The sequence below is a fragment of the Delphinapterus leucas genome, chromosome 1 (assembly GCF_059928025.1).
Source record: "Delphinapterus leucas isolate spDelLeu-1000000601 "Yukka" chromosome 1, BTC_Dleu_Yukka2, whole genome shotgun sequence".
NCBI classification, from domain to species: domain Eukaryota; kingdom Metazoa; phylum Chordata; class Mammalia; order Artiodactyla; family Monodontidae; genus Delphinapterus; species Delphinapterus leucas.
In genome coordinates, this window is record NC_143129.1 from 186,891,135 (window position 1) to 187,035,313 (window position 144,179).

The following is a 144,179-nucleotide window of genomic DNA, read 5'->3' on the forward strand; positions in this document are numbered from 1 at the left end:
GCTTCTTTTTAAAGCTCGGGTGGACAAATGTCTCTGTTTCTCTGTACGCAAGATTGAGGAGCTTAGGGCGCAGATTCTTGGTGGGCTCGGAGATGCAGTTAAAGTCTATAAAGAGCTGAGCCGTGGGGAGAGCTGGCTGGCTTCCGGTTGGAATCATCTGAGTCTACCTTGGTTCCACCCAGGGTTTCGTTTTGGGGATTTAATGTGGATTGTGATTCAGGTTCAGCAGAAGGACAGGGTCATCTTCTCTGCAGCGGGAGGCTGGAGCTGCCTCTGCACTTCGAGTGGCCTGTGTCTGGCAGAGCCAGTCTTTTCACTGCTCAGATTTCTGTCCTCAGCTGGACAGACATGCATTTCTTGCTTCTTTATCGGAGGGATCTTGCTGGGTTACTCCTTCAAAGCAAGGGTCGCGAGATGGTTTCCGAGCGTCCAGTGTACCTAAGCCCTCTCCCTCTGCATTCGACTCACAGCATCCCTGCTGTCCGCTCTCCTTTTCCTCCTCCCCAGCGGCCCCACCGTGGGATGTCCTCCTGTGTCTCTTTGTAAGTCAGCGGATGCTCACCTTCCCCATGAGAGACGTTCCGCCAGCACCTCCTCCCTGACGGCTGGCTCTGTGGGGGGCAATGTGGGTGAGGGTCAGTAATTGATGCCACGGAAGGAGAAACACAGAGCTGAGTCTTGGTCCTGACCTGCCCTTGACTGTTGCGACGAGCTTGGACAAGTCTGCAGCATCTCCGGGCCTCTGTTTTGTCCACTATGGACTGGGACCATATTAAGGTTCTCTGTGGTCCTTCCAGCTTGCAGCTCCCTCAAGTTTGTGTGCAGCGCCCACCCCAGTGAGCACCAGCATCCTTTGTTACACAAGGCAGGGGATTATTAGTCTTTTTTTCTTAGATGTCATTGTGTCTTTTGGGGTCAGGCTGCACTCAACCTGGGAAGCTCTGTCACCTGCCCTCCACCCAGACCTGGCTAAATGCTCCAGGCCACCTCCTCTGTGAAGCCTCCCTTGGTTGCCCAGCCTGCAACCTTATCGTAAGTTGTCCTGCAGCAAGGACACAGTCTGGGCTACACTGGGTTCAGGCTGAGTTTGTGAGAGGATGGATGAGTGAAAGAATAAGCAGATGAATTTAGTAAAGGATCTTGCTAATGATAACCCACTCACCCAAGCGTGATTTATTGAGCACCTACTAGGTGTCAGGCAACAATCCTGACACATTAGGGAATAAAATAGACAAAGATTCCTGCCCTCCTGGAGCTTACATTTAAGGGCTAGGACATATTAGATCAATAACCTAAACCATGTAGGTGATGAAGAGGGGTAAGCCATTTAGAGTCTAGAGAAAAATAAAGCCAGTCCTTAAAACACTTAATAGAAGAGACTTGTTTCTGCCTTTAGTGATTTATGTGTGAATGTCTGTAGATTTAAAATGCTTCTCATTCTGCAAAGAGGTGATGGTCAAGGAATGGTTAGAGCAACCTGGATGACAGTCTGGAAGAGGTGGGCTTTCAAATTGGATGGAAGTAAAGGGGAGTTGCTCATTTAAGCTGAAGGTCACTGCACAATCACTAAGCTGGGTATTGCCCTCCGCTCAGTAGAGCCAGACCCTTGTCCATCTCATTAAGTCCCTGACATGTCTTACAACAGAGCCAGTGCCCAGCAAATGTTGCAGGATTGCACGAGCCCTCTCCAGGGCTGTGGGAGTGGGTGGCTGTGGCCAAGCTGGGGTGAGAGGAAACCAGATTGTTCCAGAAGTTCTCTTTCTGACAGCTGCACTAAATACCTGGTCCAAGGCTCCTCAATTTTGCTTCAGGGTTGGAATGTTCCCAAAGAGTGGTCAATTTTTTAAACCTTTTAAAAATTAGTCTGGTCACAGGCAATCAGGAACTCTGGAAGGTTTTGACAGCTCTTAGAGTCCCTTGATTAATTGGATGTTTCTAACTGCACTGTGTCTCTGGTGATCTGCAGATGGTGGAGTCTGAGAATTTAACAGGAGAGGAAAATGCAATTGGGCTAATTTATTCCCAGAGAGCTGGGGAGGCGGAAGTCATTTTTTTTTTTTTTACTACTGCAGCTAATAAAGAGCCCTGTTTCTTCAACACAGAGGAGCATGGTACACTTTATATAGAAGTGAACTGACGATTAGATAAATGAGTTTATGGGGCTGGGAGCCAATGCGGATGGGCTCAGGCAGTGGTTACTTGTTCAGCTATAGGGACTGGTCTCCTTTCTTTGTTTTCACCTGGAGTTATTGGAGCCCCAGGCACACAGAGCTCTGGATGCCTCACTCTGTCAAGTCACCTGTCCTAGAGGACACTGTCACCTGGGCGGTGGCCCTGCCAGAGCACTTTAAGAAGCATCCTTCCACACGTAGATGCAGACAAAAGCCCAGCTTCCCCTCCGGGTTCGTTCCTCTAGCCCTGAACCCAGAGGGGACTCCTCTGAGGTCATTTCTTTGGCCTTATCATGAGAAGTGTTCCTACAGCCCTGAGACTTGTGACACAGCCCCGCCCGCCTCCACCCAGCTCTTCCTCTCCACTCTTACCCCTCTATCGTGGATAGTGGAGCAGAGGAACTCTTGCAGCCAGAACCAAGGATCAGGGTCTGTACTTTCCCTCGCGGACCTGCCACTTCCCTCCCCAGCGTCCCCCAGAGCTGACATGCAGTCAGGTTCTTCTGCAGCTCTCGGCTGCCTCTGGAGAGAACATGAGCTCAGAGCACCACAGCCTGGATTCAGACCTGGGTTCAAGCCCCTTGCTACCATGTAAGGTCACCAGATAATATACAGATCACCCAGCTAAACAGGAATCTCAGATAAACAATGGGTAATGTTTTAGTGTAAGTATATCCCATGTGATATTTGGGTATATACTTATAGTAAAGAAAAAGTATTCGTCATATGTCTCAAATTCCAATTTAACTGGGCTTCTTCTATTTTAATCTGCAAAATCTACCAATGCCCCATGACCATCCCTATGTGACCTTGGGCAGGTCTCTTAACATTTCTGTGCCTCGGTTTCCTCATCTTCTCAAGGAGGGATGATGATAACAGAGCTGACCTGAAGGTCAGGGGAGGCAACAGGATGATTTGTGCTCACAGAGCAAGCCCTTGGCAAGTGTGAATCTGGTTACTCATTTGTGGGGTCAACAACCCTGCGACCGGCTGGTGTGGGGAGGGTCTGTCTTGAGCATCACAGACGCAGGCTCTGTCCCCTGCATTTTTTTTTTTTTTTTTTTTTGCGGTACGCGGGCCTCTCACTGTTGTGGCCTCTCCTGTTGTGGAGCGCAGGCTCCGGATGTGCAGGCTCAGCGACCATGGCTCACAGGCCCAGCCGCTCTGCGGCATGTGGGATCTTCCTGGACCGGGGCACGAACCCGTGTCCCCTGCATCGGCAGGCTCTCAACCACTGAGCCACCAGGGAAGCCCTCCCCTGCATTTTTGTTGTGACATAATGAGTCTCAAGAGGGGCCCTGCATGTAGCAGGTGGGCTGTTGGCTCCTCCACCTCAGTTTTGTGCTTTGGTGTGAGAGGAATGCACTGGAAGGTAACGCTTTACTGGGAAGATTACCATCGGTCCCCGTGTTGTATCAACATGGCAGGTCTGAAGACCCAATGCTTCCTAGTGCAGGAACGTTCCATCTGAGCCTCCTGTGGAATCCTGGCTGCTGTCCTGAGATGCTGCAGATACTGGCCACCCCTGTGGGCTTTGGCGGCAATAGCAGCTGACCTGGCTGAGTCCTGCTGCAGAGGAAAGGGGGCAGAGGAGAGGCTCCTCCAAGGAAGCAGGTTGCTTCCTTTCCCAGCAGGAACCAAGCCCTGGGTGACCCTGCCTGTCTCCCTGCTCATCCCATGAGTGAGAGCCAGGATGTAGCTCAGATCACGGTGTGGACAGACTGGCAGCACATGGCACTTCAGAGGAGTGGGTCCTACTCAAGTGAAGTTGCGTGTCTGCACTGTCTGAGCCCCTTAGGGTGTGTGGGCAGTCCCGTCAGCTGTCTTCTGGCAAAGCAGGGTGGTGTCTGGGTTCATATCTCCAGGGATCAGAGTGGACAGAGATCCCAGTGAATGAGCTGGGAGGGCTGGTTCCATCCTCTGGGTCCCCCAGATCGTTTGGGAACCTGATGGGGAACCTGAGGGGGACCTGAGACTCCCCTCTCAGTTAAAAAGACAAATATGTGAAGAATTTGGTCCAAAATGAAGGGTTTCTTGGATCCCTGGGCCCACCCAGGGATCATGGACACTTTGGCATTAGTTGAGATGGGGAAGCCAACCAATGTGCCCAGAGCCAAGGAGGGGGCTGGATTGGGTTGGGTAAAACAATAAAGATTGCAGATTTTGGAAAGTCAGGACATCTGTGGGAGGGGGTATGGCTGGGAGCAGCTGTGGTTTGCCCTCAAAGGACCGGGATCCCAGGTGGTGGATAGGTCAGGACAAATTTCAGGTGCAAGGTGGACATGTGGGAAATACGGGATCCCCCAGGAGGTTGGCATGACCTGGGTGGAGGGGGGAAGCAGTGGTGGGCCCAGTGGGTCTGTGGGCTGGTGGTCTGGTTTGGTGACTTCCTGGGCAGATGACAGCTACATCACGGTGAAGGTCGAGGAATCGGCAGTTCACGTCCCTGCATCAGTCTGCGAGGATGCAGGTGGATGCCCTTCAGGGCTACAGCAGCCCCATGTCTTCCGAACAGCTACCTCTTGTTCTGTTTTCAAAATACTTGCCTTCTCGCCCTGTTCTGCATTAATGAACTCCCAAGAAGCTGGACGTTGTAGCTGTCAATTGTGCAGCATCCCTGGCAGAAGGAGCCCGCCCCCCCCCCCCCCCCGACAAGACTCTCCTGACTCTCAGAGGGGATCTCACAGTATATTAAAGGAGCTGTGGCTCATTTAGACGGAGCTTTCATTTGACGTAGTGCTATGTTAATGTCAAGGAGTCTACCCTGGTGAGTTCTGTACAAGTCAGCCTCCAGAATCACATTACTGACAGGGAGATTGGAGTTTCAGGGTTTACCGCTGAAAATATCATCTCCAAGGTTGATTTTCAACAGTAAAAATCAGAATGAAAAATTCCCCTGTAATTGTCTGATGGGAAATGTATTGTCTCCTAAGATCACCTTCATTGATTCTCTTTCGTATCTGTATTAAATATGAACAGCAAACAACAACCTTGTCCTGTATGGAAACGTGAGGGGTGGGAAGCAGCAGGCCATGGGGAGGCAGGGTTTGCACAGAGAAGGAAGCGGAAGAAGATGCATCCGGTGGCCCTAGACTTTTGTGTCTCTTCACATGGGACAGCCGGCGACGGCAGTTTTGCAAAAGGGGCATGCCACTGCATTATCGCTAAATTATCACAGCATTATCTCCACATCTGCTTTCTTTGTGTAGGGGAAATAATGAGCGAGGGAGAATAGTTAGAGACCTTGAGTGTGTAAGCAAGATCTCTGCTGGCTGCCCTCGACGTTGTCTGCATAACATTGTGTGCTGCACGTGCTTTGGGGGAAAGAATTAAGGAGCGGAAGGCAAAACCCCCGTGACAGCATTGGCAGATGACCGGTCACCTTGGAACCTGCATCGGGCACGGGACATCCTAGCAGATGTTTGCTCACATGGATCTGAAGCTCACACACCAGCGTGTGTTTGCTGGGCTCCCACTTGAACTCTGACCCCACGCTAGGTACCTTGGAAGGTACAAAATGAGGACGCCTCTGTTTTTTCAGAGCCGTGTGCCAGCAGGATCAAGGCCAAGTTCACTAACTCATATAATGAGAGTCAGGAAGTAGGGCCCCCAGGAACCTCACCTCCAAGTACTCACGCTCTTGTGCATCCCCTCCCCACTTCTCCACGAATGGTGGGACCAGTGGCCCACAGCAGAACCTTCTGAGGTGGGGTTATAAAACCACTACTTCTGTCCTGGGTGCCCTGCTGCTTGCTGGCTTCCTCTCTTTCTTGCAAAAAGGTCTAGGATATCTTTCTGGAGAGGGCCCTTGGAGGAGACCGTGCAGGGCAAGACTCCCCCCCCCCCCCGGATGACAGCCGAAGCCGCAATGCCAGCCCTGTGGGCAAGGCACCCTCACCCCTAGCTGGGCCTTTGGGTAATGCAGCCTCGCTGAGACCTCCTGAGAGGCCCAAGCCAGAGCCGCCCAGCTCCATCCCTCCCAGGTCCCCGAGGCTCAGGAACAGGGTGAGGGCATAAGTGTTTGCTGTTTAAGCTGAGTTTTGGGGTGATTGGTTATACAGTCATAGATAATGAATACATTCAGTGCTGGGAGCTGAAGCCGAGTAGAGGTGGAATGATCTGGAGCTTGGCGGCAGAGGGGGCTCTGAGAGAGCTGCAGGTGGGGGTGGTGGAACCAAGGAGAAGAGATGATATACAGGTGGTGTGAATGGAGATGAGCTGGTACCCTGAGGAGATGGAGCAGACTCCAGAGCAGGCGTGGGTTGGAGGAGAAAGGGGTTGAATGTGAACATCTATGGAGATTCCAGAACAAAATTTTGTTTGGATGCAGTGTCGGGAATTAGTTTACCTGTGTCTTTCTTTTCTCTGACCTGAGCTGTGACCTGGCATCTCTAGGGGATGATGCTGCAGCTGGGGAGGGTGGGGGCTTTGGTGAGCTTCACCATGAAACAGGGGGCCCTCTTGCCTGGAAAGGCCGGCCGGCCCCCAACTTCTGCTCTGGAGCTGGTTTGACACACCCCTCCCCGCGCCCGCCCCCATGAGTTTGCTTCACTCACCTGCCTCCCTCCTGAGTCACTGCCCCCCTCCTCTCACAGACACGTTCTTGTCACTGCCGTCTTGAGGAGGAAGGATGCTTTCAGGATGCATCTCTTCCATTTCTTGGCCCATTGCTCCCCACCCGCACCCACCGCGCGACACAAAGGCCCCTGGAAGAGTGTCCACAGCCTCCAGTTCCACCTCCTTCCCTGTATTCAATCTCTACGGATTGATTTGGCTTCCCACATCTGCCCACCACTCCTCTGGGACGGCGATGGCCAGAGTCACCCCTGGCAGCCGCAGGGCCACGCCCACTGCATGCTTTCCCGTCCTCAGCTTCCTGGGTGAGGCTCCTGATTGGCCCTTTCTAGAACGTTCTTCTCTTGGCTCTACCTCCCTGGCTCTTCCTCCTTCCTTCCTAGGATCTGATCTGTGTCACCATTCAAATAATTTCAGATGCCATTAGGTGGAGGTAACCAAGCTTGGATGCATATGTTATGGGAATATTTTAGAGGAAATTAAAGCAAAGTTTGGGTGGGTGGCTCCCAGCAGTTTCAACATCACCAGATCAGGCAGTGACGGGACACCCTCTCGTGTTTTATGTTCCAGCAGGACCTCTGGAGCTGACCCAGTTCTGTGCACACCCCTCTGTGCCTACAGAGACTGGTGCTGCGCTAGTGATGGTCACGCCTCAGACTTCCGAGGTAAAGTGCTGCTGGAAGTGCCCCCATGGCCAGCAGCTTCCGAGTCATCCAGCCTGATCTGATTTGCTCTTAGAAGTCACACTGGGTTCCCACACGCCCCTCGCTCAGCACGGCCTTCCTCTTGGGCCTCCCCAGCTCCTGCATTTCCCCTCTTCGTTCCAGATCAGTTTTTTCTTTCTCAGACTGAGTCTTCATCGCAATGTCCTGACTACATCAGTTGAAGTTAGATCTTCCCATTTTTCAGAGACGGTCCTGCACTGGGAACTGGAGTTGTCAACCTCGCAACTTATTTTGTTACCAGTGTCCTTGTGGGAGTCCTGGGATCTCAGTGCTTCTGGAGGTAGCCCTTCCCCACAGCCGGCTCTGGGCTCAGGCCAGCTTCTGAGTGAGGGGTCCTGTCTGCTTTCTGCCCTCTCCCCTTCCCTCCTTTCTCTCTCCTCTCTGTGTTCACAACAGCGTCTCTCTCTCATCCCCTTTCTCTGTCTCTCTCTTTTCCTTTCTTGCCCTCTTTTCTCCCTGTGTCTCTGTCTGTCTGTCTCTCCCCCCTCCCTCTGTGTTAATCGGAGAGCTATGAATCAGACAGATGTAAGTACAATGATCCTCGTGTCTGCCCTCAGGGGGGCTGACCCATCTCTCCCCATCCCACCGCAGAGCGCAGAGTGGACCCCCAGAACTGTAGACAATCACAAAACAAGCCCGTGGTTGTTTCCGAGCCTGCCCGCACAGCATTCCATTATGACATCCTGAAAACATGGCTACTTATAAAGCAATTTGCTCCTACAGGCTGGTTTGAGATTAAAATGGTAATTATCTTGCAAATGACTGTAACTGTCTTTCATAAACTTGGCAATGTTTGAGCTGTGACTGACTGAGGCCTGCAGCATCATGGGCTTAATAAACGATATTTTCCGTGTATTGTCAGGAATGGAGCCTATGAGTTTGGATGGGACCATACTGTCATTTCAGTGAGATAGATTCCATTCTTCTCTCCAGCCGTATCTTTGTCAATAGCATGTGCTCATCATTTTTTTCTTAATAGGATATTTTTCTTTAGGATAATTTTTAAATTGTTTATCTGTTTTTATGATCTCTCATTCCCCACACCCACACCCCCAAAAGTTTTGCTTTTCCTGTTGTTACTGAGAAGAGCCCTGTCACCTTGGAGGAAGGTGGGGAAATAGCCACGCATGCTGGAAAGGGGACCATGAAGGCAGTGTTACTGGCCAGGGTTCTTAGTCCCCTTAATCAATAGAAATTGATCAGAGGCCAGACAAGAAATTCAGGCAAGGCTTTATTGGGGCCCCTGCTGCAGAAGGAGGGAGTGAAAACAAGCAACAGTTTCCCTTGCTTGCTTCCTCCCCGAGGGGGGGCGAGCTGGTTCCTTATTGTTTGTTTGTTTTTGTTTTTTTTTTTTGTGGTACGCGGGCCTCTCACTGCTGTGACCTCTCCCGTTGCGGAGCACAGGCCCCGGACGCGCAGGCTCAGCGGTCATGGCTCACGGGCCCAGCCGCTCTGCGGCATGTGGGATCTTCCTGGGTCGGGGCACGAACCTGTGTCCCCTGCATCGGCAGGCGGACTCCCAACCACTGCGTCACCAGGGAAGCCCTGAGCTGGTTCCTCATATGGGGTGAGGGTAGACGTGTGTCCAGGGGTTAGGCTGGAGGGGGTCTTAGGTGGTCCGCCTCTCCTTTTGGTGGTGTTGAGCGCAGGGGGCGTGCCTAGTGCCCTGCTTTTGGTCCCTGCTCTTCAGAAGCGGCTGTTGGGTTTTTGGCCTTTTTGTATCTTCTCATCCATGATTTGCTCTAACTGCTCAGGTACGCAGTTATTTTTAGTCCCTTATAGTTTCTTTGTATTTTGTTGCTGGAGGAGACATCTGTCCAGGTGCAAGCACTACAGCCAAGGGTCCCAGGCCCCAGCTTGTGTCAGTAGCTGAGGGTTCTGGCCACCAATTCCAGCGTGCTTTGGGCAGGGGATTCCCCACACAACTTTGCGTTTCTCAGACACCAGCCAGGTGTCCTGCAATTCAGCTTGATTCTGACGCTGTAGACCTGGAGGTAGTGTCCGATCCCACAGGGATCAGTCCCACAAGACTGTTCCTCACTTCAGATGCCAAACACAAGTTCAAGTTGTCACTTGTGCTTCTGACTGACTGGCAATAAACCAGAAGTTCCCACAACCCCCTCCTTGGGTTTGATTAATTTGCTAGAGTGGCTCACAGGACCTGGGACAGCAGTTTGCTCACTAAATTACAGGTTTATTACAGAGGATATTAAAGGATATGAATCAACAGCCAGATGGAGAGGTACGTGGGGTGAGGTCCTGAGCAAAGGGGTTCCTCCGGTCCTTGTGGCATTTGGAGCCCAGCACAGAGGCACATGGGAACATTCTGGTTTTCCAACCTGGAAGCTCTCTGAAACCCCCTCCTTGCGGGTTTTACGGAGGCTTCATTGCATACGCGTGATTGGTGAAATCGTTGGACATTGGAGATTGATTTACCTCCTGCTCTTTCTCTCCCTGGAAATCAGGGGCTGTGACTGAACGTTCCAACCCTCTATTCCTGGTTGGTTCCCCTGGCAACCAGCCTGCATCCTTAGATGCTTCGCAAAAGTCACCTCATTAACATACACTCGGGTGTGGTGGAAGGAGGCTTGCTATTTCTAGCAAGTCACCCGTTTCACCTTAGTGGCTCTGAAGCAATTTCAGGAAGTGAGGACAAGAGACCCAATACTGTAACAAAAGACCTATTGCTCTTACCACTCAGGAAATGTCAAGGGTTTTGGGAGCTTGGAACCGTGGACAAACACCAAATATATACGAGAAACATATTTTGATCATCTGATAACCAAATATATATTTCTTGTCAATCAAAATATCACACTAACTGTCTCAGTCACTGACTGGCCCAGAGCAGACATCAGGGTGACAGAACCCTGGGCCAGGGTGCTGAGTATGAGAGGTGGGGGATCCTCCTCCCCCTTTCCTATAGACAGAGGACCTCAGGAGAATAAAGGTTTTAGCTACCTGTTTTCTCCCTGCCAGATCAAAGAGTCATTCCCAACAAAAGGTTAGGAGGGTGCAGGCTGCCCTGGTACCAGGAGGATTTGGTCCTCAAGATGGAGAGGAGAGGGATGGGAGAGGTTCGTAGGACCCTGCAGGAGGCCAGGGAACCGGGCATGGAGCAGGACCGAGGGACCTCAGCCTGCTGACAGGGACTGAGGGAAGTGTGGGGCTCGTGGGATTAGGGTTTGGGACTCTCCCTCCAGCCTTGGCCATAGTCCAGCCAGTTCTCCTGGAAGCTGCCAGGACAGAAGGGCCTGGTAGACCCAGGCATGGGACCACCATTTTCAGTGACCTCAACATACAGGTAATAGGTGTGTGGTTTCCCCTCAGCCAGGTCTCCCTCAGTCCTTGCCTGGTGAAGGGGAAACACTTGGACCCAGCAGACCCAGAGCGTGGTCCAGCATGGATCCTGCTGCCTCTACCTGCACCAATCTGAGATCCCAGAGAGAGAACCTGAGCTGGGGTCAGGGGACGTCACACGGGACATCCCTCCACCAAACGTGGTCATTGGGATGTTCCCTGAATTCAGCATAGCTATGGATGTACATTCAGAATATGCCCGGTCCAGGATGGGACAAAGAGACAGAGAAACTGCCAGAAAACCCAGGAAGGCAGGGATCAAAATCCTGTGAAAACTCCTCAGAAAGTTAAACATAGAATTACCACATGACCCAGCACCTCCACTTCTGGCTATGGACCCAAAAGAATGGAAAATAGGAACTCAGATGCCTGTACACCAATGTTCATAGCAGCATCCTCCTTGATAGCTGGAAGGTGCAAATAGCCTGTGTCCATCAGTGGATGACAGGATGAAGAAAAGGCAGCCTATCCACATGATAGAATATTATTTGGCCATGAAAAGGAATAATACTTGCAGATGACACATGGATGAACCTTGAAAACATTATGCTAAAGGAAAAAGAATACCACGTACCATATGATTCATTATATGAATCATGGAGAATAGGTAAGATGTAGAGACAGAGAGTGGATTGGTGGTGAGCAGGGGCTGTGGGAGGAGGGGATGGGGAGTGACCACTTAATGCATAAAGGTTTTCTTTTGGGATAACGCAAGATCTTGGTGTGAGATAGAGGTTGTACAACAGAAAATGCCACTGAATCGTACCTTTCAAAGTGATTCATTGTTAGTTTCAGGTTATGTGTATTTTACCTCAATTAAAATAACAAAGAAATGAGCGTGTGCATTTCAGGGAGAAAGGTGCATCTCTCTTTCTGAACTGGACCAGTTCTGGGACTGGCTCACGGGCAAACATAAACTCCTCCATCAGGGATGCAAAAGAAGACTCTGCCCAGACTGATTCTGGAGGCTTGCACTGCAAAGGGTGAGGTAGTTTTGCAATCTTGGTGGATTGAGCTGACTGGGAGGAGAGGGTGGTGTGTCCGGGGAAGAGGCTGTCCAGGCAGACAAGGGTTTGGTCCTAAAATATCCAATCAGTTTTTTAATCCCATGTCTTTGGATGTGGCGGTACGGAGCAGCCGCCTTCATTCAAAGTGCAGGACCCTGTTCATTTTGCAAAACAGAAGCCTGTTTTGGTCCAGAAGCTGAGGATCCAACCCTGAGCAGCACCTGGGGTTCTCTGGGGTTCCTGGCACCCAGTGTTGTCCTCCAGAGCTTAACATTTCCAGATGCACGGATTTGAACGTGGCTTGTTTCATGTGCTAAATTCTGAAGCAGGGAAGTTCTTCCTTTGGTGAAAGGTGTTAAATCTGTTAATGCCTTGATGTCTTTTGAATCCTTTGTGGCCCCACATCAAATAGAAGCTTTTTACATCCATGCCAGAAACATCCTTGTTCCCGTCTCCTTTCACCGAATGGATTTCTCCTCTGTGTGATTATCACAAATCACTTCTGAATGGTGCTTTACCATTCAGCGCTCGGGCATTCATTAGAAAGGCAAACACATGCCTACCCATTTGCATGCAGTCGTTTTTAAACCCTAGGCGCTGTCCGTGGATATTTATATATATGTATACAGTATTCACTGGCACAAATGCTGTCTCCCACTTCCATTAATGAAATTATCCTTACAGAATTATCATCACTAAACAGTTGCCTTTCCACCACCCTGTGACTCATTGTGATTTCTGCCATTTTCCATGACAATGACTACGGGCAATTACTCTGGCTCTGTAATTCAATGCCCAGATTCCTGCCTATGGAGAGTGTTAGAATAAGATGAAGTTTTTTTTTTTTTATAGCTGAAAGAATGTTAATGGATGTCAGTAGGTGAGCTCGAGAGAGCCAGCGCCTGGGAGAAGCAGCCCTGTGTGGATCTCTATCTGTCCCTGCATCATTTGCAATAAAACCTTTCTCAACTTTTCTGTTGCTTGAATAGCAACTACTAAAATATTCTACTTGGGAAAATGCATTAATCAGATGCTTTCTAGAGATTTTTCAGGTTTATCAACCCAAATGCCTGTATAAGCTCCTCGGAGGAAATGTGCAAATGCTAACGAAGCATGAATCTCTGGTTCTGCAGCCTGGCCTCAACATTCGTCTTGCTCCTGGGCTGCTCACAGTCTTTCCCGGGAGGGGCTGTGCCAGCCTTGGGAATTGACACCAAAGCCACAGCAAGGATGAGGGCTTCTGGTTACTCCATAAAATGCCCAAAGTACCTCTCTGTGAACACCCAGTGAGGCCACGAGGAGAAGGACATATGATTCCTGCTCTAAACACTGCCAGTTGGTGGCAATTGCTCCCAGCCCTTCCTGTCCCAGCTGTTCCCCCGGTGTGTGACCTTGGCAAATTTCTTAACCTTTCTGGGTTTCAACTACCTCATCTGTAGAATGAGGGTGATGATAGCACCTCTGATCACCGTAGGGTGGTTCTGAAAATTCATTGAGACAATACACAAAGCATAGCTTATAAATACAATGCCTAGCATGCAGTAAGGGCTCTGTTAACGCCAGCTGCTCTTATTATTAATTCTGTTACTGGAATGGGAGGGCTATGGGAGGGCAGGAAGCATGCCTGTCCCATCCATTGCCACACCCCTGGGCTTAGAATGGAGCCACGTGCTAATCAGGCCCTCTGCTGATATTTCTTGATGAACAGAATATAGTTATTATTATCCTTGTTATTGTCATCATCCTGTTGCTCATGGTCTAATGGTGGAGTTAGAGGAGGGGCAATTGTAGGACGAACAAAGGTGGGGGCAAAAGGTGTGGGGGAAGTGAGATACTCCTGGCAGGCATCCAGGAGGGTTTGCATGGTGTGGTACTCAAGCTGGCCTTTCAGGATGGGGAGGATGTTGGTGCTCTAATAAGTTGATGTTAGGAGTGCTCATTACACGCTTGCATGCTTTTAGTACTTCTCGTGCTTAAACTCATTCATGTCTCCTGATCTCCCTGCTCTGTCCATGTAGGATGCTGGTTTCACATTAAATTGGATGGAATAACAGCCAGGGGTTTGGGACATCCAGGTGATATTTGGCCATCATCTCCAGACACTTGTCTCTGAGCAGGGCTCTCTACAACCCTCTTCGAGAGGAGATTCATAGCCTCTGGCCACGGCCACCCCAGCCCATCCCTCTGGCTGGGATGAACCTCTGCTTCATGTTGTGTCCAAGCTTCATGACGTTCAGGGTCCCTGTTTCCTCTCACTCCACCCTTTGGGTTGCCAGATCCCTTGTTTAGAGATGTGACCTCCGTGTTTTTGGAATGGGGTTCTGGCCTGAAGAGAAGCCCCACTGGAGCCAGATGCTCACTTCCAGCAAAGGTGGAAGCCTCCGTGAATGCATCAGGGATGACTGGGCTGAGATGCTGCCTCAGCAGCTTGTGCAGGAATTGTGTGAGGTCCCAGGGGTCAGCAGCTTCTGTCTGAGGCCGGGGAGGCAGCCTGATCTCTCTACGCCAGAGATAACGTAGATTGATGGGGATGGTTGAGGACCTGGTGTAAAGTCCAAGGCAGGCACTATGGCTGGGATGGCTTTGGGGGCATCATGCCCACTTCCTGCTCACTGCACACACCACCTTGCTGGAATGGCAGGCAGTAGGCATCCCCAGGAGACCAGGTGTGGGATACAGTTTCTGGAGGGGGTGGAGGATGGGTGAAGGGGCTGCAACAGTCTGCTACCTCCCAGGGACCCTGACCTCTCTCCAGGCTATAGCGGGAAGCATGGGCCAGCCCTGTCTGTGGACCTAGAGCAGAGATGCCCCTGGGCTGACAGGAGTTGCCGTCTCTGCCAGGTGCTGACTAGGTCCTGCGTGTTGGGGACCAATGGGATTCTGTAGGTTTCCTGAGGCTGCCTTACAAAGTATCATAGAGTGGGGGGCTTAACCAGCAGAAGTGATTGCTCACAGTTCTGGAGGCCAGATGTCCAAGGTCAAGGTGTCTGCAGGGCTGGTTCCTACTGAGGGAGAATCTGCCCCATGTCTCTCTCCTGGCAGGTGGTGATTTGCAGGCTTAGTGTTCTTTGACTTACAGGAGCATCACCTGAATCTCTGCACACCTGTGTGCAGGTGTGTGTCCAAATTTCCTCTTTTCATAAAGACAACAGTCATATTGGATCAGGGCCATCCTAATGAGCTTATCTCAGCTAATTGCATCTGAATGACCCTTTTTCCAGGTGAGGTCACATATAACTGAGGTACTGGGGGTTAGGACTTCAACATATGACTATTTGAGGGGCAGAATTCAACCCATCACAACAGGTAAGTCATTCTGTCACCCCTTGGGCCAGCCAGCTTTACCCCAGGAAGCAAACCCTAAAATTCTAATTTCATCTCTAATGTTTTAGATCCAATGACATGACTCTTGTTGGCTGCTGCCTGAGGGAGAAACACAAGTTCATTCTCTTTTTAAAAATGTTTTCTGGGAAAGGGGCTGTGTGAGGTCTCGGGAGCCCAACAGTGAATAGGACAAGCAGGATTCTTGGTGTCATGGAGTTTACCATCTGGAGGAGACAGACAGACAGAGGAAGAGTTAAACAGAAAAGCAAGATAATTACACGTTGTGTATGGACGAAAGAAACACAGAGGTGGGAAACAGAGAATGACTTGGTGGGGAGGGGGCTGCTTTAGCCAGGGCTGAGGGGGAAGGGGTGCAATGCCAGGGCAGCGATGAGGTGACCAGAGGAAAACCATCCCGGATGAGGAAGCATCCCTAGGAGGCAGATTGTCCCTGGGTCTGAGGACTTGGGGACAGGATGGAGCAATTAGATCCCAGGAAAGAGGAGAAGGAGACCAGGAGGATAGGCTGGGCTAGGGCCATTGGCACAGAGCCTGGAGTCCCGAGTTTCAAAGTAACTCTCAGAGTGGATCACAGCCTGTGAAGCTGGGGGGCTCTGAGACATGGCCTCTTCCGTACACTGGGGAGGATGGGACCATGGGGGAAATGCCTTGGTGGGAAGGACACCACAGGTGATGTGCATGGTGGGCTGGTCCAGCCATCGGTTAGCTTTCATCTTCTCCCTCACCTCCACTCTCTTCCCACTTTCCAACATGCCTCATAGGGAAAGAAAGAGCCCCCAGAATGCCCTCCTGTGAGCAGAGCCCCAATCCACGTGGGGTTTGTTCTTTCCCGGGGACCCTAAACTGTCCCCATGGCCTCCGGGAAATAAGCCAAGGGGGTTGGGCAGTGCACACTCACTCACTGGGTCCTGGGAGGAAACCTCTAAGAACGCACCTGCTGAGCGTCCACCTAGACCAGGAGCAGGTGGGCTGGAACCCCGAGAAACAGGGAAAGAAGATGACAGGGTCCTGGGGCTCCTTGTGGGAAGGAGGTGCACAGCTGGGGTCGGGGAGTCCAAGTTTTTAAGTGTGAGCCCGGGACCTTGGGAGAAACACACCCTATGGTGCTGGGGGAGGAGAGGGATTTGGTGAAAATTTGGAAAAATCTGAGGGTCCAACAGTACAGGATTGGTCAGGGGCAGGGGTCTGTGGTCCAGTGGGCACTGCCAACACCCCCTTCCTGCTCCTGGGCTCCATGGGGAGGAGCTGGAGCTGCATTTCCTAGACCCCCTTCTTGCATAGTCCTGGGTTAGGTCTGCCCAGGAAAGGCATTAGGTCGAGGGAAGAGGGAACACTGCCCCCGGCAGAGCAGAGGGCAAGTGTGAGGGTCCACCCAACCTTCTGCCCTTTCCTCCTCAGCTCCACCAATAGCCATGACGGCCCCAATCTCCTGCATTTAATCCTTCCTGTGGGAGTATCTGGAGTGGCTTCCGTGTTCCCCACCCAACCTGGGCTGATGTGGCTGAGACATAGCACCCACTCCACAGAAAATGAGGAAACCTTTAAAAATAAAGCTGCTGAAGACATATAGCTGGAACATGTTTACACATAATATTAAGTGAAAAATATCATGAAATTCTGTCTATGTTATGATTTCAAGTAAGTTAACATGAAGCTACTAGGAATGAAAAAAAAGAGGGAAATATATCAAAAGGTCAATGATGGGATGATTGTTAATATTTGTTTTCCATGCTGTAACCTACTATTCTGTGTTTTGAAAAGTTTATTTTGTACACAATTAAAGCTTAAGTAATGGAAAAAACAAAAACAAAAAAAACCCTTGTGAAACAAAAGAATTGAAAGCAAACCTGCAATGGAGGCTCTTATTTTGACCATGTGCTTCTCACTCCCGATCCAGCCAGAATTTTCTGTCTTGAAAATAAGTAGGCGAGACAGGGAAGTAAAGATGCTGCGAGCATATCTGCCCAAAGAAGGAGGAGTCTGAGCTACCCCAGCCAAGAAGACAGGCACACTGCGGGGTGCAGCTCCCCCGGGATGCTTTTTTGAGGTTTCCCATATGGTGCTTGATATTTTGGGGAGGTGTGTGAGAGGAGAGATGGCCAAGAAACCAAAACGGCAAGGTGACAAGGAAGACGGGGAAGATGAGACCCCAAATAAGGAGAGAAAGAGAAGTAACACCAATTCTGGGTTGTTTGGTTGTTTCCTGGGCCTCCATCATGGCACCCACTTTTTGATCCAGGGAATCAAGGGCCGGGTTTAGGCAGAGCTGCCTGGTGTTGGAGGTGGGTAAGTCTGAGTCTAGAAGGACCTTCAGAGATGGGGCACGTCCAGTGTTCCATGCGTGCAAGGTGAGCCAGGACTCCTGCAGAGGTGGGGCATGGAGACCGCACTGCACACACCTGGGAAGTCCTGGCCTCACAGATGCGGTCGCTCTGAGCAGCGCCCCCGACAGTGGGCTGTACAGGGTCTGTGGTTTGCCACGTGAGGGTCCTGGGCCTCCCTCACACTCAGTATCCTAATCAGGATTTGCAGGTAGTTCTCTGCTGCAGGGACCGTGGAGCTGTGTGCTCTCTCCTCCCCAGCGTTGAGTGGGCCGTGGGATGGGGCCACCTCCTCTGAATGTAACCAAAAGCGGGCTCTGGTTATTTGCCCCCAAAAGCCAATAAAGAGGCAAGGTTGGTGGAAAGGAAAGTTTGCTTTATTTTGGACTCTTGCAACCTGGGGTGCGGGGAGGGGGCAGACTCCTGTCCCAAGGCTGACTCCCTCCACACTGACAACCAGGGGGCAAGAGCTTTTATGGGCAGGGGGAGGGGCTACATGTAGAAACAGCCCAGTCAGCTCTGACGGTCATCTTGAAATTGGTCCTGTGGTCGTCTGATCAGCGTCATCTTGATTGTTTTAAGCACAGTGAGTATTTAGTTCCCGGGTCGGTCTGTTCCCATTTCTCTGAGGCCAGTTCTCAGAATTGTGGCAGCTTATGTCATGGCTACAGCCTGGTCATCACGTAGTTAACTTCTTCCACCTGGTGGGGGTTTTAGTACCTGTAAAACAGCTCACAGGATACGGCTCAGAATAAGATGTATAGCCTTTGAGGGGGAAGTAAAGGTCCTTGACTTTGCTTACTGACTAAACTATTATTGCTTTGTCACATTTGATTGTTTTCCTTTGCTCCTGCATGTTCTCACTTCTCTGATTAAACTTATTCTTTGACTAAAGTTTTCCCACAGACAAAACGCAGGTGGAGGACATGGTGGGGGAAGGACCATAGGGTCTTGCTCTGTTTCAAGAGGACAACGTACACAGGTCCCCTCACATCCCCCATGGCCGTGGAGCTGGTTCTTACCCATCAGACTTGAGCGGGGACTCTGTCACTTCCAGGGCCCAGTGTTCCTGCCACCCCTCTGTTCTTCCTCAGGCTGAGGGCCCTTGAGGATGCTGGAGCCGCAGACAGAAGGAGCTTGGGTCTGCCAGTCACCTTGCAGGGAGGGCTGTCCACTTGACGGGACACAGCTTTGAACTTTCAAATGCAGGAGAAAGAAACTGCTCCATGAAACCCACCTCCACATTTTAGGGCCGTGTTGCCGCAGCCTCATTACCAACTAGGGAAGCTTTTCGAATCCTCTCCTGCTTTCTGGACAAAATTGACAAGACTTCCAGGGGCTGGGTTCCCAAGGGCATCTACAGCTGTGGAGGGATGCATGTGACAAAGAGTGGGCATTATTTCAAACTCTCCTCCAGAACTATCTCCGAAGGTACAACCATTTCAGATTCAGAAGCTGACCTTGGAGAATTTGCCCTGTGAGCAGACACAAGAGACATTTATCCGACTGTACCCCATCCTTGGGGCACACGTGATTCCTTGGGACAGATTCACATGCAACATACATGTGGGTGATGCATCGAGCAATGGGAGATTCTGAGGAGACTGAAGTGCCACACTGGGGGCCCTTCCCTGACGAGGAGAGAACCATAGTGCTGCCGTAAGTACTAAGATGGTTGAATGAAAGGGAGCCTGTTGGCTGGGGAGCTGGTCACTGTGAAGGCTGTGGGCAACAACGGGGGTCAGGCTAGTGGTGGGGGACTGGGTACATGACAGCAGGCCTGCAGGACACTGTGCTGAGGGCTCACCCAGAACTCTGACCTGGGCTGATGACATGGGCCAGGCCAGGCCCCCCAAAGGCCGTGTAGAGAGGGGACAGATGGGCTGTGCTGTGGGCTCCCTCAGCCCTCTTGGGCCTGGCTTTTGAGAGGAGACGGGGCAGCAGGAATTTGGGGGGGGGGGCTCGTGGCAGGCAGCTCACTCGGGGTGACTCTAAGGGCGAAGGGTTGCTTCTCACCAAGCAGCCCATGAAATGTTTCATCCGGAATCTTAGCTGCATGTCCTGATGTCACTGCAGGCTCTGCCCTCTCTCCAACACTGGCCCACGGGCTGGTTTCTCCCTCCTCTCTTCCTGGCCAATCCCGTTCACTTCTCCTGGGAAACCTGTTCCAGGACTCACATCCCTGGATACGGGGGTGATGCGTGCAGACGAGGAGGGGAGCACAGGGTCGGGGGGCAGCTGTCCCCACCCCAGGGCCTCTAAGGAAACTGGCAGACGTATGCTGGGGTCCCTGCAGCTGGGGAGACCGTGGCCATGGCGGGGCAGCAAAGGGCAGTCGGGGTAAAATATTGCCAAAGGGAGCCAGGAGGTGCCATTTCAAGCCCAGGTTTAGTCACAAACATTCTGTACGCCACGTCATCCGTCTGGGCCGCGGTCCCCTTTGGTAGGAAAGGCTGTTTCAGCTCTGCAGGGCACGACGGGGGCAGCAGGTGTCGGGGGCAGGGCGTGGAGGCGGTGGTTCATGGTCCGAGTCCCTGCTCCTTCTAGCCCTGGTCGTGATAACTTGACAGAGGCCGGCTGGCGAAGCCAAGAATCATGGGTTCACAAAAGACAGCTGCTTTAAGCCTGTACATCTTGGGGTGGTTTGACTTGAGTCGAGCGATTCGACCACTCTGAGCCTCAGTTTCCTCTTCGATAAGACAGGGAACAGACACAGTAGCTGCCTGTAAAGATCACCACGGGGGTGAAGCGAGATCGGGGTGATGAGTGCTTAACTCGACCCCGGAAAGCATGAGAGGTTCACTGCAAAGGCTACTACTGTTCTGTAAGGCAGAGCACAGGCACCGCTGCCGATGATTCCGAAGTGCTCGTCTTTGTTTCTGAGTGAACTCGAGCATCGAACGGAGAGTCCTGGCCAATGTGCGGATGGGGTGTGAGGTGGGGGTGGTGTGGCCTCCAGACAAACTCTATTCCTCGTCCTCCATCTTGCCCGACACGGAAAGGGAAGGACTAGTGAGCAGGGATGTCATAGCAACGTGGGTCTGACCTTAGGCCAAGGGCAACCCCACCTGGGACTCTGTTCTTGCTGAAAGAACAGAGTCCCAGGTGGGACTCCAGGGCACCAGCCATCAGAGATAAGGGTGTTCCCTGCATATCCCAGCCCCTCTTCGTAGCCTGCTAGCAACCTTTCGCCTGTGATACACCCATACTGTGCATCCTCCCGGAAGGTGCAAAGACCAGGAGGGTGTGAGAGGTGGACATGGGCTTGCTGTGCACCTGCAGAGGATACCCAGGTGTTGGAAACACATTTTCCAGAGCTCCTGTCAAGTCTTGGCTTCCAGAGCCCTCCCCATGTCTCCTGCTTAGCCCTGCCAGACCCATCCTCAGAGTTGGGATCATCCACAGAGCACCAGCATGGCCGACTTTGGGGGGAAGATGGAGCGTTGGGAGGATGTTTGAAGACAGGCTGGGCTGCAGGGAGAGATTGGTCAGGGCAGCTTGACGGCTCCCCCTTGGTGCTGAAGAGAAGCTCGTTGTGTGAGCCAGAAACATGGGAGGGAGAGGACAAAAGGGAGGCCAGTCACCATGGAGAGGGGTAGCAGGATGGCAAAGCAAAGCAGAGAGGGAGGAGTGCTGGGCAAAGAGAGGCCAGGGGAGCCCAGGGACAGCACAGGCAGAGCCAGTGCCTGGGGTCACAAGAGCGCCTGGCCTCTGTTGGATAACGTGGGCCTCGTGTCTAACTGGTCGGCATAGGCTTCCCCTCGTGGGTGGTTTTGACTCTGGCCTGTGAGTCAAAGCCTGGCCTTCCGCCTCTGAGCATGGGCTGGGCTGCAGCTACAATGAACGTCCTTATATGTGCACACGCACACATGCCTGGGTTTGCACACAGAGGTGCTTCTACAAATGTCTTGCGAGGACCTCCTTTCCTTTCCTTTCCATTCAGGATCTTGAAGAGGTATCTGCTCTCCTATGTTAATTGCGAAGCTGTTCACAACGTCTAAGGGATGGAAAAAACCTGTGTCCATCGACGGGTGAACAGGTGAGGATGTGATATATACATGCAACGGGATATTATGTAACCTTAAAAAAGGAAAGGAATCCTGCCATTGGCAACAACGTGGGTTATCCCGGAGGACATCGTCCTGAGTGAAATAAACCAGTCACTGAAGGACAGACACTGCAGGACCCCTCTTATATGTGGAATCTAAAATAGACTCAGAGCATCAGAAGGTCAAATGGCTGGGAGCAGGCGATGGGGTGATGTTTTACAAAGGGAGCAATGTTTCAATTACACAAGACGGATAAGTTTTGGAGACCTGTACAACTCACACTTACAGTTAACAACACTGTACAGCACACTTAAATTTTTTTTTGAGAGGGTAGACTTTGTGCTGTGTTCTTACTAGGATAAAAAAAGGTTTGATCATAAAGTTAAATTTTAAAAAGTATCTCTAGGATTTTGTAATGGTAGTATTGGAAAGCTTTGCAAATTTTAATTTCCTTGTGATGTTTAAATCATTCTAGATCAGTAGTCACTTTTGTGCACACACGCACATGCACGAACCTGCTCAGTTTCATCTGGCCTCTACTCCATATTGTAGGATTAATTCTTGTAGTATTAATACTACACTATTAATACTTGGTAACTTATCCACTTCCAGCCCCCCTGGGGGCCTTCCCCAGTTCAAGAAGTACCATAAGTTATAACTATGTTATGAAGTTTAGCCTTCATGTTTAGCCAACAGAAGCCACCGAACTCACGATGCTACCCTGCCCTCTTTCGGGTGGTCCCCGAAGATGCATGACGGGGCAGTTTCTTCACTAGTGAGGTGTGTGTTTTCTCCCACATCATGCTGGTTTCATCCAGACCAAATGCCAAGCCCTGTGTGAGCACGGCCTCTTTCTCCTTTCCCAAATAATTGTGGAGCCAGAGAAGGTTGAGTCCACAGGTGCGAGAAGCCACGTGCCAATCCGTGGTCCTTGCTTGATCTGCTCTTCCCTGAAGCTGGTGTCAGTTTCCAAATCCATCCTTTGATGACTCATGTCACTTTGGAAATGAAACATGCTAAATATGATGTAGGTGCCTCGTGAAACCTGGAAGTGATACAGAGTGTTGTATGTTGCCGTATTTAAATGGGTTAGGTGTGGAGGTTTGACGTCTTCTAAAGGCGGTTGCAGGGAAGGGCAGGCAGGTGAGGCTGATGTGATGAAGACCAGGAAGTGGCCAGCAGAGGAGCCTCCTGGGCTCTGGTGGCCGTGATGTGGAGAGCAGATTTACTGTCCTGACTGCTTTAGAGACCACACACTGGGCCCTAACTTGGGACATTTCACATCCAGCTGGCTTGAAATGAGCTGGATGGGGGTGGGGGATACAGAGGCAGCCCTACAGAGAGTGGTACCTCAAGGTAAGTGGTCCAAATGGTCCATCTACAGGACCCTCCTTTGCTCAGAACCATCCAGTGTCTTTCTCCCAGTCCTGGGTTAGAACCAAAATTCCTTAACACCTCCTCTTGACCCGGACTGCTCTCCATCTTGTCCCTAGCCCCTACTCCTTCTGGGGAGATCCTGTACCTTCTCCATTGAAGGCTACACAGTCAGACCAATCTCCCTCACCCGAGGTAGGTTTGGGGTCACACGTTACAGCTCTTCCCTGCAGAACCCCAATTGCGATGGTTTTGCGATGGTTTTCAAACAATTATTTTGGAAATCTGTTTGACTTGATACCGCAGTGGGGAAAAGAACAATTTATCATTCATTCATTCACTGGATTAATAGTGACTGAGCTTTACCTCTGCTGACAGGTGTTGGGTGACAGGCAGGATGGGGCAAGGTGGGGGGATACTCAAGGGAACAGGTACCTCAGCCATCTCAGAAGCCTGGGGGCTGGCCTGGCACAGCGTTGAGGTCAGGGAGGCTCTCTGTCCTGTCCATTTTGGATCCTGTCACACAGTGGGCACCAGAACTGATGCCCAGGGGAAGGGCAGTGGGTGTCCAGCTGCAGCCGGGCCCGGCACCCCCTCAAGACCCCTCGCCTGTGACCTGTGGTGGCTTCGATGCTCCCAGCCCCCCTTGCCCCTCTCCCCTTGCAGTGTCCATGCTCACGCCTGGCAGAGACCCTTTGCCGAGACACTGACGGGGGGAAGGATGCTGAGCTCTGGGGTTCATTTGAATTGCTGTGACCGGTTCATTCTCTGGTGGTTCCCACAGATTAGGTGCCGATTGGCCACGCCTGCAGGTGTGAATGTTGGGCAATTGTAGCAAGAGAATTTCTCTTGCTGTTCAGCTGCACAAAGGCAGGATGGCCTGAGATGGAGTCTCGAACGGTCTGGAGGGCTGCAGCAGACAGAAGCCGGGTGCTCTTCCCCCACTGCTTGGTCCCTCACCATGTGCAGAAGGAGTCATGACTTTGGCTGTGCACTGTCTCCTGCGCTGGGTCACTGGCCCTTGAGAGCAGGGGCCTCATGCTGTCTGTGCTCACATTGCCAGCCCCTGGCACAGGGCACAGAGCACAGCCTGTCCAGAGATTGCCAAATGCAGGAGTGAGTGATTTCTGGAACCACAAAGCTGCCCCTACATGGGAGGTAGCTGCTGGGTTTCCCAGCTTCCCGTGAGGGGAATGTGGTGCTAGGGCATTTCCTGGCACCTGCTCAGGGGCCTCGTTGGGTGCCTCCTACCAGAAGCTTCCATGCCAGGGCACAGAAGGGGCAGTGGCCTCTGCCCCACCCAGCCTGTGGTCCAAGACCTGAGTTCCCAGAGGTGAGGCAGGATGAACGGCTCCTGGTGAGGTGCTTGCAGCATTGAAGCTGTTCAGCCGAGACCCCCAACCTGGGCTGATTCCCTCAGGGCTTGGCGATGCTGAGAGGTTTACCTAGCTTCGCTTGTCTTTCGGGGACGCACTTGGGGAAGTTTCCAGTGGCCATTTCTGAATTGCCACCATTGAGCTATTGTTCTGGGTTCACCCCTTTCCCTCCTTTTCCACTGTGTCAAGTTCATTATCAAATTCAGAGAAGCCAACCAAGGAGAATCCTGGATGCATCTCTGAGCAAGTTAATTCCTATCTCAGGGTGTGATTGTTCTCACAGAGGGAAATAAAGGTGATGGTCCAATTAGATAATCGAGTGGAGCGGTGGTTCCCAACCTGGGGAGCCCACGACTGGGGACGTTTGGCTACGGCTGGAGACATTTTTGGTTGTCACAGCTGCTGGGAGTGGGAGGAAGTACCAGCATCTAGTGGGTGGAGGTGAGGATGCTGCTAAACATCGTCCAGTGCACAGGACAGCCCCCCACAATGAAGAATGATTGGGTCAGAATGTCAGTAGTGCCGAGGTTGAGAAGCTGGGGTAGAGTGTTTGGTAAGCCCTGTGGTGGCTGTTAGGTACCCTTGGGGGGGTTGTCATCACTACTATTGTCTGGAGGGAGCACAATAGGCAGTCAGAGCACGCCTGCATTCTAACCTCACCTCCTCTGTGGTCCCGCTGTGGGACCCGGCACAATCACATCTCCTCTCTGTAGGTTTCCTCTCTCCTGGTTTAGAATGACAGCACCCTGGGTACCACACCTCGTTAGAAGGCTCAACTGAGTTGCTGGAGATAACGGACAGTTTGGCAAAGTTTGAAGCACTTTATAAACACCGGGTAGTATTTATCCATCCTCTCCACAAAGCAGAAGAAAAGTCTCCCAGCTTGGAACTCCACCTTTCCTCATCAAAGACAATTCCCAGCAGAAATGATATCGCCTGTGTGTGTGCACTTCTGATGAATCCTCACATACGGCCTGCGAGTTGTGTACATGGGGCTGGGATGGGTGAAGGGCTCTGATAAGCGGGGTCTGCATGATGCTTCCTCCTGGGCTGCATCATTACCCCACCATTGTTTTCCTACCAAAGGTTCACCATCTGCACATCAATTGTGTTCCAATTCTTTTCGCTTTGAAAACTTTCCTTTATCTCATTAGAGGCTTCTTATTTCCTGGGAACAGGCTACCTCTGAGATGCTTTATTTTTTCTGAGATTGTTTTTGTGTTCCTGGGAAACTTGGATTTGAGGAAGGACAGGAAGAGACGGTGACCACGGAGGCGCAGGAATGTGGAGGCCTGGAGGCCACATGGGGGGGGGGTCGGTCACATGGGTGCAGGCACCAGAGCTCAGTGTGCAGCTGGCTGGTGGGGGCTTGGGGAGGGAGGACAGGCAGGTGGAACCTAGGTTGGAGTTTTGCAGGCGGGGTCTGATGGACGCTCAAGGGAGTGGAGTTCTGGTGGAAATAAGTGGAAGATCCATGGATTCAGGCTAACCTGAGTAGAAATGAAGACAGAGGACTAGTTGGGGGACAACCGAAGGAGCTGGGTCTAGAGGTCAGAGTGAGGTTGTTGAGATGAGAACTAAGGGAGTGAAGGAATGGGGTTGGGGAAGGAGGAGGCTGTAGCCAGAGAGCAGACGTTTGTCATCACCAAAAGGGCCTCCCCAACTCAAGGTCTGGGTGAGATCCTTGGAAGGGGTGACCAAGGCGGGGTGGGGTCCCTGGAAAGAGTGATTGAGGCAGAGCGGGGTCCTTGGGGGAACCAGGACTGGAGGGGGGTCCTTGGGGGAGGTGACCAAAGTGCAGTGGGGTCTCTGGGGGTGTGACTGAGGTGGGATGGGGTCCTTCGGCGGTGACCTGGGTGGAGGAGTTACAGGGGTGGGGAGTCTCTGGGTGAGGGGTGACTGAGGTGAGAGTGTGGACCCTCTCAGCTTCCCAGGAGCCTCAGGGCGTGGAACAGAGGTGGGTCTGGGGGCTTTGGAAACCAGAGGAGGGGGTCTTCCTTTGGAAGAACTGACCGCTCCCTGGGGAGAGCGCAGAGCCGAGGCGCCCAGGGCATGCTGGTTGTGGGGGCAGCGCTACCATGGACAGAGCTCTCTGTGGCTCATCGGGCAGAGGTACCTGTCGCAGCAGAGGCTCTGATGCCTGGAGACGTGACGGGCACAGTGGTGACAGCTGACAGCCCTGCGTTCATGAGGACAGGAAGCAGGTGTGCCCCGTGGGCCAAGCCTGATCCGGGGGACAGCAGAGGACACTGCCTACTCAGGCCTGGCCAGCTGTGGGCTGTGACACAATGTGCCCTCTGCTAAGAAAGGGGAGCTGCATCGGCTGCCAGATGACACCCCTGCTACTGATGTATGGGCAACCCCACCCTAGCCACCTCCTCCTTGGCCTCCAACCTCCATCTCCCAGCTCATCTCAGCAGACCCATCTCGTGCATTAGGGTGTGTGGGCTACACTTTAGGCAGCACGCAAGGGAGAGCTCCCACGGGTGATGGAAGTCAGGCTGGTTCCGGGTAGACAGAGGGTGAGTCAGGATGAATCTGGACATTGCTGCCCTCAGCTTCTCCATGAGTGTTCTTTCAAAGCCCAGTGTGGTCATGGCCTCCTCTGTCTCCCCATTTCCCAGTCCCCACCCCCTGCATTGGAGATCAAGGAGGCAGGGCCCCGAGAGGATGGTTTGGGGCTGAGAAGCAAGGCTCAGAGTCAGATGGACAAGAGCTGGAGGCATCTTGGCTCCTCCTCCTGGATGAACGGATGTGGAACAGAACCAAACACCTACAAGGTTCTCACGGCCTCAGACCTGACCCCTGGGCATCCTCTGTGCCTCCCAGGGACACCGGCCCTGGAGATGAATGTGTCCCTTCAGCACAGTCTCCCTTGAGGGCCGTGAACTCTTTGGTGGTGGTCATGTCCTGGGCTTAGCAACAGCTTGGGGTCTCGCCCAGTTCCTGGCACAGAGTAGCCTCAGTTCATGAACTGCATCACTGTCCAGGGAGACTTCCTCTTTTCTGCACTGTCAACCTTTCCAGAAAAATCTATCAGCATGACTTGTGCCTTCATGTCATTCCTCTACTCATGTCCATACTTCTTTATATGGGGAGGGGCTTTCTTTTGGACACTCAGGGAGGGTCTCCTTCCACTGTTAGAGGATAAATAAACAGGGATCAGAAAACCCATATGTGACACAGGAAGCCACTTGTCATGGATGGAACTGCTTCCCCCGTGATTCATTGGTTGAAGCCCTAACCCCCAGTGTGACCTCTTGTAGGGAAGTAACTAGGGTTAAATAGGTCATAAGGGTGGGGCCCTAATCCAATAGGACTGGTGTTCTTATAAGAAGGGGAAGAGACAACAGGGGGCTCTCTCTTTCTCTAGGTGCAAAGAGAAGGGGCCGAGTAGGCACATAGCCAGAAGGCAGCCGTCTGCAAGCCAGGAAGAGAGGCCTCCCCAGTAATCAACCTGATGGTGCCTTGATCTTGGACTTCCAGACTCTAGAATTTAGACAAAAGATACCTGTGTTTAAGCCCCCCAGGCTGTGATATCCTGTTAAGGCAGCCTGAGCTCATTCTCTGCCCCAGCTGGAGAAGGTGACAGTCCACTGGAGCTCTCATCGTCACTGCTCTCGTAGTCACGGGACCTCATCGGGTTTTGTCTGGGCTCTTTCGGCAGCTTCGACAGAGCACAAGCTCGTGGCTCCTTCCTTGGGCCCCTTGGACAGGGGTGAGCCAGGCAGGATGGGTGGAGTTCACTTCTGCTCTCTGACAGCTTTGCAGAGCAGCCCTGAGGGATGGAAGTGGTGCCAGGGGCTGGGAGAGGAGGTTGATGGGCCCCCTGGCTGTGCTCTGGCCACAGGCAGCCAGCTTGTGTTTCCCTCAGTAGTTTATTCTGATTTTGGTGTCTCCATCGACCACAGGTAGCTGTGAGCCCAGAGGCTCTGTGTACGCACTGCCGAGCAGCTGAGCTTCTCTGGGGCTTACCTGCTGGATGGTATTGGTCTCACTTCACCTGTCATCTGGGCTCTTTGCTGTTCAGGAAATGGCATGTTCTGGAGTTTCTGCAAGGCCTGAGCAGGCCCCCAGAGGCCATGGTGTGCTCTGGAGGACAGGCACTTGTTCTGTTTCACACATCCCTAATTAACAAATATTTATGAGTGCCTTCTAGGTACCCAGGTCCTACTCCAGATGTAGGATACATTGGTAAACCAGCGAGAGAACATCTGTGCCCATTAACTTCTGTTTTAGTTGTGGGGCGGGGGGGGGGTAGTTCAGAAAATAAGCAACTAGAAAAACATCTGGTGGTGACAGCTATTTTGAAGAAGATAAAACAGGTTACTGTGATGGTGGGGGTGGTAGAGAACAGGGAGGCCTCTCTGAAGAGGGGAGAACTGAATGAAGGAAGAAGTAGCCAGGTGAGGGTTGGGGGAGAGCCCTCCAGGCAGAGGGGAGACTGGTGCAAAGGCCCTGGGGTGGGAATGAGCAGGCTGTTTTGGAGGAGCCCAAAGGAGGCTTGTGTGGCTCCAGTGCAGTGAGTGAGGGGGAGAGGAGAAAATAGGGTCAAGAGAGAGACAGGGGTTGACACTGGGGGCCCCGAGGGCTGGCTGTTAGGAGGTTCAGGCTGGCTGTTAGGAGCCTTACCTTTTCGAAGGCTCGCTGGGCTGCTGCAGGGTGGGCTCTGAGGCCAAAGGTGGACACCGAGCCCATCCTTCTCCCCGTCCCGCCACAGGCTGGTCCAGGCTGGGATGTCTCTCCAGGCATCTCTCCCTGACTCCTCCCCAGACTCCTACCTGTCTCCCTGCTCCCTCTCTCACCTCCCTAGGGTCTAGTTTTAACTTAGCAGCCAGGTACCACCCCTCACTCCTCAACTCAAAACCCTCCGGTGCTTCCGTCTCATTCAGAGAAAAGCCAACGTCTTTCCAGTCCTTGCAGGACAGAAGTGATCTGTGTCCCCCCACCTGCATGATCCCCCCAGCTCTTTCCCCCTTTTCCCTCCTGGCCGGCATGGCACACGTGTGTTGTTGCTGGTCTCCCAGCTCCCGGGTCAGGGTCCAGGGCAGGGGCTTCTGTTTGGTTTGCTGCTGCCCCCCTCCCCGCTTATAGACTGTTCCCAGCCCACAGCGGGGGCTCAGTCAACATCGTGGGATGGACCAGCGGGCCTCTGCTGGGAGCTGTTGTCAGAGTCCTGACTGGGGATGGTGGCTTGTGTGTGTGGACGGTAGCAGAGCAATCCAGAAGGACTCCAAGACCCGCCCGCAGGCCTTGCTGGCTTATCAGCCACGGGGGCTGCCGAGGGGAAAAGATTCCTCCAGGAGGGCCCCCGGGCTTTTTGCTTGAGCTGATGAGTGCCTGTGAGTGGATGCACCATGGTGCACGTGAAGGGGACGGGGCAGGACCCGTGGGGCAGGCAGGGACTCCAGGGTTCTGCTCGGCTGGGGGAGGTTAGAAACTTCATAATCGGTGTCGAGTTGCTGTGGAAGGAGACAGCTGCACGTATCTCTGAGGCTCAGGAGGGGCATTTAGGCTGGAGTAACAGTTGGGGTGGGGGGGCCAGGGGCCCCAGGTGTGCTGTTTGGATCAGGGCCCAGTGGGATCACAAGGAAAGAATGTGTGATCAAGCCAGGAAGGGCCTTCGGGACTGAGCCCGGAGTGCTTCAGCATTTAGGCAAAGTAGCAAGCAAGGAAAGAGTGTGTCAGACCAACGTCCCCATATGTTACATGTGATTCTGCTCTGAGGCCTGTCTGATTCTAGCCAACTGCCCCAGGATCCACCCTGCAGCCCGCAGCTCTGGGAATGACAGGGAGATAAAGTGGACATGCTACATGGGTGTCGCTCCACCCTGCTGGACAGTGGATGCTGCTGTCTGCGCCCCAGAGGCACACACGCGGCTGGTTATGCTGTCCTCTCTCACCCACGGCCAGGATGCCTGGACCACAAAGGGAGGTGTGGAAGCCAGGTTACCACCTTCTGAAGATCAAATAACAAATGACAACTCAGATGTGTGTCCTGGGGTTTGCAGCCCTTCTTCCCTCCTGGCTTTCTCCAGCGAGCTCTCCTGTGTCTGAGCCATGCCAGGGGCATTCTGCTCAGTGCCAGCCAGGGCGACTTCCCAGAGGCAAGGCCAGGGCAGCCGCAGCCTTTCTCCCAGGGAATGCGCGATCAGCTTGCCCCACTTGCTGCTGTCTTTCAATTTTCTTCTTGTGAACTGCTATTTTCACTGTGATTCCTCCCCAGTCCTTCTGACCTAATTCCAATTTACTGGCTGGATTTTCTTGTTTCCTCTTGAGTCTGACTCTGATACATGAGGGTGTTTTATCACCAGGCGATTTTAATCTTCATACAGAGACTTCTTGTGTTTTCCCATTTTCTGTGTTTCCTTTGAGTTTCAGCCAGCAAGTACATAATGCCCGTGAAAGACGCCTGGATTCCAGGGGCTGTTTGTTGAATTATTCAAGGTGCTTTTTTATGAGTCCCTTTGTGTGGGTCCACGTGGCTACTTGCCAGAGGTGTGGAAGGGTGAGGGCCTACTGTGTGTCGAGTAGAGATGAGCTGGAGGGGAGAAGTTCACTGTCAGTGAGGCCAGAGAACACTCCTAGTCTAATATAGATGCAAATACCATGGTCCAGCAGGTCAACAGGATGCTATGAGGGAAGACTCTCAGCCAGAGCATAGGTAGCAGCAAGCTCACGGGGATGCGGAATTCTCAGTGCTGTTGGATTTGGGGTTTGGGTCATTCATTTAGCCAACAAATATGTGCTGGGCGTTGTTTTCTATGCAGAGAATACAAGGAGGGAGACACTCATCCATCCATGTACCATCCACCCCTTCATCCATATATTCATCCATTCACCCATCCACCCACCCATCCATCCACCTTCTATTTGTCCATACATCCACCATTTATTCATCCACCCATTCACCATCTGTCCATCCATCCATCCAACCACCCCCAGTCAGCCCACTCAATCATCTACCATTCACCCATCTACCATCCATCCATCTATCCATCCACCAATCCACCATCCAAGTATGATTCATCCATTCATCCATTCATTTATCCACTCATCCATCCATCCACCAACCATCCAGCCATCCATCCACCATCCATCCCTCTGTCTGTTCATACATACACAATTTGTTCATCCATCCATCCACCATCTGTCCATCCATCCACAACCCATCCACTTGCCCATCCATCCATCCATCCATCTATCCACTCACCCACACATCCATCAATCTATCCATGAATACTTATGTGCTAAGCATTCTTTCAGATACCAGGGTTTTAGCAGTAAGAAAAAATCCCTCTCTACCCTCCTTGAGCTTCAATCTTGGTGGGCAAGACAGATGAGGTTAACTTATAAGAGGACAGAGGCTGGAGTTCAGAGGACATGAGGCCTCCCCAAAATAACCAAGATAATGTTAGGCTGTAATAACAGCTGTGAAAAGTCAAACAGAGTGATGGTACAGAGGCAGCTGAGGGGATAAGAGACCTGTTCTCTCAAAAAATGGGCCACCTAGAGCCTGAGCCAGTAGGTGACTCAGTCATTACCTCCACCCAGAAGTGAAAGGTGTCTTCAGATGGGAATGCAGGACAGGACTGGCCACAACCTACCCCTCGAGTGAGAACCAGGGCCAGATCTTTCAGACTCAGCAGCGTTGCCTGTCACTCACAAGCAGGGGGCTGACCACCTGGTGTTTTCAGTCCATCAGGACACAGGCTGAATGAATAACACCGCCGGTTGTCAGTGGGCCAGCCTGAGGGGCGGGACTAAGCCAGGCTCCCTTTTCCCTTCTGTGGCTGCACAAATCAATAAAGGATTAGACTTGGCTCTTGTCACTGCCCCTGATTGATCTCGGAATTTCAAAGGATGTTAATTTTAAGACAGGAGCATTTGGGAACATTTCATTATATCCCATTAGGACACTGAAAGCATCGAGTATTTTAATCTGGGGTACTGAATTATTTAGGGTCCAGCATAGACAAGCCTAATGAAATATGTTTCCTCCTTTTTTGGGGGTTCCATATCTGGCTATGAAAATTCATCATTAACACAGAGAGAGAGAGAGAGAGAGAGAGAGAGAGAGAGAGAGGGAGAGAGGGAGAGAGAGAGAGAGAGGGAGAGAGAGAGGGAGGGAGAGAGAGAGGGAGGGAGAGAGAGAGAGGGAGGGGGAGAGAGAGAGAGAGAGAGAGAGGGAGAGAGAGAGAGAGAGAGGGAGAGAGAGAGAGAGAGAGAGAGGGAGAGAGAGAGAGAGAGGGAGAGAGAGAGAGAGAGAGGGAGAGAGAGAGAGGGAGAGAGAGAGGGAGAGAGAGAGGGAGAGGGAGGGAGAGAGAGAGGGAGGGAGGGAGGGAGGGAGAGAGAAAGAGAGAGGGAGGGAGAGAGGGAGAGAGAGAGAGAGAGGGAGGGAGGGAGGGAGGGAGAGAGAGAGAGAGGGAGAGAGAGAGAGGGAGAGAGAGAGGGAGAGAGAGAGAGAGAGGGAGAGAGAGAGGGAGAGAGAGAGGGAGAGAGAGAGGGAGAGAGAGAGAGAGAGAGAGAGAGAGAGAGAGAGAGGGAGGGAGGGAGAGGGAGAGAGGGAGAGAGGGGGGGGGAGAGGATGCCGTTATCCTAGGGCCATTAAAGTGTTCTATGCTGGTGATCTATAAAAGGAACAACACGGATCAGACTCCGCTAGGCACACTGGAACTTTCAGAATAGCATTAATTTTAATGATCTGTTCCCAAATCACTGAGCTATTAAAATAAAACTTCAAGTTTGGGGGGAGAAAGGGAAATGTATTCTAAATTATTGCTAATGAGTGGGAAATATTTAAATCAGGCTAAACTGACCTTAAAATTTTGTCTAATACTCTCATTGGACACAGATTATTTTATATTTGTTTCAGGTTGTCCCCAGTTTGACCAAACCTCTGTCCTCCTGGCTAGTGTCACAAGTCTCCTTGTAACCAGACTCTTTGTCTTTACTTCTATTCACAGGTCTTTAGCAAGCAGAACCTTGGACCCAGAAGCGGGGCACATCTTAGGTTTTACAGGCATTTAAAGGCCAATTCATTGAATGGGTCGATTATGGCCAGAGCAGAGGGTTCATGAAGCAATGGCTGAGCACAGGGTCAGAGAGACGTGGGAGGCACCAGCTCAGTCACAAGGATGGGACATTGCTTCTCTTTCTCCCAGAGGCCTTCAGCTGTGTGGTCAGATCTGGCAGGAGGGGTGGATGCGTGTGGGTGTGGAAAACGGCCTGGTTAGTCCTGTCATGGTGGCTTTCAAGGAGCAGAGGGTTGATGGCTGGAATCACTAGACTGTAACTAAATGGGTGAAGCATCATTTCCAGGATGGAGGAATTGGCCTTTGGAGAGGCTTTCATCCCTCTGGTCAGTGTCAGAGTGAGCACAGCCATTATCCGCTGGTGGTGGGGGGCGGGTGAGGGAGGGGGAAGGGGAGGGGAACCTGGAACATCAAAGTCTGATGGATATCCATCACCAGCCAGCTGTGTGACTTGGGGCAGGTGGCTTTGCCTCTCTGAACCTTCCTTAGTTTCAACTCTCTCCTCATCCTACAGGACTGAGCATAAATCCTACCTCCTTAGGGGATGCTTCTGGGACCACCAACCTGCACAGGGGTAGGGGTGGACATTCATCCCATTTTTCTCTTTGGTACTACCCCCTGTGCTTCTTTCATAATACTTAGGAGTACCTGAAATCATTGTTCATTACTTAGTTTTCTTCTTCCCCACTTGAATGCAAATTCCATGTGAACAAGGATTTTGTAGTTTTTGCAAATGATCGGATCTTCAGTGTCTGTAACATTACTGGGCACATAGTAGGCACCTAGTGAATATCGTTGGAATGAATGAAGGTGTGTGAATGGACAGAAATGCACCCTCTCGCTCACTCACTAGGGTAACGTGGAAAGCATCTCTATACGGCAGGAGGAGGATGTCCGAATCTTCCTGGAAATTTGGACCAAGAGTGTTTCCAGTAGGTTTACACCAATAGGAATAATAATAATAATGACGGCCCATATTTATACAACACTATGTTCTTTTCATTTATATTTGTATTTGTGTTCTTCTCTGGTCACCATGGCAACCCTGCAAGACTAACCTGAGAACCGCTTAAATAAAAAGCTTAACGAAGACATAGAAAAGTTAAGGGACTTAACTAAAGCCAAGGGGAGCTTGGATGGTGCAGGGAGTCCTAAATTTCAGGAGCTTCACGTGTAATCCAGTTCCCTTTCTACCCCCATCCTTTATACTTTGAATTATCTGTACACTTAAAACAGACAAAATAAATTTAGAAAATCCACTGTTTTCACTTACAACACAAAGTAGCTGTATTCGGGACTTTTTCAGTGTTTACCTCTACCTGGGCCCTTGCACACCTATGCACGCACATGCACACACACAGTATAGTTTCTCTCTGCCATGTCCTCTGTAAGGAGGTGTTGTTCTGCACATGACCCAAGGCTTCCAGATTGGGAGCAGAAGCCACCAGGGAGCCTGGAGCCCTGAAGGGAGTCATGGCCAGTGGAGCTTGGGGTGACATGAGCTCTGTGTGTAGGACACAGTCAGCCCTGTGCATGGCTAGTATGCTTCCCTCACTGTTGGCACTGGCTCTGTGCTCTGTTCCTTGTGGCCCTTTCCACGGGGATGGATGTGAAGAGTCTGGTGGCACCTGGACCACACAGCAGCTGAAACTCGTTAGTGCAAGCTGTCGTAAGGTGGGCTGAGAAAATGCAGACCTGCTACCAGCAGAGCAAGCCTGGGCTCACCTGCTGCAAGGCCACTTAGGCGAGGACATGCCTGGGGGAACCATTCTTGATCAGCCAGCATCTAGACGATCTATCAGCTGACCATCAGTGTGTGCATGAGTCCTTCCGAGCTGAACTGAGCCCTCTTCAGATCGACAGAACTTCCCAGCCGACTTGTAGACCCTGAGCCCATTAAATGTGTGCTGTTTTAAGCTGGCAGCTTCTGAGGTGGTTTGTTACGTAGCATAGCTGACTGACACACACCCCTTGGTTGAATGCCCACCACAAGCTTAAATCTCAATCCTGGCATCATGGGGAAACACAGCTGCTGGTCTCCGGCAGATTGTAATCTAGTGCTGGAGTCAGGGTATACACAATTGAGTGTAATAAGATGCAAAACTGGGTAAGCACAGTATTTGAAGTGCAAGCCCTGGAGCTCTAGGGGAGAAAAGTAAAAATCTAAGTCAGAGAATTTGAAAGACTTTGGAGGAAATGGTAACATAAGGACAGGATAGTCACATAGGTAGGCTGTGTGTGTGTGTGTCTAGAAGCAGTCCTGCTGGATGAAAAGGCAAAAGCACAGGTCGCCTTCTGCAACCCTTTGAACAAAAAGTGAAATATTCTTTGGAGAGATCTTGGTCATTATTGACTGTAATTGTGACAAGATGAACCAGTCAACTACATTTCAAAGGGAGCTGTGGAGAGAGGTTAATTAAAATATGGTGGATACCACATTTGGTAATTGACATGAAGAGCTATTTGCACGAGGAAAATCTGTAATTTTCAATTAGCATGAAAGAAGGAATGGCTCAATGTCAATTCATATTATGTGATTATGATTGTGGAGGATGCGTCTAGTGGAGTTGGGGGCAGGAAGAGACCATCTCCTGCTCCATGAGATGCTGTCGGAGGACAACCACAGTCTCAAGAGCATCTGGTTCCCATGGGGACCTCCCAGCCCATCCTGGGTAATTGTAGAACATTGTAAAGTGTGTTTCAGGTCTTGGGCGGTTATCTCTTCTTAAAGTTTCTGCTTATCCATTTAATACCAAAGTTGCTTCATTATTGGTAGGGAACTTGCTCTTAAAGAAGGCCATGAGCAGCAAGAAGAGATGATAACATGGTGGGTAAAGAGGAGGCAGGAGTCACAGGTGTTTTCTGGGGGGCACTCACGTGGGATGGGAAGGTCTCAGGCAGAGACTCCCTCCCTCCATCCTTGCATCCGCACTTCCCTCCCTCTCCCCTTCCTTCCTTTTTTTTTCTTCTCCCCCTCTCTCTCCCCCGTCCCCCTCCTCTCTCCTTCTCTCTCTTTGCCCGGAGATTGATCAGACCCAAAAGACTGATAACTCAGGTCAACCCAAGATGTAAAGTTAAAACTATGACTTTCACGGGGTGCTAGTCTAGTGAAGTTTGTGTTGGAAAGCTCGACAGATCTTCTCCCTCAGGATCCTGGAAAGCAGGATCACTTTCTTGCTGCAGGGGGCCCTAGTCCCCTTTGTGTGGGGGGCTGGGATTGGTACAAGGGCAGCTAGAGGATGTGGATGCCTTCTGGATGCAGGGGAGGAAGACCGTGTCTCTACTTTCTCTTCTGAAATGGCACATTGAGGGCCTCTGGCCAAGGTCCCCTCCTCTGGTTGATGCTGGACGGCCAGGACACAGGACTGGCTGGGGCTCCTTTCTTGGAGTCTCTGCTGACCAGCTCCTCTCCGGTGACCCTCCCACCATTGTTCTGTCGTATTCTCCGAGGTGTCCTTTCTGTGCTGTATCTGCAGGTCATGGGTCTAGCCACCTTCCTTATGGGAGGGTTTTAGGAGGGCAGCTTACTACACCCCTAAATCCTGGAAGACTTATGGAAAAGAGAAATAAATACATAGGTAAATATTGCTTTCACAAATAGACCTTTGGCTTTATTCCAGAGTTTTCCCCTGAACTTCTCTTATTAGCTGGTTGGAGGTATGATAGGAAAGCCAGTATTTAAGGAGGAGTCTAGACAGCTCAGGTTTACATTTTCTGTCTGAGGAAACTCTCCCTATGACCTCCTGACAGACCAGGAATCCATGATTGGAGAACCCTGTCCCCTGACCTAGATAGGGCCTGTAAGGAGCAGTGCTGTGACTTGAACCTAGCTGTGAGGACCCTGGAGCAATGATGTCCAGCTCTGTGACCCTGGACAGAGCCAAGGTCAAGAAATCCAGGCCTGGGTGCTCTGGGAATTGCTCACAGCAACCCTCCCCTCTCCCCATGTGACTTAGATGACACCCCCATGCTCCCTTGCTTACCTGGGACAAGACCTAACACAGCCCCCCATGGGCCCACTCTTTGCCTGGTCAATAATTAGCTGAGCAGCTTGTTCCTACCATCAATGGAAACAAAGTGCTTGTTAACCCACCCTGGCTTCCTCTTCTCTCCTCCCCCAGGCTCACCTCTGCCTGAGCCCACAGACAGCCCCTCTGAGAACAGGCTGGCCTTGGGGTAACCATTCTCTCGTCTACTATCTGATCTTCCCTCCGTTTCATACCTCTTCCCCACACTTGTCCTTCTAGCCTGTAAAAGAAAAACGCTTTTGCCTAATTCTTTTAAAATATTTTATTTATTCATTTATTTATTTTTATTGAAGTATAGTTGATTTACAACGTTGTGTTAATTTCTGCTGTACAGCAAAGTGATTCAGTTATATCAATACATATATATGGTCTTTTAAAAAAAATATTCTTTTCCATGATTGGATGGAATATAGTTGAATATAATTCCCTGTCTTGAGATGCTTGCGGACCATATAGTCACAGGGATCTCCCTATAGCGGTAGCCCTCCAATTAGAATACTCCCTCCCTCAATTAGAATAGCACCACCCCTAATTAGAATAGCCCCACCCCTGCAGTAGTCCTTTTGCATCAAGTTTCTCCTAACCACTTTAGGTTTCTTTTTCCTTTACAGCCTAAACTGAGGCAGGTGCAACTCCCAATGAAGGAGCAGAGACTTGCAACCCTCTTTCCCGCTTCCTCTCGCTCCTGACAATGACAGTGGCAATCCTTTCCCCAGAGCTCCAATTCCCTCACCCTGCCCGTCCTCACCCTAGTCCCAGCGGGTCCCAGAAGTGCCCAGTTTTGAGTGACTGATGAAAAGAACTAAAAAACCTGGGCAATGCTCCACCTGCTGATGTCTGGGGCCTGGCATCCCTGGGGCCTACTGATGAGATGGGCATAGAAATCGAGAGGAAGCATTTAGAAATTTTACAGCAATTTGGCAGAGTTATTTAATTTCCTTTGAATCCAAAATAATTTTTTAAATTGGAGGTTGTCCCTCATAGGTCTATTTTTATTTCATTTACCTACCAGTTTACTTCCCTCCCCCCAGCTTTATTGAGGTGTAATTGGCAAATGAAAATTTATGTATTTAAGATACACAACGTGATGTTTTGATATACATATACATTGTGAAATGATTGCCACAATCAAACATAATTACTATTTTGTGTGTGTGCGGTGAGAACACCTAAGACCTGATTTACTTAAAACATACTTTACAAGAGTATTGGTCTGCGATGGGGTGGTCTTCCCCTCGGACAATTTGAGAAGCTGGGCTCTCGAGGACCTGGGGTTCTCGAGGCACAGCGGTTCCCAGCCTCTCAGGGGAGCATCCTTCACCTGCATGAGACAGAGGGTTTAGTTCCCAAGGCTGAAGGCCAAACAGAGCAGAGGGACCGGCACCTCCGCTGTGCACGTCCGGCGGCTTCACAAAGATGGGAGAGTGTGCGTCGGGGGGTGAGAATGCTTGACCCCTCCGAGGGAGAGCTGTGATACCTGGCATTTCTGGAGCACCTACTATGTGCCAGGCACTGGTTAAGGTCTCCAGGTGCCTCGGGGCCATCCTTTGAGGTACATGCGATGATTGCTGCCACTTTATAGATGAGGACATGGTAGCACAGGGAAGTCAGGAACTTGCCAGAGACATACCAGGACAGAACCAGGGGCCAACTCACAGCCGAAGTCTGTAGCCTGAGCACTAAAATGCCACGAGGTGTATGTGTACACGTATGTGCATTTGCGTGTGCATGTCCAAGTGTGGGAGTGTGTATGTGTGCATGGGTGTATACACACGTGTCTCTGCACGTGTGTGGGTGCATGCACATATGTGCATGTGTATGTGTGCTCACACATGTGGGTGTGTACGTGGGAGAATGAAACTGACATGGAGGGCTCATACCCTCCTTTCCCACACTCTCCAGGTCTCTGACTGCCCCCCTCCCCCACCAGTTCTTGGGCTTTGGTCTCAGCCCTCAGTCATGGCAAGGAAGGCTCCACTGTGATAGTGCCTGGCTCCCCTCCAAACCCGGAGGCCGAGTGGACCCGGTTCCCCTTGCTCCACCCATCCCTCCCCAGTACAGGGGCTGAGGATGCACCCTCCACACCCCAGGGGAAGGAAAAGATGAGAACCGGGGACTGACCTCGGGGTCAGGGGTGTCCCGCAGGAGTCACCGTCAGGACACTCGTCAGCTTATTGGGGTTGGTTCCCTGCGACCAGTGAAGGGGAAACAACCAGCTGACATGTCCACCTGTGTCCTTATTCCCACACCATGGCCCCTGGCTAAATAAAGCTCAGAGCAAGGTGTTTCCTCCAAAGAGGCAGGATGTGGTCATTGTGGCCAGATCCAATCCAGGCTGCTCCCCAGAGCCCTCTGCGTGGTCATAGCCAGGCAGGTGTTGCCCACCTGCTCCCTGACGAAGGGCATCTTGGGAACCTGACCCCACCCCCAACGTAGCCCCTCCCCCCACCCACCTCTGCAGGGCCTTGTCTCTGAAACATTCCCTCCTCTTCCCTGGATCTGAGTCTTCTCAGCCCAGAGGGTGCATCTACCACCTACTGTCTGTCTGTCTGTCTGCCGTGAGCGAGGAGAATGACCCCAGACCTTAGTCCAGCATACCCCTTCCCACCCCCAATTCAGCTCAGATCCAACAAATGGCCACAGTGTTTCCTGCAAGGCAGCTTCCTAATTCTTTCCTGCTCAGGGTAGGGAAACATATTTGCTCCCACCTGACTACAGATGCCTGAGCCCAACAACCACCCACAGCCAGAGGAGGCAAATTAGCTTTCCTTCCCCCATCTCAGAATCTCTTCCCTAGGGCGGCTGACTGGGCAGGCTGCAGTTTAGGTAAGCCAGTCACCCCCTCGTATCTAATTCCTGCAGATCCATGATGTGAGCAGATGAGAGGTGAAGAGGATGAACTCCCTGAACAGACGTCGGTGAGGGTTGGGGCAGGTGGGTGGGACCACCACAGCTAGGAGGCTGCAGACCCCAAGTTCTCGGGGGCAGCGCCAGCTTTAAAAACTCTATCCCCTATGTCCCCCCAAACATGAGCACACACTCAGAGATCCATCACTGGGCATCCAAAATCCATTTTCCCGAATCACTGATGTACTTGGGAAGCAGCGTCACAACGCTGGTCAAATCATGCTTTTGGAAACACAGTTCTGGTTGGCAAAGGTTTTGACTTCTTCTTATTTTTTTAAAAGAATTGGCTTTTCATTATTTTTTATTTTATTTATTTGTCTGTGTTGGGTCTTTGTTGCTGCGTGCGGGCTTTCTCTAGTTGCAGCGAGCAAGGGCTACTCTTAGCTGCAGTGTGCGGGCTTCTCACTGCAGTGGCTTCTCTTTGTTGCGGAGCACTGGCTCTAGGTGCGCAGGCTTTGGTAGTTGTGGCACGTGGGCTCAGTAGTTGTGGCTCTCCGTCTCTAGAGTGCAGGCTCAGTAGTTGTGGCACACGGGCTTCGTTGCTCTGCGGCATGTGGTATCTTCCTGGACCAGGGCTTGAACCCGTGTCCCCTGCATTGGCAGGCAGATTCTTAACCACTGTGCCACCCGGGAAGTCCCAAAGGTTTTGACTTCTGAAATCTGGGGTTCTTTTCTGATTTCAGATAGTTGCCTTTCCCCACGTGCTTAGTGATGTCCAGCTGAGCCCACCGCTTCTGGAGGGTGACAGAGCTCGGGGTGAATCGTCTGTTGCCAGAAGCCCTGGGCATATCCTGGTGACCCCTGGAGAGGAGGGTAGAGTCTGGGCTGCTGCTCACTGGGAAAGCAGAGTAGGAGCAATGTGTGGGAGGCAGGGCTTTGTGGTAGGAGGGTCAGTCTCTTTGGGACAGAATGACCCCCAGCAGCTGGGGGCTCAGGAAATAGGTCTCACTCCACAGAGGGGCTGCAAGGGCGTCAGAGTGTAGGGGTCCAGCTGGGTCTCCAGGCCTGAGTGGTTCCACCCAGCAGAAGTCTGGGATTGGAAACTTGGACAGTGAGCCTGGGGCAGCCCCTACCCATGGCAGGTGTGAGTGCCTACCCATCCCCCCCAGGACGGCCACACTCTCATCTCAGTTATAGGAGCCCAGGATCGCAGCAGAAAGAAACCAAGGGTCCCACCAAATGTCTGAGGTTGTCCCACTGGACCACGTGCAGAGGGAGGGGGTGTCCAGCTTCCGTGCTGCGTCCAGAGCATCCCATCCAGCCACGCTCAGGGCTCCAGTGGGCCTGACTTGGCCATCACCGGCACAAGGGGTGTCCGGCTTCTGTGCTGCGTCCAGAGCATCCCATCCAGCCACGCTCAGGGCTCCAGTGGGCCTGACTTGGCCATCACCGGCACAAGGGGTGTCCGGCTTCTGTGCTGCGTCCAGAGCATCCCATCCAGCCACGCTGAGGGCTCCAGTGGGCCTGACTTGGCCATCACCGGCACAAGCTGCGTGTGTCCCGAGCTCCAGCTTGCCAGGCAGATTGCCTGGAATCAGAGCTGCTCACAATAGATTTTTTTTTGAGAAATACTGACATTTCCTAAAATAGTGGTCTTTACTCAATTGGCAGTAAGTTCAGGGGCTGTTAAACGTGATTTGTGCCCACTGGGTGGCAGTTAGGGACAGAGCTCTTTGTGAACATGTGTGTGTTGGGGGGGGAGGTCGTTTCCTCCAGCTTCTTGGTCACAGGCCCCCCATGGGCCAGGGGACAGGGAGCGTTTCATGCTCATGCTGGCTGGAAATGCCACCATGTCCTCCTCCTGCAGCACTGGGGACTCAGGACAGTACACACCGCTCTTCCAGTTTGCAGCTTATCTTAAATTCATTTTCTTTGAAAAGAAGTACTCTTCGTTCATTTATCCACCTTTTTGGCCATAAGATATGAATCACAGATGAAAGCTGCATTGTGAAAAGAGGGGTGAAAAAAACAAATATTTCCTGTCTTTGAGGCAAAGCAGGAGAGAATGTAAAAATATCTGAAATAGCATGTAATGAAGAAATAGCTCTACCGAGAGGCTCTCTGGGCTGAAATGCATCAGCTCTGGAAATAACTAGAAAGTTCTTGGGAGAGAGTTCGGGAGGCAGATGTTCAGGAGGGGGTGTTGCTCCACCGAAATTTCACACCGAACTTTTTTTTTTTTAAATTGCCTTGGGAGGCTTGTAGCATGATTTAAGTGACTGCCAAGCGTGTTGTTCTGACTGTCACTTACCCTCTCTTTCACATCCCATTCTCCTAGATCTCTCTGGCTGCAGAAGGACGCCAGGTGCCCCAGCTGATGGTGCAGACAGACGGCCAGGAGAAGAGGGCGGTGCCGCTCCCATTACCTTGAGGCGTCTCCCTGGGAACCTGTCGCAAAAGCAAGAAACAGGTCCCGTTCTGCAATGACGGGAGAGGATGAACTCAGGGATGAGGCACCAGACACCTCACTTTAAGAAGCCATCTCATTAGCTGAGTGTCCTGATGGTTCTTCCCTGGAGCCTTCAGTAAATCTCACAGAGTCAGCGCCATTGCAGGAGATGTTGGTCTCTGTAGTGATCTATGTGTCTTAGGAAATGGGCTCTGGGGAGCAGCCGCAGGTGAGGTCATGGGAAAGACATGACAAATTGCCCAACTGATTAGGGAACTGGCTCGGAAACTTCTCTTCTTCTTCAAAGATGAAGTTTGGGGAAATGCATTTATCCAGACCAGAGCAGCCGGCTCTGGGTGGCCACATTTTCCTTGGGGGGTTGCCAGTTTCCAAGAAATGTTGGATTTATTGGTAAAAATCCTCAAGTGGCCATGGCTGGGTTATTGTTTAAAGCCCTTTGGATTCAGAGCCTGAGTGTTTTCTCTGACACCCCCCAACTCTCCAATTCTGTGACACCAGCTGGGCATCCTATATAGAATTTAGTTCTGACTCTACCTGGAGTTCGTGTCGGATCCCACAAGTTAAAGAGCTGGGTCCCACAGCCCTGACCCCACTTTAGATGCCAGTCTTAAGTCCAGGACCACCCATACTTCTGCAAATTGAGGGTTCCCACGACCCCCTCCTCAGGCTTGATAAGGTACTAGAATGATTTATAGAACTCAGGAACACACTTTACTGACATTTACCAGTTTGTTATAAAGGATACAGCTCAGGAACGGCCAAATGGAAGAGAGGTGCAGAGCAAGGCGTGGGGGGAGGGGCACAGAGCTTCCATGCCTGTCCTGGGGGCACCACCGCCCAGACCCTCCATGTGTCCACCAACCAGCAGCTCATCAAGTCTAGTTGGTGGAGAGTTTTTTGTTTTTTGTTTTTTTTTGTGGTACGCGGGCCTCTCACTGTTGTGGCCTCTCCCGTTGCGGAGCACAGGCTCCGGACGTGCAGGCTCAGCGGCCATGGCTCACGGGCCCAGCCGCTCCACGGCATGTGGGATCTTCCCAGACCGGGGCACGAACCCGTGTCCCCGGCATCGGCAGGCGGACTCTTAACCACTGCGCCACCGGGGAAGCCCTGGTGGAGAGTTTTTATGCAGCTAAATCCCCCTCCCCACCCTGGAGGTCAGGGGGTGGGGCTGAAAATTCTAACCCTCCAATCATTTGGTCTTTCTGGTGACCACCCCCCCAGACATCTCATTAGCATAGACTCAGGTGTGTTCTAAAGGAGAGTCTTATGAATAAGAGCAGATACTCTTGGTGTGGAGAAAAGGGAACCCTCCTACACCGTTGATGGAAATGTAAACTGGTGCAGCTACTATGGAGAACAGTATGGAGGTTCCTTAAAAATCTAAAACTAGAGTTACCATATGATCCAGTAATCCCACTCCTGGGCATATATCCAGACAAAACTATAATTCAAAAAGATACATGCACCCCTATGTTCCTAACAGCACTATTCACAATAGCCAGGACATGAAAACAACCTAAATGTCCATTGACAGATGAATGGATAAACAAGATGTGATACCTATATACAATGGAATACTACTCAGCCATAAAAGGAATGAAAGAATGCCATTTGCAGCAACATGGATGGAACTAGAGATGATCATACTAAGTGAAGTAAGTCAGAAAGAGAAGACAGATACCATATGATATCACCTACATGTGGAATCTAAAATATGACACAAATGAACTTATCTACAAAACAGAAATAGAGACATAGAGAACAGACTTGTAGTTGCCAAGGAGGAGGGGGTGTGGGGGTGAGATGGATTGGGAGTTTGGGATCAGAAGATGCAAACTATTATAGGATGGATAAACAACAAGGTCCTACGGTATAGCACAGGGAAATATACTAATATCCTGTGATAAACTAATGGAAATGAACATAAAAAAAGAATGTATATATATGTATAACTGAATCACTTTGCTGTACATCATAAATTATCACAACATTGTAAATCCAATATACTTCAATAAAAAAGTAAATAAATGAAGGCACACACACACACAAAAAAAGAGCAGACACTCATCACCCAGGAAATCTCAAGGGTTTAGTAGCTCCATGCCAGGAATCAAATATGAAAACCAAATATATTTTTGCATTATACCACGAATCCTTTCTGGCAAAGAGAGAGCAGGGTGCAGAACAAGGGTGCGAGGCTCATGGCTGAGGAGGGAGCCCTGTGGCTCCCATGTGGTCCCTCCAGCCATGCAGACCTCCACGTTCCTTTTCTGCCTCTGTTCCCATGTACCCTGCGTCCTCTGGAGACCTCCTCCTCCTCACTTCCCATAATTCCAGCAGCACGAGCTCTGAGCCGTTTAACAGTGATGCACAGCGCATGACATGCCTCCTTCTTCTGGAAGCTGGCGAGGGGTATTATAGGAAGAAGGACACATTTGGGGGTCTCTGGAGCAAACAAAATGGAGCATGACTGCAGGGCCCCTCAGAGCCCAGGGAGCTTTGTGAGCTTACAAGAGCAGGACAGAGTGGAAGGCATTTGCCAAACCGATTTCATCATGATTCCTGTCCGTTATGGTTGAATTGCGTCCCCTGAAAGACAGGTTGGAGTCCTGACCCTGGTACTTGTGAATGTGACCTTATTTGGAAATACGATCTTTACAGATATAATCAAGCTAAGATGAGGTCATTAGGGTGGGCCCTAATCCACTATGACTGGTGTCTTGTAAGAAGAGGGAAGTTTTGAGAGGAGAAACATGGGGAGAACTCCAGGTGATCGTGGAGGCAGAAGACAGGATGCAGCTACAAGCCAAGGATGGACGGCCGGCCCCTCCACCCCGAAACTGGAAGAAGGAAGGAAAGATTCTCCCAAGAGCCTCTTGAGGGAGCGTGGCCCTGCTGACATCTTACTTTTGGACTCCTAGCCTTCTGAACTGGGATAGTATACATTTCCATAGTTTTTAAGCCACCCAGAATGTGGTACTTTATCATGGCGGCCGGAGGAATCTTACACAATGACCAGAGCAGAATTCTTGCTTTCCTGCCTACACTCATTTTTCTCCCAGTCTTTTACCCATTGTTTGCTCAGATCCAAAATCCCAGAGTCCACATGGTTCCCCCTTTCCCATCATCCTCCAGCCTCCATCTCACTAGCAGGGCCTGGAGGCTCTACCAAAACACAGCGGAAGCTGCCCCTTCTCTCCAACTCCTCTGCATCTTGTTCATGTCCCATCACCTCTTGTCTGAAGAGCAAACTCCCTGTCAGGCTCCCAGCTTCCCCTCCTGCCCCTGGCACACTCTCTCATCAGAGTGTGATGTGGTCCTTGGCTCCCGTTCTCCCTTCCCCTGCTGACTTATGCTCCCACCACCCTAGCTGTCTTTCTTTCCCATATTCCACCTTAAAAGCCTAATAGTTCCACACAGATTACAATAGAATTAGCAGGAGGTTTTCTATCATCCACTTCCAAGAGGCAACCCCTTCAGTTCTTTATAATTTGCTTCTACCCTGACCTTGATATTTGTAAATAAATGCTTATCTGACTTTTTCTTTTTTATTTCAGTTGCTTCTCTATAGAGTCCCCACTGAGAGGATAAGGATTTTACTAAGTAAATCGCACCCTGCCAAAGAACAAGAGAAAACACACGTACAGCTCCCACCCCTATGCTCCCGAAAGCATAATTCATCAATGATCATCATTTACATAATTATGTAATTATTATTCACAGCTGAGCCACAGAGTCTTTCTATGAAGGCATTTCCTTTCCTGATTGACTCTCGGTTTTCCCTAGGATGAGTAACCACCACTATTTTCCTCGGCTAGGTCTGCATGCACCTGTCACTAACATGTCCCTAAACAGTCAACCAGAGTTAAAAGGTCACTCGCATGCTGGCCTCCAATTACAAGTAGTCTGACAATTCCATTTTCATCTTTCTGGGCAACGTCACTCGTGGTACCCCCTTCCTCCTCCTCCACAATGGGCCCGCCTCCCTCAGACCTGCCCTCACCACCCCCTTCTCTCTTATGATTCACTCCTAATTCTGATGGATCTTGTCTTCTAACAGCTTCATGAAAATGGGGGAATGGGGGCTAAATTTTTAGAGATCCATCAAGCCTTAAATATCTGTATTCCACCCTCACATGTGAGTCGTAGTTTAGCTGGGTATAAATGTCTAGGCTGGAGATTTTCCTTCTGAACTTGAAAGATGTTCTTCCAAACTCACATGAAATCCAACACCATTTTGATTTCCAGTGTTTTGTCTTCTGGAGGCTTTTTGTATCATCTATTAATCCCCAGGGTCTCAAAATATTATCGTCATGTGTCTTGGGTGGGTCTCGTTCATTATTTTACTGGCTACTCAATAGGCCCCATTCAGCTTAGATACTCAAGTCCTTCGTTTCTGCAAGATGTTCTTCACCTATATTTTTGGTGTTCCCTTTCTGGAATTTCTATCAATAAGACATTAAACCTCCCAAATTTATCCCCTAATTTTCTTCTCTCTGCCATTTTCCATCTCTTTGTATTGCTGTTCTACTTCCTAGAAAATATTCTCAACTTCATTTTCCTCTCCTATTCAAATTTTAATTTCTACTAGCATATTTTTAATTTCTGAAAACTTTTCCTTGTTCTCTGAATGTGTTCTGTTTGAAAAGGAATATTCTGCTCTTTTTTCAAGGATATGATATATTCTTTTATATCTGGGATGCCATGAATTTTGTATATGTGAAGCTCTCTCTTGCTTCTTGCATTATTTCTGTCTCCTTGGAGTCCCTCACTTGTGTCTTCTTGTTTCGGTCTCTTGACTTTTATGTTGCAGGCTTTCCTAAAATAGTTGTGTTGTTATATTTCAGAGTGAGGTGCAAAAAAAAAGAAAGAAAATGAAGAGACCCCACACCTCCCTGGAAGATTGGTATGCGTGGAGGGGCCGTTTCTGGTGGAGTCCCTGTGCACTGATAAAGCATGTAGTGTTGGTGGGCCTGGAAGCCTTCCTGGGAATGTATCTGATGTCTGGGGGTTGTGGCTTGAGCTCCAGCATTCAGGGAGCAGAGACGGGGATGATGTGGGCCCTTCCTGTTCAGCATGCACACTTTTACTATTTTTAGTACAGTGTTTTATCTTTGTTCTCAGATATTCAGACCTCTCCAGACCCGGATCTCCATTTTCAGCTGGGCTTGGAGAAGGGCTGTCCCTCGACTGCATTGGGATTAGGGGAGTCTTGGGGTTGAACTGTTTCTGTGCAAACCCATACCCCTATTTTCAGCTCTATTTTCTAGTCTCCCTTAGAATCACCTGGTACACACAAACCTGGAGCTTTTCTGAGGGTCTTTGATACAAATTGGTTCACCCTCTTCCCCTGCAGGCTTAGATTTCAGCTTTCTTGGTCGGCTAAATCCATTACCATTTGCTCATCTGCTCTTCTGCTTCCAAAATGTTGTCAACTCATTTCTCTGTCTATCCTCACTGGATTTCATTGTCCTTGTGTGTCTGCACTTCTTTTATTCCTTTATTGATATCTTGGTGGGGTTTTGAGAGGAAGCAGAGATAAATACATACAAGCCATCACACTTGGCTGGGATCACCGCACTGGCTTTCTGTCATTCTTTGTATAAATTCTGTTTGACTTCCGGATCCTGCTGCAGGCGGTCTCCTCAGCCTGCAACTCTCATACCCTCACTCTTCACACGTCTATCTTTTTTCCGTCCTTCAGCTCAGCTATGACACTGCTGGAGGAGCCCACAGACCTCCCCTTTTAAAAAGGTGGCTCTTAAGAGTTCAGCATCCAGGATAACGATGCGAAGAGTCCCATGTACCTGCTCTTCTGTGAAACAAGCAGAACTGGTGAAAACTGAAAACAAGGAAACAACCATTTAAGGTCTCTGGAAATTGTCCTAAGGGCACACAGCAAATGAAAAAAATTATTCAAGAAAATCTACTAAAACTTGGTAAGAACAGTGAGTGCAGCACTTGGACCATGATCCACTCCCTCCTCTTCCCTCTCCACTGTGTTGGGGTGGCCAAGAGGATGGGGCTTCCTCTGCCTTCGCTGTCAAGGTATGAGGCATCTCACCAGGAGGAGCAGGCTGCCAGTGTTTCTCGTTCCCTCCAACTCAAGCTTGAAGAGGCTAAGCTCCTAGTGAGGGACCCAGAGACGTCAGGAATTTCCTCCTCCACAAGCCCCCACTCATAGTTGGAGACTCTACTCTGGGTGTGGCCGAGAGTGACGGGACCTTGATTGTCCTCACCCAGCTTGTTCATAGGGTTCAGGGTCTACAGCTGGGGAGGCAACCCTGGAAAATCAGAGGTTCCCATAAGCAACAAAAAAAGAAATAGGTTTGAAATCATCAAAACTGAAAACCTGTGCTATAAGAACGCCATCTAGAAAGTGAAAAAATAACACAAGAAGAGGAGAAAGTTTTGTAAATCGTATTTCTGATAAAGGACTTGTAACTAGAATACAGAAAGGACTCGTAACTAGAATACAGAAAGGACTCTTACCACTCAGTAATAAAAGAACAACCCAGTTAAAAATGGGTAAAGGATCTGAACAGATATTTATCCAAAGAAGACACACAAATGGCCTATAAGCATGTGAGAAGATGCTCAACATCATTAGCCATTAAGGAAATTGTGAATCAAAACCATGATGAGAGAGTGTCATGGACATATATACACTACCAAACCTAAAATAGATAGCTAGTGGGAAGCAGCCACATAGCACAGGGAGATCAGCTTGGTGCTTTGGGACCACCTAGAGGGGTGGGATAGGGAGGGTGGGAGGGAGGGAGACGCAAGAGGGAAGAGATATGGGAACATATGTATATGTATAACTGATTCACTCTGTTATAAAGCAGAAACTAACACACCATTGTAAAGCAATTATACTCCAATAAAGATGTAAAAAAAAAACACACAATGAGAATCACTTCACACCCAGTAAGATGGCTAGAAACAAAAAGACAGACAAGTGAGGAGGATGCAGAGAGATTTTAACCCTCATGCTTTTCTGGTGGAAAATGTAAAATGCAGCTAAAATGGTGTAGAACTGGCAGTTTCTCAAATGCTTAGAGTTTCCATGTGATCCAGCAATGCCACTCCTGTGTGTATACCCAAGAGAGATGAAACCATATGTGCACATACAATCTTGTACATGAATGTTTGTAGCGTTTCCAAAAAGTAGAAACATCCCAAATGCCCATCAACTGATTAAAGGATATATAAAATGTGCTACACCCATACAATGGAATATTATTTAGCATAAGAAGAAATTAAGTATCGACACATGCTACAACATGGATGAACCTAGAAAACATGTTAAGTGAAAGAAGCCAGTCACAAAAGGTCATATATTATTCCATTTGCACAAAATGTTCAGAAAAGGGGAAATCCATAGAGACAGAAATTAGGTTGGTGGTTGCCAGGAGCTGGTGGATGGGTTAGGGGGAAATAGGGAGTGATTGCTAATGGGTATGGAGTGATTTTTGAGGTGATGAAGATGTTCTAAAATTGATGATGGTGATGGCTGCCCAATTCTGTGAATGTACTAAAAAATCATAGAATTGCACAGTTTAAATTGGTGAATTGTAGATATAGGAATTATATCTTAACAAAGTTGTTATCCACTTTCATGAAGGTATTTCTGTTTGAGCCCGTGCTTTTTCTGTGATGACACTTTTTGCTACAGGGACTTTCTGTGCTGTGTCTGCCCATTTTGGTCTAGAGTTTAGACTGGCAACTTCCTGGAGGTAGCTTTGTCTGTGAAGATGACTGGCACATCCACGCTGCCTAGTACAGCGTGCGTCTAACAAGTATTCCTTGAATGAATACATACTTCCCTTTTCTGCAGACTATCCTCATGGGAACAGCGTTCCATGTAGTGCTCTTTGGAAAGCACTTCAGTAGAGCTGGTTCTTAAGCAGGTGACTTTTTCCCTCCCCTCAGAGACACTTAATAGTGTCTGGAGATATGATTGTCTAGACTCAGGGGTAGGTACTGGTGACATCCAGTGGGTGGAGGCCAGGGATGCTGCTAAACATCCTACAATGCACAGGACAGACACACAGCAAAGAATCATCAGGCCCCAAAGATCAATAGTGCAGCTCTTGAGAACCCCTGCAGCAGAGTATCAAGATTAACAAGATTTCCAAAGCCGCGTGTTATGAACTGAATTATGCCCCCCTTCCCAAGTTCATATGTTGAAGTTTTAATTCCCATAACTTCAGAATGTGATTGTATTGGTGATGGGGTCTTTAAAGAGGTAATTAAGGTAAAATGAAGTTGCATGGGTAGGTCCTAATCCAATAAGACTGGTGTCTTTATAAGGAGAGGAGATTAGGGCACAGATGCATGCAGAGGGATGACTACACAAGGACACTGGGAGAAGACTGCCATCTACATGTCAAGGAGAGAGGCCTTAGGAGAAACCAACCTTGCCAACACCTTGATCGCAGACTTTCAGTCTCCAGGACTGGGAGAAAAAAAATTTCTGTTGTTTAAGCCCCCTGGGACTTGGTACTTGGTTATGGTGGTCCTTCCTGTGGTCTGTGGTACTTGGTTATGGTGGTCCTTCCTGATAAATAAACCATGGATATTTCTGCTACTTCCTGTAGGCCAGTGGCTTTCAACCTGGGGGGGTGGCATCTAAAAAATCCTAACATTCTCCCAGACCAGTGAAATCAGCCAGGTCCCATGTACGCCAGTGTTGAGAACCATTGCTGTAGACCAAGATTGCATTATTGGATTGTGCTTCCTCATGAATTGGTACATAGAGACAGGTCTGATGGGCAAACTGCCCTGCTTCCCATTTCTGGGGTGAGAGGAGGGGAAAGCGTGAGCGGTAATAGTAATAAACTTGTAGCTGAGTTCCTGGGAATCTTGACCTCACCTTTGGGAAGCTGCTTTGGAAAATGTGTGTGGACCCTGTGCCCTTCACTCTGGTGCCATGGCTACACCCCCCTGGGACTTCTGCCACCAGCTGAGCCCAGGCAAAAAGTCTGGACTGCCTGTCACATTTAGATTGAGGTGAGCAGCAGAAGAACCAGGTCCCCAGCCACACCAGCCACGTCTGACCCTACTGGAGCCCTCCTCCCTCAGCCTGTGCCAGACAGGGAGTGGATTTCATTGATTTATATGGTCCTCCAGGCACTCTTCTTTCCTAAAATGTTGAGGAGAACTAATTAACCTGCAGTAATTAGAGACAAGCTTAGACTTCCTTTTTGTGTGCTGAAACTACTAATGACCATTGTGAAGATGTTCTGAGTCACTCTGATGGCTCTGACCCTCTCAGGCATATCCTAACTCCTCCCTAAAGTCTGAGACATTTCAGTCATGTGTTGGTGTAACCAATTGTCCCTTTCAAGGGGGGAGCCCATGTTGTGGGTCTTTGGGAGCCATCTGTCCAGCAGGTGTCAGGCATATGCTGCGAGGCTGGTCGCCCACTGTTATGGGCTGAATTGTGTCCCCTCAAACATTCGTATGTTGAAGTCCTAACCCCCAGGATCTCAGAAAGTGACTGTGTAACAGAGAAGAACAAACCTGACTCCATATCAGATCTATTCCTTTAACTCTAACTCTTGTGCTCTGTTGCCTGTGCTGAGTTATGCTGGCTCTGCAACTTTTGTAAAAGAATGTTGCCTATAGCCTGAAATATATAGGATATCTCATTCTCAAGGCCCTGACCTTTAAAGATATAACACGTTTCCATTTATGTACAGTTAAAAAGTTGCAACAGAGAATAACATTTTTCTTGTTGGAGGTTTATAGGAACATCCTGACCTGACCTATGTGAATAGCTACAAGAACAAAGGATTCTTACACCAAGAAGTTTGTAATAACCAGCCACACTGCCTCCCCTTTTAGTATAAAAGAAGCCTGAATTCTAATTTGGAAAAGATGGGTCTTTGGGACACTAGTCCACCATCTTCTTGGTCTGTTGGCTTTCTGAAAAAAGTCACTATTCCTTGCTCCAACAATTCGTCTCTCAATTCATTGACCTGTCGTGCGGTGAGCAGTACTAGCTTGGACTTGGTAACAACCGTACTTGGAGATGGGGTCTTAATTACAGAGATAATTAAGGCAAAATGAGGTAATTAGAATGGGTTGTAATCCGATCTGACTGGTGTCCTTATAAGAAGAGAAGATTAGGACATAGACACACACAGAGGGAGGACCACGTGTGGACATGGGAGAAGACGGCCATCTACACACCAAGAAGAGAGGCCTCAGGAGGGAACAACCCTGCCCACACCTTGATCTTGGGTTCCAGCCTCCAGGACTGGGAGAGAATAAATTTCTGTTGTTTAAGCCTCCCTGTCTGTGGTACTTGTAATAACAGCCCAAGCTTACTAGGACACCCACCATCTGATTCATTGGAGAGGTGACAGAGGTGGGCCATTTCCTTGGACTGGATAATGGAGCCCAAAGTCTCTTCACCAGAGCTGGATGAGTCCCACCTGATGTCCTGACGTGACTCCATGGCAGATGGTGGAACCACAGCCGAGCGAGATTTCTCACTGCTGAAGTGCATCTTCTGTTTTTAACTGAGCCACGTTGCTATGAAAGCAAAACAGTGGTGACAAGTGCTCCAGCGAGATGCCTTTCCTGCTGAATCTCCATGTGTTCTCTCTTGGTCCCAGGACACTGATTTGGGGTTCTGGAGTAGCCTTTAGGGGATTCATAATTTGTTTTGCTTCCCAGCACAGGCAGTGCTTCTCAGACTCCGGGGTTCAGGAGAGGGTCTGAGATGTGTTCCCAGGGGCCTCCGGAGTTCCTTCATAAAGGATGGGTTTTTAGTTAATTGCTTCCCAGAACAGGAGCGAGCGCTGTCTGCATGGTGGGGATGGCTGCCCACACGGAAGGCTATTTCCCTCTGCATCTGCCTTCATTTTCCATGGTGATGGTGCCCAGCAGAGGTCCCCCAGAACGGAGGTGACTCGACTTCACACAGGCCCCACGAAGAACAAGGAAGAGAGAGAGTGGTGGGGAGGTTAAGACATTGCAGAGTCCTGTGTGCTGGAAACCATTGCCCTATTGCTCAGGACAAGATACCGAAGCCAAAACCAATTCTGCCTGGTCCTGCCTGAGGCAGCCAAGCAAGGCAATGTTCCGTGAAGAATTTCAAGTTAAACAGTATTTACTTGTTTGTTCTTCAGTAATACATTTTGTGCTGCTCTGTTTAAATGGATTGGCCCACAAACACAATGCATCATTGGTTAAAAATGGGTCCAGTGTTAAAAAAGGGCACTTAAAGGAAATGATGATGATGGATTCATTGGTGGTCCATCATGAGCCGAAGAAAAAGACCCGAGTTGATTTATCAAACCTGGAACATGCAAATACATCCTTCTCGCCCAGTCCAGCCTACGTGGTGTCAGCAAACAGTATCATCAGTCACCTGGGTGAGGTTAATTTGAAATTTATTGGTTTTTTAGTTTTGTTTGTACTTGAATTGTAAATTTATTTTGTTTCTATAGTTGCATAAGAGCTACGAGCACAGGCAGTTTCTACCTAGCTTTATATTTATGCTTATTTAAATAACTTCATTATAAAAATAATTTGAGTTAAGCTGTTCAAGTTGCCTAAACCATATAATATCATTCTAGAGTCTAAACTGAATCCTAAGAGAAATAATGTAAATGTGTAGAAATAAATGGAGAGTTATGTGTATATATATTTTTTCTATGTGTATATTTTATTTCTATGTATATATATATTTACTTTATGTGATTAACAGACAAAATGTATATATACATATGCACAAAATGTGTGTATATATACACATGATATATATATTTAAGGCATCTGCATAATACTTAATTTTAACCAAGTGGTCAGGGACATAGATTTGGTATGAGACCTGGATTCCCCAGATTACCCCATTATTTATTAGTTTGATACCTCTGTGTCTGTTTCCTCAAAAGTACAATGAAAATAGAAATATAATAGAAAAGAATAATTAAGAATAATATAATGCTTATTTCATAGGTCTGTCAGGAGAATTGAATAAAAGAATGTATAAACCCTGGACACAGAGTAAACACTCAATAGGTATTACCTCTGTACTGGTCTGGAGTTTGCAGGTGAGAACAGGTGAGAACAGAGCAGTGAAAACCAAGGGCGGCCTGGACGTCCCTGGGGCAGTTGCCCTGGCGCCCATCAATGGGCCATGAGCTCCTGGTGGCCAGGCCCAGGGTGAGGGTGGGAGCTCCAGGGCACAGTCTTGAGCTCAGGCTGTGCCCTTAGACACTGACTCAGAATATAAACCACCCATACCCCCAGGCACACGTGCCCCTCGACTCCTATACTGAAATGTCACAAAAAGCCTGTATCAATGGAGCATTTGCTGAGTGCCTGGCACAGTGATGAAGATGTGTAGGGCAACAGTCCCTTCTACGGGACCTCCCGTTTTCCCTGGTGCCACATTCCTGACTCAGGATGGTGCCCACACCTGCCCTAGATCCCCTCCTTTCTTTGTTCTGTGTGACCTCATTCACTACCCTTCCCTTTACCCGGGAGGAGGGCAATTGAGGCTGGTGGCTTGTTGATCTTCTACAAGATGCCTGTCCTTGACAAGCTATCCTTGGCATACTCTTCACCCTGGTCAGGTCCCCTGCCAGGTGGCCTGCGTGGACAGGTCAACTAGTGTGGGCTTGGGGACAGAACATTAATTTGAGCAAAGAGAAATTAGGAGGTTGAGTTTGCATGAGGACAGGACAACTGGACAGCACATCCAAACCAAGGGAAAAGACGGCAAGCAGAGCTCACACTTCACTTACTTACACCAGCACCTTCCTGCTTTCTGGAACAACAGTGTTTGTCCTAGAATTTGCAAGTCCCTTGACACACAGACTAGAAAACCTGAATCCATGCCGTCCACCTCCAGGGCTGTCCTGTCCCACCATCTTCACTGTGTCTCTGCCTGTTGAATCGCATGGCATCCCTCCTGCTCCAATGGGCTGTGAATCTGACCTCCCCCCCCAGAGATAAATAGGTTCCCCCACTACATTTTCTCAACTAAGATAATTTGTACAACAATTTTCTTCTTCTGAGGAAATGCGAGGGGAAGAAAGAAGAGGTGCAAAATGGGAGCGCTCGGTAACTAATGCAGAATGGAGAAAGCAGAGTTACGTTCAGGCGGTAATTGGATTTTAACCCCTTGAGAGTTGTTTTCAATGCAGATACTAATGTCTGAGCTGTCTTTCCTCTCAATGGATCTCCCCCTCGGATCTGAGGAGGGTTGAAATCCATGGAGAAAACCTTTTTTTTTTCATTGTAGTCAGGCTATAGTTTATTACAGCAAAGGGATAAAAAGCAGGATCAACAAAGGAAAAATGTACATCAGGCAGAAGCTGGAGGACACTAGGTATAAGCTTCCAAGAGTCCTCACCCAGTGGAGTCACACAGGGCATACTAAATCCCCCAGCGATGAACTGCAGAAACACATGCAAAACCTTTTCTGCCAGGGAAGTTTGCTTGAGCCTAAAAGTCCAGGATTTTTACTGGGGTAACTGCAGTGCTGATTGCAGTTACTGAAACTCCAGACCCCCCCAGAAGGAAAGCAGGTGTTCACCATAAATCACATTTTTTACACAAATTATCCACAGAAGCTGGTATAATGTGGTTTAAGACCTCAAGCATGCACAGTGCCCCAATCAGTTAGTAGCATAGGGAACATTCTAAGACCTCAGTTTCTAGGAGCCAGCCAAAGGCTAGTCATACAAGTAGATACTTCTGAGAATGTATAAGATTTGAGTAACTCAAGGCTGCTGGGTTAATTCTTTACTTCACAGATAGGTATCAAATTATCGTGAATTTAATGTACTATATATGCATATATGATGAAGCAGTACATTATAAAATACATACATCAAATTATTAAATGTAAATAACTATATCATAAATGTTATATGACATATCGTATATATGATAAGCAGTACATTAAATGCAAGGTATTATTATTATTATTACAAATGAGTAATGAGGGCTAGAGCTGTCCTAGGGTGTGACTGAGCAGAGTAATAATGCACGTTTGCAAGGCAACTTCTCAGAGCTGTGAATGGGAGGCTGTGAAAAAATCTCACTGAAGAGTTTTTCTCTCTGTTAGAGATAATTTTGTCACTAGAACCATTTTGTCTCTCTCCAGTTTGACACTGTACATTCTTACCATTAGCTACATATTTCTTCAGGCAGGGGGGCTTGCACAAGCCAAATTGTTTCACCACCCATGATGGAGTTTTGGCAAGGACGTGACCCTTCCAAGGAAGGTGCAGAATTGAGCCTCTGGAAAAAGGCATAGACAGGTGCTTCCTAACAAACCCTGATCAAGGCCCAGTAAAAGACTGTGATTAATAATGTGATGACTAATACCAACAGTGAATTTGAGTCTGAATTGAATTGAGATGAATTGATGTGAACCTGAATACTGTTGGAATAACCTTCCTGAGTCAGATGAGTTTAATAACATGAGCAGAGCTGTGGGTGATGCCAGAGGGAGCTGTCCTTTTGGGTGACCAGTGATGAAGATGGCCATTGGGTCATTTGGAGCTGCCCAGGAGGACCCTGGAGCACTGTTCTGTCCTCCCCTTTCTCAATATGTCTGTTGGGCTCCTAAAGTAGTTGTACTTCATAAGTTTTCCAGAGTATTGGGGAAATAGCCATTGCCCTTTACCAGCACTCTTGCCAGATCACTGAGCTTGGGGTGGGGGGCGGGGAGGGTGGGACGTGGAGATCCAGGCTTCTGGGCTCTTTCAGGTCAGCCTTTCTGCCTTGAACTCCTGCCTCCGAGTGGTAAGTGCGGTGGGTCCAACCCAGGCCGTGATTTGTGGACGGCTCAGGCAGTGGTGGTTGTGACGGTGGCGTCATCTCTTTGCCCGACTCCCAGGGCTGCCCCTGGTGCAAGGTGGGCTTCGAGGCCTTGGTGGGGGGCTGGGTTGTGTCTGCTCATAGCCTCTCCCCTCAGGATATGTAAAGAGTCTCGGGAATGATACCCTCAGGGCTGTGGGGTGGTACACAGTCACTCTGAAAGCACGTGAATTTTGGCCCCTCTGCCATCACCAAGGCAGGGAGGACAGCCCTGAGGTCGGTCTTCAAGCCTAGAGCTTTTTTTGACACCTGACAACCAAGGAAAGTAGCAAGGGGGGATTTTGGAGAGGAAGAAAGTGGCAGCAGATACAAAAGAAAGGAGGAAAGTCATCCCTCTGTACCCTGGGGGATTGGTTCCAGGACACCCCATGGACACCAAGATCCGAGGATGTTCAGGTCCCTTACAGTTGGGGATCTGCAACCAAGGGGTCAACCGACTGCAGATGGATCAGAGGTTTGATGAATCAGAGGATGAGGAGCCTGAAGGCATGGAGGGCTGACTGGATATGAGGAGCTGGAGGGGGGCAGGCCCTTCAGAGGGAAGGCAAAGTGAGTGCGTACGTCAACTGACAAAAATGCACAACCTAAAAGTTGAGAATTATGTTTTATTTGTTGGACAAAACTGAGGACTTAAGCCAAGGACACAGCATCTCAGATAGCTCTGAGGGGCTGCTATGAAGAGATAAGGGTGGAGCTAGGATACTTAGGAGTTTTTACAACAAAGACCAGGTAGTCAGAACATCAAAAGATTACTGTTAATTAAAGAAAACCAGACATCTCAAGTTAAGGAATTTAGCTCCTCTGTGTATGAGAAGATGCAAAAGTCAGGGCTCATTGAAATCATTCCTTTGATATGCACCCCAGCTATCTGGGACCAATCTCCTGTGATTTCTCATCCTGAGTCTCCTCAGGGTGCACCCTTGGGGGTAGCTGCAGTGGCTTGATGGTGGTCATCCTCTTTCCATCATGAGTTCCCTCGGGGCTCACTGTCAGGTGGCTGTAATGTGATGGCTTGATGGCTACAACATCCTTTGTTTACCAATATGGCAGGTAATGAACCTCACAATGGGTGGCCTCTCAAAAGTTTTGGGGATCCACATGCCAGTTGGAGAGTTAGACCATTTGTGATGCTCTTGGGTCAGCCCTTTCCTTCATGTGGGAAGCAGGAACTTAGGAGTCTGTCGGTGTCAAGAGCTCCCAACATGAGGCCCCTCTTCTCCAGTCCCTTCACAAGGTGCTGCGTCATGCTGCCTATGACAATCTACCTGGCATCTCTCTCCACACCAGACAGGAGCCTGTTGAGAGCAGGACTCAGGCTGTTCCTCTTTGTATTTCCAGGACCAAACAGGAAGTGGACACTCAACATATATTGACCAACGCACAAACACATGGGTCTCAGGAGACAGCCTGTAGCTCCTTGCAAGCCAGGACCTTGTGTGTTTTGTTTACATCTCCAGCTGTAGCCCCTGGAAAGTGCTCGGCACTTTGCAGGGAGAACAAGTGCATGTGGGGCATGTGGAGACCCCTAGCACTAGGAGGTGGGGCAGCCCTTGGGGTTGACAGTAAGGAAAGGGGGTAGGATGGGGAACAGGGTGGACTGTGGGGTTGGCTAGGAGGATGCAAAACATGGACTTTCTGTAGGTGACAGAGTAACAATTATCACCACAGGCTCTGCAGTAACCGAGCGGGTCTCCATGCCAGTGCTGACTCCTGCAGGGCGTCTGCTCCCCACCAAGGAAATGCAGAAGGGACAGAAACTGCATCCCAGGGTTGTTGTGAGGATTAAACAAGATGAGGTGTGTGAGGTGGGGAGCCCAGTGCTTGGGATGGCTCCGGGTTCCATAAATATTAGTTGTTAACACAAATGTGGTCTAGATGCAGCCCTGGGGGTCCATGCAACGGGGAGCTTGGGAAATGCTGTCTGCATTTCCCTGAAGAGTCTTGCTTACATATCCAGGGTAAGGGTCTTTGTGGCACAGAACTCATGACCTGATTTAGGGTAAGGGCAAAGGCCTTGTTTCTCTCTTGATGTAGCTAAACATAGGTGAAATGGATAGAAGTCTGTCCAGTGGAGAAAACAGTGAGAAGGGCGAGTTTCTCCCTGTTTGCACACTGGGTCTCAGATATTGGGTCTCCATGGAATCTGCGTGTGACTCTGAGCAAGACATTTCACCCTCCTCAGCTTCTGTTCTGCTACATGTAGTGTGTGTATAGGGTGGGGTGGGCACCATAGGGTGACCCCCAGTGAGTCTTGCCCTTTTAAAATTACCCCCCCACACACTTGACTGTGGGGAAACTGTGACTTGCCTCAATAGAATACGGCGAAGGTGGTGGAATTTTGCATATGTCATTAAAGTCCCTAATCTGTTGATTTTGAGTCGGAGGGAAGATTATCCAGGGTGGGCCTGACCTAATCAAGTGAAAGCCCTACAGAAAGGACTGGGGCCCACTCTGAGGATAGAGTCTTCTGTCTTAGGAAGCAAGCTGCCTTCTTGAGAGAGTATCCACGAGAGAGCCATGAGGCAGGGGACCACGGGTGGCCTCTGGGACCAAAAGCAGCCTCCAGCCTCCAGTCAGCAAGAAGCCAGGGCCTCAGTCTTGCAGCCACAAGGAAATGTGTTCGGTCCTTCAGATGAAGACGCAGCCCATGTGACACCTTGACTGCAGCCTCTGAGACCCTGGCAGAAGACCCATCTAAGCCAGGCCTGCACTCCTGAGAAAATAAATGTACGTTGTCTTAAGCCCCTAAATTTGTGGGAACTTGTTCCACAGCAATAGAAACCTGATGGTCTCTTAGCCACTGAAGATGAGAGCAGGAATAAAGTATTCAGCTTTCTTCTTATTGACTCCTCTTTGGAGAGGGGGGCGCTTTCGCTTCCATCCCTATTCATTCACTCAACAAGTTTTAAAGCACCTCAGCGTACGTGTGCTGTGCAGGGCCCTGTCCTCCTGGTGTCCCTGCAGTTTTGGCAAAGCTGCTGTGAAGTTCCAATTGGATGGTTTCTCCAGCGAGGTGAACTGTGACCCGTGGGAATGCAGAATGCTTTCAGCGACCGCTCGAGCCCATGCCACCTGGTTTCCTGTGGTCACATCCTGCTTTTTAGCATCACATACAGGACGTCATCTGTACATTAGATTAGTCGTCATGAAATGAGCTTTCTGAAAACATGCACTTCACATGCACACCTCTGCCTTTTGTTCTGTGCTTTTCGAAGTGTGTGAAAGTCTATTTACGATCTCACCACCAGCAGTGAATAAATTCAGGGGTGGACGGATGGACAAATGAAAGGGCATGCATTTATGATCAGCCAGGCTCATTTCGAGACCTCCCAATTCCCAGGGCAGGATGTAATTTTTTAGATTAATAAATGGAAAGCAACTTCCGCTCTGGAGCGAACACTGTGTCAGCAGTCGGGCCTGGCACGCGGTGCATCCATCTCCCTGGGGGACAGAGCCAAGGGTACTGTTTTGGCAGATTATCTCCACATAGTTACTCAGTACAATGCTGTCAGTCAGAGGGCAGTTTCTGAAGCAGGGATTTATAAAGTACACTTGGAATCGGGGCCAGTCTGTCCCATGTAGCAGATCTGTCTCTCTCTCTGTTTGACAAGCTCTGATCAGTGGTTGACTTGAAGCCCACATGCCGTCCAGGCATGCAGGCTGCCCATCTCCCACCAGCCGCAGCTGTCAGCCCATGTCAGCTTAAACCTGATGCTCTGATGCCAGGAAGACCTGTCAGAGAGAAGGTTGGAGAGTGCTCTTCCAGACGGAAGCTTGGTGATGTGGGAGATAAAACAGAGGGGTGGGGGTGAAGGAGATGTTGGAGCGTATGGGCTACAATTCAGGGGCTAGATATATATTTTGCCCACTTTTATTTGCAATTAAAAAAATGATGTATGTGTGCACATGTGTGTATGTGTGTACCTGTGTATATAAGTGCACGTGTGTATGTGTACAAGTTCTGCATGTGCATGCATGTGTGTATGTGTGCATGTGTATCATGAGTTTGTGTGTGCCCATCCATGTGTTTGTATATGTGTGCAAGTATGTATGCATACATGTGGGTGTGTGCATGTGCTTGTGGGTGTAAATGTACATGTACTTGCATATGTCTATATGTGTATGCATGTGTACACATATTGCATGTGTTTGCATGTATGTACACATGCTTACATGCGTCAATAGTTGTATATATCTATGTATATACACACATGCGTACATACAACATACGCTGTACTGCATGTGTAAATGTGTTTGTGTGTGTGTATCTGTGTATGTGTGCGTTTTTGAATATATATGAGTGTTCGTGTGTGTATGTATGTGTGTGACCTGGTCCGCACTTAGGCTACTAGGTTTTTTAGGGGAGGGACCCCCATTCATGCAACTCTGGACGTTTCATTCCATGACATTTCTGATCATGTAGTGAAGACTTCCTAAATGTTAGGTTCTGATGATTCCTTTTCTACTTTTCTCATCTTGCTTTGAAGTGTCTGCTCTTGCTGCAGTCAATCGTATCTCTGGAATCATGCAGGTTCTGCTGTCCACTGCCATGGAACGGTCATTGCCACGTTCCCAGTGCCTGGAGCATCACAGCCTCCCGATAAATCTTGTTGAGGGAATAACCTTGACCTGTGCTTCCCGACGCCCGGCCTCTACGTGGGCAGATGGTGCTGAGGCTAATCATGGCGAGATAGGGGTTCTCAGCTGAGACATGCAGTGAAGAGGCAACCCCTTTGCAGAGCTGGGTAGGTTTTCCCCGCTCCCCCTTCCCCACTCCGTGAGTGGGCGTGAGGGAGGGGGGAGCCATCCAGATGAGCTTAGAGCCTTTAGACTGACTGGGTGTCTGCCACGCTCCCATCCTGCCTGCTCCCCCCAGTGGCGTGTGGTCCAGGCGAGAGAGAAGCTTCCATAGTCCCGTGGCAGAGGGAGCCATGGCTCCACGTGTGCAGGGTCTCTGTCCCTGTCCTGTGTCTGCCTGGCTGAGGGGCACTCTGCTGACCCCGGGGCTTGAGCCTCCCTGGGGCACTCAGGGTCTCACCCACTGGCTCCTTCTGGCTGTTCGGCCTCACCCAGGCTACACGTGCCAGGGTAGACCCGTCTGTGCAATTCCCTAGCATCTGGGCTGGTCCCTGGCTCACTCTACAGCCCACCCCACCCTGGCACCTCTCACCTCCTGTGCCTACCCCTTCAGCTCATCTTGGGGATGAACAGACCCCCATCTCCTCCATCCATCTCCACCACTTGAGCAAAAGCGTGACATTGCCAGACTGCCCGGGCCACCCAGTGGGTTCGTCATACCCAAGGGGTGCTGGTGGGGAGGCCCAAGATTTGGTCTCTTTCCAGAGTCCCATGTGGGGAACAGAGACAGAGCCCCCACTGCCCTTGGTGTTCGTCCTGCTTCAGCGATTCACTTGGCTTTCCCTGGGTTGGACGAGGAGAGGAATGGGACACAATTTCCAACAACCTAGACCCGATCCACCCCCACCCCTTGGCCTTCCCTCGGCCACTGTCGTGTTGGTTATCAACCTGTCCTTCACTTACTTCCTGCACGTCACCTCCTCCCATCTTCCTTGCTTCCCTGATGTGGGGATGGTTATAGAGCATCTTCTCCCACAGCAGGAAAACCTCTAAGCGGGGAGCTCCAGGATCAGCCGCTGATGAGCTAAATATGGAAAATAAAGGAATTTGTTCTTTTTCCTCTTAAGCTAATTGCTTTTGTCTGGCCCTGCAGCTCCCTTTTGCATGTCCAAAGCCTCTTACCACCTCATTCTTTGCAGTCCTATGCCACTAGTCCTGGCAGCGTCCCCCAGAGACAATGTCCCAGGGAGCCTGGGGATAAAAGTCTCTTACTTAGAAAGACAAAGGAAAAAAGCAAGGACAGGAGTAATTTTCAAACTGAGCTGATGACACTCATTCCCTTTGTAGGACGCCAGCGCAGAAGCCCTGGCTGCCTTGCTTACCCCCCGCTATGAGGTTTACTAATTTCATGCCTGGCTCTTTGTGTTATACCCTTTAAAGGCAGCAGGGAGGTGACTGGCTCCATGGCTGGTGATCTGCAGAGCTGATCTCAAGGACAAATTTATGGTTATCAAAGGGAAAAGGAGGGGAGGGATAAATTAGGAGGTTGGGATTAACATACACACAATACGATATATATATTAGATAAACAACAAGAACCTACTGTATAGCACAGGGAAATATACTCAATATTTTGTAGTAAACTATAAGGGAAAAGAATCTGAAAAAGAACAGATAAATATATATAATGTATATCTGAATATATATATGAGTATATATATATCTGAATCACTGTGCTGTACACCTGAAACAAACACAATATTGTAAATCAACTCTACTTCATTAAGAAAAAGAAACTAAAGAAAAAAAAGAAATTCAGTAATGTGTTACCAATAAGCTTGGGGGGCAGAAGAGAAGGGATGCTGGATCAGCTCTGCTCACAGCTGGCTCCATTATGTATGATGAGCAGGGAAGCCCCATTTAAAGATGTGGAGATGAACAAAGAGAAGGGGAGCAGGCAAAGGCCACTTATTCAGAGCAGCTGTGGCAGGGGGCCGGCCATGGCACTTGTTTTTTGGCTGAGACTCAAAGTCAGGGGGAGCCTCATAGAACAAAAGGGAAAGTTCCAGGTGTGCCCTGATTGGGGCTGGTGGCCAGGAAGCTGGGGGGGAGGCGGTGAGTAGAATGAGGGTGCCCCATGTGATTGGCTAGGGGGCCACATTTGGGTTTCTCTGACTGGTCCTATGTTAGAGAAGCTGGCAGCTCTTAATCAAGTCGTGGCCTTTTGGGGCTGATTATTACAGGGGTGCCAACAAAAAGTGGTCACTTACCACCTACCTCTATAAGGATTAAGTCACGAACTGCTACAGCCATTGCAGTCATTGACCTTCAACATACCCTAAAAGGAGTTCAGGGCAGAGATCAGGAATGGGGTGCTCTGCTCTGGGAAAACTGGCTGAACAAGCCGTTAGAGACTTAGATATTTACAGGAGAAGGTTTCATGAGCCCCGTTCTTGCATCTCCTCGCATCTAGAAAAGCACTAAAGTCATTAACGGTGACTCCTCCCGAGTAGCAGCCAGCCTCTGCCAAAACGTGTGCTTGATGCACGCCCCCCCCCCCCCCCCGCCACCGCCTTCACTAAAATCATATAGAACACTGACCGCTTCCCTCCCTCTTTGGAGCAGTTTCTCAGAGTTATCTGAGAGGCGCTCTCCTGGGCTATAGTCCTCATTTTGGCCCAAATATAACGTAACTCACAGCTCTCACGTTGTGCATTTTTTTTTCAGTCCACAGGGGTTATCGTTCAGCTTCCGGGATCAGTTACCAGAGATAATAATCTGATTTCCTACAAGCCTGACTCACAGCAGCCGGCTTCCCCGACTGGCTACTGTAGATAAGGGTGGAGGGGTTCAGAACAGGCCCTCCTTGAGATGTGTTACTTTGGCATGTGGATTATCTTGAGCTAAAGGCAGTGGAGAAAAATGACTGCTTCTCCCTTAACCACCTAGAGGAATTGAAATTGGGAATTTTTCCCAGAAAAAGTGTTATTACCAGAGATAAATTTTATCTAAGTGGCCCCATCTGTGTGGCAGGACAAGCATCTAATTACCAACCAACTGCTCCTTTTCTATCGTCCTGTGAATGACCCTTCTGTCCTGGGAAACCCCAGGCCCATCCCACTCCTTAGCTCAGGATGGTGTATATACCTCATTTTACCTTTCTGTCTCTGAATCTCTCAGGTCTGTGGGGTCTCTGACCCTTTCATGTGTGTGGATTCCTGTGTGTATGGAATGAAATTTGATTTTCTCTTGTTCATCTGTCTCATATCAATTTAAGTCTTAGACCAGCCGGAAGAACCTAGAAGGGTAGAGGAAAGTTTTCTTCTTCCCTGACGTGGATCTGTTTCCTGGGCTTGTTGCTGCAGGGTGTGGGTCAGAGTTTTATTTTTCTTTACCGTCTGGCCGTTGTCTGTTTACCTATTCAGTCTCTCAAGGATAGTCAAACCACCTCTTGGAAAGGCAGCCTCAGATCTCAACATAAAATAGCAGGGCCTTCCTTGCCCTGAACCTCAGCCAGGGAAGTGGATGGCTGGTGCAGGGCCTGGCTGTCAAAGCCGGTGATGGAAAGTCTGGCTGAGGCTGGAGGGAAACAGAGGCCAGGCACAATCTCCCATCACATAGGAGACCCCGGAGGAAGGACTTCATCAGCCTCAAGGGTCTAATAAGACAAATGGCAGCTCTGGGGCTCTGCGCAGGACCCTGCTGGCAGGGGTGTCAGAACCCATCTTGTAACCATCTGTATTGCCTGCTCCACCCTGCTCTGTACTGAGAGGAAGATTGAGGCCCCACATAGGGCAGAAAAGCACACTAAGGGAGCAGCACAGACAGACTTTCCAATTCAAACCAAAGCCGAGAGCGGCAGTGAGAAATGGCTCCTTTCTGTCCTGTTCTGTTGAAACATAAAATGTTTAAGTTCATAATGACCATGCCCCCTCCCATCACGGTGCTGGAGGAAGAGATTTGGATGGATCTCAGGAAGCAGCCCATCCCAAATGGCAATCTGCCTGGAAATGCACTGTTGACAAATCAAGTTTCTCCCAAAGCTTTAGAACAAAAACTTGCTGGGCTCCCATGGGCAGCTCTCTATAAGCTCCAACAGGAGAAAAAAATCTGGGGTCTGATAAGATGTGTAATCTATTCCTCCAATGAATGTTCCCCATTCAGAGCTCAGTCTTCTGTAGATATTATTGTGCTATTTATGGAGTGTGATGTAAAATTCATCTTAGAGAGGGTGTGCTAAGCTAGAAAATCCCAAGGTAATTTTGTATTGGAATTTGGGGCAGCAAAGGAGCCCATCGGGTGGGACAGAACTGGTTCTGGACAGGTGTTATTCCAGAGGGACAACGCCTCCTGCAGGGGTGGAGCTGAGGCATATTCACGGGCTGCATCAGCTCCTGGGTTATGTCTCAAAGTCCCTGCTTTATGATCTTGATACATTTTCCTAAATTGGATCTTCGTCTTGTAACCACAGCTACTCCCCGGCTCAGGAGTTCAGAGTCAATTGCAGGGTTTGGGGAGGAGGGCATCCACTCTCTAGTCCTCCAAGAGCATCTCTGAACTTCACCCTCATCACTGCCGGTGAGGCCAGATGGAGACAAAAGCTCTCTTTCTCCCTCTTTTTTTTAAAAAAATATATTGGAGTATAGTTGATTTACAATGTTGTGATAATTTCTGCTGTACAGCAAAGTGCCTCAGTTATACACTGAGTATATATACATTTTTTTAAATATTATTTTCCATTATAGTTTATCCCAGGAGATTGGATAGAGTTCCCTGTACTTACAGTAGGACCTTGTGGAGGTTCTTCAGAAAACTAAAAATAAAATTATCATATGATACGGTAATCCCTTTCCTGGGTATATGGGTATATATTGGGACAAAACTCTAATTCAAAAAGATACATGCACCCCAATATTCATAGCAGCACTATTCACAACAGCCAAGACATGGAAGCAACCTCAGTGTCCATGGACAGATGAATGGATAAAGAAGATGTGACTCATATATACGAGGGAATACTACTCAGTCATAAAAAAGGACAAGCCTCTCTTGAGACCACCAGCACATTTATTCCAGTGGAGCAGTGCCAGTAATGGTAACTGTTGAGTCCGAATCAGAAACGCCACCTCCTGCTTCGTCCTTCCAGCTCAGGCACCTAATTATTTGTAAACGTCAGAAACTTCACCCTAAAGGAAAGTGAGAGCCCTTGGTGGGTTTCTCATCCTTCTCTGAAACTTCCCAGTTCTTTCCCAGCACAGAAGGGAAATCTCATCCTCCTAGGAGCCAGGCCACAGCTGCTGCACCGGACCAGCGTCTCTCCTTATTGCTGTGGTGGTGGCACATGCAGGGGCTGTGCATGACTGTGCCCTCAGGGGGTTCCTTGGGCTCCAGGTCACAAGCCCAGCCAGGAGCTGTTGCCCAAGCAAGTGGGCTCCGGTGGGAGCAGAAGGTGGAGAAAACAGCTGGCTCTGGGCTCAGCTTCCGGGGGTGGGGGGCGGGGGGGGCATGGCCCCCCCCTTCCCTCGCCCAGTGGCTCTACCTGATGAGAGGTGGGCTGTGTGGCACGCTCCACACTCTGTCCCTGGATACACCCCTCTGCTGTCACTGTTTCAGGACGCTGAGCTCCTGAGGGTGGAGTCTAAGCAGGGATCTGCCCCTGCTTCCTTCTGTCATCTGTTCCTACCTGGTCTTGGGACACCTTGCTCTGCCTCTCCCATTTCTTGGTCCATCTATCAAAGCTCTCTAGTTATCTTTCCCAATTTCCATTTTAAATGGAAAACGAGGACTGCATTATTTCCTCAAAAGGAGCCACCTTCGCACGTGAACTCTGACTTTTGTGAATGAATTGTGAGGCCACTCAGGAGAAGTTCACGCTCCCAGTCACATCTCTGTTGTTCAGAAACCTCGTCTGGTTTGGGGCAGATGCACATAGAGTGACCGCACTTACTCCGGGTTTCCAGTCTGGGGGTGCACAGGTGAGGGCACTAAGTCAGGTGCAGTGGGGGCAGGATGCACCCCGGGAGATGTTGCTAAGATGTGGTACTCTGATCCCTGCCGACCGCTTTGTCCTGAAATCTCCTGTCTTGTTTGTGGCTTCACGGATAAGACTCAGAGTTAAGGACATTGAATCTGTACCTAAGAACCTAGCACCTTCCAGGTGTCCCTCCCACCTGTTGTGGCCACAGCCTCGCTCAACTCTATGGCCTCATGAGGCTGACTCATGAGATGGATTTATTGTTAATATCATATAACAAGAGCCCCCTTTCACTCTGCTTGTGACAGGGTGGCCAGGTGAGTCCTGGGCATTACTCAGTGAGTGTTTACTGGGCATGTCTTATTACCATGTAATGGTAATGGATGTATTAAGGGGCAAAACAGTCTCCATTGCTGGCCCTGGAGGAGCTCACATTCCATCGCCAGCAGAGAGAGACAAACTCTGAGCCGTGGGCACCATCAATAATCAATACAGGATGTTAGAAGATGTGGGAGGCTTGGAGTGGGGTGAAAGGCAGGTTCAAAATGGACAGAGGAGGCATTGGTAATAAGGTGATGGGGAGTCAGTGATGGGGAAGGATCCAAGGGAAGCATCAGATGGATGCAGAGTGAACAGCTGGAGCAAAGACCCTCCTGGGGGTGGGAGGAGGGATGCATGCAAGACACGCTGAGGACCACCCTAGAGCCAGGAGTGATGTCCCAGTGGTAACAGGTACAGGCCATACAGCAGAGTCCTGGCTGTGAGGTCTTGGCCTTTTTCTCTGGATGAAACAGAAAACTACTGCAGGTTTGATCAGAGGAGAGACTTGACCTTGCTCAGATTTTAAAAGCCCCTACTGACCACTGCGTTTAGGAGAACCTGTCGCAGGGGGGCGGCAGGGGAGAAGCATAGAGAGATGGGATGAGATGGTGAGATTCTGGGGATATTCAGGAAGCAGAGGCAACAGTTTTCCTATGGATTGAGTGAGGGGGTGAGCCAAAGTGCTGACTCCAGGGATTTCCACCTTTGAGACTCAAAGCCTGGAGTGGGCATCCCCTGAGCAGGAGAATGCTGTGGGCAGAGGTGGTTTGGAGCTCCTGCTGCTGGTGGTAACAGCAAGGTGTGGATGCTGGGGGGTGCGGTGGGCTGGACACATGAGTCTGGGGATCCAGAGAGAAGTCTTTACCTGACTGAAGCAGGGGGATAAATGTGTGTCTGGGTTGAAAGCTAGCAGCCTGGCAAGATCACCAAGGGTGCAAGTGTGGACAGGGAGAACAGGCTGCACTAGCTCCAGGCAGCTGCAGCCCAGGGATGCTGGGGAACAAAGGACAGACCAGCCAAGGAGAGGGAAAGGAGCAGTCATTGGGCAGGAGGACATCTGAGCCTGTGGTGTCTGAAAGCCAGTGCAGGGGCGAGGGAGGGAAGGGTGTGTGGTGCAGGCAGTGACCAGTTATGTGGAAGGAAGGGTGCTGGCGGTCCAGTGAGGTGGGGGCTGAGAATCCAGCTATGGATTTAGCAAAGAGAGGTGGCTGGTGAACACCGGCTCCAGAACTTACCACTCGCCTTGAGATTTCAGCTCTGACGTCCCAGGAAACGCAGGTTCTGGTAAGCTGACCTTCCCTTCTTTCCCGTCTTTTCCCCGCGGGGTCCCCATAGGGAGATTCCGGTGGCCAGGGTCAGGTGTAAGGAGTTGAAACCTGCTGAGTGTCACTGTGGCACTGCTGGTGGCCTGAAGAATGCCAAATGGATGGAGGTTGTGGAGAACAAGGCAAACAGAGTTGAGAGAGGAGAATGGACCAGAAACCATGTCAACCCTGGATCCATCCACAGATGAAGCAGGAAGTTCCATGCTGCTGACTTTGTAGTTACATAGGTCACCAGAGCTCTTGTTCTTTCTGGAGCTCATTGGAATTAGCATCTGGTCATTGCAGCCAAGAAAAGTCTCATGCTAACCACTGAAAAGGGAGGGAGGGGGCTGATGTCAAAATTCAGACCCTCATTTTCCCATTTCTCCAAAGACATGTAGGGTTCTCTGTATACTCAGAAATCCTATTTACCACCAGGGATACTTTTGTTCCTTCACCCATTTTCTTGGTTTAAACAGCCAAACAAGCAGGAAGCGGGAATTGACGGAAAACCTTGCTAGAGGTTGTCTGGGGGTGGGGATGGGGGAACCACCCCTTGAAAAACCACTCTTGAACAGATGATTGAAGAACAAATAACTATTATTATTGGGATTATATTATTATTGCCTTCGGTATTTTAAGTAAGCCCTCAGGGGGATCCTTAAAACCTGAGATTGCTTAATAGGAGTAAATCTTCACAAATCTCAGGGTGGGCCATGGGAAGGGCTGTATCTCAGGAGTGCCCCTATCATTCTGCATCCCCCTCCCAGTTTTAGTACACACACAATGCCATGTATGGGATGTCTCCACTGAGCACAGGGGGCGGCAAGAGCTTGCTATGGTCTCTAATCAGAAGAAAGAAACAAGGATTAAGAGAAGTCTGGAACTTGTCTATTTTGAAGTTGCCCCAGTGTACCTCCCTAGGCTGGGACATGGGGAGAACTCAGGGAGAGGCCTTTGGCAGAAGACGCCTGAGTGACAGGATGTGGATATCAGCTTCTGTGACAAGATCGGGCCTGACAGATCCTAGCCTTCATCCCCTTTTTCGCTTGTGCATTTTTTTTCTTTTATTTTCCGAAACACCAGGGCCTGGCTTATGCCCATAAATCTTCTGCTAACTCCGGTTTGGAATGGAATTCTGGTCTGATGGCTTCTTTCTCATTTCAGCTCTGTGTTCATTTCCTTGATAGCACTTATTATTATAAGTACCTGGCAGTTATTTTGTAACTCGTCTTTTTAGTTGTTCGGTGAGTCTTCCATCACATCCACTGAAATGTTTCCCCCCACCTCCGGGAGGGCAGGGACCATTCAGTTCAGTTTACTCTTGCATTGCCTGTGTCTAGAATAATGTCTGACGTGCAGTAGGTGCTCAAAAATGCCTGTAGATGAATGAAAATTTGGGTGAGTATCCCCAAAGGGTCTTTTGCTAGCAGTCTTTGCCATGTGGACACATGCAGGTGGGCTAAGTTAGCACACGAAACGTTGCATCGGTTTGCAGTTGCTTTGAGAGATGAAAGTAGGGACGGGGCGGTGGAGGGGGGGTCCTCTGGCCATTGCACATGAGAAGGGCTGTGTTCTTTCTAGGGTCAGGGTTAGTTAGGGTTAGGGTTAGGGTTAGGCACCATGCAGGTACGCCCTGTGTGAACCAAGCCAGGCTTGCCAAAGCTTACTGCCGCATCTGTGCACGTCGTCCTTGCTGGGAATGCACGACTCTGGTCAATGTTTAAGGAGCAGCCCAGTCAAAGAGATACTTGCTCTATACTTGCTTCTGGTCCACATTCTCACCTGTGCCCAGCAAGCAAGGCTCAGCTTCATTCTGAATCAGTCTGCAGCATCTTAATATGGACTACCTGATACCTGTCAGTTCATGGTCATACATTCTCCTGACTGTGAAGGGAATAGGGCTTTTATGTCAGAGATGACCTGGGGCTGCTGCCTTTCATCTGTCAGTATCCTGTTGTCTACCATTTATCCAGTCATAATGCCATGTGTCCGCTGCTGCTTGACTCACCAAATAAGCCATAACACACTACTGTTGTGTATTCTTTTAGGGCATCCCTGGACAACCAGCAGAGGAGTGAGAGCAGTGACAGGACACCTGCAGGATCTGTCTTTCCCTGAATCCGACATTTGAGATTGGCTGACACACACAGGGGGATGCAGCTTGGCTAAGCCATTGTAAAAGCTGCCCGAAGACACAGGTGTCAAAGTTGGATTTTTTTTTCCTTCTCTACATCATGGATTTCATGGACATGACCTTTCATTTCAAGAACAAATCGATATTCTGATTGGCAAATAGACACAAATATTGCATTCATTCTCCAAAATGTTACACCGACATTACAGGCACTTTTTGTCCTCAATGGGGTGAAAGGGGATGTTTGAACACATTTTGCTCAAATAGGAATAAGAGGGGAATGGGGAGCAGAAAGGGCAGGAGGAAATGGTACATAAACATTTGATTATGGAAATGGAAATGACCACCAGTGTTCCCTACTGGGTCCACGTTTCCTTGATCAAAGGTGGCAGGATCTGAGTAGTGATGGATGGTGTTCACTCTGTCACCTGGCATGGTCTCCATCAGGTGTGAGGTTGGGGGTGACCTGCAGTTCAGCCGAGATTGGCTCAGCGATTGCTCTGGGCTAGACTCTTGACCGGATGCCCAGGAGAGGGAGAAATGGTGGATAAGACATTGAGCTGCCTTAAAGACGTCTCCCCTCTTGTTTGGAATTCTGCCCACTGCAGGCTGTCCTAGAGCCAGACTCTCCCCTGCATCACCTGGCCCAGTCAAGGCTTTCCTTTGGATGTTACCAATGACACTTGCTGAATCTGAGACTGTTTGCAGGGTCATCCATCTGTAGGCACACTGTGGCTTAGTTCTCATTGGCCCTTTGCAAAATGTTTATCATCTATGAGGACAAAGTTGTCCAGAGAGGGTGGGGAAGGGACTGGCTTGAGGTCACAGGGTGAGTGCGTGGCAGAACTGAATTCAAACCTCCATTTGCCTGAGTTGGCTGACACTTTCCTCCAAACAGGGCTGCAGCACAAGAGATAAAATGCAAATCTCATTGGGCATCCTGGCAAGGGCTGTCAGGTCCCTGCACATCCAATTTACCCGGTCACTGTTATCCTTTTTTCTCCAAGTCTTTGAAATAACGCACACCCACGAGCAATCCGGGTGACATTTTTCCTCCTTTCCCCCACTGCAGATAAGAAGGTGGCCCCAGTCCTTGCCATGGTGTGCTGGCATCTTTAATCTCTTTGGTGTTCCCACTGCACAACCCGATAGCGTGGATGGCGTGCTAATGGGCTCCTCCAATTCGGCCCTGGAAGTGATGGATCTCCCTATCCCTGCCTGAGTGCCTCCCTCTGCACGATGGTCCTGTGGCCTCTGGAAGGGGCTCCTGCCAGCCCTGTGTGCCATGGTGAGACTGAGGGTCAGCTGCTTCCACTTGGGGTCACCTACATCTCTGTCCCTGGGCAGAGCCTGAGGCAATGGCATGGCCCCTGAAAGTGGCCTTTTATATTAGAAGTTGTTCTTGGCCTCCGTTCTTGCTTCAAAGCAAGAGCTGAAGAGATGAGCAGACCAAAGGTGGAAACCCAGACTGCAGGGATGGTGGCTCAGCTGGAGAATCCCAGGCATCCCAAGCAGGAGAGCAGTAAAGTGTCAATAGAGACCAAGTCTGGTTGTAAGACAGAGAGCAAGAGTGCAAACCACAGGGCTAGGTAGACCTGGGTGCAAGGATCTTGCCTTTACTCGTTGGGAAGGTTTAGTAGATTCTCTGAAGCTTGGTTTCCTCATCTGTAAAAATGGGCATGTATAATACCACCTACCTCAAATAGGTGTTATGAAAATAGAATGAGACAATTCATGTAAGTAGCTAATACATACCTGTCCCAAAGTGGGTGCTTGACAAATGGGTCTTATGTTGGGTGGAAACTGTGGCGGTGTTGGTTGCACTGGTGGTGAAGGTAGTGGTGAAGGTGATACAGGTACTAGAGAGTATTGTCAGAAAGATGCACCCCTTGGCATTGGACTGAGTTCTAGTCTGGGCTCTGTTGAATTTCACCATCCATTACCCAAGAGAGTGGAGTTAAGCCTATAGTTTCCAAACATTTTTAAAGTTATAGGGCTTATTCTTTAAATTGTATGCAGACATGAGGTTCACTCCTGGTTGTAATACAGAAAGGTCTCCTGGAAGGAGACATTTGCTTTCACCTCAGCAACAAAAACAAGCTGGATACACTATAAAATCTTAGCTTTTCTGAGCCCATCAGACGGCTGAGGATGCAAAGAAAATAAGTGGATAAGACAGCAGAAAGTGATGAGCCTTTCATAGGAAAGGAGACTCAGGGCTGCCCTCTTTCTGGGAAAGGAGCAGCAAGAGGAGGAGAGTCTGACCTGGAGGGGGTTAAGGTAAAACCATGTGAAACATGAACACACTTTCAATGGTCACTTGCGGGCTGGCAACACAGATTAGAATTTTGAGAGTTGTAGCCCTGAGAGAGTCCATGGGTCTTTGTTGAGTTCTTCACCGAGACACACACCACATATGAGGTATGTGGAGACTTTCTGCAAGTTCAAGGGAGCTTCCCTCTGAAGGTGGGGTTGGGGCAAGGCAGGAGATCTGAGAACAATGCATCTGAAGCTCTCTGGTCAACTTTCACCTGCTGAGGGTTGGGGCTTGGGAAGAGAGAGACTCTTCTCACTCTTGTGCAGAGAGAGACTCATCTGAGGCATTCCAGGCAGAGAGAGACTTCCTGAGGTGCTCAAGACCAGGAGCAGGACTGGAGAGCAAAGAGAACTCTCTAGCAACCCCAAGACTGGCACCAGATGGGGAAGCTGAGATTTCCCACAGTTCAGAAAGCTGGTGACTCAACTATAAATTACAGACATCCCAGGAGTATTTTCTGTGCTCAAAACCCAAGTCCTGTAGGAAGGAAAGACTTGATCCTATTTTCAAAATACTTTTTGAGCCAGACAGTGAGTAAATTACAAACAAAAGCAATGACAAAACTCAGCCCTATGTGAACTGCAGACCAGACTACCTCTTCTCCAGTGGTCTGAAGATGAATATTGTTTATATCAGTCAATATTGCTCTTTTGTACAAAATGCTTGACATACAATAAAAAAATTTAAGACACGTAAGGAAGCAATAAAATATGACCCTGGTGAAGAGAAGCAAACCCATAGAGGAAGCAGATGTTGGAATTATCAGGGACTTAAATAATGATGATTAAAAAATCATAAAGAGTCCCATGCAAAAGCTGGACAACAACTGGGTTAAACAAAAAACTATAGTAAAATTTCCAATTAATAAATGCAGAGTAAGAGAAATAGAAAATCATCACTGGGACACCACGGCCATAAGTAATGCAGGCAAGATCCACTGATTCATGCTAAAATTAGTGGGTAAAACTTTAAGGAGAAACAGGTTATTTCATAAGCTCAAAGTATCTCCTCTAAAATACTTGTTGATTGCTATAATGATTCTTTTAAAATGTCCACAGATTCTATTTTTACTTTTCCTCCAGGAGTTTAGGTCTACTCCTCTTGAATATGTGCTTGGTTTAGTGACTCACATTCAAAGAATCAAGTATGAGAAGGGAAAAGTTACAGTTTTACATTGGAGAAACTGTCAGATACCACCTTAACCAAGTGATCAAGGTTAATATTACTCCTAATAAGTTATGTTGCTATCATGTACCCACTGATATGATGTGATGAGAAGGGCACTTCACTTCTGTAGTATCCTTCTCCAAAATCCATAGCCCAGTCTGATCACAAAAAAACTTCAGATGAATCCAAACAGAGGGACATTCTACAAAATACCTGACCAATGCTCTTCAAGGGTATGAAAGACAAGGAAAGACCATGAAACTGTTACAGTTCAGAGGAGACTAAGACGATATAATATTTAAATGTAATGCTTTATGCTAGATGGGCTTCTAGATAAGAAAAAGGATGTTAGTGGAAAAACTGGTGAAATACAGAGAAAGTCTGTATTTCGATAGTCTATAGTGTAGTTAATAGTATTGTGCCAATGCTAATATATTACTTTTGATAAATGGTCTAAACAAATGGTTGTGTAATATTTTAACCTTAGACCAAGGGTTGGCAATTTGTTTCTGTAAAAAGTTAGATAGTAAATATTTTAGGCTTTGCCAGGTGTATGGTCTGTATCATAACTACTCGACACTGTCACTGTGGTACAAAAGCAGCCATACATAATACTAAATAAATAGGTGTGGCTGTGTAAATAAAACTTTATTTACAAAAACAGTCCATGGGCCAGATTTATCCCATGGGCTGTAGTTAGCTGAAATGCATTATGGGAATCAGGATGGGTATATTCTTTTAATTTTTGGGAGGATTTAGAGCACATGTAAAAGTAAAATATGAAAAAACAAAATCACAAAGAACAATGGGAAAACTGGAATTACACTGTTATAAGATCCTTACACTGTTACTGATAGTATAAAATAATATTTTATTTGAAGGTAGAATGTGCTACACTAAAACTGAACACTGTAATCTCTGGCTAATGATTAAAACATAACACAAAAGAGGTATAGCTAAAAACTGATACAGTAAATAAAATGAAAGACTAAAAATATGTGACTCACTCAAAAAAAGGTAAGAAAGAGGAAGAGAAACAAAGAACAAATGGGATAAATAAAACCCAAGTTCCAATGGTAGAGTTAAAGCCAATCAAAACAAAATTTTATTAACTGTAAATGAACTAAGCACATTATTAAAACAGAGATTGCCAAATTGGATAAAAAGGTTAGTCCTGCCTATATGCTTTTTACATGAAACACACTTAAAATACTAAGACATAAACAAGTTGCAAGTAAAAAATGAAAAATCATATATTAAGCAAACACTAAACAATACAGCTAATATAGTTATATTAATATCAGAAAAAGTAGACAACAAAAAATAGTATTGCTAGAGAATTGTACCGCTTTAAAGTACAAACACAATGATAAAAGGAACAATTTACCAAGAACCGAGAACAGTCCTAAATGTGTATGCAGCTAGTAGCAGAGTTTCAAAATGTTTGAAGCATGATTGACAGAATTAAGGGAAAAATAGACAACTCCACAATAATGGTTATAAACGCTAATACATCTCTCAGAGACAGGACAAATAGACAAAAATTTAACAAATATATACAAAATTTAAACAACGCTAGTAACTAGCTTAACCTAACTGAAATTTATAGAACGCCATTCAACAACTACAAAATGCATGCCTTTTTCAAGTTTACCTGCAATATTCACTAAGTTAGGGATATTCTGGCTCTTAAATACAACTCAGTAGCTATCAGAAGATTGAAGTAATACAAAGTATGTTCTGTGATTACAATGGCATTACATCCAAAAGTAATATTAAAAGAATTAAATCTCTAAATAGGTGAAAATTAAACTACATACTTATAAATAAACTTATGGGTCAAAGAAGAAATCACAAAATTAGAAGATACTTTAAGTGAGTAATAATGAAAACATGATGTACAGCTGGTGGCATGCAGGTAAAGCAGTATGTGGAGGAAAATTTACTGCTTTTACTAAAAGGAAGGAAGCCTTTAAACTGATGATCTAAGCTTCCACATTAAGAAGGTAGACAAGGAAGAGCAAAGAAAACCCAAAGAAAATACAAGAAAGGAAGTAAGAAAAACAAGAATGGAAATCAATACAATAGGAAACAGGCAAAATAGAAAAAATCAACAAAGTTAAAGATGTGGTTCTTTGAAAAAAATAATACTGATAAACCTCCACACTACTGATCCAGAAAAAAGAAGGGGTAGGGGAGTAAATACAAATTACTTACATAAGGCTAAAAACATTTTAAAGGAGGAGGAGACATTACTGCAGACCCTACAGACATCAAAAACATAAGGAGATGTTATAAACAACTTTAGGTTTAGTTTTAATAACTTAGATAAGATAGAGAAGATTCTCTAAAACACAACTTACAAATCTAAATTACCCCATATATATTATATAAATTAAATTCATATTCAAAAAAACCTTTTCCTCAAATAAGTCTCCACACTAAATGGCTTCAAAAATGAATTCTATCATACATTGATGGAAGAAAAATACAAACACTACACAAAGTTTTTCAGAAAATAGAGGAAGTATAAAAATAACTTGTAAAAAAAATTACATCAGCAATATCTTTATCCCCAAACCTGAGGTAGATGTTACCATAAAAGATAACTACAGGACAGTATCTTTTATGAACATTGATTTAAAAATCCTTAACAAAATATTAGAACATAGAATTCAATATATTTTAAAAGGTTTTAAGCATATGACCAAGTAGGTTTATTCCAGGATTGTAAGGTTGGGTTAACATTCAAAACCCAACCATATAATTCAGCACATTAACAGAATAGAAGCGAAAACCCCCATAATCACCTCAATGGATTCAGAAAAAAGAATTTGACAAAATTGAGCATCCACTCATGATAAAAATTATTAAATTAGGATGATGATAGAAGTAAAACATTTGTTGCCTCTGGAATGGGGAGACTGGCAAGAACAGGCCCCCACCCCTGTCCCCCAAACCCCATAGACTAGTATTTCTGCACACTTACTGCAGCTGAACATAACCCTAATCTTTACTTGAACACTACGTGTGTTGTTTACTTCAAACAACAAAATGATGGGCTCTGGCATCAGACTGCCTTCGTTCAAATTTGGATCTACTATTTACTAGCCAGAAAACACTGAACAAGTTTAACTTACTTAACCTCTTTGTTCCTTAAATCCATTACCCATAAAACGGCATAATAATGGGATTTCTCTCATGGAACAGTTGCAAGTATTAGATAACCAAGTGCTCAAGAAGAGGTACTTGCTGATGTTGTCTAAACACCATCCTCAACCAGATTAGGAACCAGGATGTGCTCAAGGGACATTTAAGAGACAATTCGGAGATTTTCAAGATGGTCACTGCTAGCTGCCCCCCACCCCCACACCTTTCCTCTCTCTCTCCCTTTTTTCCCCCTAACTTCCTCCCTCCCTCCCTGCCTTCCTTCCTTCCTATCTCCCTCCCTCCCTCCCTTCTTCCTTTCTTCCTACTTTCTTTCCCTCCCTATCTCCCCTTACCTCCCTCCCTTTCTCCCTTCCCTTATCCCCTTCCTTCCTCCCTTCCTTCCTTCTTTTCTCTTTTTCCTCAAAGAAATATGTTATGTTAAACAGGTCTACATTCAGAAGGGATGAAGGTCTTTCACACACAATAAACATAAAGAGAGGGGCTCTTGCAAGCACCATGTTTCTAAGTGGGTCCTTAGGGGCACCAAGACACAGATAACTAACTTAAATAGTGGGCAACTGCCCCAAAGCAGGTTGGCCTTCCCCACCCTTCTCTGGGTCTCATTCTCTACAGGCACCTACAGGCTCACCTGTGTCATCTGACATCCTCTCCAGGTGAACTCTGCTCCAGCTTTACTGATCACAGAATGGTCCTAACTCAACCCCTTTCTGAAAATGTCTCATCTCCTTCTACTCTCCTTCATGTGTTGGTGGCCTCTCCTTTCCAAGACTGACCCCTCCACTGACCTCAGGGATGAATACTGCTCACTCCCTCCCTCACCCCCATTATTTTCTATCTCTTATCAGGACCCACAGCAGTTCCTTCCCTTCAAGACACCATTCAGTTCCCCCTACCAAGTGCCAAGCTTGTTCCCATGTTGGGATGTTCTTGTTGCCCGCACATCTTCACCATTCCTTCCCCCATCCACGGTCCTCTTCTCTCTTAAACTTCGCTAGAACTGGAATGTCTTCACTTCACCACTAGCTTTCCTGTATCTGAAGAAGTTAACACACTTGACCTCTCTGCCTATTTTAGAACATCTTCCTTCCTTGGTTTCCCAAACACTATATTTTCAGTCTCCATTCTTCTTGCTTACTTTCCTTATGGTAGACATTGGTATGGCTAAACCAACACTAACCCTCCCCTTGCTCCTTTGTTCATGGCCTTGTAAAGATGAGATGATCTCATTCTCCAGGCTTCCTTAATGCTATTGGATGGTGGCCAGGTGACAGAGTGCTGACCAGTGAGCATGGATTGATGTCCTCTGAGGACTTTCCTGATAATGCAGAGAGAGGCCAATGGCATCATCCCATGCCCCTTGTCCTGGATGCAGATCTGAAGCCTGGAGCAGTGGCACTCACCTTGGCACCAGGAAAGAAAGACAAAGAGCATCACAAGACACCAAGCCTGACCTCATCGAGCTGCTGACAAACACCAGCAGCTCCCACCTCCAGCTTTTTGTTTTATGGAATAAAAAACTACTTAATTTTTCAGTTGATTTTTCCATTACTTGCAGCCAAAAGCAATCCTGACAAATATGGTCTTTGTACCACATGTTTTAAGTAAGAATCCTGAGCATTACTCGGCATCCCATGTCTCTTTGTTAGATGAGGGTGACTTTGAAACCTGGGTCTGAAATCCTGGCTCTTTCCAGACTTCCTGTCCTCTGGTTTTCTAGAAAGCTGCCCAAGTGGATGTCGTGCCAAGTTCAAATCCAACATGTCAAAAACTGAACTTCCCATCTTTCCTCCTCCTCCTCATTTTTAAATTTCCTTATTCTCTGCCTCATTTTCTTCTTTCTAACAGTATCCCAGTCTTCTATCTCTCAGGAGCAAAAGCTGGACTTATTTCTTCCTCTCTCCTCTCAGCTGACCAATTATTTTCAGGTTCTGTAGATTCCGACACAGTTTCTCTCTTCACAATTTTGGGAGTTTGCACTCCAGTCTCTTTCTAACTTGCTCCCCAGTCTGTGAGCTCCCGAGGGCACGGCCAGCATCTCAGTTGCCTCTGCTGGCTGCACGTGGCCCAGCAGATCGCCTGGCACGTAGCAGGTGGGTGAAAGTGACACCAAGGGCCTGCAGTGGCCCCTGAGCCCTGGCTGATGGCCCTGGAAGCTCATGACCCACGTGGGTGAGTTACAGGCTCTGGAGAGAGGGAGGCACATCAGAAGTGCTCTGCTGTCTTTGTTGGCAGGGCATATCTTCTCAGTATTAGGGACGCCCGCTGGGGACAGATCAGAGCAGAACATGATGAAAGGGGACCAGCCAGTAAATGGATGATACTTTGACAGTCAGGACTCTGGGGCTCCATCAACTTCAGTGCCAGCAGATGCCTCTGTAATGATGCAGAGGTGGCACCAATAAGCCCTGTGGTCATCAATAAGCCGCACGGCTCTCCTGGCGGGGACCTCACCTGGTCCATCCCATGTGGTAGAAGCTTGATAAGTGTTTGTTGTCTCTATTTTTAGGACTCTTGTTATTCTTTCCACCTGTTACCTGTGCCAGAGAGTCTCTTAGCTTGCAGAATGGAACCTGGATTTTTCCCGGAGGCCTGGGGAGTGGGAGGAACCCTTCTAGGAAATCGTGATGAGGGAAAGATCCTGCCAGGGACACAAATTTCTTGTTCAGGAATAAAGGTGTGAAGTCCCTGCAGGTAGCAGGCGGCTGGGGCTGGGTGCTGCAGGCTGAGGGTTTGTCAAAGAGGATGCCAGTCCTGTTGGCCTTGGAAGACTTGGGCTCCTGCCCCCTGAGAGGAGGGGCGTGGGGGGCAAGGGTGTCCTTTCACCTGAGATCTGAAGGAGATTCCAGTCTGTTCCACTTTCTTCTAATGCACAATAGGCACGTATTGTGTCCACGATGATTCCCAAGCCCAGGGCTTGAGTTAGGACAGACAGAGATGACAGGAGACCCTTGGCCAGGGGCCTCCTAGCCTGGTGAGGAAGGGATGAAAGTGGATGATGTCAGTATAGATGCACCAAAGAGGTGAGACTTGGATCTGGGTTGTGTGGTGTACCTGCTGGGGTCTAACCCAGCTTGGAGGGTGTAGGAGTTTCCTGGGGTGACTAGAACAAATTATGACAATCTGGTGGGGAGAGCTGAGAGCAAGAGACATTTATCCTCTCACAGTTCTGGAGGCCAGGAGGTTAAATCAAGGTGTTGGCAGGAGGACCCGCCCTCTGATGGCTCTAGGGGAGGATCCTTCCTTCCTCCTCCAGCCTCTGGTGGTGCAAACAATCCTTGATGCTCCTTGCCTTGCAGACACATCTCTCTAACCTCTGCCTTGTCTTCACATGAGCCCTTCCCTGTGGATTTGTGTCTCAAATCTTCTGCTGTCCTTTTCTTATAAGGACACTTAGTGGATTTAGGGTCCATCCTAATGCAAGATAATCTCCAGATTCCTAATTACATCGTCAAAACCCCTTTTCCCTATAAGGTCACATTCACAAGTTCTGGGCATTAGGACTTGGACATATATTTTTGGGTATCATCACTCAATCCACTACAGAAGTCATGGGTGCCTGCAGTTCAGGGAGGCTTCCTGGAGCAGCCTGTCACTTTGGAGGTGAAGTGGAGTCATCCAGGTAAAGAAGTGAGGAGAGAGGTACACGCCAGATGGAAGGACGGAGTTCGGAAACCACAGTGATGGAGTTTCAGGTGCAGACGGAGCTGAGTTTCAGTTGGGAAGTAGAACAAAAATAACAAGAGTCCTTGGACACAGTGTGGAATTCAGGGATTGGGGCTGTGCCCTTACAACAGTAAGGAGCCACGGAAGGCTTAAGGCAGAGAGAGGTGGGCCCAGTATTGTGAGAGCAGAAAGGGAAAAGGAGGAGCTGATCACTGGGTGGGTGTCCCCATGGGAAGGAGCCTGGTGCAGGGGAGAACCACCACCGCTCTTCTTGCCCCATTTGAATCACCCCTTCCTCACCGAAGACACATACACACATACATCTCCCTCTCTGGGGCAGGTGGGCTGTGTGTCTCTAGCCCTTTGGCCAGATGGGGACCAGAGCTGACTGAGATTCCAGGCACGAAGGGGGTCAGGCAGCTCTGGCTGCGTTGCGAGGAGCTGATTGTCCTTTTTAGCGTGCCTGCTGCTTCCTGTCCTGCCGGCTCCTGAACTAGTCATCTATAACATTGGTAGGCCTATTAAGAGGGAAATACAATTTCATAGCTACAGATAAGAGATTAGACAGATCAATTTGAAGTCTGTGAAATAGGCTGAGTGTGGGGAGGGGATAATTTCCAAATTATGATCTTGCTGAATTTGGGGCTGTGGGTTTATTGGATCGCAGTCTGTCTCCCGACTGCATAGGGTATGATTTTTTAGTGATGGGCCAGCAGTCTACTGTCAAGTGCTTAAATCCACTTGGGGATGCTGGCGACTGGGGCCCCCTTGACTAGAGATGTGGAAAGCCACTCTGAGCAGGGGGCACATGGCCGTTTTTTGTCTACTATTTCTAGATATGAAAACATTTCCAGCCAGAATGTAAAGTTATGGGCTATGTTGGGTGCTCTTAATCCAATAAGCCTGGTGACTAATGGCATAGAATGAAATTACTGTACACAACTCATCAGAGGACCCCTCTGTGAGTCTGCCGCCCTTGTTAGCAGACCATGCTACCAGCTGGATGCTACCTGAGCAGGAGGGGTTTTCACTCAATGTTTGAAAAAGGCTAACTCCTCCCCAGGGAGGCTGGGGGTACCCTCTGCCTCCCCCAGCAGCTGGTCTCCATCTGTTCCATCTTTGCGCCAACGCCCTGTAGTCCTTACCTCTCTTGCTGTTCCTTTGTCACCCTGCTTGTCTTTTTCCACCTGTGATCTCTGCAGAAACTGACTGCTAATGCTGCCCAATACACCCCGGGGCAGGTGTTCTCACCTAAGTCCTAAGAATTCTTAGAAGGGCACTCAGGGCTTTCTTCTTATATTCTTCCATAAAGCTGAAGCATTTCAGAGCTTTTCACTCTCAGTATTACCTGCTTGAGCGTTGGGAATGTTTCCTAACCACTCTGTAACCCAGCTCTTAAGTGGGGCCAGTTGTGGTGTCCATCTCATGGGGTGGATGAGATGACGCCTGCAAAGGGCTCAGCATCGAGACACATAGTAAGCCTTGCACAGATGTTAGCTACCATCACTGCCATATCATCGTCTGTCATCCCCACCATTACCATTGTCACCTCCCTCACCATGACCTTCATCACCACCATCACCATCACCAGCACCATCATCACCACCATGAGCATCATCACAGTCACCATCATCGCCTATTCATTGTCAGTTATCTAGTACAACCTCCTCATGGTTTAGGTTGTTTTAAAAAACATTTGGATGTTTTTGGAAATATTTCCTTTTTTTCACATTTTAAGAAAATCCAGGCATAGATACACACATGGGCACACACACACACACACACACACACACACACACACACACAACAGAGGGGCAGAGAAATCCAGGGAAGCAAAGCTGATCAAAGAAAGAGGGAAACACAGGAGATATACCAAGAGTTAGAGGCACACACATGAAGATGTTTAGAAAATGATGGAGAAACATAGCAGAATAGACATTAGCACATTGAGACCTGAGGCAGCAAGGCCATGATCCTGACTTTGATGGAAGCAGCAACCCCTGTCTGGCACCTTTTTTAACAAGTGCCAGCTCAGGATTCTTGAAAATATTGTCAGGTTCGTGTTGTAGACATAATAATGGTGATTATCAGTTAAGTGGAGGTGACATCACCTCTTGTCTTTCAGGCTGAATTAAATTACTGAAAAGCCTTGGCTCCCTCTATATAGAATATGATATTAGTAGTTCACATTCTAAAACAGAGAGTAGAAGCAGAAATGTAATAGGTCTTAGGACACTGGGATTGGTAGGATTTTCCCCTTCATCTTGAAGTCAGAGTGGAGGCCCCAGAACTGAGATCAATAGGTAATGCCTGTCCTCAGTTTCAAAGGAGAAGTGGGCTAGTCTGCACATGTAGAACTTTCTAAGAGACAGTGAGACTGGTCTGTGACCCTGTCACCCACCTCTGGCATATATAAGATAAGATGAGAAGTCAAAGGAGATTGATCAGAGAGAAGGGTCCTCCGGGCTCTGTTCTCCCTGGGCCAGGGCTAGAGTAAAGTCCTGCCCAACCCAAGTGCTTGAAGCTTCAGGAAGACTGCATGCCTGTCTGTAAGAACCTAATTACTGGTGCCTCAGAGCTGCACGCCCCCCACCCACCCGTGTTGCCCACACCACAGCCGCAGGTGATGATGCCTTGGGACAATCCGACCTGAGTCCTGGACTTTGTGGAGCCCAGGACAGGAGCTGAATCTCACCTTGAAGTGTAGAGGGGAGAGGCTAGCAGGATTGCCTGTGACAGTGATGAGAAGGGTATCTCCACTTACAGAGTTTGTGGGAGGTAGAGTCAAGTTACCTAGTTTCTCCATGGGCTTAGTTATGGTGGTGGTAAATAGCCAGACTTGAAATCTCTTGAGAAGACTCAGTCCAAAAGAGTCACCTGCCTGGCTGAGCCAACCCCAGGAGGCTCTGGCTGTGAGGACCTCGAGAGGAGAAATATAAGAGTTCAATCAGAAGATGGAATTAGGCTAGTCTTGGTTGTGCTACAGTCACAAAAATCTTCAATCATGGCCACCTTGCAGCGGCCCCAGTCAAAGAAGATTTTATCCTATAAGGTTATCTTCAATCATCCAGCCAACCCTGGAGGAGCCAGAGCAGTAGCTATTAAGAGAAATCACAGACCCTGCTTCCCACTCCCTTGTGGTCCACTGAGTTAATGGTCTGGTCCGAAACTGGGGGCAGAAAAGTGTCAAAGTGTATGAGAAAATGGAAGTTTTGATTTAAATCAAGTTGAACTTTTAACTGCCTGGAATGAGATTGCTATTAGGGTCACCAGGTTGTGCATTGCACAAGGGTTTCTGGCCAAATGGACCAGTAGATGTTAAATCCATGCTAAGCTCTGTTTGCCAAGCTTTGCATCCTAGCGATGGTGTTGCATTAACACAGAGGGAGAGTTACCCTTTGTCTAATTCATCCACCCATAAGGGATCTTTTGAAATTTTGCATAAAAGCATCATATATGCTAGTGGGTGGCCCTGACCATTGAGTACCTGAAAATGCCTAGAAAAGCCTGGGGATGCACCCAAGCAATGGTTCAGTATTGGGCCAGGGAGTTCCAGCCAAGCATAGTTGCAGAACATTGGTGGGAGGAAAGTATATTGTCATCATGATGGAACTTTACTAAATTCCGTCCCTGCAATAAAACAATCAAAATGTATCATTCCAAGAGGGAAAGGGAGCTATGTGTAGGCTGCCTAAAGAAATGGAGAGTTAGTATGAGCGGGACCTGTCCAGGGTCCTGAGGGCCTCTGCATGTATCCCTAGGGTCTGTGGCTGCAGACGTTCCTGCATCTATGTTGTCACTAGGACAGGGATGCTTGGGAGTTCACGGGCCACTATAAAGATTGTCATAGTCCAAGTACCACAAAACCAGACCCAAGTCTGGGCTGTGCCACTCGCGAACTAGCTGTGACAACCAAGGAAGATCACTTGATGTTCCTGGGTCTCAGTACCTGTATTTTGAAATGAAGAGTAGGACCCCATGAGCTGATGTTCCATGTCGTAACCACGGCGATGATGACAATGATGCAGCAATATCAACATTCCATGTAAACACAGCGATGATGACACAGCAGTATCATCTGATATGGGATCCTTGTTAGGGCCAGCTGACAGTGTGAGCATGTTTCTATATGGTAACTCATCCCCTCCAGGGGACGTGCCTTTGTTATTCCCATTTCACAGACAGGGAAGTGGAGACCCAGAGAGATTTGGTAGTTTGTCCCTAGTGTCACAGCTGTGAGTGGTGGGATGGGGATTTGAAGCTAGTCTGATCCTAGGGCGTGTACTCTTAACATCAGGCTCCACGGCTCAGTGGAAGAAGGCCCAGGACTCAAACTCAGGGCTGCCTGGTGGTAAATCGAGAGCTTTTCTTCTTCTCCATCAGCCCGGGGAGGCAAAATTATGTCTGTGCTGCTGTTGGCCCACTGTGGCTTTCCTGTTCAGCTGCCCAGTCTGGGCCCTGGAGAATCAGCCAGCTAAGGTCTCATGGGGCCTGTGCACCCAGGGACCAAGGGTTCTATGGTGTGTACATAGCAGGCTGGCCCCTAAGGGACCAATAATTCACTCCTGGCCTCAGGAATGTGGTTCCTGCCACTCAAGCCTGTCTAGTGCCAGAGCTTTCTCCGTTTGACTTTTGTGGAGTTTTCTGAGGGACTCTTGCCTCAGACAAAGACTTCTCCATCAAAGCAGAACTTGACATGGAGTTATTTTTGACCAGAGGGTCAGAACTCAGTTTCTAGAAGCTTTATGCTTCCATGGGTTGCCTGCAGCTACAGTGAAAGATGAAGCAATTGGCTCCACTTCAGTCTTAAACAGTGGCATCATAAGAAGGCTGTCCCTCCTGCCTGGAAGGATGCATCAGTGCCACAGAGCCCTGGCCGCTGGAGGAGAGGACGCCGTGTGTGCAGTGGCTGAGACTGGCTTGCATGGACTGTGCTGTCCCATTTGCCTCTTAGACACAACAAGATACCCACATGCTGGTTCTAAGGAACCCTCAGAATTCCAATTCCTTCCAGCTCAGTTGCAAGTAGATTATGTCTCCAGAGCTGCTCTCCCTGTTATGGTAGCCGTGAGCCACATGTGCCTCTTGAGAGCTTGGAATGTGGCTCATCCTCATTGAGATGGGCTGTGTCAAATACTCACTGGGTTTCAAAGGGTACAAAAAAAGAGATGTAAAGTGTTTCATTAATAATTTTTATATTGATTATGTGTTGCAATGATCATATTTTTGATGTATTGGGTTAAATAGCATAATGTAATATAAAATAATATAAAAATAATTTTTGCCTGCTTTTCTTTTACAATTTTTTTAATGTGGCTGCTAGAAGATGTAAAATTACATATATGACTCACTATATTTCAAGGGCAGCACAGTGGCTGAAGCAAGAGCTCAGGGTTTCTTGGACTGGTGCTTGGAACAGATTCAAGGAGGTCCTGAGCAATAGGGAAAGAAACTGTAGGGTCTGCCTTATCCTCTCTTCTCTGTCTTCACTTGAACCAGACCTCAGAGAGCACAGGGAAATGCTGATGACAGGCAATGCACTTTGTGATGTTGCTTTAATGCTCTAAGAGCCGGTGTTGGTCAGGTATCCACACCAGGCATCTTCCTTATGTTGTGTTACTTAATTCTCACAACAATTCCACGAGGCAGATGTCATTTGAATCCCGTCTTATGGATGAGGAAAGTGAGCTCAGAGAGGCCCAGAAACGTGCCCAGGGCTCCAGGTCCTGGAAGTGGCTGAGGCAGGGTGTGAGTCCAGGCAGGCTGGCTCCACACCTGGGGGTTCAGCTGCCCATGTCAGTGAGAACAAAGATGAGGAGGACCATCCTGACCACCTGACCAGCATCAAGAGGGAGAGGAACCAGAGGGGCCCTGGAGGCTGGCACTGCTGACGTCACATCTGTGTTCAGAACCCCTGTGCGGCTATAGGCCAGGCAACTGGCCTTGTCATCTTTCTGGTGGGATAATATTAGGAATGACCTCTGAGTGTCCTTGGGGAGACAATGAGGGGAGGAAGGGGAAAGGCCCCAAATCTGGCAAATGCTTATTATTCATTGATTTGGTTCTTTAATTTGGGGAGGGTTGACTGAAGCTTGACCTGGCACTTGCTTTCAACCCTTCATTCCTCACCCTGATAATCCACCCAGTTCCTTCATATATCCACAGACCATAGCTGAGTGTTGGGCCCCTTCTGAGGTCTCAGGACCCCAAGTCCCACAATACATGGGCTGAGTCCTAAAGAAGTTCACTGGTCCACTGGGAGGGGCACTCCTACCCCTGCCTGCATGGAACCAGGTGCTGCGGGGACACAGAGGGGTGCTCAGGCTCCTGGGGAGCCAGGAGGGAGAGATGCCGAGATGGATGGATGAGGAAGAGGGTGAAGCATCCCAGATGAGATAGGTTACAGGGTCCCAGAGCCTATCTCTTGCCTCAGCCCCATCCCTGGCCGAGGATCTCTTCCAACAGCAGACTGAAGGAGTTCAAGCCCCTCCCCCAACTCTGAGACTCAGCTCTGCTCCTCTCTTAACCGTGGCCTTCTTATCTTCTGGTCAGTGAGCTTCTCCATTCAAAGAAGTATTTGTGAAATCTCTACATGAATCTGGGGTTAGAGTGGTGAACAAGCCAGAGAGGTCCTTGGGTTTTACATTTCAATGAGGAAGGTACAAAATAAACAAGCACATAAGTAGCCATGGGAGGACTGAAAAGGCTGTATGATTAGGGTTCTGGAATGTCTACATAGGACTGTGGGTCGGTCAGTGTCCAGAGAGGAAAATGAGTCACTGGCGTGCCATCAAACAGAGAGGATTTAATACAGGAATTGGCTGCAAAGGCTTTGGAAGGGCTGGTGGTGCAAAAGGAGGAAGATAAGATGGCTACAGATATCTAGCTTCCAGAAGCTGCTTCCTTCCTGAAGGCTGGGGGAGCAAAAGGAGGCAGGGATACTCAGAGGCACACAGTTGCTCTGCCATGGATTCGGCCGCTACTGGGCCTTTCTTGAGCAGAAACCCAAATCGGTGCTTGCCAGCAGCTCCTGCCCCTGCTGCAGAACCCAAACCCAGAGACCACTGCTTCTCCTTACCTCCTTTCCCACCTCCCACCATTGCTTCCTGTTGGAGGACTTAACAGGGGGACTCTGGTCTCTCAGGGTCCCTGCCACCTTGGTAGATAGGCAGGTGCACGATGCTGAGTGTGGAGATGAGAAGTAACAGGTAGCCCAGAACAGAGGCTTTGGGTTGTCTTTCTGGTTGAAGCAAAGGTCTGGGACTGATCCCAACGTACATTTATTTGTAGGACCAGCATACAATTTTTGAGATTGATATGTATTGGGGGTGGCTTTGGGGGGCTGGTGAATGTCAAGAGGGACTGAATTGGCAGCACCACTGGTGCTACTGAAGAAAGGGTTCTGCAGATGAGAATCTGGGCTGAGACCTGTAGGAGGAGCCCATAATTTGAGGAGCCAGCCCAGAGCACTGTGGGCTGAACACACAGCCTCGGCTTGAGTCACTGATGTGGTCAGCTGCCTAGTGGTCCAGTTCCCCTGGAACCAGGCTCTGCCACGCCAGTTTCCTTCCATGGTCCAACCTGGAGACCTTTCCCAATGGCCCTCCCTGTCTGGATTCCTGAGTGTTGCATCCTGGATGAGTTTCCTGAAGCTGCCATAACAAAGTACCATAAAGGGGCAGTGTCTTAAAACAATAGAAATTTGTTCCCTCACAGCTCTGGAGGCCAGAAATCCAAAATCAAGGTGTTGGCAGGGCTGCACTTCCTCTGAAAGCTCTAGGGAAGAATCCATCCTTTCCACTTCCAGCTTCCAGTGGCTGCCAGTATTCTTGGTGTTCCTTGGCTTGTAGATGCATCACCCTAATCTCTGCCTCTATAGTCACATGACCTTCTTTCCCATGTGTCTGTCTCCTTTTCTCATAAGGACCCAGTAGAATGGGATTAACGTCCATCCTACTCCAGAATGACCTCTTCTTAACCAATTACATCTGCAATGACCCTATTTCCAAACATGGTCACAATCTGAGGTTCTGGGAAAGAAATGGATTTTAGTGGGACACTATCTAATCCACACATACCCCACAGCCGCTAACGCATCTGTAAGAACACCTCATTATTTTATTCCTAACCTCCAGTTCCACCCTCCTTCACACATTAAAACCGACAGGTGCTGGGTCGTGGCTTGTCTTTCTGGTGGTGGGAGGCGAGCTGCAGAAAGCGGGGTCTGGGTGAAGCCTGGCAGAGCCCTGCCAGGAGCTCACAGCCAAGGCAGAGCTCCATGGGATTGAACTCATTCCAATATATTCCTGATTTTTTCTTTTCTTATAACACAAAAAACCACCTACCAGCTTGCCGTGCCAATAAATGAAAGTTCTCTCATTTCTCTACATCCCCCTCCAATCTTTGCCCCAAGCATTAAATATTTTGGTGGTTGTATAAATACAGCAGAGATACAGTTTGTTTTGTGATTTCAGTTACTTCCTCTCAGAGGCATTTTCCATGTTGCTACAGCCTTCATAATTATCACTTTGAAAGCTGCATAATGTTGCATTAGGAGGATGTCCCGTGATTTACTTAACTAAATGTCTAGACGTGGCAGAACAGTTGTTTTACTATTTAAATAGCATGATTATGAACATCTCTGGAATTTGGCTTTTTGATTCTTATTTAATTCTTTGAAAGATTAAATTTAAAATTAAACATTGCATTTTCACTTTCTTTGAATAAATGATCTCTCCAATATCCTGACATTTTCCTAAGAATTTAGAACTGAGGATTGATTGTAATATACAGGACTTTTTGTTTGCCTGTTCAACTTCCCCTTTGCATTTCCTTGTAACAGCGAAACCACAGTCCTCGGGGGCCATCCTCCCTCTATTTGACGTCCATGTGCTCTGGCTGGAGTCAAACTCACCCCAGTGTCGAGGGTGGCATGTGAGTGGGCAAAGCCAGCCAGCTGGTCCAGCCCCCTTGGCCAAGGTGATTGGCTTGGGGATGGGCAGGTGGCCTGATGTGTGCTGAGGGGTGGGCCAGGGTTTCTGTAAGAATCTTTGGCAAGATAGACCTCTCTTTCTGGAGCTACGAGGATGGAAGCCTGGAGTTGTTGGCAGCCATTTCACCATGAGATGAAATGCAGGGGAGTGGAGTAGAGATAGGGAGAGAGATTGGGGGGAGGGGAGGAGGAGGAAGAAGAAGAGGAGGAGAGGAGAATGGGATGAAGAAAAAAGGGAGGAAGAGAAGAGATGGGAGAAGAAGAGGGGAGGAAAAGGAAGGGGGAAGAGAGAGGCACAGGGCCCTGAGATCGTAGTTTGAGCCCCTGGGACGGACGGATCAGGTACACAAACCATCAGATTACCCTCTCTTGCTTAAGGTAATTTGAGTCGGTGTCTGTTTCCTGTCACCAGCTCGGCACTGCTGGGTGCTCTGTACTCACATTTACACAGTCACAGAGCTCAGAATGGAGGCATGGTTGGTGATGGATCTAGAGCGTTTTGGGTGCATTGCACATGCCCGCCATGGGGGGTCCAAAGAGCACTGGCTGCAGAGTGCAGGGACCTGGGTGGGGCTAGTTTCAACTCCACTGCTAACTGGCTGTGTGACCCTGAGAAAGAAGCATCCCACCCCAAGCCTTTCTTCCCACATCCACACAACCAGGGTGTAGAGTGGATTCCAAGAGTCACCTGGACATGGCTGGATGGGGGACAGGATAGCCCTCCCATCCTCCACCTGGACGACTAGACTTGATCTCTTTCCACACATACTGTTTCACGTAAGAGTTCATTTGAGGGGAAAAGAGCACCAAGAAAAGCACAGGGCTCCACTGGACAAGCAAACAGTTGGCGAGTCGCTGAGCTCCATGGATGACCCCCTGGGTGCCGCTCAGTTCCATACCCCTGACACCGGGATGCTTTGCTCTCCTCCCTGATTTGTAAACACTGCAGCCGGCTGCCGGGCTTGGTGGCAAACATTTCTGTCCCCTTCCAGGGTGGGAAAGCCATTGTTCTCACACCTCCCAGACCCCAATGCCCTGGGCAGTGCATCAGGTTAGATGGAGGCAGCACAGGGCGAATCCAGTGTTTTCTAATATAATATAGTGCATCCCATGCAGTGAACAAGTGGGTCAGTTTCTCAGATGAGAAGATGAAAAGCCACAGCCCAGAGACACATATTTCAGCCAAGTTACTTCACAGCATTGGATCAGGATCCCCTATCATCCCACCATCTTTGACCCAGCCCCTGCTTGCAGTTATTCCATCCAGAGATTCTTGGCATTTGGAAGAATGTTTGGCCACCCTGACCAGGAGGAATTGTCTTTTGAAAACATAGCAACTGGGCTTCCCTGGTGGCGCAGTTGTTGAGAGTCCGCCTGCCGATGCAGGGGACACGGGTTTGTGCCCCGGTCTGGGAGGATCCCACATGCCGCAGAGCGGCTGGGCCCATGAGCCATGGCCGCTGGGCCTGTGCGTCCGGAGCCTGTGCTCCGCGACGGGAGGGGCCACAGCAGTGAGAGGCCCGCGTACCGCAGAAACAAACAAACAAACAAACAAACAAAAAACATAGCAACTGCCTTGAGACCATCTTGCATGGTCCATCAGCTTACCCAAGCAAGGGGATGGCTCTGTAGAAGGATCAGGTTCTTAGTTATGGGGGAAACTTTTGAAGGTCATGCTGAAGACACAGAGAAATGTGTTTCATGTTCCTGAGGAGTCGTCGCCAAATAATTTCTGGTCCAGTTTGGCATCTGTGCCCTTGACTTGTAGCTAATGAGTTCAGTGGAGATGCATAGGGCTAAAATAAAATACTAATTCTGGGAGAGCTCCTTATCTGTTCCAAAGTGGCTTTACATTAATTTCCTCACTGCCTTCTCCAAGCAACTCTGTGAATTAAGTAGAGAGCAGGTAGCATGATCCCAGTTTTACAGGAGAAACCCGAGGACCCAGAGAAGTTACCTGACTCCCCCAATGTCACCCAGTGATTAAATGGCAGAGTCAGCATGACAGTTCAGGTCTCCTGATTCCTGGTCTTTGCTTTTTTCATTAAACCCAAGTTTGGACTTAACAGCTTAATGAAATTTGATGCCTAAGGTTTTATACCCACAAGTCCTTGTGTTCAACTTTAAGGACCAGGAAATTTGTTGCTTGATTTACTGACTAAATGCAGAATAGTTAATTAAACATAAAGACAGCAATCTTTGGTAGCAAGAAAAAAAATCCTATGTTCATTGCTCTTTTGCTACATAATGAGAAAGTGCTGAGCCATCTATCAAAGGCAGTAACTCCAAGTGACAAGTTATTGTTCCTTGGTTGTTGTTTCAAAAACACAAAACCTAAAGGCTACTGGGTACTGGTATAGAAGGAATGCAGGATGAGGAGAGTGTGGGACTACGGTTCTATGAGTTAATTTTCTCAGTCTTTTGGAAAAACAAATCCAAGCAAGACTGAATATGTTCCCCATAAATACCAAAATGAGATTAAATTCAACATCTAAAGACTTCAATAAGGTTGAAGTCAGAAGGATTCAACCACAGGGAATAGCCGATCAAAAGCAGTAGAAAATTGGAAAATCAGAAATGAGAGACCAGAAGCCATGAGACATATTGGGGGACCCAGGAGATAGTGGAGGTACCCAGCTTGGACGGCAGCATATTCTTTCTGTGTTTGAGTGAACAAAACCGTGTAATTATCTCCCCACAGAAATCACAGCAGCTGGTAATGAGTGGTCAGTGCTGCTCCCAACCCAAACACCTGTGTCTTCAGAGCCCAGAGTGACAGGAAAGATGATTTGAAAGCATCATCTTCCACTGGCACAGAGATATGGCCTATCTTCAGTCAGACAAATGGATGAGCCACCTCGGACAGTGCAATCTCTCTGGGGGTCAATAAAATAATTACCTTCCATCCACTGCCTTGTTGAATTGTGTTCCCCCCAAAGATATGTTGGAGTCCTAACTCCCAATACCTGTCAATGTGGGCTTATTTGGGAATAGGGTCTTTGCGGATCCAATCAAGTTAAGATGAGATCATTAGAACGGTCCCTAATTCAATATGACTTGTGTCCTTGGAAGAAGAATCAGAGATACAAGGAGAAGACAATGTGAAGATGAAGGCAGAGATGGGAGTGATACAGCTGCAAGCCAAGGAATGCCTGGGGTGATGGGAAACTGAAAGAAGGGGAGAATCCTCTCTGAGAGGATTTGGAGGGAACCCAGCCCTGCTGACGCCTTGATTTCAGACTTCTGGGCTCCAGAACTGAGAGAGAATAAACTACTCTAGTTTAACCCCCCCCCCTCCAGGTTATGGTACTTTGTTATGGAGGCCACACAAATGTAGGATCACACCCAGAATCCCCAAAGATTGGCTGCACGGCAGTCTTGCAGCCTCACGCGTGGTAGGCATCCACCTCATAACATGCAAAACCAGGGAGGGGCAGGTTAGGGTTCAGACAAGAGGCGGCCGGGGACCTGGGAGCTGGCAGAGCATCTGAGGGCAGAACCCCATCTGGCCTCCCTTCTCAGGAGTGCCTGAAATACCCGTCCGACATCGTGCGAGCCTTGAGTTTGCCACATGGCTCAGCCCATCTGGTTCAAATCCTTGTTTAAATGTCACCTCTTCTGAGTGGTCTCCAATTGTAACTGAGCAGAACCCTATGAGGCCTTCCCAGCATAGACCCCACCCATGTACTCCACCTGGCTTTTTTCTGTAGAAAAACTTCAGTCAAAGACAAATTTAATCAGAGAAATAAGAAAATACAGAAAGAAAGGAAAACATTCAAGCAAGACAAAATAATAATACTTCAGCCATTAAACAAAGTCAAGGACATTTATTTCTTCCACAAGGGCTATAGATAACATTCTGAGCCGTGTCCTTTGAGCTGCTTTGCAGATACTGAAACCCCCACCAGGTGGGAGAAGTTTACTGTATGCTGACTACAAGCATGTAGACCCCAGACTGGTTGGAACCAAAAGGTTGAGGATGCTGACTCCCGATGACCTCACCACCCACCAATCAGAAGAATGTCTACGAGCCAACCACGCCCTGCTCTTTGAACACGATACGACTCCTCACCACTCCCTCTGAGCGGGGACACACAGTCTTGAGGGCATTAGCCCACTGTGGCCCCCTTTGCCTGGCAAAGCAATAAAGCTACTCTTTTCTACTTCACCCAAAACTCTGTCTCTGCATTTCTATTTGGCACCGGTGAACAGAGGGTGCATTTCGGCAACACAACTGCCGGGCTAGAAGTGCAGCCCCACCAATCCTGCACCCCTCTGCCCTCTCGGTTTCAGGTTTCTTCATGCCAGTAATTATCTTGTATTCTTCTAACTTTTGAGTTTCATCTAATGTTTATCTCTCCACTGGAAAAATGTTTGGTGACTCTGTTTTCTTCAATGGTGTATCCCTGTACACAGAGTGGGCATTTTATAAATATTTATTTGTTGAGTGAGTGAATAAATGAATGAATCACAGCCAAAGACATCCAGATTCTTTGGATCAAGTGTGTCTGAGTCATGCATTTCTGATCTTAATGCACTTCTGAGAACAGTGCTCGTACCTGAAGAGACAAGGCATATTTTTCTTTTGTATATCAAATCTAAAAATTATGGCTTTTCACATGGATTCCCATGTTCCCTATAGGGGAAGTGTGGCCCATTGTAACTTAGCCACTTCCACTTTTTTACAGTTTTTTTTTAAGTATCATTAATTTATAGTGCTGTGTTAGTTTTAAGTGTACAGCAAAGTGATTCAGTTACATATATATATATATATATATATATACATTTATATGTCCATATATACTTTTGCAGATTCTTTTCCCATATAGGTTATTACAGAATATTGAGTAGAGTTCCCTGTGCTACACAGTAGGTCCTTGTTGTCTATCTATTTTATATATAGTAGTGTGTATCTGTTAATCCTAAACTCCTAATTTATCTTCCCTCCTCCCACTATCCCCTTGGGTAACCGTAAGTTTGTTTTCTATGTCTGCGAGTCTACTTCAGTTTCGTAAATAAATTCACTTGTATCACTTTTTTAGAATCCACATATAAGTGATATCATATGATATTTATCCTTTTGCAAGCAGTTGAAGGAAGAGGGCTGAATCTGGCTTGAGTGTTGCCTTAGCCTGTTGTGTTGCTGCCATAAAAACACCAGAGACCAGACAGCTTAAACAACAGATATTTCTCTCTCACAGTTCTGGAGTTTGGATGTCTAAGATCAAGGTGCTGGCCAGTTGGGTGTCTGATGAGGGTCCACTTCCTGCTTTGTAGGTGGCAAAGCAGGAAGTGGACCCAGATGGTGGAAAGAGGGTAAGGGAGCTCTCTGGGGTCTTTAATAAGGGCAGTAATCCCATTCATGAGGGCTCCACCCTCACGACCTAATCACTTCCCAAAGACCTCACCTCCTAACACCATCACACTGGGGATTACAATTTAACATATGAATTTGAGGGGACACAAACATTCAGTGTATAGCATGTGTGAAGTGTCAGTCCTGGCTTGAAACACATGTACTGACCCTTCATTCATTCTTTCTTTCATTCACCATGTGCAGGACACTAGAACCCAGATTTCTTATTTGATGAGCTCACAGTTTGGAGTCAGAGGGAAGCCTTGTTTCAACCAGCAATAAACAAAGCAGGAAGCAGCTCAGTTTCCTGGGTGTGTGACCTGTCCAGCCACACAGGGCTCACGCTCAGAAGGGCCGTGGTGGCTTTAATGGCCTGCTGTCACCATCTTGAAATTATTGATAATTTTCTCTTTGATCTTAACGTTTTGTAAGTGAAGTCTTCTGGCCCAATGGAGCACGTGCAGAGCAGAGGAAACACATACATACCATATGCGTGACAACCGTGGTTCCTGCTGCCCATTTCAAGTAGCGTTCTTGAGGTCACATGGGTCCAACATTCAAGAAGCTGGCCCTACCCGTGACACATGCATGCATGAACTACAAAACCTGAATGGTATAGTTCTGGTGAACCCACATAGAGTTTAACTTTGCCTTTATAACTGGCATTGCACCATATAAAGAGGAATGGTAAAATGCATGCTAATAATTTAAAACTTTAAAGTTTCTTTACTTAAAAAGACATTAAATGGAAAATTAAACAAAAGTGACAGTCGAGAGAGATTGGGGAAGAAAGAGGAAAACTTCATGTTTTAGTAACTCTAATGGCACTTTCTTGCTGCTTTTGAACAAGGGCCCAACATTTTCACTTGGTACTGAGCCCTCCAAAGTATGTAGCCAACACTGGTAGGAAGTTATTGATGCCGTTAAAGAAAAACATAAAGACCCATGGGAGTTCAGAAAAGAGAGACTACATCCAGCTGGGGGAAATCAAACACCACTTCATGGAGGAAGCAGCTCTGAGCAGTCTCGGAGGGCCCAGAAGAATCCATCGTGATCTCTTGTGTTTGCTGGAGGAAGCTGGTGCCAGGGCCAGAGCCAGAGCCAGGCTGACGGATGCAGTGGTGAGTGAGGGTCCAGCTGAAAGCACGCCTGAGCCTTCTTAGCTTTGGGTGTCCATACAGAGCAGGAGAGCGTCTGGGTCATTTTTTTTTTTTTTTAACATCTTTATTGGAGTATAATTGCTTTAAAATGTTGCGTCAGTTTCTGCTGTATAACAAAGTGAATCAGCCATATGCATATATATATCCCCATGTGCCCTCCCTTTTGAGTCTCCCTCCCTCCCACCCTCCCTACCCCACCCCTCTAGGTGGTCACAAAGCACCGAGCTGATCTCCCTGTGCTATGCGGCTGCTTCCCACTAGCTATTTATTTTATATTTGGTAGTATATATATGTCCGTGCCACTCTCTCACTTCGTCCCAGCTTTCCCTTCCCCCTCCCCATGTCCTCAAGTCCATTCTCTATGTCTGCGTCTTTATTCCTGTCCTGCCCCTAGGTTCTTCAGAACTTTTTTTTTTTTTTTAGATTCCATATATACGTGTTAGCATATGGTATTTGTTTTTCTCTTTCTGACTTACTTCACTCTGTATGACAGATTCTAGGTCCATCCACCTCACTACAAATAACTCAATTTCATTTCTTTTTATGGCTGAGTAATATTCCATTGTATATATGTGCCACATCTTCTTTATCCATTCATCTGTCAGTGGACACTTAGGTAGCTTCCATGTCCTGGCTATTGTAAATAGTGCTGCAATGAACATTTTGGTACATGACTCTTTTTGAATTATGGTTTTTTCAGGGTATATGCCCAGTAGTGGGATTGCTGGGTCATATGGTAGTTCTATTTTTAATTTTTTAAGGAACCTCCATACTGTTCTCCATAGTGGCTGTATCAATTTACATTCCCACCAACAGTGCAAGAGGGTTCCCTTTTCTCCACACCCTCTCCAGCATTTATTGTTTGTAGATTTTTTGATGATGGCCATTCTGATGGGTGTGAGGTGATACCTCGTTGTAGTTTTGATTTGCATTTTTCTAATGATTCGTGATGTTGAGCTCCCTTTCATGTGTTTGTTGGCAATCTGTGTATCTTCTTTGGAGAAATGTCTATTTAGGTCTTCTACCCATTTTTGGATTGGGATTTTTGTTTTTTTGATATTGATCTGCATGAGCTGCTTGTATATTTTAGAGATTAATCCTTTGTCAGTTGCTTCATTTGCAAATATTTTCTCCCAGTCTGAGGGCTGCCTTTTTTTAGAATACCAAGCCCAGCTGTGGTCTGAGTGGCTGGAAGGAGGGAGGGGCAGCTCCAGGGGCCACCGAATCACCAGCCATCAGACCTCAGACTGACCTGTGCCTCCCCAATCCACGCTGCACTCTGTGGATCCCCCTCCCATGGCTGGGAGCAAGTTCAAGATGGAGTCATTGTCTGACCAAGACATCCCTGGGCAACAAACAGGGAGGCAGGAACACATGCTCCATGGGGAATTCTTTTCTGAATTTGGGGTGCTCTCAAAATGTGGGTTCCAAGTGGGGCCACAAAGAATCCAATAAACTTGCTGGTGCCCTGGAGAGACACAGCTGTCGCTTACCAGGTGTGAGCTGCAGAGGGAAAGGAGCACATGTTCTCACACTGTCTGAGAGTCACCCAGCCCTTCCCAAGGGCCCTAGCTCCCCATCACACAGTCCTGTGAGATGGGGAGCTAGAATCCGACTTCATATAGGAGGATCCAGAGCCCAGAGAGGGTGTGTGAGTTGCTCCGTGTTGCACAGCTGGACAGAGCTGGAGTTAGGATCAAAACGGTGTTTGTGGGGCTCTGAGGCCAGGACCCCCCTTCTCTGTTGCCACTCGCTGCTGGGGCTGCGGTGTGACCTGTGACCCTTGGGAGTGTTTCACATGGGGTGCTCCTGTCTGCTGTTCACGATGGTAGTTGGATGAGTAACAGACCCTGAACGGCAGGAGGAGCAGCTCACACGCAGGGAGAGCAGAGTCCAGTCCGTGGTCCGTTGCCCTCAGTGCACATGGCTGGGGCCTAGGCTCCTGAGCTGTCCGTCCTTGTCCTCGGGCCACCCTGCTGGGCCTGCGTGCTGGGCAGCTCCTCCCAACTTCCTGCTGATGCCCTGCTTGTCCCTATGGAAACAATCTCTCTCTCTCTCTTTCCCTTCCTCTTTCATAGCTGCCTTGGCCTTGATTTCTGTGTTCCCTGTGTCTCCACCACCCACCGGCTCATCACCGTCTCGCCAGCGGCTCTGCCCAGGCGCGGAAGCTTCCCACTCACACCAGCGCCCTCTTCCTTTCTGCTCCTTTTCAAAGTTATTTGTGTTTGCACACAGCAGCCGTCAAGTGGTGTGGGCTGGAGCTTGGGCGGGGGGGATGTTCCAGAGCTTTAGAAGGCCCAGGGGTTTTAACTGAAGAGTTGCATGGTGAGGATAATTAAAGTCTGTGACGACTGCGTGGAGGGATGAAGACCGGCTGAGCCTGGCAGGGTGTGCACTGGTTTTTCTCCCGGGACAACCCAGTTGTCCTGGGAGGTACCCTTTCTGGCCCCTGCAGGAAAGATCGGCAGAGAGAGACCCAGCCCGGCCACACACGTGGGCAGGAGCAAGAGGGCTCTGTCATCACTTACACTGGCACTTAGGGAGTCAGATGGGGGGTGCTGAGCCCTGGCCGCCAGGCACACCCTGGGTGAGGATAGTCAGGGGCAGTGAGAAGGACATGCAAGCCATCCACCCAGTCCTCTCTACCCCACAGACAACCTGCTTCTCCCTGTGGGCCCACCTAGCTCACTCCTTCTGATGCCCTAGGGTCTCCCTGAGCCCCTGGCCCCAGCCCCGTCCTCCAGCATTTCCACATTGCCCTGTTCTCTGTTCTGACCAAGCAGAGCATTGACTCAGCTGGAGCACAGGCACAGCCTGCAGGGGCTGGAGGTCACACTGCAAGCAGTGGGGATGATGGGTGACCCTCCTCCTGGCCTTCAGATGGCCTTCCTGGTAGACAGAACTGCTCCCCCACGACCATGCCAACAGTGCACACTTCATCCTGCCTTTCCTCCTCCTCTGAAGGGTCTCACTCTCCTTGCCCCCTGGGGTCTGCCCCCCAATTGGCCCCCTGTCCCCAAGCCCTTGCTCCTGGCTCTGCCTTGGGGATGCTAAGACCCCCACCCACCCAGTCCAAGATCTCTCAGGGTCTAAGGGCACAGCCCCACTGCTTTATTTTCACACGCTCCTTGTGCTGCCTAGCAGCATCAATCACTGGGTCTGAAGCAGGACCTGTAGGTGGGGCTCCAGTGCATTTACTGATGAATGGATGGACAGTTTGGTCTGACTGACTCAGGACTGGTAGCTTGATTGACACTGTTTCCTTATTGGTCACTAACTTACGGAATTTAGGGATGAACAGGCATTGTTTTGGGCTTCACGTAGACATGAGTCTAAGGAGAGAAGGAAGTAAGATTTGGATGCTTGTCCCAGGATTTCTGAGAGGTGCTGCCAGGCGTCAAGCACTGTCTGCTCCAGATAGCACCCCCCCAAGGAACAAAATTCACCCCTAAAGACTAGATAGGGGATGCCCCTAAACCCCAAGAGAGGGAAGGACCAAGGTGCCTTCCTAGGAAAAACAAACTAACAAAAAAACAAAGATTTTACTCATAAAAGCACACAATTGCATTTGGGTAACAAAGCTGGCTTTTTAAATAGGTTTCCCACGATGAACTTACAAAATAGGTCAGCTCCTGGGCCCTTCTTGCTCTCATTTTGCGCCAGGGGAACAGACTCAAAGAGGTGAATTGAGCTGCCCAGGGTCACATGGTTGTTTGCTTGGAGCCAAGGGCAGAGGCCGGGGAACTGGAGTCTGTGTCCAGGTCACATCCAGGTACAGGAGGCCGCCTACTTTCACACCATGAATCCAGTCCAGAGAGCCCTGGGGCCTTCTGGGACAGACAGCCCATAAAATCCAGAGGAGTTATCAATATGTACAAAGAGAAAACAAAAGCAGAGCATATTGGGAAAAAGCAACCTCATGAAAAACAAGATTAGTCATTCGAGGGAGAAAGAACAGAGACCATTAAAATAGGACAGAAAGTAATTCCCTTTGACAGCCCCCAAAAGCCAGGCTCCACTGCGATATATTCCATTTTGGTACAATTTGTAAAGTTGCCCTTTTCCCCCTCCATCCTCCACTTCTGTTCTCCCCTGCCTGTGGTTTATGCTTACACACAGGAGCCATTCCTCTCTTGCTGCCCATTTGGTTTTCGGGAGTGTTTCTGCTATTGTTCCACAACCATTTGTCTTCCTTGTTCTTTAAGGGAACTTATGTCCAGCTCCAGGGGTCAAAAATCACAAAGATCTAGTGAAAGTTTTTAAGAAGAAAAATGGAAAAATGAAATGTTGCCTGCCAGTGTCCTCAACCTTGAGATTTTAATTCATGTCCTGAAATGACAACATGGCCAGGGCTGTCATAGGGTTAGTGCGTAGGAAGTCCCGAGCGTTCATAAGTTGCCTCCAAGCATTTGGGGCTCAGGAGAATGTAGGAAGGGGTCTCAGAAAGGTGTCAGAGGTGTTGCTGGTGAGGGTCTTGTCTGAGAGGATCTGGGGTCAGCCATTCGGAAAACTGAAGGTCGCACGGTAAACTCTCCTTGGACCTATTTCCTTGCTGGGTCCTTCCCAGAAACTCATCCACCTGAAACATAATCTCCATTTTTCACATAAAAAAGAAAATCACTGGTTCTCCTTTCCCCCAGGAGTTTACGGAATGTAAATGAACCTTTCATGCCACACTAAACCCAGATGCAGAAGATCATCTCACACCAACCAGATAAAAATATGATTAAACAATATTTTCCCAAGCATCTTCCTCTCATTTAATATCTTCCATCAGATATCTCGCTTAGATCTGAGTAGATGTGCCGAAAAGTCAGAATTACAGTTAACTCTTCTTGGCTCCCTGTATCTGACCAAAGAGAAATTAGAGGCTCCTTTTGTGCCCTGGGGAGCTCGTAGCTCTTTGCACGACATAGCTCTCATAATTACACTACCTTAACCTAATAGAAGAGGGTAAACATATTATTTTGCATGAAATTATGTTTCTTAATGAATTAATAATACGGTTACAACTCTCAGTTCAACAAGCAGGGAAATACAGAGTTTAAAATAAGGGTAAGCAACTGCATTATAATTAGTTGATCTTTGCAGTGCCGTATTTAACAATGCATTAGTGCTGATTATGGGGAAGGAAGGGGAAACTATGGGCAGGGGTGGACCTTGCTGCTGGGGAGTTCACATGGGGGACAGAAGAGGAGAAGAGGCTGCGATTAACAGCCCTGGAATAACAATGGCTAATTCCTACCCTCTGGCCCCAGCCATCCTGGGATTCCGAGTCTTTACCATTGTCCTCTTCTGTGGCAGCACACCTCACCCTTGTGACGACTTCCTGTAGATAGTCTCCATCAAACTCATCCTTGAATTTGAGTGTCCATCTTTGTTGATATCCTTTTGGAATCAAATATAATTTGTTCTAAATGGAACTCCTGGCCTCATACACTCACGACCCTGCTGACTACAGCCTTCTCACATCACCTCAACCCAAAGTCAGCAGTCCCTTTTCTGGATCCCTACAGAGTAAAGAATTCGGCTTTGCCCAAAGAGGATCTGGCCTTTGACCTCAGGTTCTGGGAAGTGATTTTTTATCATACCTGAAAGGCACATCTTTGTTTAGCATGGAGGCTGGACACACGGGCTCATGAGGTGAAAGCTGGCTGTTGGCATCAGTCAAGCTGGAGACAGAGTCCAACGATGTGGGCAATGCATCTATCAACCATGTTTATGCAATGAGGCCCCAGTAAAAACTCTGGAGAGTGAAGCTAGAGTGAGCTTCCCTGGTTGGTAATGCTTCATGCATGTTGTCACATTGATGCAGGAAAGTCACGCGTCCTGACTCCAAGGGGAGAAGACAATGGAAACTTCACATTTGAACCCTCCCAGGCTCTACTCTACATACTTCTTCCTTTAGCTTACTTTAATTTGTAGATTATTTTTGTAATAAGTCTTAACCATGAGTGTAACAGCTTTCACTGAGTTCTGGGAGACTTTCCAGAGAATTATCAAACCTGAGGGTAGATTTGGGAACCCTCTGAGTGTGTAGTTGGCATGAGAAGTCAGGGTGGTCTTGAGGAAGACCATGACCCCAACTCTGCAGTTTGACTAGCTCTGGGCAATCCCCAATGTTTTCCAAAGTTGTGCTTCCTATTCTCCAGATTTGAGCTCTGGCACTGTCTCTTGCTGTCTCATTTGATATTTGGGCTGATTTAGCATGTGTTATATGTGGTTGGGTCTTTATTTTTCTTTGAAGAATTACACAAAGCATTTATCTTCACTGCAGTTTCCCAGCTTTTGGATCTAAGGAAAGTCTTGGCTCAACCGCCTGCAGGATTCTAGGTGATGGCTCAGAATTTGGAGCATAACCGAGTTTAAAGAACGGTCCAAACTAAGTGTAATAGAGCTGTCAGCCACAGAGATGGACACATTCACCCTCCGTAAGAGTCATGATATCTATGGCCTGCTGAGGGCCCATTGCTCGGTTTCTCCTAGAGGTCCAAAGAGGGCATCAAAAATTTACTGGAAAGAGAGTTGGCCTGGGCCACAGGAGGCAAGGGTTGACCTATGTGTTTTATCTCCATCCTTTTCCCTCATTTGTTCCAAGGGCATACTGAACATCCAAAAAGTCTTTAAATGTGTTGTGCTGCTTTCTACAGGGTATAGTAGATGATGAAAGTCTTGCATTAGCTAGGGAAAGAGAAAGGAAGGAGAAAGAGGAGGAGGAAGGAGGAAGAAAGAGGAAGAGAGAAAAGAAGGGAGAGTTTGCTATTTGGAAAGACCATCTTTTGTGCAGCCATACCTGAGTGCCTGAAGGGGTCAGTGACAGCTCCAGAGACTGGATGAAATTTAGATTCCCATCAGCTCTAATGCCCTGCAACTGCACACCACCCCCATGGAGATCCCTTGGGCTCGCAGATGCCCTGCAGGTGATTTTCCCAGCCACACTTTCTGAGTCCACACTTCCTGGTGCCTGAAGCTTAGTCAAAATGCAGGAGTGGGGCTAAGAACCAATATGTGATAGTCCCTGCTAGCAGGTCTGTGAGTTACTAGGTTTTGAAGTAAAATGCACCTGTCCAGGGATTTTCATGCCCCTGAACAATTTAACGGTGATGGAGAGTCTTGAAGCACCTTGTAGCTCAGACAGGCCTGGGTCTGAACCATGTGTCTGCCACTTTCCCATTCACCTGGCCTCAGGTGTGTTTGTCTGCTTATGTATAAAACGGGGATGGATCACCTGCATTTCAGGGTGGTGGTAGCATTAAGTAAAATGATGCAGGTGAAGGGCTTAGCCCAGTGTCTGCCTCAAGGAACTGTTTCTAGTTTAAAATGGGATAAAGGAGAGAATACCTCTGCACCACTTTAGGTGATGACCAAGGCAAACAGCTTCTGAAAGGCTAATAATATCCATCCGTAAAAGCACAGCACAGGTGAAAGAAAATAATCTCGAGCAGCGGCCTCTCTCAGAACAAACGCAGTTCTGTTGGTTTGTACCTGGTGGTGATCTTGGCCTTTATTTGTTATTAACCTAAGCAGAAGAATTCAAATAAAGTTGCTGTCAGGAGCATATTTCTTCCTAAATCCAGAGCATAATAAAAACCAATGACTGATCTGGACGTCAGACGAGTAATTGAAAATTCTACTTGCAGCAAATACAAATAGCACTCACTGTTAAAAGGACAATATATTCCAGAAGGAGAGAAAAATCACCAGATGACCAGCTCTATAACTTCTCGTTGACTCTCAGTGTGGTGAGTTTTGGGACTTGAATTGGAAAGAAAATTCAACTCTAATGTTTTCCTCCCAGAAATTTTTCAAGGAGGGACCCTCTCTTGAGGAGGAAAAATGTCAATTTATAAGTTGAACCAAAGACATTTTTGGTTTTCATAAGATTGGGTTATGTATGACTTTATGGTGATCAGAACTTGTTGCAAGTAGTAAACAGTCATCTCAAACTGACTTAAGTAAAGGCGGGGTGGGGGGGGCGGGGGGCGGATTTTAACTCACGTACTTGGGAGAGGCAGGGGTAGACAGACCTCAAGGCACGTTGGATCCAGGAGATCCAAGGATGTGCATTACATATGGCTTTCATCTGTCAGCTCTGTTTGTCTCTGTTCAACCAGATTCCCTGGTAGCTCTCTGCAGGGTACTCAGGCAGTATTAGGAGCTAAGGGTTGGGCAGTGCCTACCCATAGCAGATGCTTATTAAGTATTGCTGACTGGGTCACCTACATCTTCTAATGGAGGGTGCAGTTATCTGTCCCCCTTCCCTGCTGAGGAAACTGAGGAACACAGAAGCACCACTGGAACCCAGGTGGTCTGCCCCCAACGTCCATGCCCTAACTCTCCATCATTCCTAGACTCTATTTCTCTAGCTCCCAGCCAATGGAGGAGGAAAACTCTTTTCAAAGTTTCAACGACATGGGAGTCTCTAATTGGACCTGCTGATGTCACATCATCATCCTTGACTCAATCGCTGTGGTTGAGGGAGCGGAATATTTGCATTGGCCACTTCTGTGGTGCAGAGGGAAGTGATGGGGCTCTGTGACTGACAAGTCTCCAAAAGGCACCAAAAGCAGTGGATGGGAAATTATGCCAGCACCCTCCATGATCCCCTTGCAGACCAGTCGGCCGTGAGTACTCTCCAAGTGAACACTAGTGTGTGGGTCGGAGTGTGCGGGAGGGCATGCAGGGGGAGGGCCAGTGTTTGGGGGGAGGTGGACCTAGTAGATGCTAGTCTCTCTTTGGCACCCTGCCTCCAATTTCTGAAAAGCAGCACATCCAGTAGGCTCCTGGCATTCAAGAGACTTGTTGACTAAAGAGACAGGTGCTTTGAACGCACTGGAATTATTTGCAGGGCCCTCACCTGAACCCAAGGCTTTGGGACTTCATGAATATGGTGCCAATTTGGAACTTGGAGAGACATGAGTGTGCTCGTGTATCTCAGAGAGCCTTCTGTGGCAGCCCAATTCAATCATATTGTTCAGAAAGATAAATGTGAGAACCAGTTATCGGACACAAGCTGTCCCCAGATCTTCCAGGACTCAGTCTGGTTTGGGATTAATGAACCAAAATGCTAACTAGTGGAGATCCTTTCCGTGAGCAGCATCTGGTCCAAGGTAAAAGACACCCTTCTTCCTGATTGTTGAGCAGACTGTAGATAAATCTTCACATTTAATATTCACAGTCCGTCTCCCATCTTCCTTGTAATAAGCTGGTCTAACATCTTGCACAGCTATGTCATTAAGAGGGAGACTAAACTCCAGATGCCAGTTAAAAATGCACAAAAATAATATAGAACTAGGTACATAAAATATAAGCTGATTCCTTCATCTATACTAATGAATTTTAAAGAGAGAAAATAATGGAGGATAAGCACCGGGCACATTAGAAATTAAAATTAGGTTGCAAACTCCCCAATTCATACAAGAAGTTCAGTGTACAACAAATGATTCACGGGAGCAATTCTTAGGAATAAAGTCTCACTTTTTCTGATTTTTGGAGTGGCAGAACTTCATAAAAATGAAATAAATCACAATGTACACTTTGATGCCTGTCTCTTTTGCTGAAAGTAATGTTTTTGAGATATTTTTATTTGAATAAGCAGTTTATTTTCTTTTTAAAACTGAGTAATTTAACCTTGTATGAACACATCACAAAACACTTATCCATTCACTTAATAATGTACATTTGGGTTAGTTCAAGTGTGAGGTATTATGAACAAAGATATTGTGAATATTAACTCACCTGTCTTTCTTATACGCATGTATTTTCATTTACCCTGGGTGGAGAGTACCTGGGGGTAGAAATGATGGGTAGATATATGCTAAATTCCTTTTTATTTTGAAATGGTTTTCTTGATGTATAATTTACTGTCATAAAGTCACTCATTTAAAGATATGTGTTGATTTTTCTGCAAACATGCAGAGTTTCATAACCATCACTATCCCATTTTAGAACAATTCCATCACTGCACAAGGTTCCACAATATTTACTGTATTGGTTGCATTTGACAAAGTCAGTCCCTTCTGCTTGAAATGCTTCCATTACTTAGTTTCCAGTTCAGTAAATTCTATTCCTTTTATGATTTGTTTTTTCATTTTTTTTTTTCTTCACTGGTCTTTCCTTTTCTGCCTCCATTGCTGATTTGTATTTTTCTCCCAAACCTCTCAACATTAGTTTTGACCCAGTTCTTGGAACACTTTTAACCTCAGCCATTCATCCCCTTGCTGGCCTTACCCAGTCTCCTGGCTTCTTAAAAATTTTTAATGGTATTTTAGTCTTGGAGTTCCAGCCTTGTACCTTACACACAGTGATCTAGACCTGCCAAATATATATTTTTAGATAAACCAATGGAACATAGGACTGGTGGGAAATATCATGAGCTTAGATTCTAGTCATCATATAAGATAAGGAGGAGTTTGATCAAAGCTATGAGAGCAGTACATACAAATTAGTATTGGGTTCAAAAGAAGAACAGAAAATGTGTACTTTAGACCAAACTGGTCAGACCCATTGACCACTGCACCCAACATAACTGGGACATAGAATCCTCATCACATATTGATGACAGAAGAATTGGCAAGAGTAGAAGTGCAATTTGTCTTTTTGTTAGCATTTTTTTTTTTTAAGGAAAAGTTTTCTAAATTCAAAAGATACTTCCACTGGAGAAAAAATGGAATTAGAGTATGAACTATTGTCCTTTTTTACTGAGAATAAGAAAAAAAAAATCCCACTTTTATAAAAGTAGTTTGTTCCAAAAAGCAACTTCCATCAATATTTATCAATTTATCTAACATCTCAGGATATTAATCTATTATTGCCTGGTACATATTTTAGTAGATTTTAGATTTATGTATGAGGTAATTATGCAAATATATATTTCCCTTTTGATAAGCAATCTGGGAAGATACCAGAACACAAGAAGCATAATTTATTTACTATATATTCTACTTCTCCATACTTAAAAATATATATTTTTAAACAAGGGAAACAGTACATAATAGTGCACTGCAGTTTGGCTTATGATTTCTTTAAACAAGGTTTACATAGAGGTTAAAATGAGCATCTGGGTTCTGCTATTGAATCACATATCAGTTGATTCCTACAAAATTATTTAACCTAACATTCTATTTTTTAAAGGTAAACTTATCAGAATCATACATTGTTATTTAAAATTGATTTCTTCTCTATAATTGATAGTCTTTTCAATGAGTTTAAATTCTCCCTAGTTTCAATGATGGTGATGTAAAGTTCAGGGTGAGTAGTTTTTAAAGCTGACTGTTATTGTTGTTTAAGAAAATGCATTGTATTCAAGAGTCAGTATATTTTAGTTTCTGCAGCATTACTGTCTTTATAAAATTGCTGAAAGTATGTGTTTGTATATTTGTGAAACTTTTTTGAACAAAAAGACATAGACAAGGGTAGAATAAAGTCTAATACTCAATGTTGGTATGAGATTATAATTTATGAGGTAATAGTCTGTTCACAATATTTAACTGCACTGAACAAGACTCTATGGGCTTATGCATTACAATACTTTAAAAAATTACTTTTTTTTCAGTAATGCACTTTATTTATTTATTTATTATTTATTTTTACCTTTTGACCCCCTTCACCCATTTCTCCCACCGCCCACCTCTGACAATCACAAGTCTGTTCTCTGTATCCATGGGCTTTTTCCCCCTCTTTTTAAAAAGATTCCATATATGAGAGATCATATGGTGTTTGTTGTCTATGGTCTGACTTATTTCACTTAGTGTAATGCCCTGGAGGTCCACCCATGTTGTCGCAAATGGCAAGATTTTATTCTTTTTTATGGCTGAATAATAGTCCATTGTACTTGACCCTCGAACAACATGGATTTAAGCTGTGCAGGTCCACTTATATGCAGATTTCTTTCACTAAATATGTATTACAGTACTACACGATCCTTGGCTGGTTGAATCCACAGATGCAGAACTGCAGATACGAAAGGCCAATTGTGAAGTTATACTCTGAGTTTTGACTGCACAGAGATTGGCACAACCCAACACTCGTGTTATTCAAGGGTCAACTGTGATGCCACAATTTCTGTATCCGTTCATCCATCAGTGGACACTTAGGTTGCTTCTACATATTGTCCATCATACACAATGCTGCAATGAATGTGGGGATGCTTACATCTTTCAAGTTAATAGTTTCATTTTCTGGATAAATACCCAGACATGGAACTGCTGGATCATATGGTAGTTTTAATTTTAATTTTTTGAGGAACCTCCATGCTGTTTTCCATAGTGGCTGCACCAGTTTACAATCCCAGAAACAGTACACAAGTGTCCCCTTTTCTCTACATCCTCCCAAACACTCGTTACTGCTTGTCTTTTTTTTTTTTTCTTATGAAGCAGATATTTCTTCTGTTTTTTTTTTATAGATCTTTATTGGAGTATAATTGCTTCACAATACTGTGTTAGTTTCTGTTGCACAACAAAGCGAATCAGCCATATGCATACACGTCCCCATATCCCTTCCCTCTTGAGCCTCCCTCCCACCCTCCCTATCCCACCCCTCTAGGTCATCGCAAAGCACCGAGCCGATCTCCCTGTGCTATGCTGCTGCCGTTCTAACAGGTGTGAGGTAGTATCTCATGGTGGTTTTGATTTGCATTTCTCTGGTGATTAATGACATTGAGCATCTTTCCATGTATTTGTTGGTCATCTGTATCTCTTCTTTGGAAAAATGTCTATTTAGATTGTCCCATTTTTAAAATCATATTTTTTTTTTGCTATTGAGTTGTGTGAGTTCCTTATATATTTTGCATATTTTTCCCTTATCAGATGTATGGTTTGCAAATATTTTCTCCCATTCAATATGTTGCCTTTTCATTTTGTTGATAGCTTTCCTTTGCTGTGCAGAAGCTCTTTAGTATGATGTAGTTCCACCTGTTTATTTTTGTTTTTGTTGCTTTTGCTTTTGGTGTCAGATTAAAAATATTATCACCAAGACCTATGTCAGGGAGCTTACCATCTATGTTTTGTTAATGAGTTTTCTGGTTTTAGGGCTTAAGTTCAAGACTTTAATTCATTTTGAGTTAATTTTTGGGTATGGTGTAAGATAGTAGTAGAATTTCATTATTTTGCACATGGATGTCCAGTTTCTCACACCACTTATTGATGAGACTGTTCTTTGTGTATTATATATTCTTGGCTCCTTTGTCATTAATTAACTGACCATATATGTGTAGGTTTATTTCTGGGCTCTCTATTCTGTTCCATTGATCTATGTGTCTGTTTTTAATGCCAATACCATACTGTTTTAGTTACTATAGATTTGCAGTAAGTTTAAAATCAAGGAGTATGAGGCCTCCAGCTATATTCTTCTTTCTCAAGATTGATTTAGCTATTCAGGTTTTTTTGTAGTTCCATGAAAATTTTAGGATTATTTGTCCTATTTTCTTAGAAAATGCAATTGAAATTTTGATAGGAATTTCATTGAATATGTAAATTGCTTTTAGTAGTATGGAAATTTTAAAAATATTGATTCTTCCACCCCATGATCACAGAGTATCTTTTCATTTATTTGTATATTCTTCAGTTTCTTTCATCAATGTCTTGTACTTTTCAATATACAGTTCTTTCATCTCCTTGGTTAAGTTTATTCCTAGGTATTTTATTCTTTTTAATGTAATTGTAAATGGGATTGTTTTCTTTTCTTTTCTTTATTTTTTACATCTTTATTGGAGTATAATTCCTTTACAGTGGTGTGTTAGTGTCTGCTTTATAACAAAGTGAATCAGTTATACATATACATATGTTGCCATATCTCCTCTCTCTTGCATCTCCCACCCTCCCACCCTCCCTATCCCACCCATCCAGGTGGTCACAAAGCACCGAGCTGATCTCCCTGTGCCATGCGGGGAGGGGGAAGTGTAAGCTGTTATAAAGTGAGAGAGTGGCATGGACATATATACACTACCAAACGTAAAATAGATAGCTAGTGGGAAGCAGCCGCATAGCAATGGGATTGTTTTCTTTCTCATAGTTCATTATTGGTATATAGAAATACAACAGATTTCTGTGTATTGATTTTGTATTCTGCAACTTTATTAAATTTGTTTATTAGTTCTAACAATTTTTGTTGGAGTCTTTAGGGTTTTCTATATACAATATCATGTCACCCACAAATAGTGAGAGTTTTGTTTCTTCCTTTCCAATTTGGAAGCTTTTATTTCTTTTTTCTTGCCTAATTGCTCTAGCTAGGCCTTCCAATACTAAGTTTAATACAAGTGACAAGAGTGGGTGTTCTTGTCTTGTTCCTGATCTTAGAGGGAATACTTTCAGCTTTTTACCATTGAGTATGTTAGCCGTGGGCTTACCATATGTGGCCTTTATTATGCTGAGGGACATTCCCTCTATACCTACTTTGTTGAGAGTTTTTAATGATAAATAGATGTTAAATTTTGTCAGATGCCTTTTCTGCATCTATTGACATGATAATATGATTTTTATCTATCGTTTTGTTAATGTGGATTATCACATTGACTGAGTTGTGGATGTTGAAACATCCTTGCGTCCCTGGACTAAATCCCACTTGATCATGGTGTATGATCCTTTTAATATACTGATGAATTGAGTTTGCTAATATTTTGTTGTGAATTTTTGTGTCTATATTCATCAGGAATGCTAGCCTGTAATTTTCTTTTCTTGTGGCATCCTTTTGGTATCAGTGTAATGTTGGCCTCATAAAATGAATTTGAGAGAGCTCCCTTCCCTTCTATTTTTTGTAAGAATTTGAGAGGGATTGAAATTAATTCCCTCTTGAATGTTTGATAGAATTCACCAGTGAAGCCATCTGGTCCTGGACTTTTGTTTGCTGGGAGGTTTTTGATTATGGATTCAATTTCTGTACTAGTAATCAATCTGTTCAGGTTTTCTGTTCCATCATAATTCAGTCTTGGTAGGTTGTATGTTACTAGGAATTTACCCATTTATTCCAGGTTGTCCAATTTGTTGGTGTATAATAGTTCACAATAGCATCTTATGATTCTTTGTGTTTCTGTGGTATCAGTTGTAACATTTCATCTTTCATTTCTCATTTTATTTATTTGAGTTCTCTCTCTTTTCTTGGTGAGTCTGGCTAAAGTTTTGCCTATTTTGTTTATCATTTCAAAGAACTAGGTCTTAGTTTTATTGATCTTCTCAATTGTCTTTTAGCCTTTATTTCACTTTTTTTCTGTTTTAATCTTTGTTATTTCCATCCTCCTACTTTAGGCTTCATTTTTTCTTCTGTTTCTAGTTTCTTGAGGGGTAAAGTTAGATATTCTTTTTTTATTTGAGACCTGTCTTGTTTGTTGAGGTAGGCATTTATTGCTATAAACTTCCCTTTTAGAACTGCTTTTCCTACATCCCACAAACTTTGATGTTATATTTCCATTTTCATTTGTCTCAAGGTAATTTTTGATTTCTCTTTTGATTTCTTCTTTGACTTATTGATTATTCAGTAACATGTTGTTTAATCTCCACATATTTGTAAGTTTCCCAGTTTTCTTCATGTAATTAATTTCTAGTTTCATATTATTGCTTGTGGAAAAGATGCTTGATATGATTTCAGTCCTCTTAAATTTATCAAGACTTGTTTTGTGGCCTAACATATGATCTACCCTGGAAAATGTTCCACGTGCACTTGAAAAGAGTGTGAATTCTGTTGTTTTTGTTCTGGTCTAACATGTTGTTTAAGGCTGTCGTTTCCTATTTGCTTTTCTGTCTGGATGACCTATCCATTGATGTAAGTGAGGTATTAAGACCCCCCACTATTATCTTATTGTTGTCTATTTCTCCCTTTAGATGCTTACTGTTTGCTTTATATATTTAGGTGTTCCTATGTTGGGTGCATAAATATTTATAAATGTTATATTCTCTTGTTGGATTGACCCTTTTATCATTATGTAATGCTCATATTTGTCTCTTATTAAAGTCTTTGTTTTAAAGTCTATTTTTTCTGATATAACTACTCTAGCTTTCTTTTGGATTCCATTTGTTTGCAATATGTTTTTCCATCCCTTCACTTTCAGTCTGTGTGTGTCCTTGCATCTAAAGTGTGTCTCTTGTAGGTAGCACATAGATTTTTTTAATCCATTCTGCCAGTCTATGTCTTTTGATTGAAACATTTGGTCCATTTACATTTAAAATAATTACTAATAAGTATGTACTTTTTGCCATTATGTTCATTGATTACTGGTTTTGTAGTTCCACTTTGTTCTCTTCTTTTGCTCTCTTCTTTTGTGGTTTGAAGAGTTTCTTAGTGGCATACTTATATTAATTTCTCTTTATATTTTGTGTTTTTACTGTAGGTTTTTGCTTTGTGGTAACCATGAGACTGACATATAACAACTTATACCTATAACAGTTTATTTTATGTTAAAAACAGCCATTTATTTTATGTTGATCCTATTCTGAATCTCAACATTTTTACCCCCCCACACACACTTTATGTTTTTTTTTTTTTTTTTTGGTTTTTTGGTTTTTTTGCGGTAAGCAGGCCTCTCACTGTTGTGGCCTCTCCCGTTGCAGAGCACAGGCTCCAGATGCGCAGGCTCAGCGACCATGGCTCACGGGCCCAGCCACTCTGCAGCATGTGGGATCTTCCTGGACCGGGGCACGAACCTGTGTCCCCTGCATTGGCTGGCAGACTCTCAACCACTGCGCCACCAGGGGAGCCCCATTTTATGTTTTTGATGTTACATTTTACATCTTTTTATCTTTTGTGTTCCTTAACTTCTTATTGTAGTCAAAGTTATTGTTACTACTTTTGTCTTTTAACCATCATACGAGATTTACAAGTGATTAATTCACTACCTTTACTATATATTTTCCTATCCAATGAGATTTATTCTTTCATATGTTTTCTTGTTACTAATTTGAAATCTTTTTTTCAGGTTAAAGAAGTTCCTTTGGTATTTCTTGTAAGGTCAGTTTAGTGGTGATGAACTCCTTTAGCTTTTGCTTATATGGAAAATTCTTTATCTCTCTTTCAATTCTGAATTATAAGTTCACCAGATTGAGTATTCTTGGTTGGAAGACTTTTCTTTCAGCACTTTGAATATTTCATGCCACTCTCTTCTGACTTGCAAAGTTTCTGCTGAAAAATCTGCTGATAGTCTTATGGGAGTTCCTTTGTACGTAACAAGTTGTTTTCTCTTGCTGCTATTAATATTCTCTACTTGTATTTAACTTTTGATATTTTAATTATAATGTATTTTTTATATATATGCACACACACACACACATATATATATATTCAGCTTCTTTTCCATTATAGGTTATTACAAGGTATTGAATATAGTTCCCTGTGCTATACAGTAACTCCTTGTTATCTATTTTATATATAATAGTATCTATCTGTTAATCCCATACTCTTAACTTATCCCACCCCCACCTTTCCCCTTTGGTTACCATAAGTTTGTTTTCTATGTCTCTGTTTCTGTTTTGCAAATAAATTCATTTGTATTACTTTTCAGATTCCACATATAAGTGATATCATATAATATTTGTCTTTCTCTGTCTGACTTACTTCACTTAATATAATGCTAGTCTCTAGGTCCACCCATGCTATTTTCCATCTCTTTGTTGAAGTTCTCACCATTCTTCTCCCCAGTTCAGTGAATGTCTTTATGACAATTACTTTTAACTCTTTATCAGGTAAATTCCTTATCTCTATTTCATTAAGGTTTTTTCCTGAGGTTTTATCATGTTCTTTCATTTGGAACATATTCCTCTGATCCTTCATTTTGCTTGACTCTCTGTGTTGGTTTTTATACAGTAGATGAGACAATGACCTCTTTAGTCCTGAAGGAGTGGCCTCAGGTAGGAGGTGAAACTTGTTGTTCAATCCTGCTCCAGTTCTTAGTTGTTTCTCAAACTTTTGTGCATGTCCAAGCAGACTATTATACTTTTAATAGCTCCCAGTGTTTGAGGATGTGCCAAGCTTTTCAGTGTCCTTGAGGGGAGGATCTCAGTACCTATTTCAGGCTGTTTGGAAGCCAGACTCACGCAGCAGGTTTTACAAGTACGCAAATATATACAGTCTTGTGGGACTGCAAGTGTAAGCTACATTGGGCTATGGATCTTGTGGAGTCCCCTATATGGCAGCTGCAAAAATTGGGGTTCCTGAGGAGTGTGTAAGCAGTTTTCTGGTAGATATCAGTGAGCTGCAGAGGGAGAGTGCCAAGATGATGTCTACAGCCTATGTTCATTGATAGCAGCTTTGTAGGTCACTACGTGTGTGCCAAACCTGAAGCCTGCTCCTCAGGCTGAAGCTCCAAGGACAAGCAGGGGCCTCCTTCATAGACAGATGGAGGTTGGGGTGTGCCTCAATCTTCTGTCTGTACAATGCCCTGGGGGTGTCGGCTTGCCAATAACTGTCTCTCTGATTGCCACAGTCCCATGGGACTCAGGAATGCAAGCCCCGCCCGCCCCCTTGGTCACCAGAGACAGGAGACCAGAGGGTATCCCTTGGAGACAGCTGCAAAAACTGGGCACCAGACATAAAAACCAGGACCCCAGCATGTAGCGCTCCTGTCCAGGAGACACTGGCGCTCTGGATCACGGCAGAGGGAGAGCGTGAAGACAGCACCCACCCTCCAAGATCTGCAGGAAGGATTATAGTCAGCCCCAAGATGTGCGTTTAATTAGAAGCCTGCACCTCAGGCTGTAGCCATGATGATTAGCTAATAAGCCTCCTTCACGGAGAGACCAAGCTCCTGGGTTGTTGCCTCTTGTTGTGCCCTGGCAGTGGTAACTGTTTAAGAATTCTTTTTCCGTTAGTTATAGTCCTGTGGGTTCTAGGTGCAGAAACCCCACTGGCTGCCAGGGTCTGACAATATAGTGGTGTTCCCTGATGGCAATCACAAAAATTGGGTGTCAGACAGGGATACGAGCTCCTTTCTGGGTGACACTGATTATTACAGCCCCCTGGAACCAGGAACACAATCTCCCCTGACCTCCAGACTCAGGCATTTAAAAAGCATCCCATGGGCAGTGGGTTGGGGCACCAGACTCATGTAAAAACTTCCTTCTGGGAAGGGAAAGTGTGAAGATGGTGCCTACCAGTCACTGTCTCCAGAGAGTGGTACGGTGGGCTCCTAGATGTGTATGTTAAATTAGATGCCTGCCTCTCATGCAGATGCTTTAATTTAAGCAGGTGGGCCTCTTTATGTCTGAGTGAGATTGGCTGCCTCTGCACTGGGCCCTGATGTGGTTAGTCTGAGCATGTGGGTCCTAAGACCTGTCTCCAGATCATCACAATTTTGTAGGTCGCAGGACACGAGCCTCATTATTTTTCTAAGCTGGATGTTTTGGGAGCTTGTCTCTCAGGGGCAGGTCCTAAAACTTGAGGTGTCTGTTGGGGGTTTGAAAACTTTGCTCCTCAGAGAGAAGCTCTAGGGTTGGAGTTTTTCTCCCACTTCTGAGTTACCGTGAAGTGTTGGGGTTTATAGTGAGATTGTGTCCCATCCTCTCCTACAATGTGATTTTCTTCTCATTTGCCCCATGTGTAGTCATCACTTAGCCAGCTTTGTGTTTTTCAAAGAGGAAATTTTTCCATATGTATCTGTAGACTCAGTGTGTCCAGGGGAGGAGATGAGCTCAGGATCTTCCTATGTTGCCATCTTGAATGGGAACCCCTTAAATCTCCCACATTTTTACATTAACTGATGGCTCCACATTTTGAGATGCCGCTTCACAATGTGTTTGGTTTGCTATTTCCTCACCCCATATTCCAAGCACGTACTTGAACTGTGCATTCAATTTTTAAACCCTAAAGAATTAAACATTCTCATTCATGGGTTATTGTTGCACAATTCAGAAGTTTCTTTTTATTGACTGCAGGTTACTATTTCTTTTCAACTATCCGTAATGAATTGTTCCCAGTTATATGTTTTTAAATGTTTTCCTCTGATTGTAAATATAATGTATACTCATTGCAGAAAATCTAGAAACACAGACACATATTAAGAACAAAAATAGGGTTTCCCTGGTGGCGCGGTGGTTGAGAGTCTGCCTGCCAATGCAGGGGACATGGGTTCAGGCCCTGGTCTGGGAGGATCCCACATGCCGCAGAGCAACTGGGCCCGTGAGCCACAACTGCTGAGCCTGCGCGTCTGGAGCCTGTGCTCCGCAACAAGAGAGGCCCGTGCACCACGATGAGGAGTGGCTCCCGCTCACTGCAACTGGAGAAAGCCCTCGCACAGAAACGAAGACCCAACACAGCAAAAATAAATAAATAATTTTTTTTTTTTTAAAAAAGAACAAAAATAACTTACCCATAGCCAACCACTCAGAGTTAAATCTAGCTGATATTTTCTTTCCTTCTGCTCTTTATGTACCTATGTACATATATATGTGTCACAAAATTTGGATGGGGGCTTCCCTGGTGGCGCAGTGGTTGAGAGTCCGCCTGCCGATGCAGGGGACACGGGTTCGTGCCCCGGTCCGGGAGGATACCACATGCCGCGGAGCGGCTGGGCCCGTGAGCCATGGCCGCTGAGCCTGTGCATCCGGAGCCTCTGCTCCACAACCGGAGAGGCCACAGCAGTGAGAGGCCCGTGTACTGCAAAAAAAAAAAAAAAAAAAAAAAAAATTGGATGATACTGCATGTGTAATTCTGCATTCTAGTTATTGCTTTTTATTATTAATACTTAACATTGTACTGTGAATAACTTGCACTTTTATTAAATATTCTTCAAAATGTCTTTTTAATGGTTACATAATATTCCATCATGCAGATTGCCTTAATTTATGAAGCCATTTGTCAGGTTTCCCTCATAAATAATACTACCATAGACATCTTCCTACATAAATCTTTGTTTATGCGTTAGACTATGTATTTACTCTGAACTTGGTTCTGTGATAATCACTAGAGAAATAGCAGATTAGATGGAAGACATGACTTCTTTGTTGAGTAATTATTTTCATCACTCCTTTAGGATAGATACCTATATGTGGAATTGCTTTTTAAGACCTCTTAATACCTTATTGCCTTAAAATTTAATCACCAAATTGTGTTTTGCATAGGTTGTGCATTGCATGATTTACAATCCCCCATAGCCCACATAACCATAGTTAGCTTTCATTGTAGGCTTACTGTGTGCTAGATCCTTGCATGTATTGCTATTATCTCATCCCTGGATGAAGAAGACATGATTAGTATTCTCACTTTACACATAAGGAAACTGAGATTTGGAGAATTATGGTACACATTTCTAAGAAGTGGAGACAAGACTTAGACCCAAGCAGTTTTTATTATTTCTATCTATTATCTGCTATACTACAAATTATCTTTATTGAATCTTCGCCAGTTAGAAAAGACAAGAGTGTCTTACTGTGGGTTTTATGTCTATTCTTTTGATTATGGGTGAATATACAAATTTCTTTTAAGTTTATCTGCTCTTTGCAGCCTTCATAGTGAACGATTAATGCCAACTTGATTTACCTCTACCAACCGACACAATTCCTTGGTACCCCACCTGCTCTTCCAAATGGTGCACACTCTGGAAACAGACATCAATTTTTATATTGAATTACATAACAGTATGGGGTTTACCATGAATCAGGCACTCTAAACTAATCCAAACGTAAAGATATTTACCAAAGACATTTTATAAATGTAAAATCATCCAAGGTCACAGCCGAGAACTGTTTTCTGTATACAGTAGTTCCCTGTTATCTGCAGTTCGCTTTCTGTGGTTTCAGTGACCAGATGTGGTCAACTGAGGGTCTGAGAATATTAGAAGGGAAATTTCAGAAGTAAACAATCTGTAAGTTTTAAATTTTATGCCATTTTGAGTAGTATGAGGAAATCTCATACTGTCCCTCTCTGTCCCACCTGGGATGTGAATCTCACCTCATCACAAGAAGGAGAAGGTAAGTATGATATGATATTTTGAGAGAGAGACCACATTTACATACCTTTGATTACAGTATATTGTTGTAATTGTTTTATTTATTATTAGTTATTGTCAATCTCTTACTGTGCAGAATTTATAAATTAAACTTGATCATAGGGGTGTATGTATAGGAAATAACATAGTATATATAGGGTTTGGGACTATCCACGGTTCCAGGCATCCACTCAGTGTCTTGGAATCTATCCCCCACAGATAAGGTGGGACTATTGTAGTCAATTTCCTTTGATAGCACATATCTTAAAATTTAGTTTTGTAGTTTCCCCATTCACAGTTTTGTTACAAGACAGAATTTAGGGTTAAGGGTTGAGAATTTCCCACAGCCCGAAATCCCTACATCATTTGTATTCTTCCATCTCAAAGGACAACATATGGCACTTCCTGGCCAAAGCCCACTGATCCAACTAAGCTCTTCGCTCTACAGCCGGTACAATATTTTTTTTCCTGGAATGTTACCCATCATTCACTCATCCTCCCTTATCCTCAACCTCTGCCTCTTGAGCGTCTTCTGTCACTTTCCCTATAGACACACTCAAGCATTTCCCATTTTGGGAACCTTCCTTTGCTCACATTTTCTACTTGAGTTAACAATTTCTCTCCCCACTGTTGATCTAAACTTCTCAAAAGAATGCTCCATTCACTAGTTCAACTTCCTGGCTTCCCATTAACGACTTAGGCTGACTTCCACTTCTCAGTCCTCTCCTGAAGCACTCTTGATGAGGTTGAAAAGAGCTTCTTGAAACCAGGTGAAGTGGATCTTGTGATCTTTCCCTCCACGGGTCTTTCTGCTGCATTTGACACCATCAGTCTTTCTTGAAAACCTCTCTATGCCCTCCTTCTGTCCCCCTGCTCTCTGATTCTTCCTTCTTTGTCCAATTGATCATATTCTGATTTTCCTTCCAACTCTCAAATTTTGTTGTGCCCTGCGGCTCAGCCTTTGGTTATTTACTCTTTTCACACTACATAGTCTCCACGGGCGATTTCATTTACACTTGTGGTTCAATTGCCTCCTACATCTGATGATTCCAAATCTATGCATCCAGATTGCACTTATCCCTAGTTTGAGAACCATATACCATTGAATACCTATAACCACCTAGGTGCCCTATGAGTAATTGAGCCTCATTCCTAAACCCCTTCCTCTTTCTGTGTTCTTGATTTCAGGTGCAGACACCACCATCCATTTATTTCTTAAATTGGGAAAGTCACCAGCTTGAGACTTCTTTTCTAATATAGGTGTTTAGTGCTCTAAAATTTCCCTTAAGTACTATTTAGCAGAATCTCTCAAATTTCGTATGTAATGATTTTACATCCCTTCCATTCAAAATACTTTCTAATTCACCTTTTTTATTTCTTCCTTTACCAATGGGTTACTTAGAAGTGTGTTATTTAGTTTGTAAACACTTGGGAATTCTATGTGATATATCTGTTATTTGTTTATAATTTAATTCTATTTTGGTGAGAGGACATACATTGGATGTCTTAAATCCTTTTAGATTTGTTAATACTTGTTTTATGTCCCATAGAATTGTTAATCTCTTGCCACATGCCCCTTGTATACTTGCAAAAGATGAGTTTCTGCTGTTTTGGGTGGAGTATTTTATAAATGTCAGTTAGGTCAAGTTGGGTGAGAGTACTATTCAAATCATCTACATCCTTTCTGTTTTTCTATCTATTATTTCTATCAATTATATTGACAGAGGGATAGTGACATCTCTGACCATAAATGTGGATTTGTGAATTTCTCCTTGCAGATCTATGAGTTTTGTTTAATGGATTTTGAACTCAGTTATTATTGTGTATATTATTAAGCATTTGGAATTGTTTTGTTCTCTTGATGAATTACCTCTTTATCATGAAGAAATTACCTTCTTTATCCCTGCTCATATTCTTTACTCTGAAATAAATGTTTTCTAATATTAATATAACCACTCCTGCTTTATTTTCATTAGTGTTAGCATGGCATATCATTTTCTCCATCCTTTAATCTATTTGTCTTTATATTAAAATGCATTTCTTGTAGGCAGCATAGAGTTGGATCATTCTTTTTTTTTTTTGCAGTACATGGGCCTCTCACTGCTGTGGCCTCTCCCATTGCGGAGCACAGGCTCCGGACACGCAGGCTCAGTGGCCATGGCTCACGGGCCCAGCCACTCCGTGGCATGTGGGATCCTCCCGGACCGGGGCACGAACCTGTGTCCCCTGCATCGGCAGGCGGACTCTCAACCACTGTGCCACCAGGGAAGCCCTGGATCATTCTTTTAAATCCAATCTACCAATCTCTGACTTTAATTGGGTGTATTTCGATCATTTACACTTAATGATTGTTTATATGTTTAGGTTTTAAGTTGTCATATTGCTATTTGTGCCATTTACCCTTTTATTCCTTTTTTTCTACCTTAACTGCTTTTCTATGAATTAATCAGGTATTTGTTATGACTTCTTTTAATCTACTTTGTTGGATTACTAGCTTCAGTTTTTTGTTTTGTTATTTTAATGGTTTCTTTGGGTTTTATAGTGTATACTTCTAACATCACAGCCTGCCTACAAGTCCTATAATAGTCCTATAATAGTCCCTGTATAGTATAAAGACCTTACAATATTATACCTCCACGTCTCCATTCCTGCCCTTTATGCTGTAGTTGTCATACAGTTCACATTTACATATGTTATAAACCCCACAATACAATGTTATTATTTTTGTTTAAACAGTCAATTATATTGCAAGGATATTTAAATAACAAGAAGATAATTTTGCATATTTACCCCTGTAGTGATCATTTCCAGGACAGTTAATTCCTTTATTTAGATCTAGATTTCCATCCGGAATCATTTTCCTTCTTCCTTAAGGAGATCCTTAAACATTTCCTACAGTGCAGCTCTGCTGGTGATGGATTTTTTCAGATTTTGTACATCTGAGAAGATCTTTACCAATTTTGGAAGATATTTTTTCTGGGTGTAGAATTCTAGGTTGTCAGAGTTTTTGTCTCAGTGCTTTAAAGACGTTGCTCCTCTGTTTTCTCACTTGCGTTGTTTCTGATGAGTAATTGGCAGTCAACCAGATCTTATTTCCTGTACATAAGGTATCCTTTTTCTCTGGCTGCTTTTAAGACTTTTCTCTTTATCCCTGGTTTTGAGCAATTTGATTGTGATGTGTCTTGGTGAGGCTTCTGTTGCACGTGCTTGGGGCTTATTGGGCTTCTTGGATCTGTGGGTCTATAGTTTTCCTTGAGTTTGGAAAATTTTTAGCCATCATCTCTTTAAATGATTTTTCTACCCTTCCATCCCCCACCTCTACCCCCATACAGTTATAATAGCTTTTTAAATGTCCACATCTGCCAATTTGAACATTTGTGTCAGTGCCAGTGTGATCAATTGATCGATTTTATCCTTATCATAGTTGTGTTTTTCTTCTTTTTTTTTTTTTGCTTTGATTGAATGTTGGACATTGTGGCTTTGGTTTTGTTGGCTGCTGAATGTTTTTGTTTTCCTACAAGCATTATTGAGCTTTGTTCTGCGGTGCAGTTAATTCTTTGGAAAGAGTTTGATGGTTTAGGATCTTGCTGTTAAGATTTGTTTGGTGGGACCAAAGCAGTCCTTATACTAGGGGTAATAATTCCCCATTATGAAGGCAAAAGTTTTCTAAGTAGTCTACCCAATGCTCCTTGAGCCTGGAAGTTTCCTTGCTGGTGGGAACAGGCACTATACTTGGCCCTGTGTGAGCAATGCACACAGTTTGCTCTAATCTTCTGGGGTCATCTTAATCCCTGGCCTTGGGTAGTTTCCTTATACCTATGAATTGATTAGTACTTGGCTGAATGCTCAAGGGGCTTCTTCAGATCCCTGGGGTTCTCCCTCTGCACCTCTCTCCTCTCTGGAGCTCTGTCTTGCAAACTTTGGCTGCCTTTGTCTCCACGGATTCTCAACTCTGTCTCTTCATCCAGGGAGTCTGCCAGGCTCCAGAACACACATAGAGCTTAGACAATCACAGGGCTCACCTTATTCATTTCGCATCTCTCAGGGACCAGGATCCTTCATTGTCTGGTTTTTAAGACACTGTCAGCAGTGTCTTAGAAACCAGTGTGCTACATCTTTTGTCCAATTCGTGTTAACTTCAGCAGAGAGTTAAATCCCGTCTCTTATTTTATTCACCAGAAGTAAGAGTCACATTATAATAGCTTTCACCAACGTCTTTGTATCTGTCTCCTCTTCCAGTTTTGGGTGGGAGTGGCTTGAAGGCAGGGTCCTTGCCTTACTCATCAGGACGTGATCTGCACTGAGTGTGGCTCTGGAGGTCAGGATGCCTGGATCCTCATTTTGATTCTGTCACTCATTGTTTAAGACTTTGGGAGAGTTACTTAATTTCTCTGTGCCTCTGTTTTCTCATCAATAAGTAGGCAAAGTAATAGTACCACTGCTTGGAGTTACTTTGAGGATTCCGTGATGCATGCAAAGTGCTTAGTAAAGCAGCTAGCACATAGCTGTTAATAAATGCTTGTATTAATCTTATAATAATACATATCCCCACCTTAATACTATATTTTGCTCCTCTTTAGTAGTGAGTGACATAGACTGGCACTCAAAACAATCTGGGTGAATGAATGAATTTGACCCTCACTGGATTCTCACTGATGAGCTTGTGTCAACTGCTTCCTTCATAGGTGGAAACCTTCATCACTGGCTCAGATGTTTACTCACCATCATTGCAGAGCTGTGTTTCCAGTGTGATGAAGTCTTCATTTCCACCCTCCAAGTAGCTGGAGATGTGCAGACTTTGTCTGTATTAGACACTATGCTTGGTTGGCTGAACGCAACTCTCCCTTGATCCAAATGGCAGAAAGCTGTCTGTGGGCAATGCAGGACACAATATTTTACAGAATCAGTGATGCCTTGAAGGAAGCTGCAAGGAGATAATGTGATGAGGGAACAAATATATCAGCACTTTCTTAATTAAGCTGATGCATTAGAATTGGCTTCAGACCACTGAATCTGGCATGATCATTTCATCCTCATTCCAGAAAGATGGCAGCTGGGATATTTCAACTATTAGGAGATTTGGAGGAATTTAGGGAATGATAGGTGTACAGAGGGAGGTGCACTTTATAAGGCTGAATTTGAAAACATGTCACAGTGTTATAGATTCCAATACATGACACAGAGTTCCTTTTGCTATTACAGAATCCTAATCACTTTGTTTTCTTAGGTGGTACATTTGGACTCTGCACCAGAAGAAATATGTACAAAGCATCCCCTTTTCAGCATGTCTTAGGCATACAATTCTCAATCATAATAGATTTTTATTTAATATGTTTCTACATTATATATTTTTATTTAATGATAATATTGATTTCTATATGTCCAGCTGATCCCTCCAGTCACCGGTTTTCTCTTTGCTAATAGCCCCCCGTCTTCAAGTGGACCTAAGGATATTTCAGAGAGGAGCAAACTTCACCCAAATGAACTTGAACATGGTAAATAAGTCGGACAGGGCCCTCTTGGCTTCCCAGATCTGCAGATTATTTGTTTTAAATGGGAACAGATACCAGCATCCATTGAAGCAGGTGTTGGCTTTATGTTCTCATCAGGATGGGATTCAGATTTTTCTTTCAGGCCATTTTGGCTTGACTTTTATGGGCTTCTAAAGTATGGCAAAGACGTAAGAAAATGAAGTGGACCAACCCATTTTGTGCATCTGCATATTGCAGGGACTGATGAGAGGGCATGCACAGCTCACGGCAGCTCATAAAAAGGGTCACTGAGCTGGGAAATGGGCACTTTTTGCATCTTAAGTACAAGCTGTAAGTAATTAACTTTATAGTCATAAATGTTTTCTATGTGTAGTTGATGTCTTTGCTGACAGTGTCTTGTGTCTGAAAGTGGAGACATGGATGGAAACCTATTTTCTAGACTGGGACTTGCATAAAAAATTATTCCCAATCCCAGGGTTTGGAGAAGGAAGGGAAGCCTTAAGTCTATTTCCAGTAAAGGTGTGGCTTGATTTTGGTTTTTACATTTTACACTTCTAAACCTTGTTTTGTACATAGACTTCATAGCTGGTAGTATTATTATTACAACTTCTTTGTTATTTACAGGTCAGGACTTTTGCTTTCAAATGTACCTGTGATTTCTACACATGGGCATACACACAGAGATGTATTTTTAAAAATTTAGGTGTCTGTTTTCATTGCATTTATTTTTATGGTTATATTCCATTTATGTCAAATGATAACAGTTTTCCATATATGGCAATAGTACCCAAATTGCTCCTAAAAGAATGGTGAGTGAATAAAACATATTAAGTGAATGATAGTACAGGTGGCATAAGCATAGCACAAAAAGCATAAAGATGATAAACAGACAACCAGGGGAATGCCATCATGGACAGTGAGCTTCTCGACCAGGCAGAGAGGGCCACCAGGTGCTGAGGACCACTTTGTGAACTGACAAATAAGCTTCCTGTGGATATTTTAACCTCAGACAAATTTTCTTAACTTCTCGGTGCCTCTGTTTACTCAGATGCAAAATTGGGGATATTACTAACAGGAGGTTAATGCAGATTGACTACTTCTGTGCCTGTCATCTGCTCTGCATGTGGTGGCCACAATGGCACCTGCCTAACTTCCTTCCAGTGGCTTTTCTCCCTGAATCCCATGGAGCACAGTGGAGCAGGGTGCAGGGAGCAAAGAGTGGACCCAAGGGCTGAGCCAGACCTCAGCAACACCAAGTAGAGCCCTCTGGTCTTATGATTCTCTCCACCTCCCATGTCCTCTTACTTAATCTGGGAAGGTTCTAGAACTTACACATTCAGGTGAGACTGAGGACCTTTTAAAGTACTACCTCACCTCTCTCCGGACATTCATACTGCATCAGGCCCAGGAGGGTGTTTCTATATCTCTAGCCAAGATTAATTTTGAAGAAGAGGTTTCCTTATATATTCTTTTCTCCCTCCCTCCCTCCCTTCCTCCTCCCTCCCGTCCTCCCTCTTTCTTTCTCCCTTCCTTCCTTCCTTCCTTCCTTCCTTCCTTCCTTCCTTCCTTCCTTCTTTCCTTCCTTCCTTCCTTCCTTCCTTCCTTCTTTTCCTCCCTTCCTTCCTTCCTTCTTTCCTTCCTTTCTTCCTTCCTTCCTTCCTTCCTTCCTTCCTTCCTTCCTTCCTTTCCTCCCTTCCTTCCTTCCTTCCTTTCCTCCCTCCATTCCTTCCTTCCTTCCTTCCTCCCTTCCTCCCTTACTTTCTTCCTTCCTTCCTTTTCTTTCTTCCTTTCTTTCTTTCTTTCTTTCTTTCTTTCTTTCTTTCTTTCTTTCTTTCTTCTTTCTTTTCCTTTCTTCTTTCCTCCCTCCCTCCCTCTCTCTCTCCATTCCTCCCTTCCTTCTTCCCTCCCTTCCTTTCTTCCTTCCTTCCTCTCTTCTCTCTCCCTCCATTTCTCCCTTTCTTTCTTCCCTTTCACAAACATTTATTGAGCACGTACTATGTGCCAGGCACTGGTCTAGGAGCTGGAGACAGTAGGGAACCAGACAGACCAGCTTCTTGCTCACCCACTCACCTTCTGGCTGGAGGAAGGCACACAACGAACGATACCTACAAGAACTTTAAAGAGAAAATTATCGAGTAGAGGATGGTGGAAAGCAACAGAGCAGTCAGAGTTTGGATGGCTCTCGGGCCTCTCAGTCACGTGACCCCTGGAGTTGGTGGGTGGGTCCTGGTGGACCGGGTCAGCCTTGGTGCTGGTGGGGTTTGCTGGCTTAGTTAACAGGCCTCTACAGAATCACCATGACCTCTACAGTTTGCATATTCTCATGTCAAAACATCAGGGTGAAAATTGATTCTCCAGTTAAACTGGGGCATATTAAACAATTGCTACATTGATTTGCTTTGAGAATATATTCTGGAAACCTCCTTCTCAGCAGCTGTGTACCAGGCACTGCAGGCAAGGGGTGGACCCTGCCCTTCCCATGTAGAATTTCAATAACGGCTCAGATGGCAATGCACTCTTGGGGAGTGGGAACCCAGGCTAAATCCAGGGTCTCCATTTCACCAGCTCTGAGCCTTTATACAAGTAACGGAGGGCCTCAGATTTCTCATTTGAACTACAACTGTCATTTTACCTTTGTGCATCATTTACATGAGCATCAGTGAACAAAACAGGGGTCTGCAAGCTTCAGAGTGGCGGGAAGAATAGGGACCTTACCAAAGATGGGCAGGTCCTACACTCCACAACTTGTAAATATGAGACCTTATACAGCAGAAGGGACTTCACAGATGTGATGAAGGGCCTTGAGATGGGAGATGATATTGGGTTATTGCGGGGTGGAGGGTGGGGGCAATGTCATTACAGGATCCTAACAAGGGAAAGAAGGAAGAGCAAGGTTACATGATGATGGAGGCAGAGGTAGCAGTGAGGTGACTCCTGGGTGGGGACCCAAGCAAGGAATGTAAGAGACTCTACAAGCTGGAGGAGGCTAGGGAAGGGATTCTCCCCTGGAGCCTCCAGAAGGACACAGCCTTGCCCACACTTTGGTTTTAGTTCAGTGAGACCCATTTTTGGCTTTCTGAACTCTAGAACTGAATGATAATAAATTGTGTTGTTTGAAGACATTAAGATTGTGGCAAATTTTTACAGCAGACACAGGAAACCCATACAGCAGCCCAAAGTCCAAATCCAGCCACTGCCTGTTTCCCTACTGACCGTGAGCTGAGAATGTTTTATCTACACACATATTGCAACCGAATTGATGAAAGGAATCACCAACTTTAACTCCAGTTAAGCAAAATGTTACCCTAGAAACAAAAATTTTATTCTTGTATCGCAAGAATATTACTCAATTATTATAACAGCCATCAATAAAAACTTGTGGCATTTTGTTTTCTCTCGTTATATAAGTACATACATCAACAATAAAGTTCCTACTGTATAGCACAAGGAACTATATCCAATATCCTGTAATAAACCATAATCGAAAAGAATTTGAAAAAGAGCATATATATGTGTATAACTGAATCACTTTGCTCTACACCAAAAACTAACACAACACTGTAAATCAACTATATTCCAATTAAAAAAAAAGTACCTACATCATATTCTCAAGTTCGCCTCTTGACCCACAAAGCCTAAGAGAGTTACCATCTGGCTCCTTATAGGAAAGTCTTCTGAGCCCTGAACTAAGCCCTGCGGACATTCCGGCTGCGTGTCTGAGCTGGGGTTTGCTCAGCGCTGGTCACTCTTTTTTTTTGGCCACACCACGCACCATGTGGCATGTGGGATTTTGTTCCCCAACCAGGGATCGAACCCTCACCCCCTGCATTGGAAGCTTGGAGTCTTAACCATCAGACCACCAGGGAGTCCCAGCACTGGTCACTTTTACCAACATATGGGGTTGTGATCATGTCCCTCCATTAGTGTATGTGATTATCCACTGAAAAGTCTATTTCCATTGTGTGATCATCACAGTGAGCCATTTGAGGGAGTGGCCCATGCTTCAACTATTTTATTCAACACAACTGGGATTGCAGCAGAGTTTGGGGAAACCAGTGTCCCGGGTGCCTGCAGTGTCTGCCGGGAGGGGCCATTGAGAGGGGCTGGGCGGACCACCCATGGAGGGGAGAAGCAGGCAAGCATCCATAAAGGTCTCAGGCTGTCATGCCTCCTGCCCACTGGGGCCCTCTGAGCGGGACTATTGTTTCTTGAGTGAATGAATGAATGATGGGTGGTGGTGTTTATTTTCTCCATTTCACACCAGGGGACACTTTAGCCAGAGAGGTTGATGCTGCTTCCACCAGCTCCAGGAGGCACACAGGTGCCCTAGTGAGACTGCCCGGGTGGAAGGCTCTCTCCCCTCACAGCTGTGCGGCCCTAGACACGGTGCGTAGGTTTCCCCATCTCCAAAATGGGGGTTATTATGATCCCCCTCTCGCTGGAGTGTTGTGAGGATTAATCACTATTTGTTAGAGCCCAGCACAGAGCAGGTGGTGCGGAAAGGGTAACGAGTGACCGTCACTGTGATTGATTTGGCCACATTTGGCATGTCTGGGACTCACACATATGTTTTGGCCTACAGGCCCTGTGACCTTTTTGCTTCTTCTCACCTGCCTTTTTAAAGCAGGAGGAGGAATCAGATGTGTCATAAAAGGAGCCAGTGCTATGTGGGTCATTGAGGGACTCTGAACCCACCCCTTATGGGACCACCAGCATAAAGAAGAGGTAGTTTTTACAGTGATTTTTGGAGGATGGAAAGGGTCTCCGTAGGCCTGGAATGAAGGAAGGGTGTCCGGGTGGCAGGAACAGCATGCACAGAGGCTCGGAAGTGGGAAAGGTGGGGCCTGATGCTGAGGAGGAAAAACCACCCTGGCAGCCCGGGACAGGGGTACAGGTCAGGGAGCGGAGGGACAGAATGTGGGGGAAGGGCAGGCGGGAACATAGGCAGGTGCTTATCTTTCTCCAGCTTTACTGAGACTGGATTGACACTGCGTGTAAATTTAAGGTGTACAAAGTGATGACCTGGTACATGTATATATTGGGGAGTGACCACCATAATAACATTAATTAACACTTCCATCACCTCACATACTTATTTGTGTGTGTATGTGTTTATGTATGTGTGTACTGTGTGTCTATCTGTGTATGTGTGTATTGTGTGTGTTGTGTGTGTGTATGTGTGTTTGTGTATGTATGTGTGTATGTGGTTGTGTGTGTTTGTGTGTGTATATGTATGTGTTTGTGTATGTATGTGTGTGTATGTGTGTATGTATGTGTGTGTATTGTGTGTGTATTGTGTGTGTATTGTGTGTATGTGTGTGTATGTATATGTATGTGTGTATGTGTTTGTGTATGTATGTGCGTGTGTGTGTGTGCCTGTGCGTGGTGTGGACTTTTAATATTTACTCTCTTAGCCCTTTTGGGTACTCAATACAGTGTTGTTACCTACGGTCACCTCGTTGTGCATCACGTCCGCAGAACTTACTCACCTCATACCTGGAAGTTTGAACACTGACCAACCTGCTTATTGAAAACAAGGAAGGTACAGGTGACAAGGAACTATCTGAAAATATCACAAGCAGAAGAGCAGTTTTGGGGTGTGTGAGGCCCCTTCCAGGTGGGTGTCTCACAGAAGGTGTCAGGAAAGCACGTGTTCCCAAGGCAGCGGCCACAGACCCACTGCAGCAGCGATGCTCCCAAAGCGCCGTCCTGCTGAGGGCTGCTCTCCTGTTCTGGTTGTCAGGCCCACGCTGGATGGGAGGCGGCAGAGAAACAGGTGGAGACAACCTGTCTCGTTGTCGAGAGCAGAGCCCCCAGACCCACACTGTGAAAGGACCTCCTCCTGGTGGGGCACCTGGTCTCTCTTTGGGGTTTACTTTGCATCCAGCCCCCAGCCCCCAGCACCACCCCCCACTCCGGGGATGGACCCTCATGGACCTGGGGCCTCTGAGCTCACTCACCCAGGGGGCCCCTCCCATTTACTTCCCAAGTGGCTCCACTTCTAATTTCCTATTTGCAGCAATTTTACTTTTGGTTTCCTTTCCATGAACAGGTGCATGTGTCCTGGATGGGCTCACTGCTTATTCCATTTCTCTCTGCCCATCTCTGCCTGGTCCTTTCTCCCAGGTCCCACCCATGGTTTCTTCTTCCTCAACTCCACTCCTTGCACGTGCCTGGGCTCCCTGTGGCCCACCTGTCTTGACCTCTGCTCTCAGAGCCTCTGGAAACATTATCAGATGTCAGTCCCAGCTGATGCCTGTCTGGTTCCCATCTCCAATGCTGAGTGAGGAATCTCCTGGGTTCAGCTCATCCCTTCATGCTGGGTCATGGGCTGTAGGTCACCTGTGCATGGTGATGGTCCAGCGTCCAACATCTGCCCAGTCAGTGCCAGCAGGGACCAGGATGATACGGTGCGTCGTGCAGCCATCGCCCTTCCCATGGGGCCAATGATGGGGATGACTTCCCCTACAAGGGGATATAAATAGGGCAGGCACAGGGTGTCTCCATTCCCATCCTGAAGACGTGGTGTGGGGCAGAGGTGGAATTGTTTAGAGTTAAGGGTCTAATCCACCAGAAGTCCTTAACCAGCACTGATTGTCCTGTATCTCAGTGCGGGCTAGGATGAGAGACAAAAACATGGCTCTGAAATAGGATTTCTTAACCAGAGGGGGAACAGAAAACAGCAGCTCACTTTAAGGTGGGCTTCCTCACAGAGTGGTGCGTACCTGCTCTCAGTGATCCTCAGCTCTGTAGGGATTCCTGGAAACCATGTTAAATTCCCCTTGGTTCTCTCCTTCCTTTTGGAGAGCTTACATTTTTGCAGAGTCGTGTGATTCCCCAAAAGCTTTTCCCGCATCATCTTGGGTGAACCTTGAGCAATTCACGTGATGTGGGGATGTCTCCATTTCCAGCCCATCTCTCCAGCAGGAGACGTCTCTCCACCCCGATCTCTCAGAGCCGATGTTCTTTAGTTTGCCAAGTGTTAAGCTTTCTCTCCTGGGAGGATTCCTGCCAGAAGTCAGACACCCTTAGCTTCCCTAGGTGGTGGGAGAGGGGTTGTGAGGACAGGGGTGGAGAGCATCATGCTGTGTCTCTGCTCTCATCCGAGCGGGACCCACAAGTTTCCTCCTCATAGGGAGGGATCCCATTCATCCTTTTTGTCCTTCAAAGTGCAGACTCCGTGGACCCATAGTTTTTAAATAATTCTCTCCAAAGTGACAGTCTGTCAGCTCCTCTTGGAAACAATTTTTGTCCCCAAACACAGTTAAGGACCTGGAGTTATAGAAATCTTTTAAAACACATAATGAAAGTGAACTTTGCAGGGCTTTCTCCTGGCTGTAAACTGGTTTCTCTTGATGCTGCTGTAGTTCAAGCTCACGTCTGTCAAGAAGTTTTATCACGGACTTCCGTTCCCCTTTGAGTCATTTTATTCACCTCTGTCTCTGGAGCTCCTCTCTCTTTTTTAATTTATTTTTTAAATTGTCTTATTCTTTTTTTTAATTGAAGTACAGTTGATTTACAATGCTGTGTTAGTTTCAGATGTACAGCAAAGTGATTCAGTTATACGTACATATATATCTATTTTTTCAGATTCAGTCCTTGTTGACTATTTTATATATAGTAGTGTGTATATGTTAACCCCCAACTCCTAATTTATCCCTCCCCCACATTCTCTGTACCATGTAAGACCAGAATGCCAGTTAGCCATTTTTCTTTCTTTAAATACCATTGGTAGTGCTGTGTAACTTTTTGCATTATAAAAGTCCTGTAAGCTAATTGTGGGAGGAAACTTTTTTAAAAAAGGAACAAAATCTGTAACAATCTCACCACTGGAGGAACCAGAGCTATTATTTGGCTTTACTGTATTCTGTTCTTTTCACTCACAATTTTTATGTGGTTGTGGTCATATTTCACATTTGACCCAGTATTCTTTCCTCAGAGAGCATTAAATCATAAAGACTTTCTTTGTCATTAAAATGAAAAATAGAAGCTATGCTTATGCCAAACCTCCTGGTAGGTTTTGCTCTGACATGGACAGTGGAAAATTCTGGTGTCCTAGAGTTGGGTCTAGAGTCCTTGTCAATCAAGAAGCAAAGTTACACTTCCTGGGTCTCTGCAGCTCAGGCAGCCAAGAGAGGGACCTGCATTGCTTCTTTTTTTTGCGGTACGCGGGCCTCTCACTGTTGTGGTCTCTCCTGTTGTGGAGCACAGGCTCCGGACGCGCAGGCTCAGTGGCCATGGCTCACGGGCCCAGCTGCTTCGCGGCATGTGGGATCTTCCCGGACCGGGGCACGAACCCGTGTCCCCTGCATCGGCAGGCGGACTCTCAACCACTGTGTCACCAGGGAAACCCTTCTTTTTCTTTTTTTATTGAAGCATAGTTGATTTACAATGTTGAGTTAGTTTCAGGTGTACAGCAAAGTGGTTTAGGTATACATACATATACATCTATTCTTTTTCAGATTCTTTTCCCTTATAGGTTATTACAAGATACTGATTATAGTTCCCTGTGCTATGCAGTAGGTCCTTGCTGGTTATCTATTTTATATATAGTAGTGCGTATCTGTTAATCCCAAACACATGCATTTCAATGTGGGAAGAGGAAGAGAGAAGCCCTACCTGGAGTGGGTGGGCTGTTGGCCTTTCTGCCCTGCAGATGACCTCTGCCAATGACCTGGATGGACCACACCTTCCTCTGGCTTTTCCCTTTCAGAGATAACCTCACACTCCCTCCCTACAACCCACATGGCTGAGACTATGTTCCTTGGCTACTCCTTCCTCCCCTATGGAATCGTCCCTCTGCAGGTCATGCATCACCATCCTCTGGAGTGGCAGGCACAGAACATTTAGCTACAATTCTTTCCCAGATGCAATTTAGACCAGGAACAAAGGACATGGACTGATCAGGAAACAAGCCACTCAGCACAATATGGCTTTCTGCTCTTAACCCAGCCAGAGAGCCCATACTTTTCCATTTGGATTTGTGCATTTCTCTGTTAAGTCATCAGTTTCTGCTGTACGTGTGTGAGCATCTCCCTTTTCTTTTCATTAAACAACAGTGGCACTCTTCAGGGTGTTCAGTGCCATGAAATAGAAAGCAAAGTTCTTTTTCCTCTTTAGAGCAAGTATAATTTTTACTCACTAAATCATCTTATAAGCTGGCTACGTTTCCTGAAAGCATGTTTAAAAATTAAATAAGGTTCCCCTCTCATTAGTTGGGTGTGTGTCCTTTGTAGAAGGGTAAATAAGAATATTTACAGCAAAGGGAATTTGAGTTTATTATGGAAATTCTTACTTTGGAGTTTTGGGGGATACTCAGGATAATTCATCTCTCTGTTACCTGTGTTGGATCCGTTACCTGCAGGGTGGTGGCAACTGTGACATAGAGGCTTCTTTCTTATTTTCAGCCAGCACCTAGGCCACCTCCTAATCCACTTGTCATCAGATACCAGGGAATGGAATCTCCTTACAATGGCAGACTAATCATGGGAGGCATTCCCCAAATCATTTAAGAAAAACCAGTTAGACTGAGTGTTAGTTGCAGCTCCTTTCACAGGAGAATTGAAGGTTGACTCTGAATAGAGCAGGCCTGGGACTTACTGGGCATTTTTGTAGAGAACAGGGCTGCTTGCTTTGGGGGTCGTACAGGTGCAAGTTCCTCTGGAAAGTGACCTCCCTGCTATGTCTCATTTGCCTCACCCTAGTCCCAGCCCTGATGTAGACACTCAATTTTATCTTGTAAACCATCACAGACCTCGCCTTAATCCTGCTCTCTGTGGACAGGTGTCTAGGCACTCCACAATCATTTACTAAGTTCCTGCTGTGTGCCAGGGTTGCTGCAAGGTTCTGGGGGTGCCATTTAGTGGTTTATAGACTGGCAGAAGGACAAGTACAATACATTAACTTAGAGGAAACAACAAGGTCTTACTGTATAGAACAGAGTACTATATTCAGTATCTTATGGTAAACCATAATGGAAAAAAATATAAAAATAGAATGTATATATATGTATAATTGAATAACTTTTCCATACAGCAGAAATTAACACATTGTAAACCAACTATACTTCAATTAAAAAAAAAAACTTAGAGGAAAAGTAAGCCTTAGCTTGTCCATATATGACAGCTTGTGCTATGCAGTTCCTTTGCTTAGAAAGGATTTATAATACCTAAATACCTGAATAGTAATAGTAATACCACCATTAATAGTTTTACTATTAGTATAGTCATAGTGTTAGTGATATTATACTAAAAACATCAGTAGTAATATTGACAGTAATGCTGCCATTGTTACTAGCAGCAATAGTAACAGTGCTGTGCTGGTATGTGATACAGAGTACCCAGCAAATACTATGGTGCATTTTCTTGGTATAGATTCTTGCCTTCACCACTTATTGGCCATGAGGTATTGGACAAGTGATTTAACGTCCCTGTGCCTCTGTTTCCTCATCTGTAAAGGCATGAAAAACCCTATTTGCCTGACAAAGTTGAAGTCAACACTTGGCTTGATGGGATTTTACAGCCCTTAGAATGGAGCCTGGCACACATTGAGTCTTAGATGAATGTTAACAATTTTCACTCCGTTTTGCTGTGTAGAGATCATAAAACTTCAGGGACACAAAGAGAGACCCACACATTGCTCCTGCTTCTGTGGGGTTTTGCGAGGGAGACAGTCAATTTTATGTGTCAACTTGACCAGGAATTAGGGGTGGGGTGGCCAGATATCTGGACAAACGTTTTCTGAGTGTCTGTGACTGTGTTTCCCAATGAGATGAACATTTGGATCACAGACCGAGTACAGAAGGTCCCCCTCCCCAGTGTGTGAGGGCATTATATGATCTGTTGAGGGCATGAATGGAATAATAAGACTGAATCATCTTAAAATTTGTATGGAGACACAAAAGATCCCGAATAGCCAAAGCAGTCTTGAGGGAAAAAAACGGAGCTGGAGGAATCAGACTCCCTGACTTCAGACTATACTACAAAGCTGCAGTAATCAAGACAATATGGTACTGGCACAAAAACAGAAATATAGATCAATGGAACAAGATAGAAAGCCCAGAGATAAACCCACGTGCCTATGGTCAACTAATCTATGACAAAGGAGGCAAGGATATATATACAATGGAGAAAAGACAGTCACTTCAATAAGTGGTGCTGGGAAAACTGGACAGCTACATGTAAAAGAATGAAATTAGAACACTCCCTAACACCATACACAAAAATAAACTCAAAATGGATTCGAGATCTAAATGTAAGACCAGACACTATAAAACTCTTAGAGGAAAACATAGGAAGAACACTCTTTGACATAAATCACAGCAAGATCTTTTTTGATCTACCTCCTAGAATAATGGAAATGAAAACAAAAATAAACAAATGGGACTTAATGAAACTTCAAAGCTTTTGCACAGCAAAGGAGACTATAAACAAGACGAAAAGACAACCCTCAGAATGGGAGAAAATATTTGCAAATGAATCAATGGACAAAGGATTAATCTCCAAAATATATAAACAGCTCATGCAGCTCAATATTAAAGAAACAACAACCAATCCAAAAATGAGCAGAAGACCTAAAGAGACCTTTCTCCAAAGAAGATATACAGATGGCCAAGAAGCACACGAAAAGCTGCTCAACATCACTAATTATTAGAGAAATGCAAATCAAAACTACAATGAGGTATCACCTCACACCAGTTAGAATGGGCATCATCAGAAAGTCTACAAACAACAAATGCTGGAGAGGGTGTGGAGAAAAGGGAACCCTCTTGCACTGTTGGTGGGAATGTAAATTGATACAGCCACTATGGAGAACAGTATGGAGGTTCCTTAAAGAACTAAAAATAGAATTACTATATGATCCAACAATCCCACTACTGGGCATATACCCAGAGAAAACCATAATTCAAAAAGACACACATACCCCAATGTTCATTGCAGCACTATTTACAATAGCCAGGTCATGGAAGCAACCTAAGTGCCCACTGACAGACGAATGGATAAAGAAGATGTGGTACATATATACAATGGAATATTACTCAGCTATAAAAAGGAACGAAATTGAGTCATTTGTTGAGACGTGGACAGATCTAGAGACTGTCATACTGAGTGAAGTAAGTCAGAAAGAGAAAAACAAATATCGTATATTAACGCATGTATGTGGAACCTAGAAGAATGGTACGGATGAGCCGGTTTGCAGGGCAGAAGTTGAGACACAGATGTAGGGAACAAATGTATGGACACCAAGGGGGGAAAACCACGGTGGGGTGGGGATGGTGGTGTGCTGAATTGGGCAATTGGGATTGACATGTATACACTGATGTGTATAAGATTGATTAAAAAAAATCCGTTAACACCAACTATAAATTGGAGGGTGTCATGCAGTAATTGTTCAACTGCATTTTCTGCTTTTGGAAGAGAAAGTAGCATTTCATTATATGTCCTAGGACTAATGTAAGTGTTAATCATAGACAGTGGTGTTTTTCGGTGATTTTATTGTTTCACCTCAGTAATTCTCAGGTTAGTCGGGATTTGTTACACTTCGAGGATTAATTCCATACTATGAAAACTATACAACATCTGTAATACTCATTTGTAGACTCATGCCAAAAAAATTAACTTCACAAATATTAAAATTGAAATGATCATTCATTAAAAAATAAAAAAAGAATAAGAAGGCTGGGCAGGATTGTATTGTCTGTCTGACTGCAGGACTGGAACATCTGTCTCCTGCCCTTCATGCTCCTGGTTTCAGGTCTTCAGACTTGAACTGAATTTCACCACTAGCTTTGCTGGATGTCCAGCCTGCAGAGAGCAGCTCACGGGAATTCTCAGCCTCCATAATGGATGAGCCAATTCCTTATAAGGACTCTCTTTCCATATATATGTAGAAATATACATATACATATTATAATACATATATTTAAATGTACATATACATGTGTTATAATATATATATTATGGATAGGAATACCTATGTTTCTATCTCCAGCTCTATACATCCTAATGGTTCTGCCTCCCTGGGGAACCATGGCTAATACAGTGGGTCTGGGTTACTTTGAGTTTGCTCATGTCAGCTGGGGCCTCAGCTCCATGCTTGGCTTGGGAGCACAGGCCAGCTTGGGTATGAGCTAACCACTCCAATGGCTAAAGTGCTTTCAAGACTTTGCTTGCAATCATTTACTAACATGCCATTCGCCAAATCATGTCCTGTGGCCAAGCCCAGGGCAGGGAATGGTGCCCGCCCACAGTGGGAGGACACTGCGGTTATGGCCAAGGGTATGGAATCGCATGAATGCAGTCTGCTAGGGATGGTCCTGGAGTTCACTCCTACATCTGACCAAATACCCTTAGCTCTACTTAGAGTAGAGTATCCAGGTCTGCAGTGGCCAAGAATGGGCTTGTCTGAGTGTGTGTTGAAGACCCAGGCATCATTATAGTGTGACCTTTACTCACGTGGCCAAACTCTTTTGTGTGGAGCTGAGACCTTAACACCCAAAACAAGTTTGAATCTTCTGCAGTGAAATTGTTCCTCTCTTCCCGGGGGTGACAAGGGGGGGTAGGTGACGGTGTGTGGGTTATAACATCACTCAGGAGACAGACATCTTATCTAAATCCTCATAACAGATGTTTGGCGAAAGGTGAAACTAACACATAAGCCGCTTAGAAGTATTGTCAAAACTCTCATAATCTCTCCCAACATATTTAACCAGTGCGTGTTCCACCCAGGGTGGCTGGCACACTGCACTTTATCAATGTTCACCAGATACAGCTTGGAATGACAGAGGCGCAGGTGACTTTGAAACAGAGAAAGGAGTCTTCTGTGCTAAGGGGAACGGCAGTGCCCAAACTGCAGGATATTCAGAAGAAAATGCGCCATCAGGTCAGACAAATCTTACCTGTGTGTGTACGTTTTAAGAAGAAAACCAAAGATCATTAAATCATCAGCCCAGAAGGAATCCTGGCCATCCTGTGTACATTCTCCTACCTTCCTTGCTTACAAATGTCCCATGAAGGGTATCGTCCCCATCCTGAGTTTTCCAAGGAAAGGAAATCCAAAAGTGTCCAGTCGCAATGACCGTTACTTCCCTACAGCTTGTATGAGGTCCCTATCAAAAAAAGATGTGCTTATCGAGTATCTTTCCTTGACACCCCAGGATGAGTGCTTGGGGAAACAGCTGTAAGTGAGAGTCAGGGTGGAGTTATGTGAAGGAGGCCGTGGGGTGGCCAAGTTAGAGCTGAGAGACTGGAGCTCGTCCAGGCAACATCTGTCATTTCCTGGTTCATGGGACCCACAGGTCCCTCTGACACCCCTAGTCTAGTCTGAGCTCCTCAATACCAAGCAGGTGGTGCTTCCTTCTGTATCTCCATGTACAAGTTTCTGGCTGAGAAAAAGTCTCAGAAAATGTGAGGAGAGAAAGAAAGAGGGGAGAGAGATAGACAAACTTGGGGTTTCCCAAAACTTGAGAAATGGACATAGAGCAGTCAGGTGTCCCCTATTACCGGGACTGGGCTGTCTAGACATCCTTCGTCTTCAAGGTCCAGCTCAAGTCCATATATTCTAGAAAGATCCTGAGAATCCCATCTGTGCAGCACAGTGGAAGGAGGACCAGACCGCAGGCAGGCAACCAGGTTCCTCACTCAGCTCTGCTTCTGACAAGCTGTGTACCGTGGACAAGTCAGGGGACCTCTTTGGGGCTTGGTTTCATCACTTGTAAATGGATTAGCCGTGCTTCCTTCTTTCCTCCCTTCCTTCCCTCCTTTCTTTTCCACTTATTCTCTATCCACCTATCTTTCTGAAGGGTTATGGTCCAGGACCCCTCCCTCCAATAGTCACAATGTCTTGAGGATCCTTGAGTACAAACGACAACAGAATAAACAAACAAGCAAAAAGACGACTACAATGCTGCTTAAAAGTGATTTGAGAGATGTTGGGACCACATGCGGCTAAAAGGCTCCAGGGGAGAACAATGAAAAAGGAAGCTTATTTCAAAGGGGTCCCTTTCCATCCGGGTCTGTGTGGATCACAGACGCCAGTCTCTATAAAGGCACAGAGGAGGGCAGGCTTTCGAAATCTATCCCTCCAGGGCTTCCCTGGTGGCGCAGTGGTTGAGAGTCCGCCTGCCGATGCAGGGGACAAGGGTCCGTGCCCCGGTCCAGGAAGATCCCACGTGCTGTGGAGCGGCTGGGCCCGTGAGCCATGGCCACTGATCCTGCGCGTCCGGAGCCTGTGCTCTGCAACGGGAGGGGCCACAAGAGTGAGAGGCCCGCGTACCGCAAAAAAAAAAAAAAAAGAGAAAGAAATCCGTCCCTCCAGAGTCATAAGCTTATTGTGACATTTGTAGCAAATGCACATTGGTTTCTTTCACCGTCTCAGCTTCTCTGAGCCAAGAGGGCCTTTTGGTTCCTGAAGACACTTAATTCTTCCAGCGTTTTTTGTTTACTGGAAAGGAATGCAAACCATGTAATATGACATAAGATGAGTTGGGGGCTGGTGGGAATGCCCAGACCCATTACTGGACCAGTGCGGGGAGGAGGGGGAACACCTATGCAGTTGTCTGGATGGGGGATGGGGGAGAACTCTGACTGGTCCCTGCTTCCTGCAGACCTCGTTTCTGTTACCGTTAAGCCCCTATTACCTTTGGCTCATGTAACACCAAAGAGATTAATGAGGAATTGGATGGGGTCGTCAGGGACAGCCTGCTATAACAGTGACATTGCCCTTTCCAGGGCTGGACCCTGGACTCTGGGCACTAATTTCCCCACCAAACCTATTCCAGGGTCACATCTTATCCTCTGAATTTTCAAGTGTGAGTAAATCATCACACAGAAGGCCGTCATGTCTTCTCCTTTAAAGCCAGTTCACTCTTCAGGTGTGACCCTGGCTGGGACACTTCCTCCCAGTCAGTGGGATGCTGTGCCCCCATCACCGATGGGAAACCATCCATGCAGTGCTACAACGAGGTGTGTGATAAAAATGATCGGGTAAATTTATGTCATAATTAAAGTGAGTCGATTATACATTTCTTGAAACTTTAAAAATTATTTAACGAATGTCTCATTTTGATCAATCTTAATGCATTGATACAAATGAAAAATGTCTTAGGAAAAGGCAGCGATGCAGCAGCAATTGTATTTAATTCTCAGTTGAATGAATTTTAGTCAGCAGTGGCATTATAGGACCACAGTGTAGAGATTACTGACCTTGCTAGAAGGGAGATATACTTTATTTATAGGGTCTGGGGACTTGTTACCAACCAGTTGAGGCAAGTAAAGAAAAGTCTCTCTTAAACAGAAACCTGAGTCCCAGAGAAAGGAGATTCTGGTTAAATAATTGTTCAGAGACTGAAAGTATATAGCTGCCTTTCATCCCAGCTTTGTTACAGAAAATCCTGATGTGATGCACGGAGCCACCTGCATGGAGAATATGGGAGATTTTTGGTAGGCTTTTTAAAGGGAAATATAACATATGCAGGCAAGTGTACAAACTGTACAGCTTGATGAATGTTTATGAAGGGAGTGCACCTGTACCAGCGCAGCAAGGGCCAGGCTATGGGATGTTTCCAGCACCCAAGGGTCTCCCCGGGTCACCTCCCAGCCACTACAACCCCCACCTTCTTACCACCTTCTGATTTCTATGATGATCAGTTTGTTCGTTTTGCCCGTTTTTTTTTTTTAAACCTCCTGTGAAGGTAACCCTAAAGCCTATCCCCTTTCCTGTCTGACTTTTTTCCCCTTAACATCCTATCTGTGAGGTTAATCCACATTGCTCTATGGAGCAACAGTTTTTCTTTTCACCATTGTCAAACCAGACTACAGTTTATTTCCTCATCCTATTGTGGATGGGCAATTGGATTGTTTCTGGTTTGGGGCCATTATGAAGATTGCTGTTGCGAGCATTCTTGTGGGGTTTTGGTGAACGTATATACGCGTTTCTGTTGGAGATACGCCTGGGACCAGGAGATCGACCTCTTCTGTAGCTGCACCGAATTTCTGAGTGACCTCCTTCCATCCTCGTTGCCTGATGATGACCCGCTGCGTTGTCATACAACTCTAGCTCTGAATTGCAAACTGCTCAATGCACCTGCCCAGCAGGAAGGTCTACCTGGATGTCCATCATCTCCACCCCAGGTGCAAGTAAATACTGGGGCATCACTGCTGCTCTCTGATCCAGCCCCTCAGCAATCCTGTTGGCTCTGCCTTTGCTCCAGGTGCTATTGCCGTTAACCACTTACCCCCAAATTTGTTATGTTAAAAGGATAGTCATTCTCATCTGCTCACAGAGCCTGTGGGTCAGGAGTTGGGACAGAGCCCAGTGGGGACAGCTTGCTTCCACTCCATGGGGTCTGAGACCTCAGCTGGAAGACTCAGAGGCTGGGAGAGACTCACTGGCTGGGGTCCTCTGGAAGCATCTTCACTCACGTGTCTGGTGTTCAGTCAGGAGACCCAGAGGCTAGCGCTGCTGACCACAGCCCATTCCTGGCCTTTCCATGGGGCTTGGCTTCCCCACAGCATGGTGGCCTCAGGGTGGTCACACTTCTCACAAGGCCACACGAGGCTCCCAGTGGAGTGTTCCAGTGAACAAGGGAATGTTACATCATATTTTATGTCCAGCTGGGATGAAATGCAGCACCACTTTTGCCATATTCTATCAGAAAAAGCAGTCACAAGCCTGCCCATATTTAAGGGGATGGGAATTGGCCTCAGCCTCTTGATGGGTGAGGGGTGGGGGCCAAGGGCACATGGCAGAACAGTGGGACAGTGTATATGGTGCGGGGGGATCTGCCTTCAGAAATTTCAACCTGCCACCCGCCATCTTCACATCACACCCAGAACGCTGCCACTGGGCCCCACCTACAGAGCTTTCCCCAGGCTTCAGGCACCGTGTTAGATGTCACCTTGATCACATCTATGGCAGGTAAACGAGTTAATATGCGTCAAGCAATTAGAACAATTACTATTAATCCCTTTAGCCCTCACACAGCTTTGGAGGCAGTATCCCATTTTATAGGTGAAGAGTTTGGGGTGAAGGGGACCCCGTGACCCAGCTAAGCCCCCATGGCTCTAAGGTAGCAGCGACTATCCTGCTAACCACCTCCTCATGCTGCCTCTGCTAGGTGCGGTTTTCTGATCAGGGATATTTTGGATAGAAGGCACAGGGACCTATTGGAGTCAATGTAAGTTACAGGGAATTTATTACAAATGTGTGGATCAGCCTCCAGTGTATTGCTCAGACAGCCTGGGTTAAGGTGCAGTAACAAGCAGCTCCACACCAGTGATTCTGCACAACAAAGGTCTACGTCTGCTCACATGTAATCTGCTGGGAGTCCAGAGGACTCTCCATGTCCATCACCTGTGGTCTCTGTCAGGGACCCCATGTGATGGAAGCGTCACTGTAGTGGTAGAGGGAATGGACACAGCCAGAGGGCTTCCCACAAGCAGTCAAGTGCTCTGCCCAGCAATCACATGGATGCCCACTGCCCACTGGCCTGACCAGTGACATGTCCCACCTGACTGCAAGGGAGGTGGCAGGGTGGTGCCGCAACATGTGTCTGGCAGGCCATCAAAGCTGAAAGGGTGTGAAGATAGAGCCTGTCTATACCACTGTTTCAAAATACAGGTTTTATTATTATTTAGGTATGGCAAGATCACCAGATCAGAAAATAACTACCATTGAAAAGGTAGTTTGTTTTGTTCACAGATCCCAAGGGAGGGGGCATGTCTTGCCATGTAGGGCCACATGGGGAAGCACCAGGGTTGGTCAGGAGGCAGAGGGAAAAAGAAAAAAGATGTGGGCAAGAGCCTTAACCATGGTTTCCATGGAAAGCAACAGACGAGGCGGGGTAGGTGGGTTTAGGATTGGCTAATTTGAATGATTTCAGTGGGCTCGGGGCTGTCGCTAGTTGTCTGGTACCTGCTCTGGAGTGATTAGGGCAAGTGGGTAGTAACCTGGAATTGATGGAGGAGGTGATGGGGGTGTGGGCTCCGGACTGGTTGGTTTGCATTGGAAGTACATTCTCATAGTGAGGTGTCCACTGTCTCTGGGATCGGCTGGTCCAGGGAGGGGCAGTCCCTCCAGGGTCAGTAAGATGTCCGCAAGATGTCAAAG